The sequence below is a fragment of the Hoplias malabaricus genome, chromosome Y (assembly GCF_029633855.1).
Source record: "Hoplias malabaricus isolate fHopMal1 chromosome Y, fHopMal1.hap1, whole genome shotgun sequence".
NCBI classification, from domain to species: Eukaryota; Metazoa; Chordata; class Actinopteri; order Characiformes; family Erythrinidae; genus Hoplias; species Hoplias malabaricus.
In genome coordinates, this window is record NC_089820.1 from 45,659,529 (window position 1) to 45,766,921 (window position 107,393).

The window sequence follows — 107,393 nt, forward strand, 5'->3', positions numbered from 1 at the left end:
CATAAAATCACAAGTAGTTGTTTCTACTTAAACCAGTGAATTACTACAAATTAATTTTACGCACTACTAACATTTTATCAATTTTGTCAGTCAATAGTATTTTTAAAACATTTAAATATTGTAAGGTTTTGTATCATTTTTTTTGAAAACACTGTAAAAGTACTTAGATCTGCATCTGGTTTAAGTCCCCTTGAATGACCTCATTACAAGTGTTGTTTTTTCATCAAATTATTAACTAAAGGCATTTCAGCACATTGTTTTGGTTAAAATTTTCAAAGGTTTATATATTTAGAGACTTCATTAAATGTAGAGACCTTTAGACCAAGACGCTCTACTGACCTCACACCCTTATAACATGAGATTTAGTAAGCAATGTACTTTGCAATAAATGTTAATGTACAAAGTACTTCCCTTTTTTGTATTTCTGCTGAAAATATCTAAAGATGGTGCTGTTTGCATTGATTCTACTATTAGGACAGTGAATGTGATTTTATGCTGAGATTCTTCAATGTTATTACAATTTTACAATTTATTCTGAGAAAGTCTTTTGATGTAACCGATACTGCTATTAGGTGGCACGGTAGCACAGCAGGTAGTGTCGCAGTCACCGCTCCGGGTGACTGTCTGTGATGAGTTTGGTGTGTTCTCTTTGTGTCTGCATGGGTTTCTTCCGGGTGCCTCCCACAGTCCAAGAACACAGGTTGGTAGGTGGATTGTGAGTGTGTGTCACCCTGTGAAAGACTTGCGCCTCTTCAGGATGTGATCCTGCCTTGCGCTCAGTCATTCCGGGTAGGCTCTGCACCCACCGCGACCCTGAACTGGATAACTGGTTACAGACTATGAATAAATGAATGATACTACTACTGACACACTACAACCCAACAAGACCTTTAACAGTGGTGGCACTGCAGTGTTACATACAGTATTCCTTAGGATGTGGATTCAATCCTCAATTCAAGTCAATGTCTGTGATAAGTTTGGTTTGTTCTCCCGTTGTCTGTGTGGGTTTACTCAGGATGATAGTTTTCTTCTACAGTCCATATAAACATGCTGGTAGGATTATTTGCCACGCCAATGTGTCCATAAGTGTGACTAAATGAAGATGCATTCCTGCTTTGTGCCCAATGATTCCAGGTAGTCTATGGACATACCACAAGCCTGAAGAGGAAAAGCTCATTAAGAAAATGAATGAATGAATACATTAAGGGTTTATTCACTGTCTGTAACCGCTTATCCAAATCAGGTACGCGGTGGGTCCAGAGCCTACCTGGAATCATTGGGCGCAAGGCAGGAATACACCTGGCAGGGCACCAGTCCTTCACAGGGCATCACAGAGGGGGAATCGAACCCACAACCTCCAGGTCCCTGGAGCTGTGTGACTGCGACACTACCTGCTGCGCCACCGTGCCGCCCCACATTAAGGGTTCATTACTGTAAATTGTAAGCCACTGACCAAACTAAAATTGTTTATTGCTCTATGGTTCTGTCGTATCAGTTTAATGAAGTTACTTAGCTCAGGTTAGATAGCTAAAGCCAAATAGCTAAAATAATTAAATAGCTAGCAGCAAAAATATAATCTAAATATAAACTATAAATAAATGTAAACATTCTAAAAATGTCCCATGAGCAGTGTCCTATTGTTTACAATTTATCTTTCCTGACCAAGTTTAAGTGTTTTTAGAGTCAGCACAAATGTGGCAAGCTAGCATTTATGCTAATGAGATGAAGTTACAAATCATTAATTTACTGAGATGTTAGGTTATTTTAATGAATTATTTACTTTTTGTAATTTGAGAAACAAGTTGTGTTTATTGTGAATTATTAATAGATTTATCCCAGCCTGGGACATCTGTAGTAAATCTTTTATTGGCTGCTTAAATGTACAAAACCCATTTCCAGTTGGAACATTGTGTAAAATGCAATAAAATTTTGATTTCATTTTTACATTCTCACACACATTTTTATTTTTACATTCATTGAACAAAGCTATAGTCACAGTGAGATTAAAAATCCCTTTTACGTGTGAGCCTTGGCCAACAGCACATGAACAGAGACTACACCCTAAACACAACAAATAAACAAGATATATACATAAAAACATACTGTAACAAGAGCAAACATAGGCATATTCTGACAGTAAATTTAAATTCATTCATAAAGAAAAGCAACTCCCATATGAACTAATTATGAAGATCATTCCATGAGAAAGGTGCACTTAAAGGTTTGCATGTTGTATTATGTCTGTGTCCCTATGGAGTCAAGGGAAAACTTGTTTCCAAAAGACCAAGGGCAAAAACAAATACTAAATGTGAGTTATCATCAAGGTCTCAAGTGGTATTGTTTGAGAAGTTGTTATGCTACTAGGGTGGAATTACTTTGGAAAATCTTTTTCACATAACACAGTCCACATCTGCATCAAGAAATTCAGTCTGAAACTGTTATATGCAAAGAGGATATTATATAATAGTTTTGCACAGAAAGACCAGCATGTTCTCTGGGCCCTATGTTGTCTGAGATGGACTGAAAACAGTGGAAATATATTCTGTGATCAGATGAGTCCATGTTTCAGCTTGTTTAGGGGGAGGATTGTATGTGCCAAAGATAAAAAAACAACCATATTGTTACTAACAAAAACATGTTGCAAAAACCAACATCTGTGATGGCATAAGGGTTCATCAGTTCCCACAGCATTTGTAATTTGTATGTAAAGGTATTAATGATGCTGAGGCTTATAATTGATATTTTGAGGAGAAATATGCTGCAGTCAAGATGACATCTTTAACCAGGAGTTCCATGTTTATTTCAGAAGGAAAATGTAATGTGTGTTACAAGAGTACAGCTTTGCAGGCATATACAGTGCTTGGCATATATTTACTGGTCTTGCACAGTCCAGATCTGCCTCCATCCATTATCTGTAACCGCTTATACAATTTAGGGTCGCGGGGGGTTCAGAGCCTACCTGGAATCATTGGGCGCAAGGCGGGAATACACCCTGGAGGGGGCCCCAGTCCTTCACAGGGCAACACAGACACATTCACTTACGGACACTTTCGAGGCGCCAATCCTGCAACGTGTGTTTTTGGACTGTGGGAGGAAACCGGAGCACCCGGAGGAAACCCACGCGGACACGGGGAGAACACACCAACTCCTCACAGACAGTCACCCGGAGCGGGAATCGAACCCACAACCTCCAGGCCCCTGGAGCTGTGTGACTGCGACACTACCTGCTGCGCCACCGTGCCGCCAGATGTGCCTCCTATTAAAACTACATGGCGCATCATGAAGATGATAATCAGACAATGGCTACCTCAAGCAGCTGATAAGCTCAAATCTTGTACACAGAAAGAATGGGTATATAATCCAATTGCAAAATAGTAACAATTAGTATCTTCAATTCCCAAATGATTAAAAAGTAAAATGAATGAAAATGTAATGTGACCCAGTGATAAACACGCCTCTGTCCAAGTTTGTCAAGTTTATTGCAGACATCATTTTCAAAAATTGTCTATATTTATTAACATTACAATTCAAATTTGTCTCAGAAAAAAACTGCTTTGTCCTTTTGTCTGTTAAATACATGTTCAGATAAAATAACAGATTAGAGATTTCCGTTTTCTATTTTACGGAGGTGTCTTTTTCTGGAAATGGGGTTTGTAGTTGTAAACAAACAACAGAATAATACTGAGTTAAAACAAGTTTTAGACAGGATCTAAAACTTGAGATCTGTGGTGAAACCTCGCAGTTTCAGTGTTCATTAACTCCGCAGGTGGGACACAGGTGCGCTGTGAGGGTCATTTCCCACAGCGTGACCTAAAAGTTAAATTACCCAACCCTTCAGAGAAGCCCCGCTCACCTACGCTCTGATTGGCTGAGAGTTTGGCGGTCCGCTTTCTGTGTGAACCAGGGGCCAATCAGAGGGCAGACAGGCGGAGAGCTGCAGAAAACGGGTGGGATTCAAATTTATCTAAATATCGTGGTTGCTTTGCATGTTCGCTGTCGTCAAGGACCACGAGTCAGCGCATGCGCGCGCCGCGCGCCGTGCATCAACTTCACATACGAGGACAAGCGCGCGCCACAGGAGGCAGTTTATGGGGGTTTCGTTACCTGTTGTTGATTTCAAAATTAAAATAAACCCCAGCGACCGAGATGGAAGGGACCGAGGCGAACCGGAGGAACTGCGCCAAAAGTCCGGAGTCCGGCGCTCTGTTAAACTCAGAGAAAAACCAAAGCGGCTCGAAGGAGAGGGTGACACTCAAGAAAGAGATAGGTCTGCTGAGCGCGTGCGCTATCATCATAGGTAAGCACTTAAGTACTTCAGTGAGGTGTGTGTTTGTGTGTGTTATCAATGAGTTTTGTCTCAGTTAAATGGCCTCAGTGACAGTGAAGTAGATCCAACACTTCAGGTAAAAGAAGCGGCGAGAACGAAGAGGAAGAGAGAACTTTTTGCGAGTTGCATCATACAGAGAGGTATGAACATATACGTTAAGTCTCTTGAGCTGAAGCTACACCTGGGTGTTAGAAACCACCTTCATTCTGAGGTAAAATCTGCAACGTTGGAATGTCGTGTGACGTGAAGTCAAACCCGTAGTGCCGAGGTGAGGTGTACCGTTAAAACCCGAAACCTGACATTGTTATACTGACAGACCCATGAGACACCTACCTAAAACTTAAAGACTGTACTCTACAATACTTGTTGTTTTTATTCATTTCAAAAACCAGAGTTAGGTATGACTGGAATAATATAGTCTTATTATATAGTCTATAAAGTATCGTAATATATTGTGTAGCATAGAAATGAGAGTGTGGAATAGTGTGAACTCACACCTCTAAACTACAAACACAGTGTTGAGGTAAAACAGGACACGAGTGATCAAGTTAAAACTTCATTTCCTTATGAAGCTCAGCAGAAAGAGTCTAGCGTGTTTATCTGGACGTGGGCAGTCTTGAGGAGAGAGATAAATAACGAAAACTTGAGTACAGTTGGTCTCTCTCTCTCTCTGTCTCTGTCTCGCTCGCTCTCTGCGCACGTTGCATCAGTTCTTGGAGAAGCTGGCGCGCCTACGTGGCTGCAGCGCGCGTTTACCTCACACACACTCACACACACACACACACACACTTTAATCTTCATCACTCATAAGCCTGCCCAAAGCCTGTAACTTTACTGAGGAAGAATCACAAGCATGTAAAGCACTAACTCTCGCTCTTTGTTTCAGAACGAGCCAGGCCTTTACTTTGTTTCCGTTTTAATACAGCGAGCGTGCAACACGTGGTGTCATATTTCTATCCGGAAAAGCAAAGTATAGTATTGCACCACGTGGCGCCTGATGTTTTTTTTTTCAACTTATCGTGTCAGATAATGTATATTTTTATAATAATTACTTATATAAGAGTTCAGGTAACATTTTACAGCTGTAAGATATTTTTGTTATTTATTTCACATTTTTAAATGATAACAACAATATAAAAAATGTTAATTTAGTCATACAGCACATTTCTGGACATTGAAAACAGTTTATATTATTTGGAAGATTAGGCAATTTGCTCAACAACCAGTGTACAGGATCCACCTGGATGATGCAATGGCAGCCAGTCCCCACCTGCTACCAGTGTTCTTATCACGCATTGGCTACTTTTAATAGGGTGACCAGATCTGAGATGGTGAAAAAGAGGACACGTCTCGGATGAGCTCTCACAAGAACTTACATTTACGTTTCGGCATAGCTGCTCGAGATGAGGGTAGGTACATGAGCATTGCCTGACGTAAACAAGGACTACTGACGTGCAGACTGACCAATTAAATGTTTACAGAGAAGGTTATCAACCAATAACGGTAGCGCTACAGTCTGACCGTCCAATCCGAAGATTTTAGGCTACTTCACCACGCCCCCTTCTCACTCAAGCGAACCAATCGGAGTAGGGGAGGGCGGGACTAGTTTGTGAACGAAACGCTTCTCGAAGTTCTATGTAAGCTCTAGGAAAACAAAATTTTTCCCGGACGTTTGTGAAATTCTGCCCGGACATTTTTTTAAGTCTAAAAAAGAGGACATGTCCGGGTAAAAGAGGACGTCTGGTCACCCTAACTTTTAAAAGAAAATGTTTGACACTTTCTCACATGTAATACAATTAGGTTTTGGTCACAGACTTTTAATTTGCAAGGACTGTAGGTCATGCAGGTCTTTATTTGTATGAGCCAAGACTAAAAGTGTATGATAATTTTATACACAATTGGTTTTATTGGAAGATCAAGATTAGAAGAGGATGGAATTAAGACGGCTATTGTGATGATTTTACAGAGTACAAAATTTGTTTGGTGCTAACAGGCATAAGATGCAGTCTTAAAGGACACCTCTGGGTCAGATTTGGATCATGAGAGCTAGGTGTCTTAAAATTTATGTTCAGATTTTAAAAATTTAATTGACAGGGCTGAGTTTGAAGCTGTTATAAAATGCTCACTGTACCCACACTTGTGAGTATCCCACAGTAAACCAGTTTTAATTTCATGATTTTAATGGTTATTATACAGTTGGGGTCATCTGCAATCTAAAGCGGATTTATACTTATGCGTTGACTTGACACAGATCCGCTATGTAAGAGCCCTACGCAGTTGTGAGTGTTTTTACCTCTGCTTTGGTGGATGCTTATCTCTGCAATTACACTGCCACACCACTAGGGATGAATCTCAAATTTCACCCTCTACACTATGTAGTAGAATGTTGTGGTGTAGTAGAATTACTTTTATAAATTACCACAGTGCAGTATTTAAGGAGTAGGTTGTTGTTTGGAACAGAGCATAGTTTACATGAGGTGCCAGGAAAGACACAAATACAAAGTCCAATTTCTGCTTGCTGTTTTTTTCCTTTCAGTGTCATCTATTTTTTCCTTTGTTTAACTTCTTTATTCCACATTATGTCTGAGGAAATCTCTCACCATGAATTTGCTGCTGTCTGCAGTCTCTATAGTGTGGAGGAGTTCATGTTTCTGTACATCTTCAGTTAAAACTTAAAAAATATCCATCCAACTACTGACCAATCACAGTTGTTATGGTTTGCATTGATGCAAGACATAGTAAAATTTCTGAAGAGATGGTCGTCAGGCTATGGCAGCGCTGTCTCCTCCCTCCATCCACATCTGAATTTCCCTTGATCAAGGCACATAACCCCTTAACCCCAAGACACTTAATTGCCCCCTAGCAGGTTGCCTGAAGCTCCATGTGTGTATTCACTGCCTCTAGTGCAGTAGTTAGTTTGTGTGTGTGTGTTTTTATTGCGATGTATGGGTTAAATACAAAAGAAAAATTCTGTTGTATGTTGTACAAAGCATGTTTTATGCCGTTCAGTGTTTATCATATTTTAGTTCATTGTGTGTGTGCAGGTGAATATCTGTAGCCACAAGGGGTTCATCTTAAGCCCCTTTCACACATGCACAGTAACCCAGAAATGTTTTACCTTGTGAAGGCAAAGATTCATAACATTTGTCCCAGACCTTACATTGACTTTTTTCTGCTAGCCCCATAGTACAAAGTCTGGTGAGAACTCATCTGACAAAGAAAATCTCCCACTGTTCGCTAAGTGCATGAAAGGACATCTGTAGAAAATCTCCAGATCTGATTCTCCTCACTCCTTGCAAACAATGTCTTTAAACATTGGTGTTATTTATTGACCTGTCAGAGTTAGACTGGTCTTTCCAGTGTGGGAAACAATATCATAGCTGCCCAGTTAAAAACATGTATATGCATATTTGTTAGATTTTTAATTTAGTACATTATTTGAATACAGCATCTGTTCTTACATTGTGTGAAATTTCATGATGAATGGACCAATTGAAATGCACCAAAATTATTTTGAATAAAATCCTTATACACTGACTTCCATTTAAAGTTAAGAAGATATTTTCCTTCTCATATGAAGTTACTATTTTGGAGATACAGTTTTTGGACACCTCACACGGTTCCAGGTTTCTGAGATTGTAGGTTTGAGGCCCTGTTTGATTGGAGTTTGGTGTGTTCTCCCTGTCCGCGTAGGTTTCATCTGGGTGTTAAGATTTCCTCCCACAGTCCAAAACAAACATCGGTACTTAGATTGGCTGTGCATACGTGTCCATATATGGGAGAGTGTAAGTGACTCTGTGAGTGTGTGGTGCCCTTTGATGGACTTATGCCCCCTCCAAGGTGTGTTCCTGCCTTGTACCCAGTCATTGCAGGGAAGCTATATATGTGACCCTTAACTGGACAAACAGTTACAGACAATTAATTAATATATGTTATCATGGCTTTTTTGTGCTCTTTTGGTATGCTTTTGGATACAGTTCCACAGAACAGAACAAGAAAGATGTTTCTAATCTAGCTTAAGCTAAATCAAATTCTAAAGAAAGCAAAGCAAAGACCAAACACAATCTTAATTCTTATTAAGTATAAGGAGCTCAGATCACAGACATCAATATACACATACAATAGTCAACTAACATGGCAGATAACAAGTGTATTATATTCATGGATTATTGTTGAATGGAGACTGTATGATGGCTTTCATCACACTGTTTGCATTGGGGCATTTCTGAGCTGCTAAAGTAAAGGTCGTCTGAGGTTAAAGTATGGGTTTGTGCTGAAGTTTCCATCAGAAATATTGTATTTAATTTTTTTTCATTGGACACTACTGTAGGGTTTGGCGAATTTAAATTCACAACAGCCCAGTTTTTAACTGCAACAACATAGGCTTTTAAAAGCAAACAGCAGGGGCCACAGAACCACACAAAAGCTACATTTACCAACCTTTCTGTTGGTAAGCTGAGCTCTAGTCCCAGGCTAACATGTCTGCCTGTTGGGGGTTTAAATTCACTGGAAGATTCATGCAAGAGTTTGCAGTATCCAACTTGAATGCCAGCCGTTGATGGATTATCCATGGTGATAAAGGTCAACATTACGAGATCCGTTTAGGAACAGACACTTCTTACTTTCTGGCTGAACGCCTCAGACAAGGGAGTATACCATTCTATAGGAGTATTACTTGTTTATTCCAAACAGTAAGCACTTCCATCCCTCTCCGTTTCTTTATTTCTGAAAGAAACTCCCACTTTCTGAAAGAGCTGGGGGATGAATGGGTGTGAGAAAGAGGTCTATTTCCTCCAAAAGGTTCTAAATGGACAAGCAGCAAATTCATCTAATTAGTGAAAGCTGTGAAACGTATGGCTCAGTTTGGTCCTGGGCCCATTCATTGCATATACTATATATTTCAATCACTACATCCTCTGTGTTTACAAATATAGGACAATACATTTACTGACTTCTTCTGCTGCTGCTGCATAACGGTTTATTAAAATGAACAACAGTGGCATGAATGCAAAGCAGAAGTCAATAACATTCAATAGCATACACAAATCAAGTTAAATCTGAATTGGAAAATGTCAAGTGCAACCAAAATTTAGCTTAATTCCAGTTCTTATTACAATATAGGCAAAGCATTCTGTCCACATCTTCCAAGACACCTGAGGGTCCGTATGCATCTTCTCTATTTTTGGGGAATTTTTGTGAGCCCTATGGCTAAAGTCAATATAGCTATACGTTTTCCCAGCATTTATGATGCACTTCTGAACTTGCTAATTGGTAGAAACCTCTGTATGGTGTTGCGATACATGCACACTGTGAGCACCCACAGCACATGTAATTTGGCCTTATTAGCCACTGCCATACAAGACGAACAATTAAAATGTGCAGCTTTACTTGTCAGACAAACATAAAGTTTCTGAAATTACACAGAGCATGCCAGGCTTAAGAGACAGATATTGACATGTGCTGTCTTTGTAATGTGTTGAGTGTTCTTATAAAGCTTTGTATAAACTTTTAGGGCTCAAATTGAGAAAGGGATTTATTGGATAACATGTCAATTTTTTTTTGTGAGTATCACCCATGCTTCTCGAAACAACCACAAAATGGCTATCCTTCATAACAACAACACAGCTTGACAGCTGTGGGTAGAATTGTTAATATTTACTGGCAATGTGGGGAATCTAAAGCCAGGACAAGGAACAAGTTGACCAGTCAGCAGAGAGTATAGTTTATGGTAAAATTTGGATTGATATCTCTTGCGATTATTGTGCCTAAAACTTGAACAGGTTGATGATTTATGTGATTTGGTCACCATGTTGGTCCAACATATGGACAATTTCCAATCTGACAGTTCACTTTAATTAAACAGTATCTTTAAATTTTAAGGGATTTATGGTTATCATCCTAAATATTTTTACTTTTGTAATTGTTTAGCAATATTACATTACTACATAATGTAAACAAATATGTAATTGCATTATTTCAGTGTGAATTTGAACTAGCTTACATATTCAAAATTTATCTTTGCATCATGAGTATGATAAGCTTAAACCAGGTGTGTGTGTGTGTGTGTGTCAGTCACCTTCAGACAATCTATAAATGATAAATAATGCAAGGTCTGAATTTTGAGTGAGTAGTGATTGGGGTCCAGCTTTGTTCCAGTGTTTTCCACTCATCATGGAAACCCCTGAAGCTCTGGGCGAACATTTACTTGCTACCTAACTCTAATTCATGTGAGCACCAAAACACAAAACCCCAAACAAACGGTATTATGTAATTCTGCAGCCCCCAGACTCTTAGTGAAGGTCTAGAGATCAGTTCTGACAGGAGGAAATGTATTGTTCAAAATTTTTCAAGCAGAACATTTACTGTACTTGCTCTGTATAGGCCAGCTCTATTCAGATTCACCTGCTCTTCACAAATTCCCAGTTAAGTACCTGTGAAATCTAATATCAGGTTTGAAATCAGTTTCTGTTAACTTTAACATTGTTTCCTTCATTTTTCTCTCTCTTTTGTTCTTTTTTTCCCTCTGATCTGGCCTGGGAGACACAGGCATTTTGACAGCTGGGGAAGACGGCCTGTTCAATAAAGCAAGGGTCGGATTTCTGTCCTCATAAAAGCATAAACAAGAACATCAGTGTAAATTTAAACACAAATTTTAATCTGATCATTATGTGTGGCCAGTAACACTGTCTGTTAAAAAGACAAAAAAAAAAGAGAGAATAAACATGAGAAGAAGAGTATGGTTAATTCACCCCACTTTATAATTGCCATTAACAAATGCCATAAAGATTTAAACATGCACAAATGAACTGCACAATTGATTTATGAGGCAAAAGGCTTATTCTCAAAGAAGATGGCAGAGGCCAGAGGCGGATTTAATTATTGCAACCTAATGGAAAAACATATCAACAGCTAAGAGTCCAGTATTTCAGTTTTTTTAAATATAATTTGTTTGATAAACATTAAGATGTCTTCTTATGAATGTATTTATGAGTTATTTTGTTTACTGCAGGTAACATCATTGGCTCAGGCATCTTTATCTCACCCAAAGGAGTTTTGGAGCATGCAGGCAGCGTGGGCTTCTCACTCATCGTGTGGGTTCTAGGTGGAGGGATCTGTGCTCTGGGATCTCTGTGCTACGCTGAACTAGGTGTCACCATTCCCAAATCAGGGGGAGATTACTCCTACGTCACTGAAATCTTTGGAGGATTGGTGGGGTATGGTGTTGTTATATTTTATCTTTTTTATTTTACATGTTATGCAGATATGACTTGTTTAGGCAGTTAAGCAAACTCTCTGTAATATGACTGGGTTTTTAGGGGAAATAATTACCTAGTGCTCTAGGTAAATAATACATGCAGTATGTAGGTAGACTCAGATTCAGTTCCCTGCATTAGTGACCACAACATGCTACACCAATAAGAGTGTTTGAGCAAAACTCCTAATAGTACATTGCACGAGAGGATTGTAAGTAACTTTGGATAAGAGTATCTGCTAAATGCAGACAATGAGAGCCAGGTGTCATTCAGAGTGGATAAGCTAATATTACACTTTTCTATCAATAAAAATTGCAGTGTTACAATAGCAAAATCTGAACAATCATCGAAATAGGAGCATTGTATCTACACTCATTGTCCATTTTATCAGCTCCACTGACCATACAGGAACAGTTTGTAGATCAACCATTACAGAATGTAATCCATGTGTCCAGTGGTCAAGGCCTCCACATGACCATCACAGAGCAGGTATGATTAGGGTGGTGTATCATTTTCAGCGCTGCACTGACACTGATGTGGCAGTGTGCTAAAGATTTTAAATCGTTCAAAAAAAACCTATGACTATCAGCCTAGCTGATAATAACATAGCACCTTAGTTGATCGTGAGCCCAAGAGAGTTTAGTCTTTTTTAACATTTAATAGTGTTAAATATATTTGTGTAACCTGTATGTGTGTTTCTAACCCCAGGTTCTTGTTGCTATGGAGTGCAGTATGGATCATGTATCCCACCACACTGGCTGTGATTGCCCTCACCTTTTCAAATTATGTGCTACAGCCAGCCTTCCCCAACTGCCTGCCTCCCTATATCGCCACTCGCCTCCTCTCTACCATCTGCATCTGTGAGTACTACACACACAACCATCCAGCCCAGAATGTTCGTGGGCAGCTATAAACTCAGCTGAGCTCATGTCAGAGTCAGAATATTTATAAAGCTGGTGGGATTATACCAGTCAATTAGAGTCCACTATATGTGTGTGTGTGTGTGTGTGTGTGTGTGTGTGAGAGAGAGAGAGAGAGAGAGAGAGAGAGAGAGAGAGAGAGAGAGAGAGAACATGATGAGGGGCTGGTGTACATGTAAGAGTGTGTGTGTGCTACCAGTAGCCTCGTGACTCAGCTGGTTTAGGCCTGTATGATCTGGACTAAGTGATCAGAGCATATGAGAAGGTGTGTAGGGGGTGTCTGGTTGTTTGTGTTTGTTCATAGGCCAATTCCTAGAGCATGTCTCTTCGTGTCACTGGCAGAGTTGACAAGATGCATCCATCTCTATTTTTGGCTACAGAATCTAAAGCATATCATAAGCACCAGAGCTGAAAAGATAAACAGTTACTCTGATATTTTCCCCTCTTTCTCAGTTTGTTAGTGTGTATGTTTTTGATGGAGTGATATGATGAATATGTAGATGTATTAGATGTAAACATTTAATCCTATAAAATCATTGTTTTGTACTGATGTTAGCTGTACCTGACAGTGAAGTAAAATAATCCGTATATAGTTATCAGCCTCACAGTGATTCAATTCAAATTCAGTTCTGTTTAATGATATTTGTAGAGTCTTAATCACAAATGAGCAAGCCATGCTGACCTTGGTAAAGGAATAACCATGTCCGATTGAGATAATGAGCATACGTTGATCTATAACAACATCAAGGTAAAAAGATGTTTTAAGAAAGTATATTGTGATGCAAGTGGACAAGGAGCAATTATAGTTAGAGTAAAATAAGAGACCAGTCTCATCAGTCAGTCATTGGATGTGAAGTTTAGATACTCTGGCACATGCAGGTAACGTCTTTTGAGGTGAGCAGGAATCCCCAAACCTTGAGGCTTGTTGTGAAAGGTGAGTGTAGGTGCTGCTTTGTGGTCAAAACTGGATGGATGGCAGGAGTACCACAGTGTGAATAACCTTTCTCCAGTATCACGTGATTCAAAATGGGCAGTTGTTCATCTCAGCACAGAAACAAAGAAATAGATTTTTAGAAATTAAATAATAAAAAATTATAATTTATTTATTGTTTTTTTTTTTTTGTGGGGAGGGTGGACTAAAAGTGGAGAACTAGAAACATATTACAGACATGCGATCTTGTTGCTATCTCAATGCTCCCCTATTTTACCACAAATAAAATTGAGCAAACACATATCCAGAACAATGCATTAAGCTACTAGGCCTATAAAAATATAAATAAACAAATATACTATAAAGACATTTTAGCTGATAAAATGGAGCAGTTGATATTTATGAAAAAGCTAATTTGTTTGTTTGTTTCTTTATTCCTTATATTTTTCTGTAAAATTCAACAAACATGAATCATTTTGCTTAGTAGTCCATGATAAACCAGCTTCTGCTCCATAGAGTGGGTTCCTCATATGTTTGGGGTATTTTTGGCACATAACACCTGAAAAAAGTGGAAGAGGATCATTGGAGAAATTATTTATTGCCCTTCTAAATATCGTTTAAACTTCCTGTCAGACTAAACCTAAAGGCTTTATTATGAAAACATATAGTTTTACAAAATATATACAAGCATGTTTATACTCATGTCATGCTATAAACAGATCAAATTGATCAGTATTTTGAGATTGAAACTTTGGGCCTTGGCCCATCTAAGCCAAAGAGTTAATGAAAATGTCTTGGGTTTTCCAGCAGTTGTTTGGTTGTGTTTGTCTTGAGCCAGGACATGTGAGACATGAAGCAGAAGGTCGGTGTGGCCGCGATGTCCAAGCACCTGACCCTCACACGGTGAAGCGTCAGACTTTATAATGGTGCCAGTCTTTGAGGCTGCTACGGCCCTGGGGCGTGCCACCCTCATTGTGCATTGTTGGCTGTCACTGGGGCAATTTAACAAATAAGGTTGTCTAGGCGGAGCTTTGCGAATGCCGCCGAATTCAGCCAATCCCCGTAGAGATCCGCTGTCAAGGCTTAAAAGAAGGGACTGAAATACGATCTTTTAATTGGCACTGTGGAGTGTCTGGTGCATGTAAAGTCCTGCCAGATGAGGACAAAGACAGATTTTTGATACTTGATGGATATTGAGGGCAATGATGAATCATTGATTTTGGACTTTTAGATAATAATTGGTAAAAACATTGAATAAAGTATGGTCTTTTACTATGTTTCAACAGTTAGCAATAAACAAAAAGAAAAGGAATAAGACTATTTTTAAATTCAGCAATATCTATTTAGTATGTATTTATGCATTTATTTTAATGAAATATGCAACTGGTTATTAGTTTTTTTAAGTAAGCTGTTACTAAAAAACTGAGAAAAAAAGTACATTTTTAAAATCAAACAAATTATGTGCTGATATTCTCAGAACAAACTCCAGCCTATCCAGAGCCTTGACCTCAGGATCATTGAATATGTTAATGATTATCTGAAACAAAACCAATTTCTAAGACAGAGCTTTGGAGAAAGAAAGTGCAGGACCTTCCACTGTATATTTACTGCAAATGTAATTCAGAAATATTTGATTTTATGGAATACATTTGTAAGGGACTTTTATCTTAATAAACATATCTTGACTGCATTTTGTAACATATATGAAAGTGTGTAACATTATTATAGCATTAAATATCTATATATTTTCATGTTTCCAAGCTTTAGTTCCCACTGTAAAATCTCAGTTCTGTGGGATTGATCGGAGCATTTCTTGGCACCAAACTCAAGCTTCCTCCCCAGTTTCTTAAATATGATACAGCTACACTAGTCAACAATTTGATCTGGAAGGAATGAGTAAGGGCTATGCATTAGAGAAACAAAATAATCTAAGTTATGGCCTTTAGTTTTTGATCCTGGGTCTGTAGATCTGTGTGATTTGATTGGTTGATGTGCTATGGGAATTTGCTTCTGGTATTTGAGCTTATGTCCTTTTGTGATTCATTTTGTTCATTTTTCTGCACTAATTGTTTGTGTTAATTTGTGTGTGTGTGTGTGTGTGTGTGTGTGTGTGTGTGTGTGTGTGTGTGTGTGCGTGTATGTGTGTGAATGAGTGTGTGAGAGAGCATGAAAGACTTGCCCTCCCCTGTTGAATGTTCTGAATGAATGTCACAAGGTCAGACTGCTGCAGTCTGATTGCGAGCACAAGCACACACACACACACACATCTCACTACCCTAGATGGCCCAGATACACACAGCTGTGAGGGAGGTATCCAGAACACCAGAACATGACATACAAACACAAAAAGCACAGTGCAACAGAAACAACATCAGATACACTCTTAACAAATCTGGCCATTGAGCACAAAAAGACTGATTTAACTTTAGATTTGTTACATTATATGATAATATAATGATTGAAAGCTGAAAGCTTTTCTGACTCCAATATTCTAAACTCCTGATTATCCTGATTCTTTTACACACACACACACACACACACAGGCACAAAACCAATCTGTAGGACACCTAAGAACACAGTGTTCTCTGACACTGTTTGAAACCAAGAAGATAACGGTATGAACCTGTGAATGACCCAGAATTATACACGTACACATGAATACACACACACACACTCATACTCATACATACACACAAACACATGACTCAACTGGGAAGAACATTCAAGTTCAGCCTGCAGTTAATGTATAATTGGTAATTCTAACCATAATTAAGACCTGTTTAAATTTGAAGGACTGTTTAAAAAAGGTGGCTTGCATCATACTGCAACATCTTTAACTCTTAAATAACAACAAGGAAGGTTGTTTTACATGAGTTTATTTTACGGGCGGCACGGTGGTGCAGCAGGTAGTGTCGCAGTCACAGAGCTTCGTTGTGGGTTCGATTCCCGCTCCGGGTGATTGTCTGTGAGGAGTGGTGTGTTCTCCCTGTGTCCGCGTGGGTTTCCTCCGGGTGCTCCGGTTTCCTCCCACAGTCCAAAAACACACGTTGGTAGGTGGATTGGCGACTCAAAAGTGTCTGTAGGTGTGAGTGTGTGTGCAAATGTGTGAGTGTGTGTGTTGCCCTGTGAAGGACTGGCGCCCCCTCTAGGGTGTATTCCCGCCTTGTGCCCAATGATTCCAGGTAGGCTCTGGACCCACCGCGACCCTGAACTGGATAAGCGGTTACAGATATTGAATGGATGGATGGATGGATGGATGGATGGATGAGTTTATTTTTTCACGGTTGCTATGTGCTTTAGATTTTCAGTCAGTATTGTACATTCACTTAATATTTTTCTTGAGTACAGTGATTGTTGGTAAATTCATTCATAAAGTGGTGGTCAATTAGTTTGTTAGTGGGGGTGTTGTTTGTATATTTGGAGTAAGTTTAAATTGGGTTAGCTTTTTTAGTAACTGTGAAGGCCATGGCCAGGACCTCTTGTTTGCTGCATATTGCAGGCCCAGAGAAGAGATTTCTACTCCATCTTTGTATCTAGAGTCTTTTTGTTGGTTTTATGGGTCAATTAGCTGCATAGGGAAATCCCTCTCTGCCTTTGGCCTGAGTGTTTTTAGCCTGGCAGGAAAAAGAGAGCAGTTGGAACTTCATTGAAATTCTCCTCTCATTAGCTTTGTGTTCGTTTGACACCATTTGGCTACTCTTAATAACTTCCGCTTAGTTATATCCTCAGGGGGAAATGAAGTCAAGTCTGAAAAGAGGAAACGAGAAGTAATTGAAGCACCTGGCAGATGTTTTATCAAAGAGGCTTGGATGCATGTAGTATAGCATGTGGGTCATTGTTCTACACTTAAGCAATCCTGCAATTTATAGCTAGTGAGGTTATGATATCACTGTACCACTGTAAGTAAATAGTAACAATCTGAGTATGGGTAGCATGTTCCATGGTTCAATCACTGGCCCAGGGAAGAACTTTAATTTATACAGATATTGAAGCCATTACATATTAATATCCTCTTCTTTATAAGACTATTCTAGACAGGCTTGTAGAATCCACAGTTAAATGGTAATAAGCATAAAAAAGGAACTGAATCAAATTGCTGGTCAACTGTGTGTGTGTGTGTGGGGGGGGGGGGGGATGTTGGGTGCTATCGGAAGCTGTTTATTTTGGGGCGTGTGACAGATACCCAATGTTAGAGAGTGTGCATTGAAGTGTGTGTATATGTGTTTGTGGGTGGGCGGGCAGCTTCAGGCGGTGATGGATGAGAGGGGGAACCCGTCTCCCCTTTACTCAGTGTCCCCTGCTACATTGCTATGTCTGCAAGGCCAGCAGGCCCTGGAGACAGACCTCCGGAGCTCCACACACCGGATCTCCACCAGAGCTGTCTTGAAACGAGGCAGGATGCTGAAGAAATGAGACACTCAAACACACGCACACTGTGTAGGCCCACATCAGCTTCAGTGTGTATGCATGCAGAATGTTTAGTGCCCACACAGGAACCTACTGACTGGCCCCATTTGTCTGCTTTTTGGTGCTGTATAATTATTCCAAAATGTACTAGTGCCATCGTAAAACACAGCTACACTGAAAAAATATAGTGTGGTGAATTTGCTTGATTTATATGTGTGATTCTGTGCTATAGAAAGAACATGAAATATTATGTCAACGACACAATTGCAAATGCTACACAACACTCTTACACTGCCTAAGACGTATGCTTACAAGCATGTGAAAATAAAATGATTACATCAACACGTTACAAAATTCTTATCTGTAAAACACACTTGTTGATGTACAGTAATGGATTTTAAATTTGAGTTAAATTCAGCACAAGAGCGTTCTTCACACTATAACCTTGAATAAATGAGTGAAGAAACCTTTCCAAAAATGTACATTTTTGACACAATTGAATGATACATTTAATAATTGACATCATAAAATGCTCTGTGAAATATATAAAAAAAACAATCCAGACTGGACAATCCATGCTTTAGGAACATGTGGGAAAACAAATATATTTGTGGCAGAATGAGAGTCAAAAAGACTGCTCAACTGGCTAGAGTTTTTGTAGCAACGGTGATTAAACAAACATTTATAGCTAAATCTGTGGCAGAGACATTAGTAAATACATTTGGACATTATGGTCAAGAGGGGCGGCACGGTGGCGCAGCAGGTAGTGTCGCAGTCACACAGCTCCAGGGGCCTGCAGGTTGTGGGTTCGATTCCCACTCTGGGTGACTGTCTGTGAGGAGTTGGTGTGTTCTCCGCGTGGGTTTCCTCCGGGTGCTCCGGTTTCCTCCCGCAGTCCAAAAACACACGTTGCAGGTGGATTGGCAACTCGAAAGTGTGAATGTGTGTGTGTCTGTGTTGCCCTGTGAAGGACTGGCGTCCCCTCCAGGGTGTATTCCCGCCTTGCGCCCGATGATTCCAGGTAGGCTCTGGACCCCCTGCGACCCTAAATTGGATAAGCGGTTATAGATAATGGATGGTCAAGAGCATACATTTAGTGAATGATGAATTTAACGCCTGTGCTGTAGTGTGATGTGTAAGGAAAAACAAAAGAGCAATTGTGCAAAAATGACTTGGAATCTGAATGCAGGACATGTTCAGGCTGTATAAACAAGAACAGTCCATCCACAAATACACAGAGTAATAATATAGCAGGGCAGGATTGAACAAGGGCCTACTCAGAAAGTCAAATGCACAAAATGTAATTAATGTTCAGTGGTAGAAAAACTAAAACACGGCTCTGCAGGGATGTAGAACAGTGTATATAGTCAACCTTCACTATATACTCCTATGTTCTCAGTTCGTGTCTGACTTTATGTGTGGTATGCACCAAGAGAACAGTACATATCTGAATGCTTGACCATTACAATTGTGTGGTGGCTTTGTGATGTTGCGGGGACAATGTTTAGGTTCACTGAAGCCCTTGGAGGGAAAGTTAAATGCAAATCACCTTTATGCTTCCAGAATGACAGTGTCCCAGAATGACAACTGCATACTGGCTCAGAAACAAGGGACCACTACTCACTACTCTCCTAAACTGAATTTTCCATAATTCACTCAGCATGCATAAGTGAATGGCCGTTTCCACGACTCTGTACCACATTCCAGCCTGTGAAGCACATATGACTCTGATTTTCCTCTGCCATGGTCTCTGAAATCTAGACCACGTGGCCAAGCTGAGCCACGTTGCGCCCACTCCAGCATGATGTGTCTGTCTTCCACTAAAAGTCGAGAGAGAGAGAGTGAGAGCTGTTCTGAACTGTACTCAGCTGTACAGAAAGCCTCTCTGTAATTACAATGACCTCTTCTGAAAGCAGTAAAGAGCCTCAGTTTATTTATAGTCTCTGTAAGCTCTCTCTGTATTTATCCAAGGATTTTTGAGACTTCAATTCATTTTTGGAGTGTGAGTATGTTGGGGATGTCTGTTACCATGAGTCACAGTCACACTACCGAGCATTATATGCATTGTAGGGCATTATAATATTTGAATACGTAATCCTGAGAACCAGAAGGACACTGTCAAAAAGGTTAGGAGTGTGTTTGTTCTTTACACTTTCAGAATTTCAGAAACTGCAATATCAGGGGCACAGAAATGATCTTTCACTCTAAGGCATGGACCAAGGCTTTTTTATGACAAACTTTTAATTAAATTAATTGTGTTTTGTGCTGAGGTAACACATGCCATATATGCTGACCCTATCAGACTGAATGTAAATGTGTGGATTTATTGAATTTGTATTTATGGATTATATTGATTTAATTTTAAAAGGGGCCATGTGATAGCTATGTTTCTTTTTTTAAACTTGAATGGATGACAGCATGAAATTTAGGGTAATGGGATTAGTCTAGGGTTATGGCTAGGAATGGGCTAATTTCAGATTTCAGATGGAAATAAAATGCAAAACTAGGTTTAATAAAGTTGTAATTACGGCAGTGATATTAACTTTTAAAACGTTTGCTACATTATATCTTATACCTGGCATTAGGTTATATTCACATAATTAAATTAATTTGGGAAGGTTACTGGCAATACAAAATAGAAATATCAAGCTGAGTGGGGACAACAGGGATATTGCCTTCTTGTTACGTCTTTGTCTGAGGTGATGGGCTTGCATAATGAAGTTTTAAATGATTATATATTGATACAGTTTTTCTTTCTTGATTGTTTTGATAAGAAAAGCCTCTATTAAGTCTTTATAAAATATTGTTTTCTATCGACAATACAACACAAATTATGCTACAAATTGCTACAAATTACAATTTTTTCTGCATCCTAATACCACACAAAGAAATGACTGTTATGTGTGTAGTTAACACAGTTGCATAAATGTGTGCAAGTCAATATAGTAATCTGAATGTATATTTCTCATTCCACTACCTTCCCCTGCCCTTGTGTTAGTGCTGCTGACGTGGGTGAACTGTTCCAGTGTACGTTGGGCTACACGCATCCAGGATTTCTTCACGATCGGCAAACTGCTTGCACTTGTTCTCATCATAGTTGTGGGCTTGGTACAAATTTGCAAAGGTACGTACTTGTGTAACAACAAAACACTTGACCTTGTCTCCTGATATCTTCTATGTCGTAATGCTAGATATAGCGCACAACCCTTATGTCTGTAGTTTACATAACCTTATTGAACTCTTGAAATATTGTGATCGAAAAAACTTGAGGCCCTTTCTTCTATGATTTTCCTGACCTCACATGAATGTTCTGGATATTTTACACAAAACCATGTTTTTAAATTGAAATATTATAACAGATATTTAATTTGTATCTGTTACCAAATCCAGCTTTGTATATTCAACACTCACTTCTCCTTTACCTTAGAGATGTGTGTAAAATTCAGTTCTGATATCATGTTCTCTTATTTTACTATTTTATAAGATATATAAAGTATATTCATAGGCTCTCATTCCTTTGACTCAGTCATTGGAGTCAGCTGAAGATAACATTTAGATGGCATGATTAAAAATAATTTACTTCCCTTCACTTTCAGTGGGGGCTGGCAGTAAGAGTGGGTTGAGTAGCATACACTCAGCACACACATCCGAGTCACTAAGTCAAACAGGAAGAGAACATAATGACCTCTTTGTGAAGGATTTTCTCTTTTCCTTATAGGCTTGATTTATGAGTATGTGCATGTGTATGTGTACCTGATTACAAATGTGGTCTTTTTATTTGGTCATAGCCAATTCTACCAAGGGGTTTAGTCGCTTGCTATGAAACTACGCACAGTTTTTTTTTCTATCATTCATTTGGGAAAAGTGACATGTTAATATTACTGTTAAATTTTGCTAATGCAAATTCATGCAAAAGTTCAGCAAATTTGGAGGAGAATGCTAACTAATGCTAGCCAGTGCCAATTTTGTTAAAATGAAAAGATGCCCATATATCATAGCATAGCATTGAGTGATTGGGATGAATATAGAGGCCATTAAAGAGGCAGTTATACTGCACAAAGTTTCAGCCACAGACGATCTGCACACAAGTTGATGGAGACTCTGATACCTTCAGTGCGCTAATCCGGCCTTACTCTCAGGATTCTGTCAGTTGCATTCTGATTGGCTCTCTTAATGATGGCAACCAGGAGCCTCATATTTATGTATTTTAAAGTAAGGTGACTGCTTCACAAGTACACAAATTATAAAAAAAGAAAAAACTTGAAACCCACCCTGACACAGGGAGAACACACTAAACTCCTCAAAGACAGTCACCCAGAGCAGGACTCGAACCCCCAAACCCAGATACCTGGAGCTGTGTGACAGCAACACTACTTGCTGCGCCAGCATACTGCCCCTGTAGTGAGTTAAAAATCGACAAAAATGGAGATACGTTTTTTTAATTGGACAGCACTGACATCTTAAAAGATGACAGTTCAACATATTTTTTGCCCAAACTTTAACCTAATTTCTTCCTGCCATATTTGTAACATAGAGCTAAATTGTACAGAGAAGAACGTTCCACTCACGTAGAAGCATAAAACCATGGATTAATGGTGAAAATAAAAATCACTGGCACCTGCTGGTTTTATCTGGTATTGCCATGAGGATCATGGCCTTCTCTTTAACACATGAAGAAAGATTATGATTTACTTGCTGTATTGAAACTTTTAGCATGGATATTATTCTTGCAGCTGCATTAAACATTACAGGTTATTGCTTAAATGTGGCTGCAAATTTGAGTGAAAGCATGTTACTACGTTTTCCATAATTATGTTTTCAATATGGAGCCATTTTAATGATTAAACTATGATTAGATTATTGCTTTCCTTGTTGAAGTATTGAGTTCAGGGAAACAGATGTAGTCCTGGTCTAAATAACAGAGCAGAGGCCAATATTTCTTAAGCTGAGACTGTGATGTTTTATAGTGATAACTTTGAGTGTGTCAAAATATTCATGTCCTTTTGTTCATGTCCTCATTTATTTATTTATTTTAACCACAGGCATTCTTCAAAACAACAGGGAGACAAATGAGAGAGACACATAAATAAAATAGAAAAGGCACTGAAAGGCATTGCATATTCACAGTGATTATCTCAAAAAAAGTTCTAGGTTAAACACATCATTAAATGACCACTGGGGTGACTGGAATGTCCTTAACAGGTAGCATTATGCAATCAAAACAATTTCAGAACATTAGTTATTATTATAAGAAGGTACAAGCAGTGAGGAATTTAGTTTTATGCAAGGAATTATCTACATGCTGTAGTTTTCAGTCTCTCTCATGACTTATTATCCTTCTTGCTTTTCTTGTATCACCTTCAATATCTTTGCCTAGGAAAGAAAAAAAAAAAAAAAAATATATATATATATATATATATATATATATATATATATTGGACATTGTATATATTTAAACAGCTTTATAAATCTATGTAGGTTAGTTTGCTAATTTATTGTATTGTGCAAGGGCTATTTGTTTAATAAGAGATTTATTGGTTAAAGTGTTATAGCTCAGAAATTGAGCTAGAAAAATGTATGTTATTATTAAAAGGTAATAACAGGGGCTAATCTTCTCACTGGAAGTGAAAAGTGGAAACAGGGTTATTTGAGATTAAAATACATTTTGTTTTTGTCACTTGTCACTAAACTAACTCCACACAAGCACTGCTATAGACCTGTAACTGCACTAGAGCAAAAAGGAAGTAAACCACTCACACTGTTCATTAACACCTGCAGCTGATGACCATGACAATTCTACACTAATGTCTGTTCTAATGTCTAGCAAATGTTTCGCATTGTTATGTATGATAATAATAAAAATGCCTAATTACAATAAGCTGGAATTGAAGAGAATTCCCAGATTGATGTAATATCCTAGTAGTCCACTCATTGTCGAGTTCTCCTCCCAGCAACAAATCTGATACACAGCTTTGTGCCTTTTTATGTTCTTTCCATTTGACTTGAACAGATGGTGTAAAATAAACTGGCATATTGTCCACCTGTAGCTTTTATACACATATCTAGTAATCGCTTATGGACTTTGGACCCTCACGTTCTCTTCTCTGTTTCTCTTCTGTAGGGCACTATGATGCTTTGGAGCCACAGACAGCATTTGAGTTTATTCGAGATCCATCAGTGGGGCAGATCGCCCTGGCATTTCTGCAGGCCTCTTTTGCCTTCAGCGGCTGGAACTTCCTCAATTATGTTACAGAGGAAGTGGTAGAGCCTCGCAAGTGAGTTAAAAATTATGGACTCTTCAAGCACTAGAACTCCCATCCAATTCTCTCCTCACAAGACTGTGGATTTACTGGACTAGGCTTCAGTCTTGAGGCATTGGAGAGCAAGCTATTTCATTAATGTCATGTCAGAAGCGTTTACTAAGCTATTTTAATTTAATATAAATATAAATAAGCTATTTGTAATTTAATATATGGTTTCATGTGAGAAAGTCAAAATTAGTCATTTGTCATAAACATTCCTGCTCATCTCAAACTGTCGCCGTAGACAAAGTAGGAACTTTTGAGGAAGAAGCTGCTTTCATGTTTTTTTTTTTTTTTTTAAGGCTTGCCTTTAAGGAAGGAAGTCATAAACATATATTTCCTTATTTCCTTAGGGTGAACCTAACCAAATATCACATGTACTAGACGCTACATCAGTATTATTTTGGTTTGGTGTATATCTGTATTGGCAACTGAATGTTGTAGTGAGGGAAACTAGATTAAGGAAAAAAAATGATGAGGCTTAAGAATTAAATGGTACATTGAAAAATATTACATTACAAACTATCAAATACTAACTTAAGGCTGGAAAACCCCTTTAACTTATAGGTTTGCACCATTCCTTTGTATGTATGCAATGTCTACACAAAGATAGATTTCTGACACTTGCGTATACAGTAATCCCTCGCTACTTTGCGGTTCATCTTTCGTGGATTCGCTACTTCGTGGGCTTTTTTATTATTTACATGTATTAGAAGAGGCCTGTAGGTGACAAAATATATCATTTACAAGTATTTCTTACGTACAGTACATGTATTGTTCATGTCCACATCCGAGTGAAATTTACTGACGCTAAATCACAGCTTAGGAATTACTCTATTAAAGAAACTGGTAGGATATCACATGTAGTTCCAGCTGAAAAACATTATAGAATGACTGCTTAATGCAAAGGGTGGGTTGTTAACAGTAACAGGGAGGTTTTTAAATGTCCAAATACTCGTTAAATACATAAAAAAATATCTTTCCTCTACTTCGCGGAAATTCGTTTTTCGCGGGTGGTCTTGGAACGCATCTCCACGAAAAACGAGGGATCACTGTATATATTCACACAAATTCACATAACAACACATACACAAATAACGCAGCAGTAACTTTAGTGTGTTTTTTATTTAGGAACTTGCCACGTGCAATCTACGTCTCCATTCCTCTGGTCACTTTAGTGTACACTCTAACAAACATTGCCTACTTCTCCTCCATGACGCCTGAGGAGCTGCTTGCATCAAATGCCGTTGCTGTGGTGAGTTACTTCTGATCCCAGTGCTTGGTTTTGTTTAGAAACTTCAGCCTGTGTCTACAATGAGAAAACAACTATTAGGGTTTTTGCTTCTCAGTTTGATATAACCTGTGTTGACTTGCAGACATTTGGTGAGAAGTTGTTGGGGATGTTCTCATGGGTGATGCCCATCTCCGTGGCCCTGTCCACATTTGGAGGGATTAACGGCTACTTGTTCACTTCCTCCAGGTGAGGACATGTGGACATTCTCAGAAAGTTGCATTAGTGCTGGGACAGCTGATTCATAAATGACCATCTCTTCTTCCCAGGTTGTGTTTCTCTGGAGCGAGGGAAGGCCATCTGCCCTACTTGCTGGCCATGATCCATCTAAAGAACTGCACACCGATCCCGGCTCTGCTTGTCTGTGTAAGAGAAACTTTTTTGTTTATGTATTTATTTATTTATTTAAAAAATTTGAGCCAACAGATATAATTCATTTAGAAAGTACTGTGTGAACATTTATTTATATTTAATCTTTCTTTCTTTCTGTTTCTCCCTATCTCAGTGTACTGCGACTATAGTGATCCTCTGTATTGGTGAGACTCACAACCTGATCAACTATGTGTCTTTTATAAACTACCTCTCATATGGAGTCACCATTGCTGGGTTGCTGTACTATCGCTGGAAAAAACCCAAACTTGTCCGACCGATTAAGGTAAACCTAGCTTAATCTTAGCGGCGAACTATTTCATTCGCTATAGTTAAGGAAAAAAACACACCAACACCAGTCCAGAACTAATGCTAGTTGCTTGTGCACAGTGCATTTCATCTTACTGTTAGGAGCTAGCACTGGGAGCTTTAAGACTTAGAGGTAATTATGCACAACCAATGTATTTTTGCATACACTACTATTCTAGTTGACAGTAGAGTTTGATTTATTGCTTAACACAGTCTCTTTCCAAGTTGACTACATTAATAGTCTAGTGATGTCTTGGAGTAACACTTCCCTGAATGTTTTAGAATTATTCATCTTCTTGTAATATAATATTAATAATAACAATAATATGTTCAATTTATATAGTTAATATAGTAATTATATATGTGTTCCAAAGACTAGGAGCAGCAGCACTAAAGGATCTGCCATCCAAGGTTGTGTGTTTGGTATAAGGGACAGTAAGAAGTCCAGTGTTGGTAGATCTAAGTGTGAGAGGGGTACAGTAAGGGAGAATCAGATCAGAAAGTTAAACCGGAGCCAAGCCATGTAAAGCTTTAAAGGTTAAAAGAATAATTGTATATTTTACAAGAAAATTGACAGGGAGCCAGTCCAGTTGCTGGAGGACAGATGTGATATGTGAAGTGCGCTGAGTAGATGTAAGAAATTTAGCTGCAGAGTTTTTGATGTATCTTATCTTTTCTTTATTCTGCTATTTCATTCATTCATTCGTTTACTTCCCTGAGTTTTACTAGATGTGTTTTCCAGGACTTACACCTTGTAGTTTTATCTTAACTTCAGAGATAAAAATGATCATTTCTGTTTTTGTAGCAGTGCACTTGTAAATTTATGTAACAAATTCTTCTTAGTACGGCTAGCACGCTGATATACTCTCTTTTTTCCTCTTTGTAGGTGAATTTGTTGGTCCCGATCAGTTATCTTGTGTTTTGGGCAGTGCTGCTGGGCTTCAGTCTGTATTCTGAGCCTGTAGTGTGTGGAATGGGCCTGGTCATCATGCTCACAGGAGTTCCTATCTACTTCATTGGAGTGCACTGGTCAGACAAGCCACGTTGGATCTATAGAGCAGTGGGTGAGTAAGACTACATCAATTATTTGCAAATAACTGTTGCTAAAATTTAAGAGGAAGACCATGCTGGAAACGTCTTTCTCCATCTTACTTTGCAGTACCTAATCTTCCTTCTGTTTGCTGAGATCTTTGCACACAGCACCATAGCCTCACCTCCTCCCTATTTCCTCTATGCTTATTTCTCAGTTCCACAACAACGATTTCTAATGGACAGCAAAAGCAGTTAAAAAATGAAAAATAAAAAGCTGTCTGATGTCTCTCCTCTACATTTCTTCAGTCATTTCTTGTATAACAAATTGAAACTAAATCTGTCTGCACACACACTAAAATACAGTTTTCACACGGTCAGCAAGGTCAGCCTCTGTAGTTTGGATGCAATTCAAGCTATGTAACATTCCATTGCTGTCACAAATACAACAGGGTTCAATGTCCTAGAGCTAAACAAGTGTAACTCCATGCTGATGATACATATAAAGGTAAGGACATTTCAGTAAATGAAGATATCCCATTGAATTTGAATTCAGAATCTGGACAGAAGGCTGTGTACGTTAATTAGGGAGTGAAAGCTTTTTCAACAAATCACAGTTTGAGATTCAAATCATGGGACCAAGAGAAAAGCACATCACTCCTTCTGGAATTCCTGTCTGTGGATCTAAGCAGTAGCTTAGCTAATGGGTTTTAGATGTTAGAAATAAAATAAAAAAAACTGCTCCATTATTTTAGAGCTAACATACCACTAGAAATCCCATAGATGCACTAACAGATACATTTATATTGAAGGCCTAGCTTTAGTGCTCACAGTTTACCGCTGATACATGATAATAGTTGAGCATTATTTATTATCAAACTACAATTTTCCCACACCATTAATCCAATTTTGCGTGTGTGTTTTTCAGAGTGTGTGACGTATCTGGGGCAGAAGGTGTGTTATGTTGTGTTCCCTCAGGACGACCCTTCTGAGACAGAACCTCTCACAGAGAAAACGAAGAATTCAGAGCTTTGAGCAGCAAGTCTTCCAGAAAATGTTCCTGTCCCTTGTTTTTTGGGGGATTTTTAAATCTTTCGCAAAGTGTATTTTTGCAGGTGGAGTTGGCTTCCACCACAGTGCTACATGCTCCATTTTTTTCCAAGCACTTGAAAAAAATTTTTTCATTTTCTTATGTCATGCTTTCTCTGCCTGCTTTGTTGATAGGAGTTGTTGGCCTTTCAGAGGAACTATTTTCAACCAACCTCCACTCAGTGAGGCCTGAAGGCCCTTCTTTTAAAAAATACTATGCATTCTGTGTATTATCTTGTGCCATGCAGGATCCTCTCTTTCTGATTTTTGTCGTTATTCGTTAACATCATCTGACATTTGATCTAACACGGTGCGAATGTGTGTGTGTGTGTGTGTGCATTGTGTGTGTTAGAGAGAGAGTTGGTTTGTGTAGGAAAAGTAATACACATATTTTTCTTCAATATTCACGATCTACACTCTTGAAAATAAAACTGGTAAAAAGGGTTCTTTGGAGAGATGCTAGGTTACAAATCTTAGTGACCTAAAGAATAGTTTTCGTAAATGTGGGTACAAAGCACTTTTTTAAAGTTGAATGATTTAAAGAATATATACTTTTTTTCTAGAATATTTTGTCCAAGCCAAGAACTTTATTTTCAAGAGTGTATAGTCAGTACGCGGTACCGTATAGTGTTTGCATGCATATAATATAAAGATAGTTTGCAAACAAAATAGTTCCGTTTTGTATCAGGTGTCTTTAAAGTCAGTCTGTCCACTTCTTAAGTTCTTAAGCACACGGCAAGGCTGGTGAAAATGCATATTCCGTATTAGCATACTCTTAAATGCTTGAAATGTTTATAAATGCTGAAATATATATATATATATATATTATATATATAAATATATAATGCAGAAATATAAATGAATTTCTAAAACGCTTCTGATGAAAACATGATCATACACTAACGTTAACATGTTATATTAATATGGAATTATTTACAATTTTTCACGATTGTTCAAACCATATGAATGAACATATCTATGGTTGCAACAAAACTTAAGTAAGGAAATCCATGTTGTGTCAAGCCCAGCCTTCATTCTTCAGAAAGTGTACTCTCAAAAAAAAGAGAAAGAATAAGCACTATTTTTCAAAATAGAAAACACAGAGAAATTAAAAACATTCTACAAAAATAGGGGAAAGGAGGCATAAAAACAGCATTGATATTTAATAAAGCAGTATTTTTTATTATTACACATATATTTTATAACACAATCACATCACTGCTACATTGAAAACATAAGCTCTGTGAACAGTTCGGCTAAAAGTGGCATGAGTGTGTTACAGCTTTCAGCTCTATAGAAACTCCAAATAATCTGTCACTGTGATGTAATCTGCCTCACAGTATTTACAGTAATGACATAGTACAGCCACCAGGAATGTAGAAGAATTAAAACTACAGTGATGTAATAGATGACAAAAATATAATCATCAGTTATTCACTAGTTACGCGTCCAATACTAAAATCACTTGAGTGTAACAGTATGGGACAAGATGCAGCGTGTGTAAATCTGTCCATATGTTGAAATGTTTTAACTCCAAATGTGGAGATGAGCATATACTTTAAAGATATCAGTCAGGTAATAAAAATTAGAATCTAATCTCATAAGTAGTATGAGACATAGTGTATGTACAGTGTATACTTAAGTTAATTTGTTAAAGTTAAAGTGCCGTATAGAACCTGATTGACACAGTGTATTAATATTCTATGTCCTGTATGGGGAAATATCTTTAAGTATATTTACTTTATGCTGTTTTTTTGCCCTATTACAAACAGTGTGCTCTAATGATTAACTGATTTTTATCTTTTAATTATTGTAATAATGGGCAATTCCAAGAAACCCATTTTTAACTGTTTTACATTTTTGTTTTGGAGTAATTCAGTTTTCTTTATGTTTATTGATTGGTAGCGCACTTGTTGAAGAAGCTCTTTGGCGTTTACTTTTAAATGTTGTTGAAATGTGTTCTGAGGCTTTGAAGCAGTCGAGAGTAAAGTGAATTTAATATTGTATTAAGAAACTCCTGATGGTTGTGAACATAAACTGTACACATAAGATGTGCTTATCTTTTCCCTTAAGCCAGGTCTGTAAGACAGGAATGTTCCACTCTGTGCCTCTAAGAGAACGCACACTGGTGCAAAGCACAAACAAGCCTCTGAGACACTTTTAGCCGTTAAAATAGCCAAACCCAATTAATCATGTTTAATAATGGATCTATGCAAAAATACCTTTTAATCATTTTGTTTGTTTCTTTCTTTTTGCTTTTTGAGGACTACCCAGTTATGTGCCACTTTTGAACACATTCATTAGAATTGCTAGTGAAGGACTGAATGGTATGTCACTCTGTTCTGTTATGTCCCTGTTGATGTTGTCCATTTAAGGTTGTTGATTTTTGAAGCATAATGATAACAGTAATACGGCAAAACCCATAAATTATCCACTAATGTATTTAAGTAATTAACATATTGCTGCTGTCATATCAAAAACCTTCGACTGTATGTTTGTTTCTTTCTTTGTTTTTCATTTTACACCGTTTGAATGTGCCGGATTTTGTGTGCACATTTCATCATAAATGGACCAAGAGATATATTCAGATATTGCTTGGAATAAAATCATATTTCACTGATGCATAGTTTATATAAATTCCTTCTGCCATAAGGTTTCCATTTCTGAGAAAAATTTTAGTTGTGGCAAGATGCTGATGTTAGAACACAGGAACGCGTATAGGTCACTTAATCACGACTGAAAAGGGACATTCTACTGTGATATCTTACAGCAATAGAAACCTACTTCTCTCTTCTTCTCTTAGATCCTTTCTGCTGGTTCCTTTATGATTGGATACCAGTAAGCTAAAGGAATGTGAGCATTATATTCTTCTGTATATACATCACATTGTCACTATGTTTTAGGATATAAATATAGCATGTTTTATTACACAGACGGCATAAGGAGCTGTGTTTACCTGGGTTTATTCCAGTGTAGTATGTGAAACGCTGAGTTAAATGACTGTAGTCCCAATGTTTGTTCAAACTTCAGAATATTGTGATATTTATTTTGAACATCTTAAAATATCACTATATCACCCATAATCACCCATCGCTATCCTGTATCCAACTAAAGGTAAATTAGCACAGAATTGTTGCATAGAGCAGACATGAGGTGCAGGGTTTAAATTTGCAGTTCACTTGTAGGTTTAACATGAAATCAGCACTTAACAGCTATCTCTCTCTCTCTTGCTCTCTCTTGCTCTCTCTAAGCCAGCCTCAGCCTTTTCAGGAGTGAAACTCAAATACACACAAGTTCAATGCTGTAATTAAATCGCAGTGTTGTCTTAGTTTGATTATTATTCAGAACTCCAAAGAAAAGACAGCATTCCTGGCATGAGTTGAGTGTGAATCAAACAGAATGTGTGCTCTTAATTTCTGTTTATTATGTAAAATAGGATGTTTATACTTAACAGCACATTAAATTCTAAACTGTACAGCTAAAGTATGAGTGTTGTTTTGTTGCATGTGAAAAACCTGCAGACACCGGCTTTATCACATTTACTCGGAGAAGGCTTTTTGTTTTGGGTCAGAAAAGCCTATCCAAATCATCCCAAACATGGAGCTTTTATCCTCTGGAAAACACTTGGCATTGGGCATGGTCACATTAGGCTCTATTCTATATGATATGATGGTGTTAATCTATTGTGATAATGCAAGCTGTATATACACAGTTAAGGACAAACATACAAGGGATGGAACATGTAGTTAAAAGGTGTGTCTACCAACATTTGGATATGGTTTGTTTATGGATTTGAAGTGCTTTAGGACGGTCACTGCCCCGGGCTTGTATCACGCTGTTGTATTGCTGTATAACTGCTCCTTTGTGTTTTTAGTTTAAAATGGAAATATAGGGATGGTTTGCCTCTAGGACATAACCTCAAATCTTGCAAAATCCTTCCAAGAAAACTGCTTTGTCAGAGTGCATTAGTTAGGCTCTATAATAAATGAGAGTCCATAATAATCCATCCATCCATTATCTGTAACCGCTTATCCAATTTTAGGGTCGCAGGGGGTCCAGAGCCTACCTGGAATCATCGGGCGCAAGGGGGGAACACACCCTGGAGGGGACGCCAGTCCTTCACAGGGCAACACACACACACACATTCACTCACACCTACGGACACTTTCGAGTCTCCAATCCACCTGCAACGTGTGTTTTTTTTGGACTGTGGGAGGAAACCGGAGCACCCGGAGGAAACCCACGCGGACACAGGGAGAACACACCAACTCCTCACAGACAGTCACCCAGAGCGTGAATCGAACCCACAACCTCCAGGACCCTGGAGCTGTGTGACTGCGACACTACCTGCTGCGCCACCGTGCTGCCCGTCCATAATAATAAATAAATAAAAAGAATCCACTTCTACAAAGATTAGGCAGCTTCTTCTGGACAGAACTGTGTGTTCAGGAATATACACATAAAAATAACAAACATCTATAAACACTGCATATAAAGTCTAAAATCAAGAAAGGGCACATACTTTTCTTTATAAAATGCCATGTAGTCTTTTGACTGATAGCTTGACATAAAGTGTTCCAAAAATATTTAATAACAAAGAAAAATGTTATAATCTTAATGGAAACTCTTTAAGTGTGGTTCTGCTAGAACCAACTTGTATCCGCTTTTCCAGTTCAGGGTCACGGTGGGTCCAGAGCCTACTCGGAACCATTGGGTGCAAGGCGGGAACACATACACCCCTACGGGCACTTTTGAGTCGTCAATCCACCTACCAACGTATGTTTTGGGACTGTGGGAGGAAACCAGAGCACGTGGAGGAAACCCATGCGGACACAGGGAGAACACACCGAACTCCTCACAGACAGTCACCCAGAGCAGCCCACAACCTCCAGGTCCCTGAAGCTGTGTGACTGTGACACTACCTGCTGATGCGCCACCGTGCCTCCCTCGCCTAGTATTTTTTAGTGGCTTTCAGGTCCCTGCACAGCTGCTCCAGAGAATGCCTCATTTTATTGGTCAGCGCTTTTCTATGGGCATTGTGAAAACTGTATGCACAGCTGAAAATCCTGTGTCAACAATAGGTGCGTTTACAGTAGCTTGTGTGTCTATAACTTAAGAGTTACATCAGAGTTACTCAAATATGAATCTCAGAAGGTCCAGAGCGCTTAAATGAAAACATATGCTTCATTCGTTTCTCTGTTCAGAGCCGATTTGAAGACACCATTTCAGGGTTTTATTTATTTTTAATTTTTGCTTGTTTGTTTGTTTTCTGTAACCGCTTATTCAGTTCATGGTCTCGGTGGGTCCAGAGCCTACCACTAGGCGCAAGGCAGGGACACCCCCTGGAGAAGGTAGGGCCGGTCATTTCAGGTATTGCACATGGTAATAGCCTACTGTTGTCGAATTGCTGAGCAGCTTTTGAGGAGCAGAAATTGACAAACAGCCTGCTGACTGATATAGTGTTCAAAAAATGACAGGTTGTGAGATTTTATTCCCCACCCCCCTGATGTTTTTTTACACGGTCCATCTAATTGAGCAGCACCGGTGCATATAAAACCATGACAACACCAAGAACTGTTAAAGTATATAAATGCATGGCTATTTTCTGGAAGGCATGTGAACATGGGGCACTTCTGGCAAAGATGTAGCTCTGCTGGTGCACTGTTGGTATTGCAAACTTCATGTGAATCAATAGTTGTTCACGTATTAAAAATGCTTATTTGGACACAAGTCACAAAACATAGCCCTCTTCTGAAAAATATGGCTGTGCCTTATGAACCAAAAATGGTTGTAGATACTACACTAAAAATGTGCTGCTTTCTATACAAGTCAAAAGACACTAAGCTTTTTTTTTCTGAAATAAAGAGGACAGATTAAACAACACATTAATTAGCACATTAATTTGAGGATCTGGAGCACCTACCAACCTATAAACTGTGAAATAAACTTTTTATTTATTTTTGTGAGCTAAAAACATGGGTTTTGTCAAGCCTTTTCCATAGAGTGCAGAGAATGTACGCCCCGTCCACATGTATTAGGATATTTTTAAGGACTGAGGTTTTGTGTGTGTGTGTCTTGACTTCTGTCCACACTTAAACAACGTTCTAGGACACTGAAAATAGATTTTCGAAAACATTCTCCAAGGAGGAGTTTTATGAGTTGTTTTCAGTAATATGCTTAGGACAAAACAGAGTTTTTCAAAAACACTGACTTCACTGTCAGTCTGTTTCCAGCTGAAATACTAAGCTCCTCGTGCCCTATATAATGAATTAAATTTGACATATAATAAAATAAATGAACAAAAAATGCATTAAAATAATAAATAAAACAGCAATGTTTAAATGCAGATGGCCTAAAATTATAGATTCCTGCGTATGAGTAACTGTAAATGATGTTGTACTGGAAATATATAATGCAGTATCAATATCTAGATTCAGTAATATCATGACTTGCATATTGCACTACTGAGGGAGTATGGAGTTATTTGGATTAAACCTCTGCTGCTCTGTTGCTTTGTGATGTTTTGATGGCTCACTTTAAGAGGTCCCGATACGTTTGGACAAGGCCTTCGAGTTGTCCTGCCTCTTCATGTGAGTCTCTTCCGTTATAGTTCTTGATCTGCGTTCATGTGTGAGCACAAAGATGAGGTTAAACAGAGCAAAACAAACAATGAGAGCAGAGAGAAACGTGTATTGATTGGCTAAATATGGAAAAACAAGAATGGAGAAAAAGAGAGTGAACTGTAAATGTGCTGAAACCAGTCAGGGCTGTTTAGACAGGGAATGGTGCTGTGTTGTTTGATCCTTGTAGCATTTTGACCAAAGCGTGATACAAAAGTTTCATTAAGAACCCAGAATGGTGTTAGCTTGTGGAAAAGTGGTCAAATGTCTCCTTTTAGCTGTTTTTGGTTGACCATTTATGACAGTACCTGCTTTAAATAGGATTATCCGAAATGTTTCCGTAAACAGAGCTCTTAAAAGATCTAAGGATATCCTGTCAGTTATGAATCACGTGTAAGATTTGCTGCATCAGCATGACGTTCTGGTTCATTCAACTCACAGTCTTTTCCCTCTGTGAACTCAGGAGTGTAGTCATTAAGTTCACAACATTACTTATATTTAACATTACTTATATTTAAACTGGATTAATATTTAACATGGGGCGTACTTGGATTACATATGACAATTATTAGACAAAATGCAGCTTACACTACTTAAACAAATTAGGCGGACATAGAACTTGCTCATCTAACATTTATTCTTAGGATCTGATGACATTCAGCCACCTGAATAATAAAGTAATAATAATTAATAAATAATAATGTGAAGATAACTGTGAGGAGTTGGTGTGTTCTCCTTGTGTCCACGTGGGTTTCCTCCGGGTGCTCCGGGTTCCTCCCACAGTCCAAAAACACACGTTGGTAGGTGGATTGGCGACTCAAAAGGGACCGTAGGTGTGAGTGTGTGAGTGAATGTGTGAGTGTGTGTTGCCCTGTGAAGGACTGGCGCCCCCTCCAGGGTGTATTCCCGCCTTGCACCCAATGATTCCAGGTAGGCTCTGGACCCACTGCGACTCTGTATTGAAGAAGCGGTTACAGATAAAGGATGGAAGGATGGAAATAATAAAAAAGTGTCCGATGGTGCACTATGAATGCATGGTGACTTTTAGCAGATCCAGTATATTTTTTTGATGCTATTCCTTTGAAAGTAACACAAGATATATGTGCACAGCTGAACATTTATTTCCATGCCATAACAATGGGTACAAATTAATATGACTGATTAATGAAATCACAGGTGTCTAGACATCACTAGGCATAAAGTAGTTCTTCTATGGTATTGCTCAAAAACAAGCTGTTGTTTTGTGAGCTCAGGCTGCCATCTGCTGGATGGTGAATCAGGGAATTTGCATAAGAATCTCTGAGAAATGAGACCTCTGAAAGATATTACATAAGCATATTAACAACCTTCACATTCACATGAAAGTTCATTCCTATCAGATGATCCTTTCTTAAAGAGAAACTGGACCCATCACGGGCCTTTTGGAATGAAGCATTCCTGAAATGTTTATCATAATTAATAAATGGAATATTCCTGCATGGGCCGGTTACCATGGCTTACCTCATGTCATTCATTATCTGTAACCGCTTATTCAGTTCAGAGTCGCGGTGGGTCCAGAGCCCACCTGGAATCATTGGGTGCAAGGCGTGAATACACCCTGGAGGGGGCGCCAGTCCTTCACAAGGCAACACAGACACACTTTTGAGTCGCCAATCCACCTACCAATGTATGTTTTTGGACTGTGGGAGGAAACTGGAGCACCCGGAGGAAACCCACGCGGACACGGGGAGAACACACCAAAACATGGGGAGCAGGAATCGAACCCACAACCTCCAGGCCCCTGGAGCTGTGTGACTGTGACACTACTTGCTGCACCACTGTGACTTTATATGCAACTTACACTATACATCCAAATATTTGTAGACATCCCTTACAATTAGAATCCAGATACTTTAACAGATATTCAGATATTTTAGACAGATATTTAATTGCTGTGGAACTGTCTGGAGTGATGCACAATTCAATACCTTTGGGACGATCATCCAATATCAATCACCAATTCCACAAATCCTCACAGAAATGTTCCAATATCTGGTGTAAATTCTTCCCAAAAGAGCAGAAGCTGTTACTACAGCAAAGAAGGATGAATTCCCAATAAATAACCTACATTTCAGGGGAAATATTGGATGAGGTGTGCACAAACCTTTGGCCATATTGTGTGTGTATTCCCAGCTTTTAGTCACTGCAAATTACACAAGCTTTTCATCTGCCATGAGATATATTACTCTGTGGGCACCATTTATTGTCTTGCAGTAAGCTTAAAGTAGGGTGACCAGACGTCCTCTATTACCTGGACATGTCCCCTTCTTTAGAGTTAAAAAATGTCCGGGCGGAATTTCACAAACGTCGGGGATTTTGTTTTCCTAGAGCTTACATAGAAGCGTTTCGTTCACAAACTGGTCCCGCCCTCCCCTACTCCGTTTGGTTCGCTTGAGTGAGAAGGGGGAGTGGTGAAGTAGCCTAAAATCTTCTGATTGGACGGTCTGACTACAGTCTATTGTTATTGGTCGATAACCTTCTCTGTAAACATTTAATTGGTCAGTCTGCACGTCAGTAGTCCTTGTTTACGTCAGGTAAAGCTCATGTACCTACCCTCATCTGGAGCAGCTATGCCGAAACGTAAATGTAAGTTCTCGGATGAATTAAAAAAGAAATTCGCATGTTTTGTGTAGCAAATAAAGGTGTAAAGGACCTAAAAGCACACATAGGTTCGGCTAAGCATACAGACGTGTCCTCTTTTTCTGCATCGCAGAACTGGTCACCCTATTTAAAGGGCTATTCCACCAATATTTAAAGTTTTTCTGTATAAAAAAAAAAATAGATGTAAAATATGGCATTCAGAGTGGACTGATGCAAAATCTCAGAATATACCGACTTCATTAGATTTATTTATAGTTTGAACAATGGGAACCAGGGATCTAAATATGTGCAATGCAAATTTGACATATGTTGTTCAACATGAGCAGAAAACTGAGCTGTGACTTTCTTCTACAATACTGATCACTGTAAGAGTTTATCAGGGGCTCGTTTATGTTCTGAGACTACTTTGCCATACAGCAATCTACATTATCTCTCCAAATGGATTTTTAAAACCATATTTTTAAACTTGAAAAACAACAAGCAGCATTTTTACAAGTTTACACTTTAGCCTCTAGAAGGCAGTATTTCACAGCGGTACACTTTGAATGACTGTTACATCATGAAGAAATAATGAGAAACTGGTGGAAGTGTCCGCCTATTTGACTGTGGCATGTTAATTCATAATTAGACTGTTTAATTGTGGCACTGAAGCAAGATCTATAGAGTAATACTTTCCATTAATAAATAAGAAGTAATAACCAGAGATATACTGTGACACATAAATAAGCTGGTTTGAAATGGGTAATGAAATACTCTTTTTAATGTCAGCATGAAGAAACAATAAGGTGAACGCAGCGTTCATCAGAAAGCAAATAACTCAGAAAGCTAAGACAATTAGAAACACATTCAGTGTCACAGAACAGAGGGCATTAGAGAAGGCATCATCATCATTATCATCATCCTAATGAGGCATTAGCTGCCCTTGACAGGAAAAGAAGAATCTTCTTCATTCAACAGAACACAATAAGACACAGGAAAGTCTTTCTTTTCCAAACTGAGAAACAATTTATAGGCTGCTTTGAAATGTCTTAATTATGTTTTCCCCGACTGAGCACTTGGCAAAGGCCATGGTTTTTTCCTGGACTCTGTGGCAGCTGTCAGCTCTGGAATGCTGCCATCTGTTGGAGTCTGCAAGCAGAGGCCCTTGATTGATGACAAATCAAATACAAAATGTTCCAGAAAATATTGAAAAAACTAGGAAAAATAAAATAATCACTTGCCATTTTGCGGTTCAGGTTTTTGTAATCGTGTTTACTGCCTGTATTTATGTATTTATACCTGTACTGCAGGAACATACACTTTATGTCCAGAGGTTTACAGCATTTGTAATGCTTGAATTCATCTGCCTTAAGGTGCACAAACTGTGGATACAGATGTTCCACCTCAGTAAAAAAAGCATAGAATGAGAGGAGATGCTCTGGAGCAGCCACAAATGAGTTTAAGGTCACTATACTCAATGTCAAGCATTGGCTAGAGGTGTTACCGAGCCCCTTAGGCATCAGGCTTTTGAGGAATTGAACTGTTGTCTGGAGTGAACCGGTCAAGAGTCATCACCACTACCTGACCTCTAGAAAGTTCCCATGGCTGAATACAATCAAATCCACACAGAAAATCCAAGCTGGTATCATACACTCCCTTATAAAACACTCAATATCAGAAGAAATGTTGGATGAGGAGGTTGTCAAGAGCTTTTGGTTTTATAGTGTATATGCCAATGACTTCAAACAGGTCATAACAAACACATTAAAAATATCAACAATTGAAGACATCTGATAAATTTTAAATAATATTTTCATCATTATGGGAGTACAGCACAGGAACGAAAAGAAAAATGTAATAAGTAACTATTGTGTTCTAGAAGGTAATGTCCAGACAACCACAGAACAACATTTAAGAAGTGAAAGGAAAAGTCAACAGTAGTTACAACTTAGTGGCAGCAATATCAGTCGGCTGAAAGTGCACGATTTCTCCAGTGGCACATCCACTGCAACTTCCTCCACCGCTCTACAACCTTAACCTCACCCGGTACAGCTCCTGGAATTACTCACTTCACTCTCAATATAATGGCACTTCTATTGACCAAAGTGGACAGAACAAAGGGATATTATCCTCTGAACCAGCACATGGTGTTTATGATCAGTTCACTGTTGTTCTAAATGCTATATGTTAGACCTTAGCCCCTGGTGAAACACGTACAGTAGCAGTATTTTAATAAATATTCCAAATCCTGAAAACCAGAACAAAACCAAAACTCTCTCTCTGAACAGACTATAAAAAACAGAATAATGTCACTGTATTTCATCCTTATCCATAACAGCCACATCAGTAGCACAGAAGCTCTGAACAAAACCTTCAAATGTCCAAAATGATACTATTACAAGAGAAGGAAAACACTGTGAAATTGCAATGGATGTGAATGGAAACAGATTCCTGAACCACTGGTACATTCAACACAGAGGTTTGTTTGGAGAGAATAAACAACAAAGATGGAGATACATGATTTCTTTTTTTTTTTTTTTTTTTTTTTTTTTTGCGAGTCAGTGATGATTCTGTGGTGATTCATGACAGTTATATTCTTCTGTAAAAGAATATAATTTATTTGTATTTCCATGTAAACTAAAAAAGCACATTTCTGCCACAAAAACATAAGTACCTCATAATAATGACTCACTACAGTAAAATAATGAGTAAAATACAAGATCTCATTGTTATGAAATGATATGCGATAGGATCTTTTTATTATGGCTCACTAAACACTTGAACTTCTAGGTGGATGCTGCACATTGATGGTTTCTGGGACAAAACTCTAATGTTCCAAAAATGTAAAGCACTTCCAATGTCTAAAAAAGCATCATGTAAGTGTAAGCATTATTCATTCATTCATAGGTGGTGTTCCAAATCCATAGATCTACTTCAAACTTTACACTTTTACACTTTAAAGGACAGATCTTCTGTTTGCTGTGAACTTAAACAAACTGAAATGGCAGTGGTGGTCAGTGGTAAACAACTACATATGCTACAGTTGCAGCAGATAGAGATGAGTTTGAAAACACTGGAGTGTTCCTTTAACTAACTCACTGCAACATATTCAGTGAAGCTTCTCTGATTTAGGCTTCTTCAGATCTCAGAGTTTAGTGCAGACTCAGGGCCCAAACATCTACCAGATACTAATCAACGCCATATTGCTCAGATTTTATTCTTTCCATTTTTAACTTACTATCAATTCCACATTCAGAAATGCAAATCAGCAGAGACATTAATTATATATACATTCACATGACATTCAAAGACAGAGATTAACTCTGTGAACTGCATGACTTTGCCATTATCTTCATCTATGTCCATCAAATCAATTCCTCATCACGATGGTCACTGCTGTATAATCACGCAGCTAAAAGTGTTGGAGACATGAGCTGATGTCAGAGAAAAGAAGAGCAGTGTCTGTGCTGCCCTTTTTAGCCAACAGCCTTCAGCACATTTAGTCAGCTCCAGCAGCTCCAGTCAGAACAGATGCAAGTGTTAGAAAACATGAGAGAGAGAGACAGGTGGATGTGATGTGAGTGTGAGGAATGAATTGTATGACAGAGGAGAGCATGATGGAATGAGAGACAAAAAGAGAGAAGAAGAGTGCAGCAGGGATGAGAATATAAGATTTAAAAAATAAAAGTTAAAAGGGGGAGAGAGCAAGTGAATAAAAGAAGAAAGCAAGAGTGAGACAGAATACAAGACAGCAAGTGTGTGAAAGGGAGTAATACAAGTAGCAGAGAGAGAGAGAGAGAGAGAGAGAGAGAGAGAGAGAGAGAGAGATCTGGCCAAAATCAATTTCAATTCAATTGCACACTTTTACATTAGTATTCTTTCTTATTCTTTCTCTCTGGGTTTATGAACTATTAACATCATTAATAAATTGTAACATCAAGTTACAATTTTGTTCGAAATTTGACAGTAGCCCTCCTGTGTCTGTAAAGTCAGTATCTGTAAAGCTACAAAGTGCACCTATATATTAGGTAAAGTCAAAATAGCAACACAGTACACTGCTGCAGTCAGGACAAAACCTTGCAACTCCATTTCTTGTTTGTTTTACCTTATCTGAAAACATCACTGTAGCATCAATAAATTTCACATCAGACCAATAGAACGGCTCCAAAATGACTCTTAAATTAACTTAATGTGTTCCTTCTGTAAAACCGCCTTTTTTGGAGATACAAGGTTTTGTTTCTCACTTTCTGCTGCTTTTAAAAAACATCAAAAGTGGAAGGTAAATCTCCACACTTCAGCCTTGATCAGATCTGCTCCTTACACAGAACTGTAATGAAAACATTCTCACAGAAACCAGCACACATTCCCTGAGATCTCTGAAGAGAGATTGACTGACCACAATCCTGGCCAACAGTGACCACATAAAACCACTTAGCACAATGCGTCCCAGCTTCAGTCTTTAAGTACCTATCTCCTGCATGGTTTAGTATTTTATTCATTCTAATGCACTTTATTCATCTCTACAAGGGCTTGAAAATGAACCAACTTACTATTTCTCAGGATGGGAACACAGATCAAGCGAAATTCACTGAGGGACTCTGCTTTGTGAAATATGGTCACGACTGGGAAACCCTGCAAACCCTAGACACATTGAAAACACACTTTTACAGTCTAGAAAGTTATGTTGTTGTGTTTGTTCTCCAGTGCTGTATCCCTGGCATTAGAGAAGAGAAAACACAACACTAGGCAGAGTGGGTTACCGTGGGACTGAAGCTTCAAAGCATAAAGCACACATCAATACATAGGCAACTCCTTCAGAACACCCCTCAACAGCAGGGTGCGGGTAAGGCTTCAGACAATCCACTTCAGAAGTTTAAAAAATATAATGCCATTTGATATCATAAGTCCATAGGGAAAGTCGTAAACATCCTGCATCTGCAATTTTTAACAAAGCTCAGTGTAGTAGTCAAGAAGGTTTGTGTTTTAGTAATGAGAAACTGAAAAAACAAAACAGAGGAAACGGTCTTCAGTAAGGTTTCTGTGGAGGAGGACTCTCCAGAGCGCCAATAAAACAGCGTTATAATAAGTTAGTACATCCCTTACTTGATCATTTCTGTACAGAGTGAGCACCCATACTGACATGCACCGTCTGTAACCCATGTGTGTTATGGCTCCATTATCTCATTACTAATATGAATCTACCCAGTGAGGATATTAGCTGCACTGTATTTATAAAAGATTTGATATGGACATAGTGTACAAATTAAGCCAGGCAATTTCATCATATATAAACCTATTGTTTATATATGTTTGTAAATATTGTTATATTGCAATATATATCCAAGCAATGGGTTTTTCCAGTGTGGCACTGCATCACACTGACGTCAGAGTCAGTAACTACAACAGCCTAGAGTTAGCCTTGTTCAGTTGCGTACCAAAATGTTGCTAATAAGGCTAAATATTCATATTATTCAGCAGTGTTTCTGTAGAAAATTTTGCTGTCATCTGTAATGTTTTTCCTGTACGTACACTTAACATCCAAATTATTAGAGACGCCTTACAGTCCCTCTAAAAAAGGTGTAGAATTACAGACGTTAAGCCACCCACTACCCTATACTGCAAATAAGGACACACTGTCACCGATGGGGAGCCCCACTCTTGTGAAGCATATAAAGCTGCTTGAGAGATAATAGCAACCCCTTGTGGAGAATTTTCAGTCTGCTAAATGTGAGTGAGTTAGATCCCAGAAAATGTGGGTCTTGGCAAGTGAACGTGTAATGTTTCTCATTATAACATTGATTAATAAATATATGACAATTGGACATAGTTCTGGAACTTTTATATTATGAAAATAAGTAAGAGGAAAAAATGTTTTCTAGTAAGGACTGAATTCTTGGTAGTATTGTCCTCTATTGTACATAATAGTACCTATTTTAAGAATAAGATTATTTCTCTAGATATAATTACATATAAATATTAAAGAACATTGTGTAGAAACACGTAATCTAATTAATCATTGGTCATTTTCTGACCACATGACTGCTGCTGGAGATGGACCATCACAGAACTGACAGTGACATGACAGCAGCATGGAGGTACATGGTGTAGCAGACACAGCAGAATGCATGGGGTTTTGACACAGAACCCCAACCACATGAGGCTGAAAGTGTACAACTATGCAGAAAATATCCAGTGTCTTTGTTGAAGGGTGGCTAACACAATTTGTGCGTTAATATATAAGCTACAGTCTGTAACTGTACACCAGCGAGGTGAGCTTGCAAGGTGGGTGCTGCTAATAAAGTGGCTGGTGCATGTTTACTCATGTTACTATAATTGAGAAACAGTATTTTGATTCATTAAACGATGTGATTTTCATTAAATGTAAGTATACAGAGCTATACGCCCCACATGTTCTGGTAAGACAGAGCATGTAGCCTACATTAGATGATTCATTTTGGCAAGGATATGATGGTAGAACATTTCCATGTACATCAGTAGTGATCCATGTGTCCCTGCTGAATGTGTATTAAACGAAAGGCTTTTCAATGTACAAATGGAACATCATCCTCCTCTTCCTCGCTGCTTGTGAGTTCACAAGGGGAACAAGTCCCAGTCTTATCTCTAATTGACCAGTGCTTAGAGTGGTCTTCAAGGTGGGATGGGGCTTGGGAGTCTGTGTCAGTGTCAGTGTGTGTTTCTGTGTGGATTTCTGTTTCTTTGTACGTAGGAGAGCCCCCTTCATCTTCATTCTGGCTGCTTGAGGAGGTCAGAGACTCGGGAGAAGAAAGAGGAGAGATGGCCATTGAGGAATAGCACTTGACTGATACACCACCCAGCTCAGCTGCCAGTGTCTGCACAGATTTCTTGGACACTCGTGACCGATATGTCCCATTTGTAGAATCGTTAGGAGCTCCAGAAGTTTTGTCAGTGTCTCTACGTCCAGCAGAGAGCGCCCTATCACCCAGATTGGACCTCAGTTGTCTGTCCCTTACTGATTCTGGAGAACTGTGGCCACTCTCTTCCTCGTCTTCATCCTCCAGAGTGTCGGAGTTAGATCGCTGTGAGGCAGGAGACAGAGGGGAAGGGGGTGATTCATTTCGGGGTATACAATGAGCCTGAGCATGTGCCTGCAGGGCCAGACCCAGTGCAGCGCTGGAGCAGGGTGAGGGGGTGTGTCCCCCTGCTGACCTCTCTGCTTCACCACTGTGAGGTTCCCCTGCTCTGTATCTGTGAAGGCTGAGAGGAGCCTGGGTGTGTGTGGCTGAGCGAGTGTGTGTGTGGCTGGGAGGCGTGAGCAGTGGGATCTGACCCCGCAGGCGATTCCCACGGTGAAAGAGGCGGCTCCATAGGCGTCCCAGTCTGCGACGTGATGTTGCACGACGAGAGGAGTGCCGGCGGATCTGTCTGCGCATGGCTGTGCGGAGGTTCTGCAGGACGGAGGCCTGAGAGAGAGAGAGACAGAGAGAGAATATTTTAATTTATGTGTTGTATATATGGTTCGATTCCCGCTCCGGGTGACTGTCTGAGAGGAGTTGGTGTGTTGTCCGCGTGGGTTTCCTCCGGGTGCTCCGGTTTCCTCCCACAGTCCAAAAACACACGTTGGTAGGTGGATTGGCGACTCAAAAGTGTGTGAGTGAATGTGTGTGTGTGTGTGTGTGTCTGTGTTGCCTTGTGAAGGACTGGCGCCCCCTCCAGGGTGTATTCCCGCCTTGCGCCCAATGATTCCAGGTAGGCTCTGGAGCCACCGCAACCCTGAACTGGATAAGCACTTACAGATAATGAATTAATGAATGTTATTATGGTATTTATGTTATTAAATCACATTGCTGTTCTTTGAGTATGCCACACTACATGTCCCGTACCTCATTATTTATTGGATACAATAAAATCATGTCAAAATTGTGCTAAATTTGTGTAGTTTCACTCCAGCACAGGCTTTGGTTTCTCAAATGGTTCTGTCAATTTTGCCAATATTTGAAGGAATCCATCCTCCATTTACACATCAATTGTTTTCAGTGCTCAGCAGCCCCCCAAGCTATAACAGATACCAGGTATAACAGGTATAAAAGACTTGTAATGCTAGCATCCTATGACAGTGCAGCACTGAAAGTCATTGAGTTCTTCAGTACGAACTATTCTAATATCAGTAAGGCTGCAAGACTGCATGGTTGATTTAATTTTTTTGCCATGTGAAGTATTTATTATTTCGATTACAATACTTCTACAGTGATGTTTCATTCTGTTTCTAACAAATAATAAATGAATATGTCTGAGGTTCTTTTTACATCCTCTAATTTTCTAACACTTTATTACAAATCAATTATTACAAATCAATTGTCATGAACTGAATGACTTAGATGGAGATAGATAGACAGAGAGAGAGAGAGAGAGAGAGAGAGGTGTCAAGCCCGTCAATCATTCAGCAGAACAGTTTTTGGTTTCCATGGAGACAGTTCTTGCCTTTTCATCTTGAATGCAAATCAGTCCGAACTGAGAGAATTTTTACTGCTGGAGTTTTGAGGTAATAAGCTGCTCCGCCATCGGCTGCATACATAAAGCTCTCAGCCATTGCCTCATAACTGCTGGCAATGTCTCAGATATATTCCATTCACACTGTGACCTTCACCACTTTCCCCCATTTTCTCTGCAGTCCACACAAAAGAGGACAGCATCACAGAAACAGCTTTTCTGTAGCACTTCTTATTCAATCTATTCATTCTAGTATGAGGGGGCATAAAGGTGCATGTTGTGTGTGTTCATATTTAGGAGAAAAATACTTACTAAACAACCACCCCAGCAGCCACCCACATACAGAGTGATAGACGGACACATGCAGCACCTTCGAGGAAATACTGTTTGCCAATCTCTTCAAACATAGCAGCAGCATATCAAGGATCTTATGAGTCTTAGGGCAAAACAATTCATGCAGAAATTACACTACCACAGAATTCTCACAATTATCTCACAGAAATCACAATTATACTCACAGAATTAGCAATGGAGTGAAATGCTCTGGAGTGGCCATAAAAGTTTTAGCTCACCATCTCCAATGCCAAGTGTCAGATGGTGTGATTTAAAGCCCACCAGTAATGAGCTTTGGAGCAGTGGAACTGCAGTTTCTGGAGTGATAGAATTACATTCAATATCTTAGGAAGTAGTGTATCTGATCCAGAACTAATAATTCTATATAATAATTCAATATAATATGGCCTAATATTTATATAGGTAAATGCCATCAAATCCACACAGCAATATTTCAATATCAGAGACGATTGCTCTAAGACTGCAAGGGAAGCTCAGCTTCCCCTAAAATGTCAAAAAATTTGTGATCAAATATATACCGTTGTGTGTACCTGTCATTGAATAAATATGCTCTACAACGCGCTCAACTTTTGTTCAGAATCAGCTTCTTTTCACTGGTAAAGACGCGGCTTTCCTCTCAATCATTCCCGCAGCTTCACAGTGATTTAAACAGTGTGGACGCTCAGGTCAATAGCAAAGCAGTGAAGTGCAGCGAAACGAGACGAGTCATTGGATAAATGCTGGGCTTTGTCCCGCCCATCGGACGCTCAGCGTCTCTGGGGGTCTATGGGGCAGTGGGCTGGCCTCGGCTGGCCCGGACGCTCAGCTTCTGCAAGATGATTGGATGATCTGTCTGAGGCTGAATCCCTTTTTGATTGACAGCGAAATAAGCGAATCAGCAATCCTTTGGTGTAAAGATCCGTGGGAGCATTCAATTTTCATTCTGTTCTGAGTTGAACCAGAGACTTTCCGAAACCTCTTAGCGGCTAGCGACAAATCGAGCTTCTATTTCTGGTGGGTTTTTTTGTAGCTGCTTGTGTTTGGAGACTTCTATCACTCTTTCTGACTTCTATTGCACTTTCTGTCCAGTGGGTGCTGCTGAGCCCCTCCACCATCACACACTTCACATGGGCCAAGGCCGTTTAAGCAGCCTAGCTCTGCTGGCCTTTGAGAGGTCACTAGTCAAGTCCCTGGAAAAGACGCCTTGTTGGTACGACAGGGTCACAGATCATTTTCTTGAAAAGGAACAAAGGGTAGAATTTTACATATAAATAAACCGACACATTTTATGATGTAGGCCGAAATTGAGCTTCCCCTCCTTGAAAGACCAGCATCTGCCACTGTTCAATATGTAGGCTTCTCAGAAGAATAGGGGTTTTAACTGAAGAAAAAGGGGAATGAAGGTCCTATTGACACCTATTGATATCATTGGTTCATTCATTGTCTGTAACCGCTTATTCCAGTTCAGGGTCGCGGTGGATCTGAAATCACTGGGCGCAAGGCGTGAACACACCCTGGAGGGGATGCCCATCGTTCAAAGCGTGACAAACACTCACACCTATGGACACATTTGAGTCGCCAATCCACCTACCAGTGTGTGTTTTTGGACTGTGGGGGGAAACCGGAGCACCCGGAGGAAACCCAGGCAGACACAGGGAGAACACACCAAACTCCTCACAGTCACCTGGAGTGGGACTTGAACCCACAACCCCATTTTGCCACCCCTATTGACATCACTGAAAGACAATATTGTAAAACTGTTTTTGTGTACCTTCAATGAATCCACTGTAGCACTGAAATTTGCCTGTTTACCCACATTTGCAATATCTCATCCAATTGGCTACGGTAATGTATGCTACATTGAAGTAGAATTTACATAAGGGGTCTGTTTAAGCTGTTAAAGGGACCATCTGCACTGTTGCAAATTCCCCTGAATCATAGCAATCCCTTGCAATAACAATCCTCTACACAATACGAACCCACATCCAGCCTACTGCTTTATAGATCTGAGTAATGGAGTTCCTTCCTGTGCTGTGCAGGGGATGAGAAGGCAGAAGAGGATAAACAGGATGTAATTCTGTGCTCAAATTCTCCAGGTGAAGGCCGACACAGATAAGCAGCCTACATCCGCAAGCATTTTGCAGCTTTAACTCTCCACAGGAGAAATCCTCAAAGGATATGACACACAAACTACTTTTATCAGAAAAAAAGACTTCACGTATGATGAAATCCTGCCCCATACACACACTGAAAAACTTTCATAATAGCTATTAAATGATGCTCTGAAGGGGCTAAAGATAGGACGCATAACTCTGTGTAGGGGTTAATGTCCAGCTCAGCAGGTTAACGGTCTACTGCCTGCCCGTGAATACATGTTCACAGATGGCATTTCAGCTGCATTGATTTTGCAGTGTTTCATAATGATATACATTTTAAATTTTTAATTATTTTTACCTTATGGCCAAAAAGAAAGAGAAATACCAGTGACTAAAAAACAGGATTTGCGTGTTAATGTTTTCTGGGTGTATCATTGCGAGAACAAAACTCTTACATTTGAGTGTAAGTTAAAAATAAATCGATTTCACCAGAATGGCTGTTTTTGTTATTATAGTTTACCTGATTAGCCTCCAAATGTTGTACATCCCTAATCCCGAGCAGTGCACTAGTGCATTAATTACAGTGACCTCCAGGAGCCAAGCAAGAAAACCAGAAAAACACAGACCGCCACTCTGTCCTGGAGTGCACCTTTAATGCAATTTAGGTAATGATTAAGTAACCGTAATTTTGAACTATTTTGAAATTATAATCATACACAAGATAAGAAGTAAAATATCCTATGACAATCCATTAGAGCTTCACATAGGGCCCACCACACTCTCTTCCTACCTGGAGCCACCAAAAGGTTGCTGTGGTCGTTTATGATCTGATCAGCAACCGGCTATCCTTAACAACTACGGTTACTCATTGAGCCCAGCCCATGATTACCCAAACCAGCCACTGTATCACTATCTCTTCACAGGGGTCATCAGACAGACACCTCCTCTCGTCTGTGTTTCGCTGAATTAAGCCCGCAACACCTCCAGAAGGCTCAATAGTGACGCCTGGCATCCCAGACCCACCCCACTCCAAGCCAGCTTTACAGTCCTACCTTACCCTTTTCCATCAACAACCGTAAATCCACACTGGCCTCCCTGGTGACTAAGGCTGTTCCTAGCCCCACTGCCACCATTACTGCATGCTCAGTGCCACAAGTGCTACATTACCAACAATCCTAATAGCACCTCTACAGTGCATTTCCCCAAATAATCTGTGCTCTCCTGTCCCTACAAACACTGACTAGACCTTTCAGTTGTTTCTGATAACTCCTTCACATCTGTCCTTAATTTCTGGCCCCTGATGCTCACCTGCACAAGCAGGTATGTGGCTGATTTGGCTACAAATCCTCTAACACCGGTCTTACATGTGCCTGCCACCCACGTTCTCTCACTGCAGCCGCCAAGTCTGCGTACTTCAGCTTCTTCCTTTCGAATGCTTCATCTATTGCATCCTCAAATGGAACTGTTAACTCTATGAAATGAACTGTCCGTTTACTTTCAGAGTAGAGCACCTTGTCTGGCCTCAGTGTAGTTAACACAATGCACTCTGGGACCTGCAGCTTTTTTCCTACATCCACAAACAATTTCCAGTCTCGTGCTTCACCCAATTTACCAATATTTGTAGCCTGCGCACTTTCTCAAAAACATTCCCCCTCACGCAAAAAGCTAACTATTTTATTACTACAGCTACTCGTCAATGCATTAACCACTAGTCGTTTGCTGTCCAACAAACATGCTAAAACTCATGTATACTGACCCTGTGACAAACTAACTTTACAAGCTTTAACTTTTACTAACTTTACATAATCCACAACTAGGGTCTTCACCTACCCACTGTCCAAGATTTTGCGGTGTTGGATGGACGTCATAAGTTGCTCCCAGCAAAAACTTAATACAACTTGCCTCCATCAACTCTTGCCATGAAATCCTCCACTTCTCTAGATTCTCCCATCGAAGCCACTGGCCTTGTTTTGCCTGTGATGCTGCTATTGCACACTGTGCCTCCTCCTCCTACTCACGAATAAAACTAGTCATCATTTGCCTTCTCTCTGGTGATGTGGCCTTACTAAAAGCTTTCCTCGAATCACCTGACCCAAGGCCCCCTCTTCCGCATTGTACTTGGCCAATCACATCTCTTAGCGCTGCTGCTTTTATAATAAACACATTTGGACATACAAGTTTTAGTTCTGACAGCAACCAAATTCTCTTCTTTGTAAGTACTTCCAACAAGGATTCTGCATATTGAGTGTATTTAAAACATACTTAAGTATGTTTAAGTAAACATATTTAAAACATACTTTAGTGTTTTACACTCTTCATGAATAGCAACTCTAAGTGAAGAACACCTTTTTTTATATTCATTTAAACATTCACCAGGGATGCAAATTATGTTTTTTGTTTATTTGTTTTTGGCAGCTATCCAGCTGCCTATTTTGCCCTTTGAACATACATGTGCACAATTCCCTAACTTCAGTGAAGAAACTAGCCCTACATTCTTAAGTGACAGCACTGTTTATTTGTCTATTTGTTGATTAATGGTTAAGCAGGTAATCATTTACATTTGTAACTCAAACCTGGACACTGTTCTGCATTTTAAAACAGTAGAATTGTTGAGTCAGTAATTGGGAAGGGGTGAGTATATGTTGAGGGGAGCGTGTGTGCGTGTGTATACACATGTACAGTGTGTACCTGAGTAGGATGGTAAGCTGGGAAATCCTCCACTGGAGGTATCAGACCCTGAGCAATCAGCTGACCATAAGAGGGCGGAGCCTCTCGCTGCACAAACTCTGCCTCCAGACGGGTCATCTGTGTTTCAAATGCTCTGGAATGAGAGAAGAGGAGAGAGTCAGGAAGAGGGAAGATTGATAAAATAGCAGTGGCAGTAATTACACACAAACACACAGTAGAGCTCCATAGGTCCTGTCTCCAAACTGAGTGCACAGACCACCAGATGAATCTAGAAGAACTATTAGTAGTAATTACAAGCTTTCTGAGTTAAATTCAGCTGTCATCTGATGATGGGTCATCCCTAACAGACTTGATGATGCCTTTTTAAAAACAAGAAAATGTAAGCATTATGTTTGATCATATCATTTTCCTCAGTGCTTCTGTTCAGCTTTAATTAAGCTTTTTTTTTTTTTTAGCTACATTAGCCTCCACCGCAGAACCAAACATGTCTTGGTTGACTGACTAAATTTAGAGAAGAGGAAGAGAGTGTAAACTGTATTTGTTAATACTCAAACTGTTCATAATTTTAAAAGGTGATTAGGTTCTTGTTCTGCCTGCAGTCAGAAATTTCTCAGCTGGCACACACAGGCATTTAATTTAGTTTGAAGGGAAACAAGGGCAATGCCACTGCAGGCTAAATATAACCCAGCAGAGCCAATCATCTACCTTGAGACTCTCTCACTCTCTATGACAATCTCTTTCTGTCCATCTTGCCCATCTGCAGATCAGATCAATAGTGAGAATCCTGATGGCAGACACATAAACCTGTGATGCAGTATCAGCTTCACAGCTTCAGCTAAAGCCTGATTGTGTTGTTCTTGTAGTGTTTAGGGGAGGGGGAGTAAGAGATTGAAGAAAAATCTGGAGAGAGAAGCAGATAGAGAGTAAGAGAAGACGTGAGAGAGAGAAGAAACGATAAGAAGGGAGCAAGAAAGGAGAGTATAAATCAAACAAAGACTTTGGAGAGGGGAGAGGTGATGAGGAAAGTAACAAAAAAGTCAGCAAAGAACAGATGGGAGGAAGAGTGATGTAATGGAAAGCCAAAGAGAGAGAGAGAAAACAAAAGAGAGAGAAATAAAGAGCACTATACTGTATTTTCAAGAATACAGGAATGATTATCTTGACAAGATATGCAATTTTCTTCCCAGTTTCAATAGAGAAAGGGAGTGAAAAATCAGTAAAGGAAAAAGGAAAAACAAGAGGTGAATCCAGAATTTTTTTTTTCATGATGCACTGTATTTTTCTATTATATTCTACATCTGTATTATGATTGGTTTCTATTACAGTGATGTCCAAAGCTAAATTTGACATCTGAATAGTATATTCATATTCTTATTAATGTTGTTTCTTCATTCACACTGCAGTATTGCACGTATCTGGAACGCAACATCACTGCGACCTCTAAATGGAACACAAGAGGATTTCTATCTATTGCCAATTTTGCAACATGACATGCAACATGATGCTACTAAGCTGCAAGAGTGAAGGCTTCCACATGCTTCCTGTATCCATCATATTTTTTCCAACTGCCACTAATGCAACATCATTGGACAAATCCATGCTAGGGCTGTGCCAATATCGCACCCATTTTTTAAATGATAAAAAATATCTATATCATGGTATTCTAACTTGTTTATATAATGAAACCATGCAGTTACATGTAACATGGTGCACATTCATTATATGAGTCATTTAGGCACAGTGAAGTACGGTGGCCTCTGCGTTCAAAGAATTTGCTCCAACTAGAGGAGTGACTTCAGTCGTGTGGAGGTGGTTTGTAAATAAAATATCAGATGTACAACACAACACTGTAATTATAAGATATGAAAAAAGCCCGTAACAACAAAACAGAAAACACAACTAATCTGTTTCACAACCTTGAGCAGAGGCACCCACTTGAGTACATAGAAAACGCCACAAGGAGAGTGAGCTCTGACCCCAGCAGACAGACCAAACTGATTATTCTGTATTTATTTTATACAATGTCAGAATCTTGGTAACATTAATTTGTACAAAAATAAAATTAAATATTTATTTAATATTAAATATAATTTAAATAGGAAGAAATATAATTGAATATTGCCAATTTAATATAATTAATATTAATATGACATGTATTTTGTGGCAATAGCCTGTTCTTGAAATTAATTATTTTTTATTTAGTTTATTTTTTATTAAATTAAAGTATTTTTCAGTGTTTTTTCATATCGCCAAGTATATCGTTATTGCCAAAATACCCTGAAATATCATTATAATATATTATAATCATAATATTTTAGGGCGATATCGCCAAACCTTAATCGACAACTTTAGAGAAGTGTGCTTATTTTGTTAGCATCAGTTATACCCTTCTTGACTCCGGGACTCCCAAACACAGAACCAACACTTAAACTGTTGCATCATCCGGGAGCATAACATTTGTTTAAGGAAGCTACAGTTATAGGTTTCATTGCCGAGACTTACCGGTACTCCCTTGTCCGGAGTGAATAGAGTTTGAAAGCACAGCCCAGGGCGATGACCAGCAGCAGGCCACATACCAGGCTGCCGATCAGTGCAGCAGTTATGACCTTGCGGGGCACTGCAGCCGGACAGTCTCGTTCATCACTGCCGTCAAGACAGTCCTCTTGACCGTCACAGCGCCATGTCTCGAAGATGCAGAGGTTGGTGCCGCAGTGGAAGTTGCCCGGTTGGCAAGAGAAGCAGTTCTTTTCATCAGAGCCACTCGGGCATTTTTTCTGGTTATCACAGCGTTCGGCAGCTAGATAACATGCTCCTCCACTCCCCTCACATGGGTACTGTCCTGGTGGGCATGGTGGGCAACCCTCCTCATCCCGGCCCCCAGGGCAGTGCCAGTAGCCATCACACCGCTGCTGCTTAGAGTAACAGCCTTCATTTGGGCCACACGGATACTCACCCGGGAAGCAATAACCCTTCACCTAGTGGCATGTTGAGAGAGAAAGGATGTGACATTCAGGAAAGCAAGGCACAATTATTCTCTCCAAAGCAAATTTTACTACTCCACCAGTCAGAAACTTGGAGGAAGAGTATGCGGATACACACCTGATATGAAGCATTAAAGCCATGTCCTTGGCTGTGTGGTTTGGCATGGTACAACACACTCATCTGACCCTGCGATGACTCCAGCATGGCAGGACGATGGTTATTGTGGTGGGACAGGCTCTGCAGCAGCCGCTCTGCTTTCTCACCCAAACCGTCATAAACACGCAGAGAGTCCCCGACACCCAGCTGAAGATCCAACCGCAAAAGCACAGGCTTTGTATCCTATAGGACACCAGGGAGGGGGAGGCAAGAAAAATAGGGGGGGGGCTTAAAAAAAGGTGAGGAGTATTTCTGAGAAGATATATAAAGGAATGTACATGGGTGTGAACTGTATATGTTATATGTCTAAGTAAAAGTGTAGTACAGAGAGTTAGACATACAAAATAGTTACATATATTTTCATTAATTGTAATTCATTTTTTTCAAATATCATTATTAAATTGTTTTTAAATAAATGTTGTAAATGTATACTACCTTTCAGATAGTTTACATTAAATATTGGTACAAAGTTGCTGCAGCAGCAAGAGTCCTGTATGAGTGGAGCGCTGCTTTACAACAGTGATAATGTTTGTACTAGTTTCCCCAAAAAATTAAACAAACAAACCTCCTACTCTACCTGTGTATCCAGAAACCAGGTGCAGTACTGGTCCATGCCACTGCTTCTGTTAGGCCTGAAGAAATCAGGGGAGGCAAATGTTCCAAAGAAGTTGGTGAGTCGTTTTCCACATGTGGTGTCAGGACAGTGGGCCTCATCTGAGCCATCCGGACAGTCCAGCGCTCCATTGCAGCGCAGTGCCATAGGCAGGCAGTGAGTGGACTGGGCATGGCTGCACTGAACGGTGCCTACGGGGCACAAACTTGCACTGGCGGGTGTCGGTGCGGGGGCACAACTGCGCTCATCAGTGTTATCACCACACTCATCTAAACCATTACAGCGCCAAGCACGTGGTACACATTTCCCATTACCACACAAATACTCATCACTCTCACAGCTACTCTCACCCAGACGACCTGCAAAAGGAGAGAGAAGGAAGAGTGGGAAAAAGAGGAGAGAGCAAGAGAATAAATGGAAGTAAGGTTTGCTGTTGATCCATAACTGAAATATAAGGTATTTCTACAGGTATTGCAGAAGAAAACACACACACACACCAGGGCAAACTTGTCCGATTCGCTTTGTCAGTACTGTTTTACCCTTTGATTTCTCTTTGTCAATGCTGTTCTACTGACAATGCATTAATTTAACACTGAGAATGCACTACAGGTATTGCATATTGTGCTGGAAAAAAACGCACAAAACACACATAAACACACATACAGACAGCTTGAAGACCTACAGGGGTTAGACAATGAAACTGAAACACCTGTCAATTTAGTGTGGGAGGTTTCATGGCTAAATTGGAGCAGCCTGGTGGCCAATCTTCATTAATTGCACATTGCACCAGTAAGACCATGTGCATCCAATGGTTCAAACATTGTATCCAGAAGGCGGTGCCGTATATCAGGACGACAATGCACCAATACACACAGCAAGACTGGTGAAAGATTGGTTTGATGAACATGAAAGTGAAGTTGAACATCTCCCATGGCCTGCACAGTCACCAGATCTAAATATTATTGAGCCACTTTGGGGTGTTTTGGAGGAACGAGTCAGGAAACGTTTTCCTCCACCAGAATCACGTAGTGACCCGGCCACTATGCTGCAAGAAGAATGGCTTAAAATCCCTCTGACCACTCTGCAGGACTTGTTTATGTCATTCCCAAGACGAATTGACGCTGTATTGGCCGCAAAAGGAGGCCCTACACCATACTAATAAATGATTGTGGTCTAAAACCAGGTGTTTCAGTTTCATTGTCCAACCCCTGTGTATAAGAAAAACCAATTTGCTGCATTGTTTTTATTAGCTGCATATTAGATCTGAGTCAATAACCACCAGCAAGAGACCACCAAAAAAGACTAGGGAAAAACCCAAATAATGTAATTTGAAGTAGTCATAAAATATTATTACCATCATTTACTTAACTTTAAATAACATTGAAAACAAAAAATTAAATCGAAAAACAAATGATCTACTCTTAATACTCATTTTATCAAAAACAAAGTCAGTACAGGTGTAGTATACTATATTTAGTATTTAGTGTTTGTTTATAAGGGCCTGTGTTCACTCACTGCGAATGTATGAGAGTCTGAATCCCTGGGCCATCCCTGAACTGTTGGCCTGTGAGTGAAAGTGCAGCCATACTTGTCCCCTGGAGGAGATAAAGGGAGGGGGCAGAACAGACCCACACACGCGATACTGCTCCTTCCAGGTGGGGCCAAGCAGTAGCCAGTCGCCATGACAACCTCCAGACTCCTCCACGTCAAAGCTGTGGAAGCTGCCAGATAAAAGGAAAGTGGGTTACAGCATTGAAAAATGACAAAGGACTTATTCTAGTGCATGAGTCAAAACATCCCTTTATACAGAGTAGTACAATGCCTAAAGGGGCACAATGAAACTTCTGCAAAATTTAAAAAAAATAATAATATTAATACTATATATATATATTATAACGGATTCTTACAGTGAGCAAAAGAACTGGGGTCCACAACATCCACAGTTCAATAACTGACTTTTAATTTACCTACACAACAAGATCAAAGAACCTAAAGTGTCTAGGTTTATAGATAATGTTCATGACATATAATGATAAATAATGATAATGACAAAATATTCGTAATTATTCTCTGGGTAATATGTTTCCTGTATTTAGGCCAAAACTTTATCTCAAAAATGACCATAAAATTTTGTGTTTTACACATCAAGCATCATATTAACAACCATTTCATGTAATATATTACTAGTAGATTTAAGAGGCATTAAACTCTGAATGCCTGGTTCTTATTATCATTGCTGCAAGCAGTTCTGACTCTGAATGTTTCTCCTGAATGGGGCATTTCACACCAAAGCAATATGAAAGATTTAGTTTGCATCTTAATTATTTGACCAGGTAGAAATGCTGAGAATTCCCTTTTAAGTTGGGGTTGAATCTTAGCTACACTGCCATGAACCTCATATATTGGATCATCATCAAGATGTTTAAATGGTATTTAACTGTATGACAGCCCTGCAGTGTGTGTGGATGAAAAGTTAATGCATAGGCTGATAAAATATGCAACGTTTCAGTGGATGTATGGGCTGAACCCCCCCTGATAAAACATTGGTAACTTCTCTTTGAATCTTATGTAAGACTGTCATACTGACTGTGATGCTATTTTCAACTACAACCAGCCACCAGCCACTGGTTGGCTGGAAATACTGCATAAAGCTTTATGTTTGCTCTGTTGCTTTTATTAAGTTAAATAAGATTGAAGTTTGTACTTGTTGCAAAGCTCAGCACATTAGAGTTAATTTTATTCATTCATTCATTCATTATCTGTAAGCACTTATCCAGTTCAGGGTCGCGGTGGGTCCAGAGCCTACCTGGAATCATTGGACGCAAGGCGGGAATACACCCTGGAGGGGGCGCCAGTCCTTCACAGGGCAACACAGACACACATTCACTCACACCTACAGACACTTTGGAGTCGCCAATCCACCTACCAACGTGTGTTTTTGGACTGTGGAAGGAAACTGGAGCCCCTGGAGGAAACCCACGCAGACACGGGGAGAACACACCAACTCCTCACAGACAATCACCCAGAGCGGGAATCGAACCCACAACCTCCAGGAGCTGTGTGACTGCGACACTACCTGCTGCGCCACCCGAGTTAATTTTATGTTTAATTTAATGTTACCTGGTTTTATGTCATTTAGCATGTTATGCAGTTTTATATAAATGGTCCAAATAGGGAAAGTATAAATTATGAAAAAATGACAGTTGAGAACCGACATCACATCTAAGTCATCATATCAGCCTTTATTTCATTGTTTAGCTAATAGTTACAGAATATTTAGATCCATAAAACTGAAGTGTGACAAGCACTACTTCAAATGCACTGGAGACCGGCACAGCCAGGAGATAGAGGAGGAAATAGCTACAGTGGGAACTGGCTGTGACTGAATAGGAAGGAAATTATTTGTAAGATGCTACAAAGACTCTGCGTGTGCTAAACAGACATGGGAAACATTCTTCAGCCACAACACTGTGATTTTCTATGCAGTGCTCTTGAATGGACTAGACCAGAGATTGGGGGAGTGTGTGCATGTATATGTGTGAGAGTGAGAGAGTGAGAGTGAGAGAGAGAGAGACAAAGAGAGATGATAAATGTGTCTGCAATGCAGTAAAGCCTGGGCCTAACTGTAATCCTATCAAACATATAAGTGAAACACAGACACAGTCAAATAAAATTGAAATTCAGTAGCAGCAGACAGTAAAAGTGCTTTTAACAGCCAATAAATTCCACATTCTCAGAAACCGCAAGTTCAGGACACGGACTGCCACTTTTGGACCTGGAAACCTTGCCCAACCAAGAACTTGGATGTAACAGCAGGATGTAATTATACTACACTTACACTTCTCAATGCTTACTTAATAAAAATTGTAGTACCTTCACCTTAATATTACAGTTTAAAATCATTGCAGTGTTTCACTGAAATATAACAAGCAGAATAGAACCTATGTAATGGATTACTCAGGGCTCAGCACTCAAACCACTCTCAAACAAGTTAATTGTTGGTGTTTTGTTAATATTCATCAATACTTCATCACAGCAATAAAACAGACAGTATATTTATTAATAAAACCATCTTCTGTAGATTTAGATGTATTGGCATGGTAAATTTATTTATTTATTTATTTATTTATTTATTTATTTATTTTTGCTGCAGATATATAATATAATGCATAATATAAAGAAATTTATTGCAAAATTCTGTGCGACAATTACTTGAGGGACCAGATTTTTGCCTCTTAAATATACTTGAATTTTTCTCTAAATCTTACGGGTGACAAAGCATCAGAGACATTTTGTTCTGTCAATTCATCACAGAACTGAAGCTCTCTCTCCCTCTCTCTCTCTCCCTCCCTCTCCCTCTCTCTCTCTCTGATTGCCTATGATTATGTTTGCATGTGTATTTAATTGTGTGAGAGGCAGTTCAGTTGTTTGATTATTAAATTAAGTATATTTCTGTATGAAGTAATTAGCAAGATTTCCAAAGCAATTTATTACTCTGCAGAAAATCATAACATGATAAATTGCTGTTAACGCTTGCCATTAATAAAAATGAAAGAAGCTACAAACACCAGGTTTCTATGCCATCTTTGGCCAGTGACCTTTCAAGGGCTGCAGAAAAAGACATTGTAGACAGTGAATGTATATTTTCTTCTACAGTCTCATATAGTGGTATATTAATGTTTGAACACCACTGGCCAACTTGCACAATTTAGTCAATATTTTCTTAATTAGTAAACACAGGCTCTGTGGCTAATGAAACATGGAACACCATTATTCTTTCTTTCTACAAACTGTGAGCGATGTCATATAAGAACCATTTTTGTTCCAGAAAGAGGCTTTTTTGTTCTTCTATGGCATGGCCCCTTTTTAGCACTTTATAATAAGAGTGTACTTTCCCCTTTTAAACTCCTAATATCAATGTTTGGATTCTATGGCCAGTGCTTGGGCTCTCAGAGGATCTCAGGATAATGTGGGTGAAACCTCCCCTGAGCTTACACTCACACACTGGGGACTCTAGCTATGAAAACTTTAAATTTCCTACAACTGGTTTATTTAAATTTCCTTCAACTTAAAATTAACACATATTCAACAAATTAAACAACATATCAAAGTTTCTTTATATATATATTCTAATATTGGGTGTTATTTGTTGTTAAACACTTCCTGCTCAGATTAAAAACTTGCCAAAACTTTTGCACAGTACTGGGTGTATATATATATATATTTATATATAAATATATATATTTCTCTCATATAAAAATGTACCGTGAGAAACAGAAGCTAGAGGCTAGAAATGTAAGAGGCATCAAAGACAATATTCTGGCAGATGACAGGACTATGTTGAAGAACTCATTACAATTCAGGGTATTTCAATATTCTCCCCAAAGCTCTGCTACACTGCTTACGGACGTCAAAAATATCCCAGTGATTCTGCTTTTCCATCTGACAGTTTATCTGTCGGTATGTCATTCTCCAGCTCTCCCTCAGTTCTGGGTGATTTTACAAGAAAGCTGCAGTTTTGCCATGCTTAGAACATTACAGGTGCAAATAAAAAAAAAAAATTTAATTTACATAGAAAAAGTCACTAATTTTGATCGTGAGTCAGGTTACCTCTCGTCACTTCTGTCATGTTTTAGAGCACTACAAGCAAGTAGCATTTGCAAAAATGCAAATAGCCAGTATTTATGAACATATCTTGATGCTAATGTTTCCATATTTAGAAAATGTTAACTAGCAATGTTAATGTAACTAGCATTACAGAGAATTGTACTATTTATGTGGAGAGGATTTGAAATATTCTGAAAAATTAATAAGATGCAGATATTTTAGCAGCTTGCTTTCACAAATTTTCTGCTCACATCCCCTTTAGGGAATAGTTTTACTGGTAATTTTAGTGCAAAATTTCACCATTCAATATACATATATTATTCATTAAAAATGCAGAAAATTGTTCTCTGTAGAGGATGTGTACATATTTTGATTTAATACATTCAAAAAATATATACTGACCAAGGGCCCCCAAAGATATTCATACAATTGTATGTAAGTGAAAAAAGTAAAAATCAGAGGAATATTATTCCTTTAGGATGCCCATTAGCCTAATTTTCCTATTATAGTGTTAGCTAAGATATTGAGCATTGTGAGATCTTTATTTCCCAGTGACTTTTCAATGAGTCTTTTTACTGCAGCGACACTGCTTAATTCCTGCTGTTTGGACTGTGTTGAGTTACAATACACAGCTCCATGTTTATAGTAAATAGATATACTCTATGCTATATTATTTTTTATTTATTTATTTTTCCTCCCCATTCTCTCTCTGGAAAGTGTCCTTGAGTTTGAGAAAGGCGCTATATACTGTATATTAAACATATTATTATTACTATTAAAATCACTGTAATGACAATTACACACTGTGTTTAAGACTTCATACTGTGATCGTGGCTGCTCTAGGTACTCACCAACAGTGTAAAGTACCTGATCTATTTATCAGAGCATTACCTATTACCTAACATCTATGTTTCTCGTATATATAATGTAAACATCCCTTCTATTCTTGACTGATTTATGCCTGCTGAAGTGCAATATGTCTTGCTTTTGCAATGCTCAAATTTCCTTCTGGATCAATAAAATGTTATCTCGTCTGATCTTATTAGGCTCAGATCGCCACTTGCAAATAACACGGCATGACACATCTCCTGTAGGGCTAAAGTGAGTGCAGTTCATCATCATAAAACAATGCCATTTCATTACAATCTGAAGTAAACTAAAGACCGTGGAACTAATTAATGAATGAGTTCATGACTGAGTATTATGCAAAGTGTGACACAGTGTGAACTGTGTGTATGTGTGCGTTACCTGATAGTGATGACCTCACCACGATTTCCCTGGATGTTCCATGAGCAGTTGACCCCAGCAGGGTAGTTGAGTGGCCAGGACGGGCTGTAAATGACTCCCCTTCTCTCAGTGTGTAGTTCCACCTTACCACTACAAGCAGCTGACCACACAGAGAGAGAGAGCGAGAGAGAGAGAGAAAGAGAGAGAGTTTAATTAAATTTATAAACAGTTTATTCTCCATATACATCTGATGGGATTTATATTTTTTGAAACTTACCAAAAGACTCAGGGAAATATTTTAGACTTACCACCAAAACTACGTTCTAATTTTACGTCTAATTTCACGTTCTAATGTTCTGAAGACATTTGTTAAAGAATAGGATACCAAAACTAGGGCGTTGCCATATCGTATTGTTTGTAACATTCATTATGTGAGTTGGTTTATTTTTGTATTTGTTTCTACTGAATGCTTGAAACTATTACATTTAAACTTAAATATACTTGTAATATTCAGTTTTTGAAATTAATGAAGGGCAGCACGGTGGCGTAGCAGGTAGTGTCGCAGTCACACCGCTCCAGTTGAATGTCACACAGCTCGGGTGACTGTCTGTAAGGAGTTTGGTGTGTTCTCCTATTGTCCAAGTGGGTTTCCTCCCACAGTCCAAAAACACACATTGGTAGGAGGATCGGCGACTCAAAATTGTCCACAGGTGTGAGTGTGTGAGTGAATGTGTGTTGCCCTGTAAAGGACTAGTGCCCCCTACAGGGTGTATTCCCTCCTTGCGGCAAGTGCTAGGCTCCAAACCCACCGTGGCCTTGAACTGGATAGGCGGTTACAGACAATAAATGAATTAAATTAATGAAATATTTTTCATTGTTTTGACAATGAGTAAGCTGGTCAGGATAGACTATTTCTTGTATTCTTGTTGCAATAAAAGCCAACATGCTTAGTTATTATTTTTTTTTTTATATACTTGGCAACAAAACGGTAATATAATAATCAAAAGTCCATTGGGTCTTCCCCAAGGGAGAAATGCTGTGTCCAAGTTTACAAGGCTATATTCAACAAAACTGTAACAGAAGGCAAGGCCTACATACACTAGTAGAATGTTTTGGTTAGCATGGAGACTAATCACCCTCAGTACAACTGCAAGTCAATCTGCATTTGCTAAATATAGAAGGGACTGCTTCATAAGTTCATAAATGTACTTCAACACTTTTGAGCTCTGTGCATTTTAAGGAGAATTCTACTTTAAAGTGGACATTGTTAAAAAAATCACTTTCTGAGTGCATTAGCAAATTACTTTGCGGATCTGAAGCAGCTACCAATCCACAAACTGGGGAAATAAAACAACACAGCTTCACAGTTTTTGTGGTCTGTCTAAGACTAGAACTAAAATTAGTAATTACAATTTTGTCACATTTGGTTTGTCCCACCTCCTTGTCTGAGTCTCTCCAATAACAGTACAGGACTCATATTTATACACAGGGGTTGGACAATGAAACTGAAACACCTGGTTTTAGACCACAATCATTTATTAGTATGATGTAGGGCCTCCTTTTGCGGCCAATACAGCGTCAATTTGTCTTGGGAATGACATAAACAAGTCCTGCATAGTGGTCAGAGGGATTTTAAGCATTCTTCTTGCAGGATAGTGGCCAGGTCAATAAGTGATGCTGATGGAGGAACACGTTTCCTGACTCGTTCCTCCAAAACACCCCAAAGTGGCTCAATAATATTTAGATCTGGTGACTGTGCAGGCCATGGGAGATGTTCAACTTCACTTTCATGTACATCAAACCAATCTTTCACCTGTCTTGCTGTGTATTGGTGCATTGTCGTCCTGATACACGGCACCGCCTTCAGGATACAATGTTTGAACCATTGGATGCACGTGGTCTTACTGGTGCAATGTGCAATTAATGAAGATTGGCCACCAGGCTGCTCCAGTTTAGCCATGAAACCTCCCACATTAAATGACAGGTTTTTGTTTCATTGTCTAACCCCTGTAGAGCACAACTACACAGTGGTTAAACTGAGCTAAAAACAAATAAATGAGCATGGTAAAATAAATGTATCAATTAACTATGATGAAAAAGAGAACACAGGAGAGAGAAAGAACTACTCCCTGCTCCTCAGTCCTGGGCTCAGGCATTGAACTTAAAGCTGGTACACTCACATTTAAAGGCACTGGCCATTCTGAACATGGCTGTTTAAAAAAAGTGAAAATGAGGCTGTTTTGTTCCTTGGGATAAAAAAAAAATCACTTTCTGAGTGCATTAGCAAATTACTTTGCGGATCTGGAGCACCTACCAATCCACAAACTGGGGAAATAAAACAACACAGCTTCACAGTTTTTGTGGTCTCTCTAAGACTAGAACTAAAACTAGTAATTGCGATTTTGTCTTGAGTCTCACATAGATAGCAAACACATTTGGTTTGTCCCACCTCCTTGTCTGAGTCTCTCCAATAACAGTACAGGACTCACATTTATACACAGGGGTTGGACAATGAAACTGAAACACCTGGTTTTATTCGAACCAACGCATGTCACAGAGGTTTCAATAAGACCTCAGACAACTGTGTTAACTTATGGAACAGAGGTAGAATATATTCCTTTAAAAAGCCTGGCATAATCAGACCCCAATGCAAATATAATGATTTTATTTACTATCAAAAACAACTAGTGAACCTACACGAGTCCTCTGGGTTTTTACAGTGCATTTAATAAATTAATTTTAAAAAACCCTCTTCTCAAAATTAATATCTCACATACCAGGTGCATATGAGTACAAACACAAGAGTGCGCACACGCACACACACACACACACACACGCACACACACGCACACACACACACACACACACACACACACACACACACACACACACACACACACACACACACATTGAAATGGAGACACTGTGTACATTCCTGACCGCAGGACAGAGGTGTGATAGTGCTGGAATTTGATCCACTCTCTCTAGTTATTCAGGGAAAGGTTATGGGAACCCGCTGACACAATATCCATAAAGGAGCATGTGTGTGAGTGTGTGTAAGATGTCTTAGCTGAGGGAAGAGATGAGGGAGAAATGTGGGCAGGAACGAATATCAGAGAGAAACATAAAACACTGCTCCAGGTCCAACCCTACTGTATTTAACACTGCCCAAACACTCTCAGGGGAAAGAGGCCAATACTACCCTGCTGCAGTTGACAGTGTCTGTGTCTGTGTGTGTGTGTGTGTGTGTGAGTGAGTGTGTGTGTGTGTGTGAGAGAGAGAGAGAGAGAGAGAGAATGAGAATTCTGGGACAGATGTTTTTGATTATAAACTACAGATCACAAACTTAAAAGTGTAAGTCGAGCTGCAATAAATCCAACATGTCTTTTGAAGTCAAATATATTGATAGGGCTTTGGTCCCCACTTGTGGAAGTACAAGCCCATATTCCTTTGTGAAGGATTTACACTAGTTGCTTATTGTAGTGAGGATTTGATTGCATTCAGACACAAGAACATTGATGACTTTAGCTACTTTATTTCGCAAATGAATTAAACACTGAACTCTTACACCTCACCCTGCTCACTAAAGCACTGCACTCCTGCTTTTACTTTCTCATTAACACACTACATTCCCAACAGAATGGAATGCTCTGTAGCAGCCATGCATGGATTTTATCTCACTATGTCTGATGCCAAGCATCAGCTAAAAGGGTTTATAGCTCTCAGCTTTGGCCTGTGGAGTAGAGGAAATGCATTCTTAGACATGATGAAGCTCCATTCCAAAACCTTTGGATAGAGTTGTAGTGATATTTGTGCTCCAAAATAAATCACCCAACATCATTTCCTGACCTCACTAATTCTCATGTTGGTATGCAATCAAATCCTCCCAGCAATGTTCCAGCATCTGGTATAAAACCCTCCTAGTAGACTAGAAGCAGTTTGTGCAGCAAGTACAGGACAATGAAAGAGGATTAGTATTTCACAGAAAATCATTAGACGTCTCTTTCCTGATAGCCACCTTAATGAACTTAATAAATCCCCTTGATCATGAATGTAATTAAGATAAAAATCTTCACACTGTGAGACTGTCTGCCACTATTCAGCTTTATATGAACATCAAACTATTCATCTCTCTCTACAGAACACACACACACACACACCAACACAGTATCTATTACATATAATAAGATGTTCCATTCAGAAAGCATATTTGAACACCTAAGGCAGCTGAAAGAGTAAACCTTCATGCCTTCATGAGAAAGTAAGCCTTTTCAAGAGGATGTCAAGCTCAAATATATTTATAAAACAGCTACGTATCGGCTTAAGTTGCAAAACTTAAGCAGTAAAAACTTAATTTCGTGTAACATGTCACTGTACAATTAAATAGCATTTATCTCCATTTTGTTAATTTTTTGTTTTCAGCATCATTTCAGCATTGCCATAGTCAATATTGTGTGAAAATTTCATGATGAATGGATCAATAGAAATGCTCCAGAATTGCTTGGAATAAATTAATTTTAGGTTCACTTCACTTAATTTATGTATCTAAAGGGAATATTTATTGTTATTTACTTTTGTGTTATTACTTCACTGCTGATGCAAGTGGTATTGAAGTCCTGCTTTTGTGCTGTTTGAAGTAGAAACATTAAGATTAGACTAAAAATGTCTGTGTAAAACTATGTACAATTTTTGGTCAATGAACTGAATTGCATTCGTTGTGTTCAGGGCAGCGGAAGTCTGCTGCATTATCTGGTATTTACATGTATATGGCACAGGAGTCAACAGAAAAACATCAATCTATTTTTTAGGGCAGCATCACTTGTGCAAGTGTGTGTTTGTTTGGCGTAACAGAACACTTGTATCTGAAAAGATGTGGTACAGGCAGTGAATCAGAGGAAGGCGTGACTTGGCCCTTGCCTTGCATTAGCTGGCATACTAGAGTGTGAAGAAATGAGAAAGATAGAGAGAGTGTGTATAGGGGCAAGGGAGAAGAAAAAGACAGAGAGAGAGAGAGAGAGAGAGAGAGAGAGAGAGAGAGAATAACAGATGTTTAGAGTCATAGTAAGCGAGCGACAGAAGAGATAGCGTTTTCAGTGAGCAATGAAGAGAATAAGAGAGAGGAAAATTTGGAGTGTTTCAGTAAGTGAGTGAGAGGAGAGTATGAGAAAGAATGGTTTAGAAAGTGTTCAAGTGAGAAGAAGACAGAGAGATGGACTCATCCATTTGTGAATAAACACTTAATTATTCTCAGTTTGACTGGAGCCAATCTGCCAGCTGGTGTCACCCACCACGTCCAGCAAGGTGAGTGTTTTCTCGGCCATATGGGCAACTGAGCGTCATCAATAACCAAATTGAGACACTGGAGTGGTATCAATAAACAATCAAGCACCACACAAGTACAAGACTGTGGAAGAAGCCACAAAATCAGGCACGACACATTTATTTTCAGTATTAAATTTGGACATGCCATACATCATCAAGTATCCCAATCCTAACAGTAGTGGGTTGGGGGTGTTTTCATGGGGTGCAGAATATAATACAGGTTACTGCATATGACTTTAACTTTTATCTTAAAGTAGCATACAATGTGGCATTGATTATTCGGCTATGACATGAATAAAGGGGTATATTGCAAACTAGACACAAAATGGTATTAATAATGTTGTTTATTTCTCTTTATCTTTGAATCAGTTATTTTTAACACTAACATTGGTACTAGCACAGATGCCGTCTCATGGTAGACGACAAATAATTTTTTGCACTTTGGTGCAAAAATTACATAAATATGAATGTGATAATGTTATTTTCTTGATGAAACCTAACTAATAAAAATCTTTAAAGTGAGTTAATTCCCAATTAAAGCAGTTTACTTAGGACTAGCACGGAAGGCCGCTTAACTAAAGCACTGCACTAACAACTTAACATCACGTGTGAATGTGTGTTTTATCAGAAATGGATTAAGTCACAGTCCAAACTGACAGCTTTTCAGAGAAAGCAAAAGTACTGTAACATGAAATTTCACAGTGTAAAGGTTAGTAGATATAGATATGAGGTTTTATTCTAATGTGTATTATATAGAAATCAGTAAAACTGACCATGAAGGACTGTACTGTTTACTAGCCCAATAATGAGAAGGCTGCTGAGTGTAATTGGGGTTAAAGCTGTGTCTGTGTCTTAATTTCCCTTTCTTTTCACACAAAAAGTGCAGCACAGCGCTGAGTTAGCAGAGTCAGGCCCCATGTGTGCCAGGAGGGGCAGGCATTTAGTTAAAGCTAAAACATCCTATAGATTTATTGCTCTGCTCTCTCCAGGGGCGAATATTGTGTCTCCAGGCAAAACACATCTACCCTTACACATAACGCACACTTGCCACTTGGTGGAAAAACGACCCTTCTGTATTAACACTGAATAATCACATGAATTTATCACTACAACTTATTTAAAGGACTGGCAGGTTTTTTTTGCCTCAGTTATTTATTAATCATACACTTCTGAGGTCATTTTATTTGTAATTAATTTAATTATAGCTAAGTGATGAGCCATAGTGGAAAGGTTTGCACAAGGCTTAATATAATCTAGTTATTTTCATTTTATTGTTTGGCCTACAAACTCAAATTATCAGCTAATTGACAAATGATCAATAGCTATATGTTTTACATTTATACATTTATAACAGTGTTTTTTTGTACCTAAATGTGTCAATTGCAACAAATATAAAGGTATCATTACATCACTGTGTATGAAAGGGTGAATAAATAAGAAAATCTTTTCATATGAAGCACCCAAGTTAAAGTCCTTTACACAATATTCTTTGTCTTAGCATTTGACTAAAACAATGACTATGTATAGATGCATTTTACAAGTATTAGCATCTCAGCTAATAGACATGTGAGTGGAAACGTTCTGATAAACACTGGTAAACAGCAAGAAGCATTTTAGCATGACAGACTAATAACATTTGTTGTTTTATATTTACTTCATAGAGAGTCTTCATAGAAAGAAGAAAATGTAAATGCCCTTGGACAAAATAAATGATCCCATGTGAAAATAAGTTCATTCTCTACAGGGAACAGTTTACAATGCACAGTTATATTTGCAGAATTGTAAAGCAATAAAATCTAATTCATTCATTCATTTTCTGTAACCGCTTATCCAGTTCAGGGTCCTTAACCTACCCAGAATCCATGGGCACAATAAGGGAACACACCTGGAGGGGCACCAGTCCTCAGCAGGGCAACACACACTCACAGATTCACTCACACATTCAAACCTAGTGAGCTGTGTAACTAGTGAGAATTTTACGTCATAGTGTACGTAGGCTGTCCCAATTCTTAGATTCTTAGATTCCATTAGATGCTGCCGGCTAAGATATCGTAATCGGGCCGAATTTTAAGGCAGCATCAAACCCTTCCTCAGCCAAGAAGGCAATCCCATGGTGAGGCAGGTCTATTTATAGAGCACCTTTCATACAAAATGGCAATTCAAAGTGCTTTACAGAGCAATCCCATGATGCAATGCCAGAACAACTCTTCTCCCAAAGCAAAAAAAATTTTAAAAAGTGTGGTGGGTGGGAACAAGTCATGACACAATCGCTCTCTAACTAGAGCGTCTCAATAATCTGCGTCATCAGGACAGAAGGCCTGTAGAATTCTGTCTACTTAAATAGCTGCAGACACCAGACCTATGGACACTTGAATAGCCAACCCACCTACCAATGTGTGTTTCTGGACCATGGGAGGACAGCGGAACACCCGGAATAAACACACTCCGACACGGGGAGAACACACAGACAGTCAAACAGAGTTGTCAAAGGTTTTTTCCTCAATATGGTTAACTCCGCATATAAATAGGAACTGCTCATTAAAACTGTAGGAAAAGAGGTGTTTGCACTGGCTCCCTGTGGAGGACAAGTTAAACAGGTCTTTCAGCCAGGGGATCCCAACTTTTGAATATCAACGTATACAGTGTTATGTTTTAAATAATTAGAATAGAATAGATAGAATAGAATAGAATAAATAGAAATAGAATAGTTAAGGGATATATATATATATATATATATATATATATACACACACACACACAAATAAATGCTAAATGCTTTAATAATAATTGCTATGGATTTTTTCACATTTACAAATGCCAGCCTGTTGAAATGAAAACATCCTGCCCCCCTGCTTTTGTCCGCTTGCCTATGTGTTTGAATCTGCAAGTCTCAACACAGTTTCTACCCTCTTCAGGTAAGGATGGAGGGATGTTTATATGTGTATGAAAAGACCTTTTGTGTCTGTGTGTCTGTTTAGACTAGAAAAAGAAGAGGCAGCTTCTCAGGTGTCTTGAGAACAAGTCTCACTTTCCCCTACGTTCTTTGGCTCCCTTGTTCACATACACTGTAAAATAATGCTGCCAAAAAAGGCTTTTTACATTTTTATTGGGATAAACATGTTTCAAGTACCTTTTTAAAGTTACAATAATCTTCACACAATGCAGCTGTTCTATGTTTGTCCTAGCGTCCAAACCAAGAATCATTTAGAAGCATTTTATTGATGTGTGTCTGTATTAAATCCTGCCCGATGGTCTGTAACAACAGAAGTCAGATTTTTCTCTCTAACTCTGAGTGAGAGTGTGTGTGTCTGAGTGTGGCGTGTGATTTAACCCCAAGAGAACATGGATCAGCCTTGCTGCGACAGTCCCTGTACCACTGTTTTGTCTGTAAGTGTGTTTGTTTGGGTGTTTCTTCTGACCTCAACAGCTCATATGGCAGCTTGGCCAGGGAAGGAAAACCTGAACTGGGATCAGGTTCCTCCAATGTGTCACAATACATTCTAGATTAATAAACTGATCCTGAATCAGCATTCTTACTTTGATATATCTGATAACCACAGAATAATTTCAACAATTACTTGCAAGAATGTGTGTATGATAATTATAACCATAATAAAAATACTTTATAAATAACAAAATTAAACAAGAGCATTTGAAATTGTCGGTGGTATAGTATAGTGTAGGGGACAACACAACTGCTCTCCACATGGCAGATGAGAGTTGGATTCCCAGTTTGAGCAGGAACATAAAAAGCCCTTGGGCAAGACTCCCAATACTGTATTACCCTCTCTCTGTAATATGAATACAAGTTTAAGTAACTCTGCACTCTCAGAAAAACTGTTGTCACTCTGGAGGTACCCAGATATTCTGTACTTTTGGTTAGGGAACATAACTGCACCATATTCTACATTTCATCTCCAGAACTTTTGTTCTTCGCAATTGCTTATAAATAAAGCTTACCAATATACACCACTTTCTAGAGTAGAGATTACAATGTAGATTTAGCGAGCACCACAGGAATTTAAATCCATTGTTTTACATTTAAAGGTACATTTATACTCGTGAACAACATGATTACCCTTTATCCTGGCAGTATGGATAAGAAGTTTTGCAAAAATGCAAACGTGTTTGCTAAACTACTTTACATGCTAGGGTTAGGACACGTTCAAACTCATTTTATGCATGTTAGTACAGCTGAGAATCTAATATTTCTAAACTGTTTTATGCATTTACCTTTATAAAAAGGTGGAAAGCACTGCCAGAGGGCAAAACTAAGCATCTGCGTGTAGTCTTTTAGGGGCTGGGAAAGTGTTGTGAGAGTGTTGCCCTGCAAAGGACCGGCACCCACTCCAGGGTGTGTTCCCACCTTGTGCCCAGTGATCCCGGATAGGCTCCAGACCCACCACGACCCTGAACTGGAATGGCATGCTTTCAATTAGAAAAATATAAAACATTTTCCCTCAGTCTCTTTAGTGTTAATCTCTAAGACGAGATCCTAAAAATGTTTTTATTGCTTGAAGTCCTTCCACTCAGAGCAAGTAAATAGCTGACTGACCATTGTTTTAAGATTTTGGAAGTGTTTAAAAAGCATAAACACATTTGGAGACAGAGTTTGGCCTGTAATTTTCTCTGGAAACATGACAGAGACATACTTACACTTCCAGTCTCAAAGAAATATAATGGACATCAAAATTCCATGTAATATTACAAGACATTTTTAACAAAAAATCAGCTCAAGTCTGAAAATATGTAACCCAGCATATGTAACCCCTCAGAAGCATTTTAGTACATGAATCAGGTGCCTGTGGAACCTGTTTCTACCATTTGAATAAAAGAGCCATTTAGTAATTCAATTTTAATTTTATTTTATTATGAGACACTAAAACAGTTTAATTATAAACAACTTTAGCTTTATTATGAATTACTAAATGCCTACATTTTTAAAGAGAAACCCAGGCTCCAATAGGTGCCACTCCTCAGGGTGGGACTGACACAACTGGTTATTTTTGGTGTAATTTTTAATCCCTGTGAGATCCACCAAACCACAAAACCCTGGGCTAGTTCCGTCTGATATCAGGGAAATTGAGTTATCCATATAAAACCATGAAGCAATGTAAGGAAACACACAGATTTAAATAGGATTCCCAGCCAGTCAGCTGTAAACAAAAGACAAAAGACAGTAGCCAATCTCCAGAGCCATGGCATCTCCAGAGCCCAGCTTCATCACCTGCCTCCTCCTCACCTTCTTTTGTTGACAGATACAGAGGTCTGCCTCGTTGGCTCACTGACTGGGATGTTTATTCTCAGTAAACCCTTACTCGCAGTGGGTCTGCTGTGAGAACTTTGCTGCGAGATGTTCATCCCTCTGAGAAGCTCTAGGTTTGATTGATAGTGATCTACTTACCCAAGCAAACCAAAGCCCACCGCAGACAAACGCAGCTAAAGAAGAAAAGCTTTGCCGCCACGACCTTTGCCATCATCCAGAGAGCTCAGGTGATTCCTTCTCCACTGTCTCCACTTTCCAGATCATTGCTCCAAAGACTGTGTGTCGATCCTCTCTGGAGAACTGCCTTCGCGGCGATCTCCTGTGTATATACGACTAGAAAAGGACAGAAAGATCCTGTTCGGGGTTTTCAGGACGAGGGCACACCATGGAACTGCACCAGAGGGGGGCATTTTAACATTTTATCTCCTCATTTAACTCTTTATTCCATCTTCTGCTTGTCCAAAACTTCAGCACGTCTCATTTTTACAATGGGGACCTGATCACCTTGGTCTCTGTAGTGCTGCTGTGTCTGTAGCTGATGGAGATAATAAGCAATTAGCCCTCGGGTTTCCTGAAGATCCAGTGATACAAGCTCTTCATTAAAATAACAGCGCTTACAATGTTCAAGAACTGCAACACTGAACGGAAAAAACCCCAAAACAAACACAGCCAAATGCACGAAGGATTCACTTCAGACGCTCCAGCCCGATAAAGTATAGCAGCGACTGGTGCACTTAAAGATGTCAGAAAACAAGGGTGAAAAGCGCCCGAGATTTCAGAGCTGTGGTGAGCGCCACTCCTTCATTCACCTGGTGTCTCTCTCCAGGTCAACTCCGGAAAAGACTCTAGTCAGGAATAAAGACTCGGTCGTGTCCGTCTCTTCTTTATTTTCACAGGCTTCGCTTTTAGACGTAGACACGGCTTGTTTTCATCCTTTTGAAGAATCCTTTTCAGCTGCAAGTGAATGTAGCGGTGAAAGCCCGCCCTCTATCCGGCCGAGGGGCGTACTGCAGCTCCAACCGGCTCAGACACATGGACTGATTCGGTTCTAGAAACGTCCGAGTCGACTCCGAGTCATTCATGGACTCCGCATTTTTTATTTATTTTTCAACTAAATATATATAAATTCCACCGGTTTATTGAATAACCCAGTAACACGTCTACCATTAACAGCAATACACTAACTCAAAGACTGATGTATTCTGATATATCTGAACAGTAAAAAAATATTATATAGTAATATTAGTACAGTAAGTAAACTCTTCAATGATATCTTGGTAGTAGTCACGTTTTATTAATTCTCAGAAGATCAAACAATAAATTATTCTTGTTAACAACATCCATCAAAAATACACAGTAAGAATCAAGGTGATTATTTGCCATTTATTCTTGCAAAACAGAAAATCGTACATTTCATGTTTTCTGTTTTCTACACGTCTAGATTTTTTTTTCCATGTCTAGATTCACAAATACCTGGACTCGAAGAATCGACTCTTTTTTAAGGTCTATTCTCAGCCCCAAAGAAACAAAGTGGTCCCCAGCATTAGTGCTTTTTCACACTACATAGATCTGCCTTCATATGTATTTGTAGCTGTGGTGTATCTTCGCAGCTTATCCATGTTGGAAACATTCTCCAAAAACAGAATGGCCACTCGACACAACAACAGTTGGACTCATGTTTAAAACACTTCGTTCACAAAAGGCACCGCTGGGATTCGAACCCAGGATCTCCTGTTTACTAGACAGGCGCTTTAACCAACTAAGCCACGGCGCCGATGAGCGCCACCCCCGAATTACAGCTCAAATAGGTTGAAATACTTCGTGCTATTCTATACATTTATTTAACATATAACATACAAATAAAAGCTAATATACAGACCCATACTATTATCTGCCGTTCTATAGGCCTCTTTGTGTCGCTGTGAGCACATTTGACACGGATTCCAGTAGGGGACAGTGTTTATCAGCTCAGTCAGAGACAGGGAGGAGCGGGCAGTAATCTGGACTCGGTCTCCAGGCGACAGAATACACACTTGGTGATCAGGTCTGTGTTCTCCATACGAGAGACTGAAAAGGACTTCCCACATTCTTCACACTAAAATGAAACATGTCAACCAGATAATGTGTGCTCCTCACACAAGTAAAATTAAGTGTTTACAAATATATTGAAATAAAAGTGCATAATAAAAAGAAAACAATGTTTGTATACGCCTTAAAATACTCATTAAATAGTGCTTGATTCAGTGATTGCATTAAACAGGAAAGTAAACCACGGTTATATTTGTGCCACCTGAAAATCACACAGAAAAGCTACTGGAAAATGTTAGTACAACACTGCTTTCCTTCATTTTAAAACTGCACATCTGACCACACTTTAGTGAATCAGACCAAATATTAAAAGTGCACACACCTCCTTTTAATAAATTCATAAGGTGGCAACATCCACCAAAATCTAAAACAGATCAACACAAAATAAAGTGGCAGACTGTTTGTAAAAAGAACATTAAAAAAAGAAAAATACATTTGATTTTATATAAATGCAAATTATCTATGAATGCACCAGAGTTCAAAAGTAATTCAAATTAATATTTAATTAATTTTATCTAGATATTCTACCTCTTATACAGCTGCTGCACTGAGAAATTTTTAAATAGTTCGTTTATGTTCATGAGTGCACGTATGCATAGATAAAATGTAAAGACTGAAATGGTAATGGTTGATTGTGTGTGTGCATGGTAATATTCAGGTGTGTGTCACTGTAAAACTGAGAAATTTCTATTTCATTTTTTCTATTATCAGTTAATTTGTAATGGGAGGTTCTGTGCAAGAACAAATAAATGCTCAGTATGTGTAAAGATACAAAATGAATAATAATAATAATTTAAATGTAGTTTGTAGTACCTTTAGAATTTGAAAGCCCATTCCCTGAACTCTTCTGGTCTCAATGACCGTAGGTATGTGTTCTGACTGCTCAATGTTCCACAAACGCACGGTAGAGTCCTAAAGCATGCACACACACACACAGACACACACAGACACACACACACACACACACACGCACACGCACACACGCGCACACACGCACACACGCACACACGCACACACACACTCCTAGTCAACTCAAACTGAATATGACAATGTGATTATTCAGTTCCTCTGTGATACAGGACAAGCTTATCTTACCCAAACTACAAATTTAAAGTAGATTTAAAGGAGAAAACATATGTCATTGAGATGTAAACAAAGTATTTATTTCTGTCAACAATGCATTTTAAAAACTTGTTTTTAGGACACATATTTATCAGGTCTATTGTTTATAAAAAAGTAAAAGTAAAAGATAAATGATCACATCCACCAGCCCAGAATAGCTGCATTTATTGACCACTACCACTCTGTCATTGGGAGTTCTTCAGTAACCAGCCATGTTTAGATAAAAACAAATCAGCCATAGCCTCCACAACATGAAGATTAATTATCAGGCCAGTAATTAACTTATGAACAATAAGCCTTTTAATCATAAGCCGATTATCATTGCTTTACCTTTGAGGAAGAAATCACCCAGTTCTTATCAGCAGTGATGTCAACATCTATCACCCAATCCAAATGACCCTGAGTTTGAAAAATGTCACAAATACAGTGTAACACGGTGAGCAATATTACAGCAGTATGATAAAAAGGTTATTTTACTGATGGCAAGCAAACGTGAAATTTGTTTACCTTCAGCACCAGAGTTTTACATAATCCCTTCATGTCCCACAGTGTTATAGTCCTGTCATATGCACCCGACACCAGAAGTGAAGCTGTAGATAAAATCAGCTGAATATTATGGATATGTGACTTTTGAAAAACTCCAACTGATTTGTCAAGTTTTTGTTTTTGTCTTTTTTTCTTCTTCTTTCTTCTGACTGTAAACCTTTTACCTGGGAAGCCAAATTTCTTCTTGCTATAGTATAATTGTACTGAATCTTTGCCAATCATTATTTTAATGGGGAATAATGATTACTCCGGGCGGCATGGTGCAGGTAGTGTCGCAGTCACACAGCTCCAGGGGCCTGGAGGTTGTGGGTTCAATTCCTGCCCCGGGTGACTGTCTGTGAGGAGTTGGTGTGTTCTCCCTGTGGCCGCGAGGGTTTCCTCCGGGTGCTCCGGTTTCCTCCCACAGTCCAAAAACACACATTGGTAGGTGGATTGGCGACTCGTGACTGAATGTGTGTGTGTCTGTGTTGCCCTGTGAAGGACTGGCGCCCCCTCCAGGGTGTATTCCCGCCTTGTGCCCAATGATTCCAGGTAGGCTCTGGACCCACTGCGACCCTGAATTGGATAAGTGGTTACAGATAATGAATGAATAATGATTACTCACATGACAGAAAAGATGGCAAAAGGGTAAAAGTTAAATTTAGCAAAATAACCACACAGCTATCTCAATTTAGCTTCTTTTTCCAACTCGTACTTAACAAAAATATTGGAAAAATATTATTTAAAAAAATAGAATTATTGTATTTGGTATGATTCTGTTCACTAATCAGCACAACATTTACAGTAACTCTAGCTTGGTTGTATTAAATAGCTTAAAGAGATTAGACTAGCTGAGGCATGCCAGTTGCGCATAATGAGATGCTGTAATCATGAATTCTGTTAAAGCAATAATTCTGAGCAATATAATTATGTGCTTTAGTATATGGCATAACATTACGAATGAGATATTACACTCTAGTTTTAGGCCGGAATGCCCCTTTAAGCCTGATGAATAATTCCATTTATCAATTTTGCCCAGGTTTTGGCTTGGCCTGTCAGAAATGTATTTTAAACATTCCACATCAGTGGCTAATCACATGAATGTCTTTCAAATATTGTGGGTGTTATCTGCCCACTCACATTATACTTTGGTTAACAGTAGATGGGCTTTAAGGTAATACTAAGCAGTACCATCATTGGAGAAGGAGCAGGAGCTGATGCTACCATCATGGCCTTTGTTGAGTTGGACTCCTCCCTTGGTGCGGAACGACCCTGTCTTAACATCCCACAGCTGCAGTGTCCGGTCCCATGATGCCGTGCACAAGTAATGACCATTGTGAGTGAAACAACAGCTTGAAATGACGTTTGTGTGGGCACTTGAGAGGGGAAAAAATGGTAAATGCTTAAGTGACTGATCGCCTTATGCACAAACTTAAAATTAACCATTACCATGCTGATATGTTACCTTTTCAGTGAAAAAAACATTCACATATTGTACTATGCTAAAAGTAGAGGCCCCATTAATTTTAAACTAATCCTGATCGTATCTGACCAAACAGGATATATTTAGTTTCCAATGTTTGCTTTTTAGTTGAAGCTTAGAGAGTAATTGTACAAACATGACTATTATTTTAAAATAATAATTACTAGAACAGAAGTGTAACTAGTCATCTAAACATTTTTGTGTAAGAATCAGAACCTATTTTGTGCCTTGCTGGATATCAGCCAACATAAAATGTATTACTATAAATAATATAATGTTTTATTTTATTATCTATTTTAGATCAGAGATTATTGCTAATTTCTCCTTTGGGATTTCTAAGCACTTCATGGCTCCCTATAATTTAAACATTGATGAGATAGTTGGTCTAGGTAGCTTGTATGGAAAATATTTATTGAGTGGTGCTCTTCCATTTGCAGAAATGTCTGCCATTTCAGCCAGTGATCACCCTTTCACGGTTTAATCAATGTTTGTAAAATGTGATAATTATGCTCTGACTGAAGTGTGACTAAAGTGGAAACTGCAGGCACCCATCATGTTGAAACATAAAAAAAATCTCCTTTAAGAACAAAACACACAGAATTAATTGAAATTATTTTAAAAGAAGTGGTAAGATTGTCATAAAGAGTAAAACTCAGATAAGTACAATATATTCAGTTTTAGATTTTTTGATAATGTATTTTCAAAAAAAAAAAAATTATTAAAACCGTTCTCTGTCCTGACTGGCAGATGGTGGAACTGGCTGTCCAAAAAGTCCCGCACTGTCTTCAAATGCAGACTCATCTCTTAGTGCATTATACAAATGACCATTCATTCTGCACTTATCAAAACATCTTGAATTTCCTTAATTGAATTGTTTTTCTTTCCCGGGCACTGACATTTCTTGATATTTCTTTATATATTCTATTAAACATTTCTCCAAGGCATCACTGATTGTGGCTTCACGGTTTAATATTAGTTTCTCCCTTTAGGGCTCAGTTTAAACCCCTGTATCTAGAGGCATCATAGTTCAATGGTACAGAGACCCTAATCCTATTTCTACTGAACAAGATGAAAGAGCAGGTTTGTAAGTCACCCTGGATAAGAGCATTTGCTAAAGGATTTAAATTTAAATCAGTGATAAGTAAAAAGGCTAATCTTATTTGAGGTATTATCTGTCTACAACAATTATAACAAATATTGCATACCAAGCACATGTATACAGCAGTCTCTCTTTTTCAGATGTACACTAATTGTATGATGAGCAACAGTAGATCATCACTGAAACATAAGTGGGAGAAGCTGAGCCATCTAAACATAACTCACATAGAGTAATGTCTGTACCTGTTAATGGTCAGAGTGGTTTTGTGAGAAGAGAGGTCCCATAATTTAATGGATCTGTCTGCTGATACGCTGGCCAAGTGCTGACTCTGGGCATCAAACTGACAGCTCATTACTGTAGACGTATGATGGCCTGTGAGATGAATACAAAATATGTTGCCATATAAGACAGTAGGCTAAGCATCTCTTTGAACATACTCTCAGAGACAAAAAATAAATATTAAAATAAGTAACTTAAAAATATTTAATCAATCTGTACCACTTTAAAATGGGACTACATTTAAAATGTTTTAATTGTTTAAAAGGACGTATATTAAATGGTTATTAATTAGCTTGTAAACACTTTAAAAGTCTTTAATAATCATTTGTAACAGAGATAGGAAGTGCGACAGTGACTTTTGTCTAATACTGAATTGTCAGAGAACTTATTGAAAATGTCAATATAAAATATAAGCTAAGACCTGGGAGTGTAGATTTAGTCATTACACATGTTAAGGTACACCACATTATCATTAATGTATAAAAAGCCACTCTATTGGTGGTCAACTCATTAAATGGTTAAACCTATTAATAAACATGTGATGAAGCCAACAGGCTCTATGCTGACTGATGGAGAAGACAAGATAATGTCAGAATCTGGCCAGATCTGAGGTTTAAGTGTAGATGGATGTGGGTTTACTATTTGGCATTAAACTTGTAAATGTTGCCCTTTCTATCTGTGTGTTATAATTGATATATTACTATCAGTTATAAATCATTTATAAACCTTTAAGTGTATTCTTATTCTAAAGTGGTACCATTCATTCATTCGTTCATTTATTCATTCATTGTCTGTAACCGTTTATCTAGTTCAGGGTTGCGGTGGGTCCAGAGCCTACCTGGAATCACTGGGCGCTAGGCGGGAACACACCCTGGAGGGGGAGCCAGTCCTTCACAGGGCGACACACACTCACACATTCACACCTATGGACAATTTTGAGTCACCAATCCACCTACCAATGTGTGTTTTTGGACTGAGGGAGGAAACCTGAGCACCTGGGGGAAACCCACATGGACAGGGGGAGAACTCACCAAACTCCTGTCAGTCCAGACAGTCACCCGGAGCAGGACTTGAACCCACACCTCCAGGTCAAAGTGGTACCAATTAATCTAAATTATATTAACGTGGATTGTCAACAAGCCCTAAATATAGAAGAGGAATTTCATTGTTTATTAAAGTAAGGTTGCAATATGACCAAAGAATTTTTTCGCAGAACCACGCCACGTATTTACATTCCAGCTAAAACCTCTATTATGTAGAAACTTTATGAAAATCAGGAAAAAAAACTTGAAGTCTCAACAACAAAATACAGTGAAACCTTGATTTACGAGTGAATCAACTTATGAATTTTCTGAGAAATGTGCCCTCAGTTTAATCAGTTAAAAACAACAACAAAAAACATTGGTGTGGTTTTGGTGGGGCTGGAACACATTTATAGCATTTCAATTCATTTTAATGGGGAAATTTAATTTGATATATGAGCAAATTGAGTTACATCAAGGTATCACTGCATGCATTTATAATTTACAGTTCTTAGTGTGGCCACACTTCCATTCTACTCATAAGTCTCATGTCAGGGGTTATTATTCACCCGTAATCATGCCCCACACAGACCTACTACTTTTTAATATATGCGTCTATGGTAGCTAGCAGGAAAAACAATCAAGGTGAAACTAAACGAATGTTATGCACCAGTGATTTCCGGGTAGGCTCCAGACCCGCCATGACCCTGAACTGGATAAGCAGTTACAGACCGCGAATTAATGAGTGTGAATGAATATAAAGACAAATATGAATATAATAACAAATATTTATGACAATGTGATTCAAAACACATTGCCTAGACTTAACTACAATAAACATCACTCTACCTTGCATGCAATGCAGTTTCTGTCCTGTGTCAACACAGTTAATATAGAGCGCATTCTCCATGTCTGATGTTGAAGCCACATATTTCCCATCCCCCGACACACTGCATGACATCAACAAACCACCCTGTGCTACTGTCCACTGAAAAACATACACACAGTCTGCATTAGTAGATGATAAATATTTTTTTTCATCATGTTCCTACTCATATTAGACTGAGACCAGTGATGATAAAAAGAAATAACAAAAGAAAAAATCTAATGGTGGTGTGAATAATTTACCAGTATTTTGCCAGTCTCTAGGTCCCAGGCATTCACAGATTTGTCCCAGGAGGATGTAATTACCCTGGAAGAACAGAAAACAAAAAGACCTTTCAGTACTTAGAATATCAACTGTATATCATAAATATAATGTTATTGCTAACTGATGAGGTTAGAGTTCAATCAAACCAGAGTTAAATCAAAACCATTAGTGTTAATGTGTGTTAAACCGATACACTCACAATGTTAATTTAACACTAATAGTGTTTATTTAATGCTGGCAAATTTGCTGCGCAATACCTATGCTCATGGTGCTTGTAGAATGTAGTAGCCACATTTATTTATCTATATTACATGACCAATATTTTCATCAATATTTAGTTCAATAATGAAAAGAACACAGAGTGATATATTAATTAGTGGATGCTGTTGCAAAGAAACTGATCATAGCAGCACAGAGGCATCCCATTGAGAGTCCCTTGCTTCCAGTGTTGCCTGGCAACAGCGTCTGTGGCAGCAGGGTGTGCAAACAAAGGGCAGTGCAATAAAAGACCCTGACAGGGAGAGTGTAATTGGAGACTGTGGTGTGTGTGAGAGTGTGTATTAGTTAGTGGTGCCAGCTTTCAATGACATGACATTTTATTTAAGAGGTAAATGGATATTAAATGCCTTTGGCTTGGCAAGCCTGTTATCAAGTTGAGTTACTGGCCATGTGGCACCACTCGTTGTCTTAAGTATTCTTCTTCTTCTTGAAACATACTGTATCAATATTTTCACATGCAAACATCAAAAATATTGTTTTAATTTTATTTTATTTATTTATTATAATTTTCATGATACACACTTAAATTGAATTAAATGTGTTTTCTTATTAACATGAAATTTTGACATAAATTTCCATCAAAATCTTTGAGAAGGCTTACTATCTCCTATGGAGGTTTGTAATATCCCTTTATTTCTGTGACGTTACAGGTACAGTCCAGTGTTTCTGACTTGTCAGATAACTATTCCATGTAGTTTTTCTATGTAAAACAAACTAACTCTACAGCAATAAGCAAAAGGTATTTATTAAAGCAGTGTGGACACATTAAATAAAGAAAAAGCAAAAAGTATTCTATGTAATTTTCTCTGTATGTTTTCTTATGTACACAATGTCGGTTTGGCTCTGAAATAAAATCATTTTACTCAATACTTCATATCTTCCATTTCTACAGGTCATGGTGAATTACCACAGACGCCAGTTTCAAAGCATTATCTTGTATTTAATAAAGGAACAGAAACCCTCTCATTTGCAAAACACAGCCAGTGTATAGGTGTGGAAGTAACAGTTCACTGGTTTTCAAAATAAGGATGTTCTGAGACAATGATTTTTGTCTACACCTTTAAGTAAATACAAGTTTAATTATTGTCTGTAGCAATCAACTGTGCCATACAGATGCAGCAGATAGAGGGCTGAATAATGGTTTTGCTATACCCTGTTTCTTGCTATAAATTTTAAATCTGTGCTTGGAATTGCTTTAATGAAGGCATGGTGCACTACAAAGTGTGTCAGATATGTTTATTGTTTAATAAACATTTTCTTCATTCTGTGACCAATCTCTAGTTTGTTCTTTAAACAGCAAATGTCATGTAGTGAATAGTAAAGGAAGATTTTTCCATTCCTACATGTTCTTTTCTGGGATTAAGCAGCATCCAGTAATGGCTGCTGAATGTCCTCCTTTAAGCACTTTCAACTGAGCTCCAGTCTCCACGTCCTACAAAAAGAGCCAGAATGAGTGAACGGAGAGAATAAGGAATAGCACCTTAAAATGTTCAAGAAAACCTGAAGTACACTATATGCTAAATATTTCTAGACACTCATTCTCATACATGAAATCAGTTACTCAAAGTTACATCCACTGCTGGCTTAGTCATGATGTGTCATTTTCATAGAGAATATTGGCCAATAGTATAAGACACTTCGGATGAGGTCATCATGAGTCTGAGGTCACCATGTTGAATACCAAGTGCAGTTAGTGGAGAGCAAAGTTCCCAGAAGGATAGAAGCTGTTACTGAAGCAAAGGGCAAACAACTTCCCCAAGTTAATAACTTTCATTTAAGAATAATCATTAGATGAATGTACGCAAACATTTGGTCATATAGTTATTATATGTACAGCGTGGGGCAGCACGATGGCGCAGCAGGTAGTGTTGCAGTCACACAGCTCCAGGGTCCTGGAGATTGTGGGTTCAAGTCCCACTCTGGGTGACTGTCTGTGAGGAGGTTGGTGTGTTCTCCCCGTGTCCACGTGGGTTTCCTCCCATGGTCCAGAACACACATTGGTAGGTGTTTTGGTGACTCAAAAGTGTCCGTAGGTGTGTAAGTGAGTGAGTGTGTGAGTCCCTGTTAAGGATTGGCACCCCTCTAGGGTGTGTTCCTGCCTTGTGCCCAGTGATTCTGAGCAGGGTCCGGACCAACCACAACCCTGAACTGGATAAGCGGTTACAGACAATGAATGAATGTACAGTGTGAAATTTCAAATACCAAAATCTTTCCTTGCTCTTACCCAAAATATTACAGTTTTATCATGGGAGCCTGTGAGAAGTCGTGTGTCATTGAAGCAGGATTTGCAGCTGGTAACACAGTCAGTATGTCCTCTTAACACCTTTACAGGAATCTTTGAAAGACAGCACATTGTCATAATCATTAGAACATTCCAGATTATAAATACAGAACTCAAAATGAGGGCAGTTTAATCAACATCTTCATACATTTTTTTTTTGTTGCTTTTTTTCCTTTTAATCAGGCAGCAGTTGGCCTTAGTGTTTAGGCCACCATTTTCAAACTTTCTGCATAATAAATGGCTGAGATGTAATCAGGCATAAAAAGAGATTTGAAATGCTTCCTAGAGAAATGTGTGAATCTGAATTGTCCAAAATGGTGTTGATAACCAAACATCCAACATGTTTATAATGATCGATTAACCCCTAAAAAATAATCTCTGTTCACCAAATTCACATATTTATAAGTTATTTCTAAAAATAAAGAGCCTCAATGCCTTAAAGGTGACATAGATGTAACTTAGCTATATATTTGTCTTGCATGGAAATTTGAATATGCAAATAGTTACTCTCCAGCCACTAACCTGCAGCTCAAAGCCCCGCCTCAAATGCTGAAGATTGTTTCCTTAGGTTTATGATATAAGATTCTGTGTCTGTATGAATTTGCCTGTTTGAGACAGCTACTCTTTTGAAACAGAGATTTGTTGACACATTTGGTTTCTGAATTATGTAGCTGGCGCTAAGAATTTTGAAGAAACAGCGAGGCTCCCCTTTAACAAGAGCACACTGCTATTCAGAGCAGGTATTCCTACTATCCAAAGGGTACATGGAGCACAGGCAAACACAAACACATTTTGTAACTGTCCAGTTTAGTTACAGTGACACAGCGTGTCATTCTACTACAGTAAACTTAAAGATGTAAATGACTCATATCAAACCGTAAGTATATGAAGAATGTAATAAAGAAGACAACTGCTCACTATTTAGCTCACGGAGCGTGTGAGAAAGAAGACAGCATTGACTGGCAGATAACTCACTTCACCCATTTTAACCAACCTGAGACAGCGCCTCATGCTCCCACAGTGTGGCCACCGTTCTTTCTTCTTTCTCCTCAGGTATCTGCACGTCAAGCGCCAGGGGGTCCATTGCTTACCGTGGAGAGTTCTCTGGGGAACCTGTTGCGGCGGTTAAACCATTCCCAAAGTATCCATTGCTAAAAAAGTCTTCTCAGAAACCGTAACACTTCTTCACAACTTTTACTGAAGCTATTGCGCTAACGCCAGCCGTTCCCATGGTAGCCTCTGGTAGTCGGACACCTCTGGTAAACATTCGACAACTTAGCGGCTCATTCAGCCAAAATTAAATATCCTTGAAACATTTAGATTTTTTTCATGAGTTTTGTGGATTTGTGTATTAAAAACTTGCCATAATTCTTCTCATATGACTGCTTTATTAATCAAACAGGACTTCGTACTCTAACGTGATGTGGGAAAAGTACTACATAGTGAATTCACTGTAACTTTTGCTGTATGCTATACTGATTTTCATGGTATCATTAAATATTGGCCTAACCTAAACAAGATATTTCAGAATTTTCATATATGAACTGACAGATTGAGGAGTTCATTTTGTTTTGAAACTTATTTATATACACGGCATCAGACTCATCATCAAAACAAAAAATCAATTAAAGTCTTAATTAAACGTAACTTTATTTTGAAGACAAGTTCATTTCCTTTATATTTGCAAAGGTTTAGGATGTTCAAGCACAACAATCACATTTACAAATATTCTTCCTACGTTTTACAGTTGAGTGAAATCCTCATGGAGGACAAATACTGTCTCTCTGAACATGTCTATCTAAATTCACTTCTTGCCACGCATGCTTTTCAACCTGAGAGAGAGAGAGAGAGATCTTTGGTTAAAAGGGACACTAGGCAAAAATGTAACATTTGTTAAATGTTATACATACTCCTACTTGCATCTAGAGTGACATTTTTTTTCATATTTTAAAAACCAAGAAACTAATCTGATGATGTATCTTAAAAACATTAAAATTAAAAGTGACTTTGATACAATTAGTGAGTTTCAAGCCATGAGATATTAAGCACATAAAAAAAAAATAACGTGCTAATATACTATTAACTAGTAACCTATTTATCCGTGCATAGGTTCACATGCAGGATTTGTTGGGCACTTACTAAATGGCAACCAATGAGCAATACTGACCTCTGTAGCAGGTCATTGGTGGATACTGCCCCTGGATCATCATCATCACTCTCAGAATCAGTGTCATCAGAGCTAGTGTCCGTCTCATCCGCTTTCTTCTTTTTCTTCTGCTTTCCTTTATGCTTGTGCTTCTTACTCTTCTTCTTATGCTGGGACAAAGGGACAGAAAAAACAAAGCGATAAACAGAAACTTCTTCCTAGTTACCATGGAAACAGAAGTCTGGCTCCTGAGACCTACGCCTGCATTTACTTTACCTTTTTCTCTTTTCGGTGTTTGTGTTCTTTCTTGGCTTTGTGTTTCCCTTTGCTTTGCTTTTTTGGCTTTTCCTCATGTGCTGCTGAATATGATGTGAATACCTGCCCTAAAAGGACAATTCAGTACAGATTAAAATTCTTAATGCCTCCACACTGACCATGAAGTAAACACAATGTGATTAGGACAACCTTAATTTATTACAGGTAGAACATAAATAAAAGAGACATGGGCTTTAAACAGTGACAGTTTTCAAAGAAACACTTTTTTGTTAGTTTGTTAAATACACTTATTTTGTAATTCAGCCTTTAGGTTTGGCATTACCTTTGGAAGGGTCCTAGTGTTACTTGTCTTCATTTGAAAAATATATAACCATTCATCTTTTTCAGAGGAATGCAAACTTATAAGCAAGAATCAGTTATTTGACCATTAGAATGGAAACCAGATGTAAAGATAGGATGGTGACTAACCAGGAGGGGGTAGCCTGGGCCCAAATTCCTCACTGTCAAGGTCTTCAGCCTGAACAGACATAACAGTAGCAGCATTGTTCTGCTCTCCATCTTCCAAGGGTGGCTTAGGTTCTAGAAATAAATTAACAGGGGAGTTTAAAGGAACACTTTCCATACTAATATTTATCTGCTGCCATCTGTATCCAACTCCTAGAAAGGAACGGATTACACAGAAAGGTGACTGAGCAGTGTGTAGCAATATGTACATTAAGAGAACTCATGGAAGTGCTCTACAAAATACTGTAAAACTGTTCCATCCTGTGGGATCACACTTGACCTTGTCATGAAAGAAACAATCTGTTAAACATAATGTTTATATTTGACAAATGGAATGCATTTTCTACATATAAAATACACATTTACAATGCTTTAGAGCTTCCCACAAATGCCATCTTTAAGTCCATGGACTAAAGAAAAATAAAGATAAACTCAAGATAACCACCCAATTTAAGCTTCACCTGTGGAATACATCAGAGGGGTATTTCACAAAGCAGGGTTTCTCAGTTAGCCAGCTAAAGGAAGCCTAAATTTGAGGACTGTTCAAAAGCAATCTCCCTCAGCTCTGATCCTATATGACAGGCTTGACTTTGGGTTTATATTATCTGGCTAACTAAGAAATCCTGCTATGTGGAATACACCCCTGATGGGCATATCCCTAAACAATGCAACCCTCCCCAGGTTTGCTCCCAACATAACAACATTAACACCCACATTTAGCTTAAAATTTCTAAAAGCTGTTCCCAGATGTTCTTATTTTGTGGTAATTTTCAGAAATAGGACTAGTTTTAAAAAGGGAACAAATTAGACAAAAAACATTACCAACAGGTTTAGGTGGAGTTTTCCCAGATTCTTGCCTAATAGGAACTGTAATCACCATTTACCATCTTGAGTATAAACAAGTTGGATAAAATGTCGAGAAACAATAAAAAAACAAATTTAATAAATTAATTAAATAAAACAATTTTAAAAATACGAGACTGGTTATTACATAGTTATATATTTCCACAACTGCTCAATGGCTAGGAGAGTTTTGTTCTTTGCAATTAGCCTGAAAAACAGTTTCTAAATCATTAAGAAGGGAAGTTTGTATTTCCCTTAGTTATACAAATAGCATCTACCTGTCCCAGTACTCAGAGTTGATGCTGGAGGAACCGGAGTTAAAACAGGTGAGGCAGCAATGTTGATATTTGCAACAACTTGCATTTGTGCCTGGGGCTCAACCTCCTGCTCCTCCTCTTCACCGCTGTCTTCTTCAGATGAAGATGAGCTCTTTTCATCAGATGAGCTGGCGAAGATAGCTTTGAAAAGATCCATCGGAGGCCTGACCTCTTCCTCTTCTGCCTCCTCCTCATCTTCAGTCTTCTTTGCTGTCTGCTCAGTCTTAGGCTCAGCTGTTTTAGGCTAGGTTAAAGAAGTACAATTAAACAATAAAGTATCCAATATGTGAAGAATTGAAGGCAGCTATTATACAATAACCTATAATACCATTAAGAATAACTGATGGTGTGGGAAGAAAAATAAATGAGATGCATAATGCATGTCACTTGTAATAATTCTAGTGTAAAGGTGATTTGTTCCTTTATTTTGTGTTGTTCAATAAGAAGTTGCAGTTTTTATTATTAACATACTCCACCCTTTTGGAAAGGCTTTCCACAAAAAATTTGGAGTGTATCTGTACGAATGTGTGCCAGGCTGAGGTCAAAGCTTTTATTCTACTGCAAATGTTTGCCTGTGGAAATGGCATGGCTATTTTCTTGATCATATAATTAGGTGTCCAAACAGATGATTCAGGATGATTATCACTGATATAAACAATGGCTATATACCTCAGCAGTGACAAAGTCTGCAGGGGTTACAGCAGTGCTGGGCTGGTCTTGCTGAACTGTGGTCACTTCACTGCGAGCCTCACTGATGAATTTGCTGAGTGGGTCTTTAACCTGTGACTCTTGTCCAGCTACATCCCACCTGGAGCGCTTGCCAGACGCTGCAGGGGATGGTGCAGAGGCAGATGCGACAGATGCAGAGCTAGATGAGGGGACGTTCCCATCAATCACAGACAAGAAATTGAATACAGAGAACTTGTCTCGCTTCACTTTGGGCATTCCCACTATACTCGAGCTGTCAATCAGAGAACACAGCAGGTGAAACCAAACGGTAAAGTATTGCATTTGTCAATGCAATGAGTTTTCTTAATATTTTAATGACACATTGCCTTTCTTTAGGTTTTAAACAGTAACATTTTTTGTAAAGCCTGAAAAGTACATACATAAGGTTTGGTAAAGATACAATAGTTATACAAGATGCTCAAAAAGCCTTTCTTTAGGGAGAGTGTGTTGTTTGTGCTCATTTTAATTTGACAGTTATTTAATGAAACTTACGACATTAAAGACATAACTGATTCTAATTATACAGGAAAGGCAATCGGGTGTGGTCATAATATTTAATGTATATGTAAATACAAAGTTGAACTGTTGAGCATGCATGAATGTGCAAGTGTGTATGTCTCACCCTGGGTATGGGTCAGGGACATTAAATCTCTTGCACAGCATTTTATCAGGATGCCACGCAAATGTGTCTCTGGTGAGCTTTCCAAACATCTTCATCTTCACTGCAGCCTGTTTATCGTCCACATCGTTCTAAGAGTGTAGAACACACACTATATATTATATTAACATAAACACATACATATACATATATATATATATATATATATATATATATATATATATATATATATATATATATATATATATTATATTTGGTGCCTGAAACACACACAAAAATGTGTCACGCACATGCTCTCCATGTCCAGAAACATAGATAGATGGTGGTTCCTTGTAATAAACATCTTGCCCTTTTCTTTGGTAACAGTCTGAATGGGTCTTCTAAAGTTTGGTACATACATGATTTAGCGCCCAGAGATCTCACATGCATCTCTCCTCAAAATTATCATATGGCTGCCTCTTTGCATAAAATATTCAAGTTTTAAATTGTATTTCTTGTTAAAATGGCAGACTGTTCAATGAAAATTATTTTCTTTCTCTTGAATGAATGTGACACAGCTCCAGGGACCTGGAGGTTGTAGGTTCGATTCCCGCTCCGGGTGACTGTCTGTGAGGAGTTGGTGTGTTCTCCCTGTGTCCGCATGGGTTTCCTCCCACAGTCCAAAAACACATGTTGGTAGGTGGATTGGCGACTCAATCCATAGGTGTGAGCATGAATGTGTGTGTTGCCCTGTGAAGGACTGGGTGTATTCCCGCCTTGGGCCCAATGATTCAATTTAAGCTCTGGACCCACCGCGACCCTGAACTGGATAAGCCGTTACAGATAATGAAGGAATGAATGAACGAACGAATGTGGCTATGTCCATCACAGTAGCATTACAGCTTCTCAAACACTACCTACCACCTGACACCTGTCCGTTGTCTCCCTTAATCTTTTCATGTTATTATGAATTTTAGATGGTGAAAGATCTACATTCTTTGCAGTCTTTCACAGAGTCTCACATACATGACATAATATTAATACACAATTGTATTCATAAAGTTATTATTATTATTCATCCTTAATTTGTCCCAATTCAGGACATCGCACAGTAAAGTGCACTACGATAAATTATGTATATAACAGTGTGACCAAAGTGTGACTAACTGACCTCCTGATCATGTGACACTTCCACACTGTCTGTGTCATCCTCATTTTTGGCACGGGTGAAGCGGGAAGACAGTAAGGAGTTACTGGGCTTATAAAGCACAGAGGCACGAAGAAACTCCTCTCTCTCTCGCCCCCTCTCCCACTCAGTCATTGACGAATCCAGACTTAACTCCAGTGCATCTGGATGCAGCACAAACATACAGCATAAGGGTTAGGCAGGCTTGTGCAAAGTAAAAAAAAAAACAAGAAATGCTCTCAAATGAACATTAAAATTATGATTAACCAATTAACATTACAACAACTAAAGACACATTTCCTTGTGATTATTCTATACCTTTATCCCCCTGCCTCAGTCTGCTGATGTAGAGGTCATACCGAGCCTGTTTGACAGGGTTTTTCTCAAATGGCTTGAATGTCTGGCTGCCCTGAGCAGTGGGGCTGGACCAGGCAGTGAGGGCCAGCTGGGCTGTTGTCTGGGACAGGACCTGTGCATCTCCCTGGGGACCAAAGGGGTGTAGTTGGGTGGTGGGTTCAGACTTAGGGACACTTGAGATAGACTGAAAACGGCTTGAATGTGCCTGAAGGGCAGAGGCTTTGGCTGCAGCCACAACAGCAGCACGACCCTCAGCAGAGGACATGTCCCCCTGCGATCGCTTCTCTTCTGCAGCTTTACGGAACCCACTCAGCCTCTCTCTGTCCTTAGAGTCCAACAGCTCAAATACAGTGCTGGGGCCTGCAGGATGTGCAAAGAAAATCATGAAAAATTTGATTTGATTAGAATATTGCATCAATCTTTATAGCTATTCTTACAAAAGCACTAAATAATCAAATATAACAGTAACAATAACATTTTTTTTGCTTATGGTTGGAATATAGAAACATATAAAGCATAGACACACATACCTTGCAAAGTTGTTTCTCCCAGCATCTCCCTTCGCTGTGCAGAATCAAGCAAATGGCGGCCCTGCTGTGGCACCTCATGGGGTAGGTGTCCACGAGAAGCCTGCAGAGCCTGAGCAACAATAGGGCTGACAGAGGATGGGTCCAGTATTGGCCGGAAATAATGCACAGGACGATAATCTCGAGGAACATCTGGAGGAGGAAAGACCTATTACAGAGGATTTAAAAAAGGAAAAGTTTAAAATGCACATTTCCTGTCATTTAGGTCATATTCTCTTCAGATATATTTGAAGAATATTGTTATTAACTGTAGTCACAAGAAATTAACACATACTGTTTTGATGTCTGTGCTTTTAGAGCCCAGAGTGAAACCTTCAAGGATCTTCCCCACATATGCAGCATCTCTTTTTGAATCTGGAAAAATGGGAAAATTTTAATGTTTTCACATAAAGCTTTACATCATAACACTACCTGTAGAGAAGAAAACTCAAAAAAAATGTAATGACTGAAGTAACAGCTGCACAAAACTGGCAAGATGGCTTGGTAGGTTTTAGATATAATAATCATCACAATAATGCTGTCACAGAGAGAAACCAAATCATTAATTAATTCTTTCCTGGCAAGTCCAGGCCTCTGGTATTTAAATATGTAATGCAACATGTTCCATAATTAATGTCTTCACAATCTCTAGCAGTGTCAAAAATATTGATTCAAACTCTTACAACAACCAGCTGAGCAGCTTAAAATGTCAAAGGCTGTCATTATTTTTGCATTTTCACCTGTTTACACAGGTCTTTGGGGATTTATTAAAATGACTGTGAGATGCTTTAGCCAAAATACTACAAGGATCAAACACAACAATTTTCTGAACAGCCCTGTTCAGAATGACCAGCTTCAGCATTTCTACCTTTACATGAAAATTAGCCTTTGTTTAGTCCAAACACCAGAGAGCCCTGTGTGATGTGTGGAGCAGAAATGCTGGTTTGTATTAATGCTCCCTTTGTTCTCTTTCTTGTCCTTTCTCTATATTTTTGCCATATTTAATCAATACACTCATGTGTTTATTTTACTCCATTTAATTTCATCTTTGCACTCTCAGATGACAAGCTGTGGCAATTCTGAAGTGCCTGCCAACTTTGTAAGACACAACTCATTTAATCCTATGTTTTCAGAATTAGGCACATCCCATAAAGCTGCCTGTGTTGTTTTTATTTCACAGTTTTAAAGTTGGTATGTCCCCAAAGTAATGTATTTTTTTAATAATATATATATATATATATATATATATATATATATATATATCTTTAAACATGGGAGGTCAATCTGCAACAGAACTTGGCCATGATTTCAGCTACAGCATCTTCTGTGTGTCTGTCATGCAGTAATCGGTATATTAAAATTAAATAAATAAATAAAAAAAGGAACAAAAACACATCTCCAGGGCTTCACTTGATCTTATGCTCAGCGTGTTGTAGACATCCTCTAACCGCTTAGCATGATGAATGGGGTAGAGGTTATCTGGTAATTTATACATGTGAAAAGATGGGCTACATTTTAAAACTAAGCAGAGACGTATAAGGTAGATGAACCTCAAAGTAGCTAGTGAGTAGAATGAAAAGAGATGAGTTTCTGATAAAGTGCATGGCGAGTGTGGATGCAGAAAAATTCACCATTCTTCTTTTTCCTGTACTGCTGAGGGGCAGTCCAGCCATAAAGGCCATCTCCTGGCTCCTCCCCTCCCAACACAGTGTCATAATTGGCCATTGCGTCTCTGTGGTAGATATCATCATCATCATCCTCCATTGCTCCTACTCCAAATGCCTTTAGACACAAACAAGCACATAATAATTGATATCTGTTAATTGATCATATCGACCTGCCATCCCTAGCTTACCAAGAGCTCTGTAATCTGATTGTGCGCAAGAAAGTCAGAAGAGTGTATTCCAAGAACAGCTTGTCCACAGGATGTTGGCATTAACAACTTAAATGTGTCTTTGGTTCATCTAGTTTAGAAGGAAGACTAGATCATAAAATAGCCTGTAACCTGTCCAGATGGGCCACTGGCATTTAGGGCTGAAAAATATTGCAAAATTCATATTGCAGTATTGTAGATTTGGCCATAAATTCTATTTAATATTAAAACGTCATTGTGTAAAGATAACAATTAACAAATATATTACATATATTTTCCTTATGTGGATATTTTTCTCTTGCCAGTTATGTTCAATGCTCATAGCTTCTTATTTCTTGCACTATAAATATCTGTAAATAAGACCATGTATGGGAAGTGTGTATATCTAACATTCAAATCTAAGTTTCAAATGTAGACAATGACCAGACTAATGCTGTGTTTACTTGTTGTTAATGCAGCAAAACATTTTGACACAACCCTGGAGGAAGTAAACATTTCTGTAAAATGTCATATAGACCACACCTGTCCTGCAATTCCACCTTTTCGTTGTTTATCTGCCTTCCTGTCTCGGAATAGATTGCTTGTCCTCTCGGATTCCAGTGTGAACAGGCTGATATGTCCCATCCCTCCACCACTCAGGGCCTGAAGGGGGTTCAGACCTCTGTAGCCCAGACCATGGAGGTCATCTTTTGGGTTGAAATCCACTGGGATTACATCTTTGGGTGCAAAAGTCACATTCTCTGGAGCAAACTCCTCATCATCCTACATAAGAAAACAAATAACTCGTAAGGTATGTAAACACTAGTTTCACCATGAATACATAGACAAATATTAACTGCTTTATACAAGTTTTATAATACTAATTCCCCCTTTGTTAATAAATAAATAAATAAAACAAATAACATAATTCTTATTACAAATCACCCATTTTCTAGAGAACCAACTAAAGGTTAGTTGCAGTTTTCTGGAAAAAAGATGCCAATATTAATCAAGTGATTGGCATCTGTTCATCAACTGGGAAATGGCAAAGTAATTAGGCTATATTGTTTCATATGCAGGAATGCCCACTTACTTCTGACTGCTCAGATCCACTGGGTGGTAAAGTACACCCATAAACTTTGACATCTGTAACAGGGCAAATATTAAATTACTTGTATATCACCTCAATATTGCAAGCTTTCTTACAGGATATATTAGACCAGCATACCCAATGTTAGTTACAAAAGGCTGGGTTGGCTCCAGGCCCTCATTCTAACAAAAGCAGTGCACAGCCAGTCTTGCATGTTTGGAATATAAACTTGCATCCACACTGAACTTGTGTTGATAAGAAATAACAGTTCTACATAAGAGTGACCTGTGTCTTGTTTCCGTTGTCTTCTCTTCAGCCTGGGTCCAATCCCTTGTCCATCCTTCCAACCCATTCTCCTAAGCAGCTGTACACCAATAGATGACCTGCAGTAAACACATGGAGCACATTTCCAAGTCAGTACTGATAATTCATTACATAAATATTTATACCTTCCTTCATTGTACAAGACACAATTATCAATCAGTTTAATTGGATTGGTATAGAGCTTTTTCTTTTTTTACAAACAAACTGCTACGAATTATGGCACAATTCATGGCATGTGGTAGTTAAATACCGTGCTGGAGCAATCAGCTCCTCCAGTAGGGTGTCTCCTGGAATGGGCGCAGTGAGAGAGCTGATGGCTTTGGCTTTTTCCTTGATTCGATCAGCCCTACCAGAAGCAAAGTCCTCTGTGGTTGTGATCTCTCGCGGTGCAATACCATGCTCACCGAAATCCTTTAGTGAAGAGGGAAAAATATATGACAGGTTTTAATTTTTAACAAAGATTCATATAAACATGGCTATATTGGTGCAAGTGACCCAACAATCAGGACAAATATTGACATATATACATGGATTGGGAAAAAGCAGATCAAACAACACAGCACCATTCATACACCCCTATTCAAAACAACCAGTTTCAGCACCTGTTTTTTAAATGAGGATGAGCCAGAGCCCAGGAGTGAGGGAAAAGGAGCAGCTCTAAATATTGGTTGTTTTGATTTAGTTCGAGGGCAGCACGGTGGTCGCAGTCACACAGCTCCAGGGGCCTGGAGATTGTGGGTTCGATTCCCGCTCCGGGTGACTGTCTGTGAGGAGTTGGTGTGTTTTCCCTGTGTCTGCGTGGGTTTCCTCCCACAGCCCAAAAACACACATTGGTAGGTGGATTGGCGACTCAAAAGTGTCCGTAGGTGCGAGTGTGTGTGTGTCTGTGTTGCCCTGTGAAGGACTGGCGCCCCCTCCAGGGTGTATTCCCGCCTTGCACCCAATGATTCCAGGTAGGCTCTGGACCCACCACGACCCTGAATTGGATAAGCGGTTACAGATAATGAATGAATGAATGATTTAGTTCGTTTTCACCATATTCAGTCCAGGGGTATAGGGTTCCTTTATTTTACAGTCAACAAGAAGAAAGAGAACAAACTGAAAATGGCTAAAAACCAGAGCATCTGCTACTCACTTCTCAATCTGGTGCCAGTGGCTCATTCTCATTTAAAGGAACAGGCGATGAAACTGGCTGTTCTGAAAAGAGCTATTTGACGGAAAGAATGGTGTTGTGTGAGCCTTGTGGTATTTTGACCAAATTACATATGTTTTGGTGAGACTCCAGGGAAAAGTGTTAGCTTCTGGAAAATGTGTAGAGTATGCCTTCTTTAATGGTTATGGCCACTTCTTTAATAATGTACATGAGGTGGCATTTGGGTGTCACTGTGATTATTGTGTGATGGTCTAGAAAAAAAAAAGAAAAAAAAGCAAAAGCAAAACAACTCCAGGGCAGAGTTCAGTTTGCACATCTTGAAACAGTAGCATTGTAGGAACATGCATTAGACTTATTTTAAAAAATAGAAATATGGTTTTACACAAAATAGGTCCTTTAATCACTCTACGTCTCAGGACGTACCTCGTCATCCATAAAGTCTTCTGGTCTGGCTGTTTGTCTGTCTGCCTTCTGTTGTCGCGAAGACACGAATGTGGAGGGAGTCCAGCCTGCAGAAGACAGTAAAGTTTGAGAAGTATGGTTTGTAGTATGGGTAGAACCCAAACCAGCAAATAACTGAAACGCTTATTCATATTCTTTGGAGTGGATCTACCTTACCTTCCTTCGACCCAACGGTGTTGAAGTAACCCGCAGAGAAACCTCCAGTAAAAGCCCCATGGAACCGTTTATAACGGCCTTTCTCATCTTTAACGGTTTGATCCTGCAGCGGCACCGGCTTCTTAATGGGCTCATCTGAACCAAACAACACAGTCAAGTCAATAATCAGGTTATAAAGTTACTGTATAAGAGTAGTCATTTTCTCTGTTATTCACACTCCGAGATGTCTATAAGAGCTGAACTGTACAGATTCGCTGGAGCTGCACGAGTAAAAACCTCTCCTTACACCCTTTCTGTTGCTGAAAATGTATTTAAAGCGCAGATGATTTAGCCCACCTTCCTCCAGCGGCTCCAGAGGAGTCCCAAAACTCACGAAGTCCTCATCACTCTCCCCGTCAGACGCCATGTTTACATGCACTACGGCAGCCGAAGAAGTTTATTCCTCTGACGTATTGTAGACGTCGAATCAGTGACTCGAGTCTTTTCTGTGCTTGAAATCCTTGAGGTAATATCGCGATATTTGGGAAGACCAAATAACTAATCGTGCTGGTGGATGAAAGAGCTAACTAGCTATTTGTGAACCGAGTCAACTGATCAGAATTACTGAAAAAACGACCCTGGAATTTAAATTGCCATAGTCCCCTCGTTTTACATAATTATCTTAATTTAATATACCATAACAGTTACTGAATTTAACATATTGAGGAAAAATAATGAAATCAAGTGTTGCCTGTTCAAATGGGGAAAAATATAAAATATGCCGTATGTTAAACGGCACGGGGCATTACCTTGTTACGGTAGAAAAACATCTGTTTACATATTTACCCTGTAGTGGACTTGTCCTAATTTGAATTAAGAAAAACAAAAAGACCGTAATGACCACCGTAATGACCGCGGTCACGCCATCTGCACTTCGCGAAAACGCAGTCACGCCATCTACACTAGGATTTCTTGTGCGCTTCTACATCACAGTTTACGGTAGAACGTGTGCGAGCGAGAGGGGGGACTCGCAGAAAAGCGCAGATATTGAAAATTCATAAGAAATTAATGTAAAACATAATTCAATACAGTTAATATTAAAAACAGGCCTGATTGGCTAAAAGAACGGTTTGTTACCAGAAAATCTCACTGTTGTATTGAAAAACATGTCCTCAGGTACACAGGGTATAATATTTATGTGCATTTACTGTAAGAATTAGAAGTAATAGGCTTGAAAAAAACTTCAAAAAACCCTATGGATATTAAATTCCATAAAATGGTTAAATCAAACTGTTACCAGACCACTCCACTGCATTCTTGAAGAGCATGTTCTCAGGTACTCATAGTATAATTTTCATACATTTTTACTGTAGGAATATGAAGTAATATTATTTGATGATGTTTAATTTACATATATGGACAATTTTGAGTTCTATTAAAGGGTTAAATCAAACTGTTACCAAACCACTCCACAGCAGCCTTGAAGAACATGTTCTAGAGTACCCAGAGAATAATTGTCAAACATTTTTACTGTAGGAATTTTGAGTAATATCATTTCAAACTCATAAATATGCCGTTTAATTTACAAATATTGCAGAATTTTGAGAGCTATTAAAGGGTTAAATCAAACTGTTACCAAACCATTCCACTGCAGCCTTGAAGGACATGTTCTCAGGTACCCAGAGAATAATTTTCATAAATTTCTACTGTAGGAATTTGGAGTAATAGCATTACAAACTTCATAAGAATAACAACACAATTCCACAAATTGCAGAATGCTGAAGGCCATAAAATGGTTAAATCAAACTGTTACCAGACCACTCCACTGCAGTCTTGAAGAGCATGTTCTCAGGTACCCAGAGAATAATTTTCATACATTTTTACTGTAGGAATTTGGAGTAATATTATTTCAAATCTCATAAAAAATGATGCTTAATTTACATATGTGGCCAATTCTGAGTGCTATTAAAGGGTTAAATCAAACTGTTACCAAACCATTCCACTGCAGTCTTGAAGAGCATGTTCTCAGGTACCCAGAGAATAATTTTTATACATTTTTACTGTAGGAATTTGGAGAAATATCATTTCAAACTTATAAATATGCTGTTTAATTTACAAATATTGCAGAATTTTGAGAGCTATTAAAGGGTTAAATCAAACTGTTACCAAACCATTCCACTGCAGCCTTGAAGGACATGTTCTCAGGTACCCAGAGAATAATTTTCATAAATTTCTACTGTAGGAATTTGGAGTAATAGCATTACAAACTTCATAAGAATAACAACACAATTCCACAAATTGCAGAATGCTGAAGGCCATAAAATGGTTAAATCAAACTGTTACCAGACCACTCCACTGCAGTCTTGAAGAGCATGTTCTCAGGTACCCAGAGAATAATTTTCATACATTTTTACTGTAGGAATTTGGAGTAATATTATTTCAAATCTCATAAAAAATGCTTAATTTACATATGTGGCCAATTCTGAGTGCTATTAAAGGGTTAAATCAAACTGTTACCAAACCATTCCACTGCAGTCTTGAAGAGCATGTTCTCAGGTACCCAGAGAATAATTTTTATACATTTTTACTGTAGGAATTTGGAGAAATATCATTTCAAACTTATAAATATGCTGTTTAATTTACAAATATTGCAAAATTGTGAGAGCTATTAAAGGGTTAAATCAAATTGTTACCAAACAACTTCACTGAAGCCTTGAAGAACATGTTCCAAGGTACCCAGAGAATTATTGTCGTACATTTTTACTGTAGGAATTTGGAGTAATAATATTTCAAATCTCATTAAAATGATGTTTAATTTACATATATGGCAAAATTGTGAGTCCTATTAAAGAGTTAAATCAAATTGTTACCAAACCATTCCACTGCAGCCTTAAAGAATATGTTCTCAGGTACTCAGAGAATAAGTTTTATACATTTTTACTGTAGGAATTTGGAGTAAGAGCATTTCAAATTTCAGTAAAAATGGTTAAATTTGCAAATATTGCAAAATTCTGAGAGCTATTAATGGGTTAAATCAAACTGTTACCAAACCACTCCACTGCAGCCTTAAAGAATATGTTCTCGGGTACTCAGAGAATAATTTTTATACATTTTTACTGTAGGAATTTGGAGTAATATCATTTCAAACGTATAAATATGCTGTTTAATTTACAAATATTGCAAAATTGTGAGAGCTCTTAAAGGGTTAAATCAAATTGTTACCAAATAACTTCACTGAAGCCTTGAAGAACATGTCCCAAGGTACCCAGAGAATAATTGTCGTACATTTTTACTGTAGGAATTTGGAGTAATAGCATTACAAACTTCATAAGAATTTTGTTTAATTTGCATATAAGGCAAAATTGTGAGTCCTATTAAAGGGTTAAATCAAACTGTTACCAAACCACTCCACTGCAGCCTTGAAGAACATGTTCTAGAGTACCCAGACTATAATGTTCATACATTTTTACTGTAAGAATGTGGAGTAATAGCATTACAAACTTCATAAGAATAAAAACACAATTCTATAAATTGCAGAATTCTGAAGGCCATAAAATGGTTAAATCAAACTGTTACCAGACCACTCCACTGCAGCCTTGAACAACATTTTCTAGAGTACCCAGGGTACAAATTTCATACATTTTTACTGTAGGAATTTGGAGTAATATTATTTCAAATCTCATAAAAAATGATGTTGAATTTACATATATGGCAAATTTTGAGTGCTACTAAAGGGTTAAATCAAACTGTTACCAGACCACTCCACTGCAGTCTTGAAGAGCATGTTCTCAGGTACTCAGGGTATAATTGTCATACATTTTTACTGTAGGAATTTGGAGTAATAGCATTACAAACTTCATAAGAATAACAACACAATTCCACAAATTGCAGAATGCTGAAGGCCATAAAATGGTTAAATCAAACTGTTACCAGACCACTCCACTGCAGTCTTGAAGAGCATGTTCTCAGGTACCCAGAGAATAATTTTCATACATTTTTACTGTAGGAATTTGGAGAAATATCATTTCAAACTTATAAATATGCTGTTTAATTTACAAATATTGCAAAATTGTGAGAGCTATTAAAGGGTTAAATCAAACTGTTACCAAACAACTTCACTGAAGCCTTGAAGAACATGTTCCAAGGTACCCAGAGAATAATTGTCGTACATTTTTACTGTAGGAATTTGGAGTAATAGCATTACAAACTTCATAAAAATTATGTTTAATTTACATATATGGCAAAATTGTGAGTCCTATTATAGGGTTAAATCAAATTGTTACCAAACCATTCCACTGCAGCCTTAAAGAACATGTTTCAAAGTACCCAGAGAATAATTGTCGTACATTTTTACTGTAGGAATATGGAGTAATATTATTTTAAGTCTCATAAAAATTTTGTTTAATTTGCATATATGGCAAAATTCTGAGTCCTATTAAAGGGTTAAATCAAACTTTTACCAGACCACTCCATTGCAGCCTTGAAGAATATGTTCTCAGGTACTCAGAGAATAATTTTTATACATTTTTACTGTAGGAATTTGGAGTAATATCATTTCAAAATTCAGTAAAAAAATTTAATTTGCCAATATTGCATAATTCTGAGAGCTATTAAAGAGTTAAATCAAACTGTTACCAGACCATTCCACTGCAGCCTTGAATAACATGTTCTAGAGTATCCAGATTATCATGTTCATACATTTTTACTGTAAGAATGTGGAGTAATAGCATTACAAACTTCATTAGAATAACAACAAAATTCCACAAATTGCAGATTTCTGAAGGCCATAAAATAGTTAAATCAAACTGTTACCAGACAACTCCACTGCAGTGTTGAGGAACATGTTCCAAGGTACCCAGAGAATAATTGTGGTACATTTTTACTGTAGGAATTTGGAGTAATAATATTTCAAATCTCATAAAAATGATGTTTAATTTACATATATGGCAAAATTGTGAGTCCTATTAAAGGGTTAAATCAAATTGTTACCAGACCACTCTACTGCAGTCTTGAAGAACATGTTCCAAGGTACCCAGAGAATAATTGTCGTAAATTTTTACTGTAGGAATTTGGAGTAAGAACATTTCAAAATTCAGTAAAAAAATTTAATTTGCCAATATTGCATAATTCTGAGAGCTATTAAAGAGTTAAATCAAACTGTTACCAGACCATTCCACTGCAGCCTTGAATAACATGTTCTAGAGTATCCAGATTATCATGTTCATACATTTTTACTGTAAGAATGTGGAGTAATAGCATTACAAACTTCATTAGAATAACAACACAATTCCACAAATTGCAGATTTCTGAAGGCCATAAAATGGTTAAATCAAACTGTTACCAGACCACTCCACTGCAGTGTTGAGGAACATGTTCCAAGGTACCCAGAGAATAATTGTCGTGCATTTTTACTGTAGGAATTTGGAGTAATAGCATTTCAAATCTCATAAAAATGATGTTTAATTTACATATATGGCAAAATTGTGAGTCTTATTAAATGGTTAAATCAAACTGTTACCAAACCACTCCATGACAGCCTTGAAGAACATGTTCTAGAGTACCCAGGGTACAATCGTCATAGATTTTTACTGTAAGAATTTGGAGTAATAGCCTTGCAAATTCAGTAAAACTTTTTAATTTGCACATATTGCAATATTGTGAATGCTATTAAAGGGTTAAATCAGACTGTTACCAGACTACTCCACTGCAGCCTTGAAGAACATGTTCTAGAGTACCCAGATTATACTTTTCATACATATTTACAGTAGGAATTTGGAGTAATATTATTTTAATTCTCATAAAAAAATGATGTTTGATTTACATACATAGCATTTTTGAGTGCTATTAAAGCGTTAAATCATACTGTTACCAGACTATTCCAATGCAGCCTTGAAGAACATGTTCTAGAGTACCCAGAGAATAATTTTTACTGTAGGAATTTGGAGTAATAGCATTGCAAAATTCACTAAAATATTATGTTTAATTTGCACATATTGCAAAATTGAGTGCTAATAATGGGTTAAATCAAAATGTTACCAGATAATTTACAAGAAACTGTCCACTGTAGTCTTGAAGTACATATTTTCAGTTTCCCTGGGTATAATTCTCATAACTTTTTACTCTAGGAATTTGGAGGAATAGTATGGTAAAATTCAGAAAAAATTATAATTTAATTTTATGAATCTCGTAATGTTTAAGACCGTAAAAAGTTTATAGTACTAGGTACTAATTACCAGGGATATGTACTGCATTTACAAAGAACATGGTCTCAGGTAAGTATGTTTTTTTGTTTTTTTGTGTGTTCGGAATAGTAATATTTAAAATTTCCCTAAAAATTATGGTTAGATACAATTGCAGTGTTTCCTCCCACAGTCCAAAAACACACGTTGCAGGTGGATTGACGACTCGAAAGTGTCCGTAGGTGTGAGTGAATGTGTGTGTGTCTGTGTTGCCCTGTGAAGGACTGGCGTCCCCTATAATACAATAACTACAATAACTTTCAAACTTTAAAAGCTCTTTTCAAGACTACAGACATGATCTCTAGCATTTTTTGAATTTAACATTTTTAAACATTTTTAAAATTCTATTATAACTGTCATTTTCAGGAAATATGAATTACTAGCAGGAGATAATCATTAACTGCTTTTACCCACAATACCAAATTTAAACGATAATGAAATCGTATGCACATTGTACCTAAGAAAAAAGGTTTTAAAGACTGCACTTGGCTCCCTGGTAACACTGCAATTGTCCATCCATCCATCCATTATCTGTAACCGCTTATCCAATTTTAGGGTCGCGGGGGGTCCAGAGCCTACCTGGAATCATCGGGCGCAAGGTGGGAATACACCCTGGAGGGGACGCCAGTCCTTCACAGGGCAACACAGACACACACACATTCACTCACACCTACGGACACTTTCGAGTCGTCAATCCACCTGCAACGTGTGTTTTTGGACTGTGGGAGGAAACACTGCAATTGTATCTAACCATAATTTTTAGGGAAATTTTAAATATTACTATTCCGAACACACAAAAAAACAAAAAAACATACTTACCTGAGACCATGTTCTTTGTAAATGCAGTACATATCCCTGGTAATTAGTACCTAGTACTATAAACTTTTTACGGTCTTAAACATTACGAGATTCATAAAATTAAATTATAATTTTTTCTGAATTTTACCATACTATTCCTCCAAATTCCTAGAGTAAAAAGTTATGAGAATTATACCCAGGGAAACTGAAAATATGTACTTCAAGACTACAGTGGACAGTTTCTTGTAAATTATCTGGTAACATTTTGATTTAACCCATTATTAGCACTCAATTTTGCAATATGTGCAAATTAAACATAATATTTTAGTGAATTTTGCAATGCTATTACTCCAAATTCCTACAGTAAAAATTATTCTCTGGGTACTCTAGAACATGTTCTTCAAGGCTGCATTGGAATAGTCTGGTAACAGTATGATTTAACGCTTTAATAGCACTCAAAAATGCTATGTATGTAAATCAAACATCATTTTTTTATGAGAATTAAAATAATATTACTCCAAATTCCTACTGTAAATATGTATGAAAAGTATAATCTGGGTACTCTAGAACATGTTCTTCAAGGCTGCAGTGGAGTAGTCTGGTAACAGTCTGATTTAACCCTTTAATAGCATTCACAATATTGCAATATGTGCAAATTAAAAAGTTTTACTGAATTTGCAAGGCTATTACTCCAAATTCTTACAGTAAAAATCTATGACGATTGTACCCTGGGTACTCTAGAACATGTTCTTCAAGGCTGTCATGGAGTGGTTTGGTAACAGTTTGATTTAACCATTTAATAAGACTCACAATTTTGCCATATATGTAAATTAAACATCATTTTTATGAGATTTGAAATGCTATTACTCCAAATTCCTACAGTAAAAATGCACGACAATTATTCTCTGGGTACCTTGGAACATGTTCCTCAACACTGCAGTGGAGTGGTCTGGTAACAGTTTGATTTAACCATTTTATGGCCTTCAGAAATCTGCAATTTGTGGAATTGTGTTGTTATTCTAATGAAGTTTGTAATGCTATTACTCCACATTCTTACAGTAAAAATGTATGAACATGATAATCTGGATACTCTAGAACATGTTATTCAAGGCTGCAGTGGAATGGTCTGGTAACAGTTTGATTTAACTCTTTAATAGCTCTCAGAATTATGCAATATTGGCAAATTAAATTTTTTTACTGAATTTTGAAATGTTCTTACTCCAAATTCCTACAGTAAAAATTTACGACAATTATTCTCTGGGTACCTTGGAACATGTTCTTCAAGACTGCAGTAGAGTGGTCTGGTAACAATTTGATTTAACCCTTTAATAGGACTCACAATTTTGCCATATATGTAAATTAAACATCATTTTTATGAGATTTGAAATATTATTACTCCAAATTCCTACAGTAAAAATGTACCACAATTATTCTCTGGGTACCTTGGAACATGTTCCTCAACACTGCAGTGGAGTTGTCTGGTAACAGTTTGATTTAACTATTTTATGGCCTTCAGAAATCTGCAATTTGTGGAATTGTGTTGTTATTCTAATGAAGTTTGTAATGCTATTACTCCACATTCTTACAGTAAAAATGTATGAACATGATAATCTGGATACTCTAGAACATGTTATTCAAGGCTGCAGTGGAATGGTCTGGTAACAGTTTGATTTAACTCTTTAATAGCTCTCAGAATTATGCAATATTGGCAAATTAAATTTTTTTACTGAATTTTGAAATGATATTACTCCAAATTCCTACAGTAAAAATGTATAAAAATTATTCTCTGAGTACCTGAGAACATATTCTTCAAGGCTGCAATGGAGTGGTCTGGTAACAGTTTGATTTAACCCTTTAATAGGACTCAGAATTTTGCCATATATGCAAATTAAACAAAATTTTTATGAGACTTAAAATAATATTACTCCATATTCCTACAGTAAAAATGTACGACAATTATTCTCTGGGTACTTTGAAACATGTTCTTCAAGGCTGCAGTGGAATGGTTTGGTAACAATTTGATTTAACCCTATAATAGGACTCACAATTTTGCCATATATGTAAATTAAACATAATTTTTATGAAGTTTGTAATGCTATTACTCCAAATTCCTACAGTAAAAATGTACGACAATTATTCTCTGGGTACCTTGGAACATGTTCTTCAAGGCTTCAGTGAAGTTGTTTGGTAACAGTTTGATTTAACCCTTTAATAGCTCTCACAATTTTGCAATATTTGTAAATTAAACAGCATATTTATAAGTTTGAAATGATATTTCTCCAAATTCCTACAGTAAAAATGTATGAAAATTATTCTCTGGGTACCTGAGAACATGCTCTTCAAGACTGCAGTGGAGTGGTCTGGTAACAGTTTGATTTAACCATTTTATGGCCTTCAGCATTCTGCAATTTGTGGAATTGTGTTGTTATTCTTATGAAGTTTGTAATGCTATTACTCCAAATTCCTACAGTAAAAATGTATGACAATTATACCCTGAGTACCTGAGAACATGCTCTTCAAGACTGCAGTGGAGTGGTCTGGTAACAGTTTGATTTAACCCTTTAGTAGCACTCAAAATTTGCCATATATGTAAATTCAACATCATTTTTTATGAGATTTGAAATAATATTACTCCAAATTCCTACAGTAAAAATGTATGAAATTTGTACCCTGGGTACTCTAGAAAATGTTGTTCAAGGCTGCAGTGGAGTGGTCTGGTAACAGTTTGATTTAACCATTTTATGGCCTTCAGAATTCTGCAATTTATAGAATTGTGTTTTTATTCTTATGAAGTTTGTAATGCTATTACTCCACATTCTTACAGTAAAAATGTATGAACATTATAGTCTGGGTACTCTAGAACATGTTCTTCAAGGCTGCAGTGGAGTGGTTTGGTAACAGTTTGATTTAACCCTTTAATAGGACTCACAATTTTGCCTTATATGCAAATTAAACAAAATTCTTATGAAGTTTGTAATGCTATTACTCCAAATTCCTACAGTAAAAATGTACGACAATTATTCTCTGGGTACCTTGGGACATGTTCTTCAAGGCTTCAGTGAAGTTATTTGGTAACAATTTGATTTAACCCTTTAATAGCTCTCACAATTTTGCAATATTTGTAAATTAAACAGCATATTTATACGTTTGAAATGATATTACTCCAAATTCCTACAGTAAAAATGTATAAAAATTATTCTCTGAGTACCCGAGAACATATTCTTTAAGGCTGCAGTGGAGTGGTTTGGTAACAGTTTGATTTAACCCATTAATAGCTCTCAGAATTTTGCAATATTTGCAAATTTAACCATTTTTACTGAAATTTGAAATGCTCTTACTCCAAATTCCTACAGTAAAAATGTATAAAACTTATTCTCTGAGTACCTGAGAACATATTCTTTAAGGCTGCAGTGGAATGGTTTGGTAACAATTTGATTTAACTCTTTAATAGGACTCACAATTTTGCCATATATGTAAATTAAACATCATTTTAATGAGATTTGAAATATTATTACTCCAAATTCCTACAGTAAAAATGTACGACAATAATTCTCTGGGTACCTTGGAACATGTTCTTCAAGGCTTCAGTGAAGTTGTTTGGTAACAATTTGATTTAACCCTTTAATAGCTCTCACAATTTTGCAATATTTGTAAATTAAACAACATATTTATAAGTTTGAAATGATATTTCTCCAAATTCCTACAGTAAAAATGTATAAAAATTATTCTCTGGGTACCTGAGAACATGCTCTTCAAGACTGCAGTGGAATGGTTTGGTAACAGTTTGATTTAACCCTTTAATAGCACTCAGAATTGGCCACATATGTAAATTAAGCATCATTTTTTATGAGATTTGAAATAATATTACTCCAAATTCCTACAGTAAAAATGTATGAAAATTATTCTCTGGGTACCTGAGAACATGCTCTTCAAGACTGCAGTGGAGTGGTCTGGTAACAGTTTGATTTAACCATTTTATGGCCTTCAGCATTCTGCAATTTGTGGAATTGTGTTGTTATTCTTATGAAGTTTGTAATGCTATTACTCCAAATTCCTACAGTAGAAATTTATGAAAATTATTCTCTGGGTACCTGAGAACATGTCCTTCAAGGCTGCAGTTGAATGGTTTGGTAACAGTTTGATTTAACCCTTTAATAGCTCTCAAAATTCTGCAATATTTGTAAATTAAACAGCATATTTATAAGTTTGAAATGATATTTCTCCAAATTCCTACAGTAAAAATGTATAAAAATTATTCTCTGGGT

At 38.2% G+C, this 107,393-nt stretch overlaps 4 protein-coding genes and 1 non-coding gene across 6 annotated transcripts; 1 reads left to right on the forward strand and 4 right to left on the reverse strand.

Moving 5' to 3' along the window:
• Positions 1-4,081: 4,081 nt before the first annotated feature.
• LOC136677990 (asc-type amino acid transporter 1-like) lies at positions 4,082-31,676 on the forward strand. Its single transcript, XM_066655729.1, has 11 exons — positions 4,082-4,297; positions 11,337-11,541; positions 12,289-12,440; positions 20,837-20,962; positions 23,960-24,113; positions 25,272-25,395; positions 25,517-25,620; positions 25,701-25,797; positions 25,937-26,086; positions 26,996-27,173; positions 28,067-31,676. Exons 1-11 carry the CDS (start codon positions 4,147-4,149, stop codon positions 28,171-28,173), a joined length of 1,548 nt encoding a protein of 515 aa, XP_066511826.1. The 5' UTR covers positions 4,082-4,146; the 3' UTR covers positions 28,174-31,676.
• An 11,890-nt stretch (positions 31,677-43,566) lies between these two features.
• Positions 43,567-73,164, reverse strand: LOC136679197 (low-density lipoprotein receptor-related protein 3-like). Its single transcript, XM_066657583.1, has 9 exons — positions 72,844-73,164; positions 72,364-72,760; positions 61,659-61,797; positions 56,319-56,524; positions 54,768-55,162; positions 54,152-54,373; positions 53,555-54,027; positions 51,053-51,185; positions 43,567-44,908 (listed from the first exon to the last, which is right to left on the reverse strand). The coding sequence occupies exons 2-9, from the start codon at positions 72,437-72,439 to the stop codon at positions 44,009-44,011; spliced, it is 2,544 nt and encodes an 847-aa protein (XP_066513680.1). The 5' UTR covers positions 72,440-72,760; positions 72,844-73,164; the 3' UTR covers positions 43,567-44,008.
• Positions 73,165-73,925: 761 nt separating this feature from the next.
• On the reverse strand, positions 73,926-73,999 carry trnat-agu (transfer RNA threonine (anticodon AGU)). Its single transcript has one exon. It is a non-coding gene; the product is annotated as a tRNA-Thr (tRNA).
• On the reverse strand, positions 73,953-84,770 carry LOC136679603 (WD repeat-containing protein 88-like). Of its 2 annotated transcripts, XM_066658230.1 has the most exons (11): positions 84,548-84,770; positions 83,497-83,607; positions 82,616-82,704; positions 80,972-81,035; positions 80,693-80,831; positions 78,785-78,914; positions 77,152-77,336; positions 75,943-76,025; positions 75,766-75,834; positions 75,127-75,225; positions 73,953-74,320 (listed from the first exon to the last, which is right to left on the reverse strand). In XM_066658230.1, the coding sequence occupies exons 1-11, from the start codon at positions 84,635-84,637 to the stop codon at positions 74,198-74,200; spliced, it is 1,182 nt and encodes a 393-aa protein (XP_066514327.1). In that variant the 5' UTR covers positions 84,638-84,770; the 3' UTR covers positions 73,953-74,197. The 2 variants fall into 2 exon arrangements, 1 of the variants encoding a protein (XP_066514327.1); XR_010796559.1 differs by lacking the exons at positions 73,953-74,320; positions 75,127-75,225 and having other exon boundaries at positions 75,783-75,834; positions 75,943-76,536.
• Positions 84,771-85,124: 354 nt separating this feature from the next.
• LOC136678397 (G patch domain-containing protein 1-like) lies at positions 85,125-96,530 on the reverse strand. Its single transcript, XM_066656454.1, has 19 exons — positions 96,449-96,530; positions 96,113-96,247; positions 95,918-96,003; positions 94,592-94,752; positions 94,303-94,400; positions 94,021-94,073; positions 93,471-93,710; positions 92,707-92,857; positions 91,371-91,450; positions 91,040-91,244; positions 90,471-90,869; positions 90,138-90,316; positions 88,991-89,118; positions 88,309-88,600; positions 87,601-87,883; positions 86,444-86,554; positions 85,976-86,082; positions 85,721-85,869; positions 85,125-85,385 (listed from the first exon to the last, which is right to left on the reverse strand). The coding sequence occupies exons 1-19, from the start codon at positions 96,516-96,518 to the stop codon at positions 85,358-85,360; spliced, it is 2,955 nt and encodes a 984-aa protein (XP_066512551.1). The 5' UTR covers positions 96,519-96,530; the 3' UTR covers positions 85,125-85,357.
• Positions 96,531-107,393: the final 10,863 nt, after the last annotated feature.

What these genes read in the sequence shown, in the direction of transcription:
- LOC136677990 (XM_066655729.1), top strand. Translation starts at nt 4,147, where the DNA reads ATGGAAGGGACCGAGGCGAACCGGAGGAACTGCGCCAAAAGTCCGGAG. An exon ending in GAAGTGGTAGAGCCTCGCAA is followed by an intron (nt 24,114 to 25,271) that starts GTGAGTTAAAAA and finishes TTTTTTATTTAG; the next exon opens with GAACTTGCCACGTGCAATCT. An exon ending in TTGGATCTATAGAGCAGTGG is followed by an intron (nt 27,174 to 28,066) that starts GTGAGTAAGACT and finishes TGTGTTTTTCAG; the next exon opens with AGTGTGTGACGTATCTGGGG.
- LOC136679197 (XM_066657583.1), bottom strand. Translation starts at nt 72,439, where the DNA reads ATGATGGCAAAGGTCGTGGCGGCAAAGCTTTTCTTCTTTAGCTGCGTT. An exon ending in GCTTTAATGCTTCATATCAG is followed by an intron (nt 54,028 to 54,151) that starts GTGTGTATCCGC and finishes ACATGCCACTAG; the next exon opens with GTGAAGGGTTATTGCTTCCC. An exon ending in CTCCGGACAAGGGAGTACCG is followed by an intron (nt 51,186 to 53,554) that starts GTAAGTCTCGGC and finishes CTCTCATTCCAG; the next exon opens with AGCATTTGAAACACAGATGA.
- LOC136678397 (XM_066656454.1), bottom strand. Translation starts at nt 96,518, where the DNA reads ATGGCGTCTGACGGGGAGAGTGATGAGGACTTCGTGAGTTTTGGGACT. An exon ending in GCCCAGGCTACCCCCTCCTG is followed by an intron (nt 86,083 to 86,443) that starts GTTAGTCACCAT and finishes TTGTCCTTTTAG; the next exon opens with GGCAGGTATTCACATCATAT. An exon ending in ACCAATGACCTGCTACAGAG is followed by an intron (nt 85,386 to 85,720) that starts GTCAGTATTGCT and finishes TCTCTCTCTCAG; the next exon opens with GTTGAAAAGCATGCGTGGCA.
- LOC136679603 (XM_066658230.1), bottom strand. Translation starts at nt 84,637, where the DNA reads ATGGACCCCCTGGCGCTTGACGTGCAGATACCTGAGGAGAAAGAAGAA. An exon ending in AGCATGAGGCGCTGTCTCAG is followed by an intron (nt 83,608 to 84,547) that starts GTTGGTTAAAAT and finishes TGTCTTTCAAAG; the next exon opens with ATTCCTGTAAAGGTGTTAAG. An exon ending in TTAATCCCAGAAAAGAACAT is followed by an intron (nt 81,036 to 82,615) that starts GTAGGAATGGAA and finishes CTGTTCTTCCAG; the next exon opens with GGTAATTACATCCTCCTGGG.